At 44.4% G+C, this 144,179-nt stretch overlaps 2 protein-coding genes across 3 annotated transcripts in view; one reads left to right on the top strand and one right to left on the bottom strand.

The window, feature by feature from the left end:
* Positions 1-1,025: 1,025 nt before the first annotated feature.
* On the bottom strand, positions 1,026-111,507 carry LOC124033924 (activating molecule in BECN1-regulated autophagy protein 1A-like). 2 transcript variants are annotated; one of them, XM_046346373.1, is made up of 19 exons: positions 111,171-111,507; positions 110,308-110,505; positions 110,143-110,201; positions 109,848-110,031; positions 107,794-107,966; positions 107,578-107,644; positions 105,973-107,486; positions 98,419-98,505; positions 87,840-88,022; positions 84,102-84,182; positions 83,339-83,442; positions 63,049-63,159; positions 39,544-39,732; positions 37,327-37,481; positions 31,586-31,725; positions 15,089-15,199; positions 14,572-14,768; positions 4,886-5,020; positions 1,026-2,762 (listed from the first exon to the last, which is right to left on the bottom strand). In XM_046346373.1, the coding sequence occupies exons 2-19, from the start codon at positions 110,437-110,439 to the stop codon at positions 2,128-2,130; spliced, it is 4,257 nt and encodes a 1,418-aa protein (XP_046202329.1). In that variant the 5' UTR covers positions 110,440-110,505; positions 111,171-111,507; the 3' UTR covers positions 1,026-2,127. The 2 variants fall into 2 exon arrangements, with proteins under 2 accessions (XP_046202329.1, XP_046202328.1); XM_046346372.1 differs by having other exon boundaries at positions 105,973-107,489.
* A 32,370-nt stretch (positions 111,508-143,877) lies between these two features.
* LOC124033925 (lysosomal acid phosphatase-like) overlaps positions 143,878-144,179 on the top strand; it is a 13,699-nt gene continuing 13,397 nt past the window's right edge. The window contains exon 1 of the mRNA XM_046346375.1: positions 143,878-144,083. Coding sequence (XP_046202331.1) covers positions 143,997-144,083 — 87 coding nt within the window. The 5' untranslated portion in view covers positions 143,878-143,996. The remainder of the gene's footprint in view (positions 144,084-144,179) is intronic.

Consider the following 144,179-nt stretch of genomic DNA (forward strand, 5'->3'; position numbering starts at 1 on the left):
CCAGGCCCGCCACTTCCGTTGACTCATCCAGCTGTAATGCATATAATTCACTGGCTTGTATTCCGAAGCAGTAATTGCTTCAAAACAATGCCATGTTACTGATGCGTTGTGAAACAGTGAATGTTTGATGAAGTCATTGTCAGTATAGTTTTCTTTGGCCTTTTCCCCCAGCATTGTCCCACCCATATCCGCGGCAGCAGGAAGAATTAAGTCCTCCACAATAGTATGGGGCTTGCCTGTCCTAGCCACTCGGTAGCTCACAATATAAGACGCTTCTAGACCCTTCTTATTAATGTACCTGTTGCTTTTATACATGTCTTACCACTTGAACGTCGTCTTGATTCTCGCTCGAAAAACTCCCGTGGCTTATTTTTCAAATGGTCATGTTTCCTTTCTAAATCTATGCGCAAGAGAGTGAAGGTTTCCCGCGAGAGAGTAACGTTTAATGTGATTGGATGTTAAGTATTTGACTAGGCTACCTGCATTTGACATTGTGTTGTCATTTCGCTCAACACTAGATGGTTTAATTGTATTTTTGGCAGTGAAACGAGGCTACTCAAGCGAGATCAAAAAAACTCACCTAAATGTATAGCCCCGCTGGAAAATATAAATGTACTGTTTGAAAATGTGAGAAAAAATGTTTTAAATAAAAAAACGATTAGGGGGCCTCCCGGGTGGCGCAGTGGTTAAAGGCGCTGTACTGCAGTGCCAGCTGTGCCATCAGAGACTCTGGGTTTGCGCCCAGGCTCTGTCATAACCGGCCGCGACCGGGAGGTCCATGGGGAGACGCACAATTGGCCTAGGGTCGTCCGGGTTAGGGAGGGCTTGGCCGGTAGGGATGTCCTTGTCTCATCGCACACCAGCGACTCCTGTGGCTGGCCGGGCGCAGTGCGCGCAAACCAAGGTTGCCAGGTGCACGGTGTTTCCTCCGGCGCATTGGTGCGGCTGGCTTCCGGGTTGGATGCGCGCTGTGCTAAGAAGCAGTGCGGCTTGGTTGGGTTGTGTATCGGAGGACGCATTACTTTCAACCTTCAACTCTCCCGAGCCCGTACGGGAGTTGTAGCGATGAGACAAGATAGTAGCTACTAAAAACAATTGGATCCCACGAAATTGGGGAGAAAAAGGGGTAATAAAAAATAAAATGAAAAACGATTAGGTGTTCTCCTGACGGCATTGAGCGTACCCTAATAGAACTTTCCAAATCAAAAACGGGCAGTTCATCAGTCAGGCAGTATCAATGTCTTCAAAAGAAGTCTAAATGAGAAGGCGATTATGATATAAATAAATAAGCAAAAAAATTATAAGTCTGGAATTATTTTGTCATGAACAGCGCACGGCGATAATAACGAACATCGCTCATATTTGGAATAGCATGTTGTGGATGTGGTCTCCCTAAATTCTACTCTGTAATGTAATGCTGCTCTCCTATGTAGTACAATAGATTCATAGTTATCTTGGGTCAACTACATCTTTGCAAACCACTAATCCACCATGACGACTAGAATGAAACGTTTTGTAACTACCACGGGTGACATAGAACATCCTCTCTCACACACACACACACAATAAATGTAACTTATAGACAGAATCATCCAGTTTCAAAATCAAATTGTACCAATGTGTTTGGTTAATAAAATGTGCTTCTACTATACCAGCATCTTGCTAATAGTGAGCAAGGGGCAGAGTCCTAACACGTTTTCAAGAACGTTGCAATTTGATCATGGAATTTGGTCGCAGGTGGCTTTCGACAACCACTGATCTGAACCCTGATTGTAAAAGAGTCATTCAGGTCCACCTCTCTCCAATGGAATGGTCAAACTGTAGCTTTGGATTCTTGCTCTCAATTAGGCAATGACAAAAAAGTATGAAAGTGGTCAGGGAACGCAAAGGAACACCACATCCAAGAAAGAGACCGAGCCTAATCCTAGGTTGAAGGTAGGTCTCATCCAGCCTACTATTGGACAGAAAACTGAACAGGCAATGGAGGAGTGGGATGAAGTTTTAAGTGCCTAATTCCAATGTCGGGATTCGAAAGCCTCCAGAAAAACCAGTAGTCAATATGATAAGGCTAGACGGAGGAGACTCTTCTAGGTAGAGATCAGATGGGTATGGAAAGCACATGACCGTCTATCGACTGTAGGGGTCTCCATGGTAACTGGCGCTGAAGTTGTTGTCAAGAGGGGAGACAACAGGGGACAGGGTTGAAGAAGAGGAGGAGGAAGCTGAGGGCAAGTGTAGATCTAGATCATCGACAAGTCCCACACCCTCAAACGCATCGTCTGTGTCCATAGGGGTCCCATCGGGCCCCTCCTCCACCCCAATTGGCCCCTGAGGGCTGAGATGAGAAGAGACTGTGATGTACTGGGAGGGGAGAGGTGCTACTGTTCGACTATGGGCCCCAGAGGGCTCTAACAGGAATCCTGAGCTCTCGCCCAGCTGCATGCTGTGGTGGGTCAGAATACGAGAGGTGGGCTCTGTAAACGACAGAGTGCCGCGGTGGGACGGAGAGAAGGACGTCCAACCACCTCCATCAAGACCCTGACCCCTGCCCTGAGTGTCTCTGCCCCCATCCTGAGCCTCTGTCCCAGTCTGGGAGCCGCGGTGGATGCGGTGGCTAACGATGATGTTGTTACCGAAGCTACCCATGGAGGCCATGGTGGTGCTCTGCTCCCTCTGGACCACGGCAGTCATACCACCCTCGGCAATCAGCCTTCGAAGCCGAGAAACGGCATCCTCCCCACTGCCCTGCTCTTGAGATTCCCCTGGGGAGAGGAGGAAAAGACAAGGAGAGCTTTGTAAAACATACAGTAGGAACAGTTTCAATAGGTTGTAGTTGGTCACTTGGTTCCATTCACTTCCTCAATGTTGGATTTACTTTGCAATGTTCTACTTGCTCAACATGTTGTTTGCACCGAACTACAATACACACATGAAAAACAAAAACAATTTCCACTTCTACACAGATGCATGTCCTCTGCTTGGCGGTTGAGAAATTCCCTCCATAAATGTAACCAGACAGTATAAACTATTTGAGGGAAGGTGGAAGTGGCAAGCATGACGTGATCGAAGTGGGCCTCTTCTCTGCGATTTGGCACGGCACGGTGATATCTGCGTTAGCCGTAGCGCTAGCCCTAATGAAGCCCACATTACCTGACAGGGGAAGAATATAGTTACTTACAAGGCTGGCTAAATGTCTTAAGTGTCCAACTAGCCTGGATTAAGCCAGTCCTAAAACAGCATTACCAGTCTGCTCTAGCATCCAGCTCCTGCTATAATACCACATACTGTCATCATATCACCCAGGCAGTTGCTGTTGGTGTAGAGTTCAACTTATCCCAATCAACAACTGAAAGGAAATCAAATATTATTTTACGAGCCTAAAAAAATATATTAAGCAACATCTCGGAGGAAGTGCAGCCAAATATACCTTTGAAACTAGACAGCTGTGTACTGTAACATCAGTGAAGTATGAACATGGGGCAACTCAGTGTTACATCTACCTGTCAAGTACACCTAATTATTTGGCTTTGCCACAACATGATTGGCTGTTTATACCCATACATACATTTTTTATATTCCTCTACAGGCAAAATAAAATGTATATGAAGGTTACTGAGGGAGCGTCAACAGCCTAAATGTTTTGCAATCGCACTTAATGTGATGCGGAGAATGAAAATGAGAGAGTCAGGAGGCGGTCCTCTAGCGATGCATGGAGAAGCCAGACTGACAGATCAGAGTGTTGTGTGTTATCCGTCAGTCACGAACTCTCCTGGGACTCCGCAAAGAAATTCATAATGTCATTTGTGTTAAAAACAAAGCCACAGTCAGAAGCACACAGAGGGGGGGGAAAAACAATGGCAGTACTGTAAGGTGGAAACACGGCAACTTAAGCATCTAAAACTTCAGGCATTCGGGATATGAACATAGTACTTAAAAAAAACATTATTGTACTTATGGCTGTCCCTTCTACTGAAAACAGGAGGTAACTGCATCTGTTTGTCAGGCACTTAAAATAGTTGGAGAACGAAATGTGTCAATTTGGAGGAGTAAAAACAGGCTGTATGTATGTTGTTCTTCATTTGAATTGGGCTCCAAGCAACCATAAAAGTTTATGAACAACGGTATTATACCGTTAATCAGCAGAATACCACTGGGTGTGCCAGCAGGACAGTGGCCCTGGCAGTTATATTGTTCTTATGGATGAGGCTACTACTGTACATTGGAAAAACATTCAAAAAGAGCTACTGCTTACTATGTCCAATATCATAATCACCACCTTTATTTTTCACACCATGTTTGCTGGCAACAGTCACATCCACTCCACAGTTTATGGCTACTGTATTCAATACACAAATTACGATAACTTGTGGTTATAGACCACAAATTATCGTGCACGTGTGTGCGCACGTCGACAACTAGGCTGTAATAATCCCAGCCATAATAATGCTCTGCTGCCCCTACAAGGGAGAGGCCATTAATGAAGGGGGGGAATATGAGGAAGGAGCCCCCCCCCCCCACCCATTTCCTCCAACCCAGAGATAAGGAGACAGTGAGTACTGATCATCTCCTCAGACAAGGACCAAACTCATTTATCACAGTCAACCACTCCCGTGGACTGAATGGTCTTGCTAATGATGGTGGTGGTGGAATGGTGTTGTGATCATAAATATAGAACTGAGAAGACCTCATGATGCAGGTTTTCTTTGGCTCACCTGGAGCTACATTATGTCTCCTATTTGTCAGCTATTTTGCTCTCAGGCAAAGGTTGTCTGGACTTTTAACACTATTTTGTGGCATATAAATGATCCCACAAAAATGCCAGTCAAATTGAGAGTCTATTTACACTGAGAATCAGGTATGGAGGAGGACGACCGGATGAGGTTACCTGGGTTAGCCAAGGTGGTGCTGGCCTCTGTGAAGGCCTCGGTTGACTCGCCATCCTCCTGCAGTGTGTGCGGGGGTGTCTCAGGCACCATTTCTGTGCTGCTGCCTGGATGAAGGTCCCTTATGTGTCCACCGACTTGGAGAGGAAGAAAATAAAACACAGCATGTGTTGAGACCTTGTTCGCATCTACTTCAATTTTATATACACTGCTCAAAAAAATAAAGGGAACACTTAAACAACACAATGTAACTCCAAGTCAATCACACTTCTGTGAAACCAAACTGTCCACTTAGGAAGCAACACTGATTGACAATAAATTTCACATGCTGTTGTGCAAATGGAATAGACAACAGGTGGAAATTATAGGCAATTAGCAAGACACCCCCAATAAAAGAGTGGTTCTGCAGGCGGTGACCACAGACCACTTTTCAGTTCCTATGCTTCCTTGGCTGATGTTTTGGTCACTTTTAAATGCTGGCGGTGCTTTCACTCTAGTGGTAGCATGAGACGGAGTCTACAACCCACACAAGTGGCTCAGGAAGTGCAGCTCATCCAGGATGGAACATCAATGCGAGCTGTGGCAAGAAGGTTTGCTGTGTCTGTCAGCGTAGTGTTCAGAGCATGGAAGTGCTACCAGGGTACAGGCCACTACATCAGGAGATGTGGAGGAGGCCGTAGGAGGGCAACAACCCAGCAGCAGGACCGCTACCTCCGCCTTTGTGCAAGGAGGAGCACTGCCACAGCCCTGCAAAATGACCGTCAGCAGGCCACAAATGTGCATGTGTCTGCTCAAACAGTCAGAAACAGACTCTATGAGCGTGGTATGAGGCGTCCACAGGTGGGGGTTGTGCTTACAACCCAACACCGTGCAGGACGTTTGGCATTTGCCAGAGAACACCAAGATTGACAAATTCGCCACTGGCGCCCTGTGCTCTTCACAGATGAAAGCAGGTTCACACTGAGAACATGTGACAGACGTGACAGTCTGGAGACGCCGTGGAGAACGTTCTGCTGCCTGCAACATCCTCCAGCATGACCGGTTTGGCGGTGGGTCAGTCATGGTGTGGGGTGGCATTTCTTTGGGGGGCTGCACAGCCCTCCATGTGCTCGTCAGAGGTAGCCTGACTGCCATTAGTTACCGAGATGAGATCCTCAGACCCCTTGTGAGACCATATGCTGGTGCGGTTGGCCCTGGGTTCCTCCTAATGCAAGACCATGCTAGACCTCATGTGGCTGGAGTGTGTCAGCAGTTCCTGCAAGAGGAAGGCATAGATGCTATGGACTGCCCGCCCGTTCCCCAGACCTGAATCCAATTGAGCACATCTGGGACATCATGTCTCGCTCCATCCACCAACGCCACGTTGCACCACAGACTGTCCAGGAGTTGGCGGATGCTTTAGTCCAGGTCTGGGAGGAGATCCCTCAGGAGACCATCTGCCACCTCATCAGGAGCATGCCCAGGCATTATTGGGAGGTCATACAGGCACGTGGAGGCCACACACACTACTGAGCCTCATTTTGACTTGTTTTAAGGACATTACATCAAAGTTGGATCAGCCTGTAGTGTGGTTTTCCACTTTAATTTTGAGTGTGACTCCAAATCCAGACCTCCATGGGTTGATAAATTTGATTTCCATTGATCATTTTTGTGTGATTTTGTTGTCAGCACATTCAACTATGTAAAGAAAAAACTATTTAATAAGAATATTTCATTCATTCAGATCTAGGATGTGTTATTTTAGTGTTCCGTTTATTTTTTGGAGCAGTGTACTTTAGAAAACATGCGTGACTTGGTGACACCAACAGAATCTTATGTTCATTATGTAAGAGAAAAACTACATCCAGTCAGATTACAACTGTTGACCCAGGTAAACATTCAAACTCATTAAAATCCTCCAAAAACAAGCTCATTGTGAATTAAGGGAATTCTTCAAGGTGATCTGTACCAAAAAAAAACATACCTCAAAGAGATACTGGAGATTGGTACTGAGTGTAGTACTCTGTATAATGATATATTTGTAGAAATATAGATTTACTCTGAGTAAATAGAATTTAGGAGAAACCCATTCTATGTTGAACCATATCCCTCAAACATGCTTCCTAAAGAAATGTTTAGTCTCAGTGAGGGGGAGAGGAATCGGATTAGTGCAGTATTTTGTTGCTCCATCTGCAAGGTGGAGAGATGAAAGCCTGCATTGGGTGGCTGCCCGTCTTCCGGTGAGGAGAGTGGGCGAGGAGTGTGTAAAATAAAGCGCTACAACGTCCATCATATGTAGAATTGGACTAGTAAAATGTATTCTCACACCACCAAAATATTGGATATCTGATTGTGACATCAAAAGGTGAATATTGGCATGACTATTTTCACCTCTAGATCCAATCAAACCAGAGACTGACAAGGCTAGGGGATTATACTGAAACTCATATGGCATCAGGGAATTGGATATAAGACCTGTCAGTGGGTGGCATTCTATCTGACTGTTTGACACCACAAGGCCAGAGGCTGTGAGAGTAGCACTCTCTGTGTCAGTCACCTGTCCACCTGCACACTGAACTGCAGAACCTTTTTAGAGTGGAGGTTTTCCCACAGTAGCTTGACAGACACAAATCCATTTAAGATTTTTGCCTCAAAAGTGATGTCTTCAGTGATGGATTCCACCCATATATCTTAATGACACTTCCACTTAATAAGTAGATGACAGACAAGCCTTGGTTGGTTAACCACAAAGAAATAAACAATGTACATTACAAAAACTGAACGGGGAAGTTTCAGATCTAAGATGATTCTCATTCAAACCATAAAAATGTAAAATCCCTCACATGTATAACCTGTGTAATTATTACAAGCTTTTCAATGAACAAAGTTTCCAGTCATTAAACTGGAGGGGTTTCTTGAGGACCCTGATAGTAAATGCTAAAGTCCTGGGCGTCCTCTATTGCTACTGTTGATTAGTCAAATATCTAGTCCATATCCCCATCGAACAGCGGGAGGCTCCATTTAAATCATCTTTACGTGTAGTAAGAGAGCGTCTCCTTTATTGCTCTGCCCTGTGTCATCTCCCAAGCGTGGCCCATAAATACCGAAGGTGTTGAGGGAAAGTCGCCTCCGTAACGACACGGCCTCTATAGGTACATCAGGAGGACAAGCGCTGAGCATTTCCTATAGTGTCTCTGGCTCTCTCTTCTCTCTCTCTCTCTCTCTCTCTCTCTCTCTCTCTCTCTCTCTCTCTCTCTCTCTCTCTCTCTCTCTCTCTCCGTGGGATCAATTATAACTTGGCCTAATAATGCAACTCAGGTGCTTTAGCTTTATCACTGTCCTGCCAGATTGAGGGCGGCTGATTTACATGACCCCAGCGGGACATTAGGGCTCTCCGAGGTGTGTCGCTGCCTTAATGAAAGCATGTGGGAAGTGTCACCTTGTATTTAACACTCTCCTCTACACAAAACGCAGGGTGTCTGGCTGGCTGGAGGGGACTCAACTCAAACAGAAGATTGGCTAAAGTCACTTTGCCAGGTGGGTGGGTGTAACAGAGGTGCTGGTTGGATTATTTTGGGGGGATCCTTCAATACAGCGGGCTTTCGGGAATACGCCAAATCAGAATTACTTAACTAAAATGACACATTAGGCCTTACACAAAAGTGAAAGTAAAACACTAGGCAAGAGTTATGCCGAGTGTTCTTTGAGCCAGGTGTTATTTGAAGAACAAAGGCTCGACTGCCAAGGCATAAATACTGTAGGTGTGTAGTGACTCTATAATCATAACATGCGATCATCTTCTCACAACAGTGCTGCTAATCCATTTCAAATGAACACGTCGAGCAATGCTTGAATACAACTTGCTGAACAAGAGTTGGGCCTGAGGAGTGTGCCGTTATGAATTCAATGTGATGTGCGGAGGCGCGTTCCCAATGCCTGCTCTCTCTCTCCCAACGGCAACACTCCATCAGCCATGCGCTGGAGAGGGCGGCTGAAGAGTCACTTAAGGCATCACAGCCATGGAGATGCCGATTAGTCAAACCAGCCAGCCCACAGTATGAGGATGGATGATTCAGATCCGAATGATACGTAAATATAACTTCCCTTTGCACCAGGCTCATTGTATAACAGCGCAAACGCAATTGCAGGGTTGTCCATTTGTTGGGGACTATTTATGATGTAATGATTTTGACCTAGTTATTTTTCACCCACTGCAATATTATTATGATGAATAAATTCAGGTTTTTAATAATTAAAAGCCTTTTCTATGTGATGAGTAATATTAAGCATCCTGATAGTGGTGTTTTGTACCTCCACTTTAGGGGAAAATGGGCAAATACACAACTTGCATACAATACGTCCATCTACCATTCTGAAAACTGCTTGGATAATAAACTCAGCAAAAAAAGAAACGTCCCTTTTTCAGGACCCTATCTTTCAAAGATAATTCAGAAAAATCCAAATAACTTCACAGATCTTCATTGTAAAGGGTTTAACAACTGTTTCATATGCTTGTTCAATGAACCATAAACAATTAATGAACAAGCACCTGTGGAACGGTTGTTAAGACACTAACAGCTTACAGACGGTAGGCAATTAAGGTCACAGTTATGAAAACTTAGGACACTAAAGAGGCCTTTCTACTGACTCTGAAAAACACCAAAAGAAAGATGCCCAGGGTCCCTGATCATCTGCCTGAACATGCCTTAAGCATGCTGCAAGGAGGCATGAGGACTGCAGATGTCCGTACTGTGAGACGCCTAAGACAGCGCTACAGGGAGACAGGACGGACAGCTGATTGTCCTCGTAGTGGCAGACCACGTGTAACAACACCTGCACAGGATCAGTACAGCCGAACATCACACCTGCGGGACAGGTACAGGATGGCAACAACAACTGACTGAGTTACACCAGGAACGAACAGTCCCTCCATCAGTGCTCAGACTGTCTGCGAGAGGCTGAGAGAGGCTGGACTGAGGGCTTGTAGGTCTGTTGTAAGGCAGGTCCTCACCAGACATCACCGCCAACAACATCGCCTATGGGCACAAAATCAAACGTCGCTGGACCAGACAAGACTGGCAAAACGTACTCTTCACTGACGAGTCGCGGTTCTGTCTCACCAGGGGTGATTGTTGGATTCGAAGTTATCATTGATGGAATGAGCGTTACACCCAGGCCTGTACTCTGGAGCGGGATCGATTTGGAGGCGGAGGGTCAGTCATGGTCTGGGGCAGTGTGTCACAGCAATCATCGGACTGAGCTTGTTGTCATTGCAGGTAATCTCTGTGCGTTACAGGAAAGACATCCTCCTCCCTCATGTGGTACCCTTCCTGCAGGCTCATCCTGACATGAACATGCCACCAGCCATACTGCTAGTTCTGTGCGTGATTTCCTGCAAGACAGGAATGTCAGTGTTCTGCCATGGCCAGCGAAGAGCCCGGATCTCAATCCCATTGAGCACATCTGGGACCTGTTGGATCGGAGGGTGAGGGGGCTAGGGCCATTCCCCCCCAGAAATGTATAGGAACTTGCAGGTGCCTTGGTGGAAGAGTGGGGTAACATCTCACAGCAAGAACTGGCAAATCTGGTGCGGTCCATGAGGAGATGCACTGCTGTACTTAATGCAGCCGGTGGCCACACCAGATACTGACTTACTTTTTATTTTGATCCCCCCTTTGTTCAGGGACACATTGTTCAATTTCTATTAGTCACATGTCTGTGGAACTTATTTCAGTTTATGTCTCAGTTGTTGAATCTTATGTTCATACAAATATTCACACGTTACATTTGCTGAAAATAAAACAGTTGACAGTGAGCGGACGTTTATTTTTTTGCTGAATTTATATATCAGATAATATTAGATATTATGAAACCTAACTTCAGGTTTGAGTAAGGAAGTAGATCTCTTAGTGTTTCACCTACTTCAGTGTTTCTTATATATTTGGGCTTCCGAGTGGCGCAGCGGTCTAAGGTACTGCAACTCAGTGCAAGAGGTCAGTCCCTGGTTCGAATCCAGGCTGTATCACATCCGGCCGTGATTGGGAGTCCAATAGGGTGGCACACAATTGGCCCACCGTCGTCAAGGTTTGGCTGGGGGTAGGCCGTCATTGTAAATAAGAATTCTTAACTGACATGCCTAGTTAAACAAAAGGTTAAATAAAGGTAAAAAAAAGTGTCAAGTCTTCAAGAAATAGGCACATTTTCAATGGAGAAATGTGGAGTCTGAGCAGTCAACTTTTGAAGGGCAGCAGGTTGGAGTCAAAGCAATCAACCTTTATTACCATCTAACTCCTGGACACCTGTCAGAGAATCCTCTCATAGCTCAACCTGTATGACAAACACCATGGCAGAATGAACACACACACAGACGGTCAGTGAGGTCAAGTGAGGTACAGTTACAGGTACAGTTACAGTGGTCCTTCTGTAGCTCAGTTGGTAGAGCATGGCGCTTGTAACGCCAGGGTAGTGGGTTCGATTCCCGGGACCACCCATACGTAGAATGTATGCACACATGACTGTAAGTCGCTTTGGATAAAAGCGTCTGCTAAATGGCATATATTATTATTATTATTATTATTATTACAGTTAGTACACTCCTACATCCAGCACAGTGTCTCTCTATCCCCTTGCTATGCTATATAATCATTATACCAGTCATTGGTACATTAAGAACAGCAATAGGGGAGTAGAAACAGAGATAAATGGTAAGTGCTGGATCCGATTGGATGAAAGGTGAAAGGGCCTTGATTGCAAAGGCTGGGCATGAGAGCCCATTTTCGATTTCTCGCCAGGTGTTTATTGTTTCAATCATTCATTTGTAATTAGTATAATGGAGTTGTGCTAATGCTCTCGCAACATAATGTATTGTGTACAACATTCCAGCTGAGCCAAAATGGACTCTGGTGCTCTGTTTGTGGATATTGACTTCTATGAAATTGAGTCTAAACCCCTTTAGATAGAACCTTATAAAGCCCAGAGACACAAAAGTGTACTATGCAGGTCTTATTTTCTCTGATAGCACTCACGTTCCCAGATGTGCCACTGGGAAACATGAAGATACAGTAATGAAAATTATATTTCAGTGCCCCAAGAGACAGGTTTGGACGAGACCCAATATCACAACATCTATTTCAGTGATCTGTTACTAAGACAGTTAATGCAGAGATGGGGGGTAATTGGTATTGCTATATTACCACTGGGACAACAGACAAGTAATGATCCACTTCACCTGACTTAGGAACCAAGGGCAATTAAGAGGTTTGTGTCTTAAAAGGGCAATTTCACCTCTTTTTTTTCTTTACTTCACATTGATCATCTCCACCACCACCCCAACATGTGTGAAAATGCCGCGTTTCTGTTTTGTAGTACAGAGAGGAAGTATACGTATTTCCAATGACATCACTGATGTGCATCATGTGAATTTAACCAATTATGAGAAGGCATTGCCTACTAATTGGTTGATGAGGTCATTGGAAACACACCATCTTCCTCTATCTTTTTTGACCCCAAAATATAGAAACGCCACTTTCACATACAGTGTGTTGATGTTGGGGTGGTGCTGGAGATTATGAAGTTGAAAAATTGTGAAATGTAACTCAAACTAAATGTACCTCTAACTAGCTCTGTATGGAATGAGGTCAAGGAGATTGTTCACTGATTGCAATTAGTCTTAAATACCAAATTAAAAGGATTCCATAAAAAGTTAAATTATGACGCTACTAATTTGCCAGGTTGTATTTCCTGACAGCAACAAGGAACAAATTCCCCATTAATGAAAAAAAAACTGCCATTGTAGAAGTACTGTTGTGCAGTAAAATGGAACTCGATTTCCACGGTTCACTCGCTCAATTAATGAAAGTATCATCCTGAAAATTGGTCAATTACTCATTTGTGAAAGTCCTTACAATATGCCTGAGGGGAGCCTTGGGCTCTCTGCATATTGTGTTTAGAATATTAAATAGTTCTGGGATTAATTTGGTGATTTAACCAGACTTACCCGTTAAGACTTAACATAGTTGAACAGCTCAGTATTATGAAAACAATGTACACTGCATTCGGAAAGTATTCAGACCCCTTGACTTTTTCCACATTTTATTAGGTTACAGCCTTATTCTAAACATTTTCCTCAATCCACCCACAATACCCCATAATGACAAAGCAATAAGAGGTTTTTAGATTTTTTTGCTAATTAATTGAAAATAAAAAACGGAAATATCACATTTACATAAGTATTCAGACACATTATTCAGTACTTTGTTAAAGCACAGTTGGCAGCGATTACAGCCTCGAGACTTCTTGTTTATGACGCTACAAGCATGGCACACCTGTATTTGGGGAGTTTCTCCCATTCTTCAGTGCAGATCCTCTCAAGCTCTGTCAGGTTGGATGGGGAGCGTCGCTGCACAGCTATTTCCAGAGATGTCTGATGGGGATCAAGTTTGGGCTCTGGCTGGGCCACTCAAGGACATTCAGAGACTTGTCCCGAAGCCACTCCTGCATTGTCTTGGCTGTGCGCTTAGGGTCATAGACCTGTAGGAAGTTGAACCTTCACCCGAGTCTGAGGTCCTGTGCACTCTGGAGCAAGTTTTCATCAAGGATCTCTCTGTACTTTGCTCCGTTCATCTTTGCCTGAAATCTGACTAGTCTCTCAGTCCCTGCCGCTGAAACACATCCCCACAGCATGACGCTTGCCACCACCATACTTCACAGTAGAGATGGTGCCAGGATTCCTCCAGACGTGATGCTTGGCATTCAGGCCAAAGAGTTCAATCTTGGTTTCATTAGACCAGAGAATGTTATTTCTCAAGGTCTGAGAGTTTTTAGGTGCCTTTTGGCAAACTCCAAGCGGGCTGTCATGTGCCTTTTACTGAGTGGCTTCTGTCTGGCCACTCTACCATAAAGGCCTGATTGGTGGAGTGCTGCAGAGATAGTTGTCCTTCTGGAAGGTTCTCCCATCTCCACAGAAGAACTCTAGAGCTCTGTCTGAGTGACTACCGGGTTCTTGGTCACCTCCCTGACCAAAGCCCTACTCCCCCAATTGCTCAGTTTGGCCAGGTGACCAGCTCTTGGGAAGAGTATTGGTGGTTCCAAACTTCTTCCATTTAAGAATGACGGAGGCCACTGTGTTTTTGGGGACCTTCAATGCTGCATACATTTTTTTGGTACCCTTCCCCAGATCTATGCCTAGATACAATCCTGTCTCGGAGCTCAACGGACAACTCCTTCAACCTCATGGTTTGTTTTTTTGCTCTGACATGCACTGCCAACCATGGGAGCTGATATAGACAGGTGTGGACATTTCTAAATCATGTCCAATCAATTGAATTTACCACAGGTGGACTCCAAGTTGTAGAAACATCTCAAGGATGATCAATGGAAAAAGGGTGCACCTGAGCACAATTTCACCTCTCATAGCAAAGAGTCTGAATACTTACGTAAATAAAGTATTTCTGTTTTTTCTATTTGTATAAATTAGCAAAACATTTGAAAAGCCTGTTTTGACTTCTTCATTATGGGGTAATAATGTGTGTAGATTGCTACGGATTTTTATTTATTTAATCCATTTTAGAGTAAGTCTGTAAAGTAACAAAATGTGTATAAAGTCAAAGGGTCTGAATACTTTCCAAAGGCATTGTAGATCTAGTAGAGAAGGTAAATACTGGAGGGATTGGGGGGAGAGCGAGATGGGTATAGATATAGGTAGATGTACTGTTTGTTGCTTGGGAGGCCCGGGAGGTGCTGGGAACCTGTGGCTCTTGGTCAGTCTGTGTTTCGGCATTCTGAAGACGTAGGACGGGTGTCTGTGTGCCTTGTGAGGTCACAACTGGGGTAGGGTGACGGGGCTGGAGACCGATGGCGTTCATAAGTCTCATGTCCCTTTCAGACCTCAAGGGGGCCCTGCTGCTCCTGCAAAACACAGCCACATGGCACATGTTGATAAAGGCCACATGGATGTAAGTGTGTGTGTATGAGACTAGCGTTGGCATTGCATTTTGTTGAAAATAAAGGTATTGTTGTGAGCAAAAGGGGAGAGTCCAATGTCAACACACAGAACTAGCGTGTAAACACAGTTCAGAGAATGCCTGCTAGACAGGAGACTTTCATATCTCCATTGAAGAAAAAAATGTAAACTACTTGCACATCCCCCTTCTCTGAAAGCCACATATGCCTAACTAGTGTTCTCACACACACACCATCCTCAAAGGCCTGCCCCAGCCAATTCTCACCCTGGTCGCTCTCCATCGCGGCTCCCACCGGTACCACTGCCTCGATTGTTGTTGACAGCAAATATGGGCTCACTGTGCTCAGCGGGGCCGTCTCCGTCTGACTGGGCATCTCTAGAGGGGAGAGATGAAGTAGAGAGAGAGAGGGAGAGAAATAAACAAAGAGAAGGAAAGAGAGAGGGACATTGTACAATGAGTCATTATTGTCATGTTGTTGCTCATGTTTCATCATTTGGTCATATTTGCATGTTAAATCAGAGAACTAAAAACGTTAAGTTACAATGTTCCACTCGTCATGTCAGACCTATACAGCAGGATATGCTAAAGCTTTCAATAAGTTACAGTATTTCAAACCAATCAAAAAAGGATGTACAGTACAAGCAGACTCCTTACAATGGTCCCCAGCATTAAGATGACAAATATGTAGTCCCTCATGTTGACTGAGGGAGGTTGTCAGACCTGGATGCATCCACAATTATGATTTAATCTGATAAAAAAAATCAATTCAGGGCATGCACTCCGGCTATCTTCTGGGTAGAGTATAAATACAATTAAAATAATTGCAGTGGAACAGTTGAGATCGTTTTCATAATACTGCTCTGGTCTGAGAATCTTACCAATAAGTGTCTGTTCAATTGGCGTTGAACCATAAAATAACCTGAAGACCTTCAAATTCATTTCGAAAACATTCCTGTCCAGCAGGATTGGATTAAATCTTATGAAGCAGAGACAGAATGGCACTGGAGTTCCATGGTTGCCATGGCACCCAGAGGTAGCCTTGGTATATTAATCCTGCAAAATGAACCATCATTATTTGTTAAGTGTTGAAGCGCATTGTTTTTAACAAATCATATCAAAATGTTAGTCACATGCGCCGAATAAAACAGGTGTAGACCTTAGTGACATGCTTACTTACGAGCGCCTAACCAACAATGCAGTTTCAAAAGAATATGGATAAGAGTAAGAGATAAGTAACAAGTAATTAAAGAGAAGCATTTCGATTTTTTGATAGCTTATCAAGTATAGTCAAGTCTATTTTTTTTATCATCAACGTTAAATTAGTTAACATATTTGGCTAGAACCTGCAAATGGTTTGGATTCAAATACCAGCCTAACTAGATCTTTCTAGATCCTCATCGCCTCGACCGAAGGCTGGATGAAAAGATCCTGAAATGGCAGCAACCTTCATTTACTATACAGAAGAAATCCTCAGAAGAACAGCCTCTTTCAATACGGGCAACATGGTGAGGACGACGAGGCGGTAGGAGACTAATTAACAAACTAAAGTCTATTGTAATGCACTCACAATGAGAGTACCGGAGTTAGGCGATAAAGGGACATTTCTGCAGGCTGACCCTCAGGCAAACTACGTTACCCACTCCCAAGCCAATACAGTCCATACAGAGGGCAGAGGACCAACCAAAATGCAATGAAAGTGTTTCCACCAATGTTTTCAGACGTTGTGCACTCTACAATCTTAACAAGTCGCCTCTTTTCTGTAACGATCTCGGACAATGATTTTGACATGATCTGCATCACTGAAAAATGGCACAAAGAGGGGGACTTTCACAATGTAAATGCTTCAGCGCCGGCTGGATATAAATACATTGAAAAGGCACACAGCTACGGCCGTGGTGGAGACCTTACTGTATTATAAAGAGTGCTTTATTTAAAACCCACAGACTGTTGCTGATTTTCAGTCTGAGTGCCTTGCTTTTAAATGTAAACAACCAAATCCTCTCACTTGTTATCCTTGTTTACAGCCCCCAATCCCCTCTAGACAAGCACCGTGTTTTTTTAAATTCCTGAGTTCTGTGAACTATTAACCTCTGTATGCTCCAACCTCTCCAACACTATCATTTTGGGTGACTTTAAAATCCATGTTGACTCACCCAAGTGCTCTATGGTGGCTGACTTCCTCAACTTGCAGTCTAAATCATGTGCAACATGTAAATGTTCCCCACCCACAACCGTCAACACACAATACATTATCACTGGAGATGTCCCTGCCTCTGACTTGGGATGTCCTCGAACTTGGTATATCTGACCACAAGTCTGTGACACGGTCTGAATGCTCCCACTCTGCTCCACTGCCCAATGGGGGCCATTCAATTCTGCAATTTAAGGAAACTTAACACATCCAGCCCACTTTTGAGTCTGACGCAAGTTCGCGACCCTCGATGACATGGTCAACCTGTACAACAGCACTCTGAGTAATACCCTGAACATCATTGCTCCCGTAACTTTCCTACACTCTTCACCCTGGTTCACTGATGAACTGCGCAGAACGAAGACTCATGACCTTAAGCTTGAGTAACGTTGGGAGGAAGGACGGCTTCACGACCCATCTACTGGCCAACAAAGACATTTACATTACATTTAAGTCATTTAGCAGACGCTCTTATCCAGAGCGACTTACAAATTGGTGCATTCACCTTATGACATCCAGTGGAACAACCACTTTACAATAGTGCATCTAAATATTTTAAGGGGGGTGAGAATTAAAGGATTACTTTATCCTATCCTAGGTATTCCTTAAAGAGGTGGGGTTTCAGGTGTCTCCGGAAGGTGGTGATTGACTCCGCTGTCCTGGCGTCGTGAGGGAGTTTGTTCCACCATTGGGGAGCCAGAGCAGCGAACAGTTTTGACTGGGCTGAGCGGGAACTGTACTTCCTCAGTGGTAGGGAGGCGAGCAGGCCAGAGGTGGATGAACGCAGTGCCCTTATTTGGGTGTAGGGCCTGATCAGAGCCTGGAGGTACTGAGGTGCCGTTCCCCTCACAGCTCCGTAGGCAAGCACCATGGTCTTGTAGCGGATGCGAGCTTCAACTGGAAGCCAGTGGAGCGGAGGAGCGGGGTGACGTGAGAGAACTTGGGAAGGTTGAACACTAGACGGGCTGCGGCGTTCTGGATGAGTTGTAGGGGTTTAATGGCACAGGCAGGGAGCCCAGCCAACAGCGAGTTGCAGTAATCCAGACGGGAGATGACAAGTGCCTGGATTAGGACCTGCTCCGCTTCCTTTGTGAGGCAGGGTCGTACTTTGCGGATGTTGTAGAGCATGAACCTACAGGAACGGGCCACCGCCTTGATGTTAGTTGAGAACGACAGGGTGTTGTCCAGGATCACGCCAAGGTTCTTAGCGCTCTGGGAGGAGGACACAATGGAGTTGTCAACCGTGATGGCGAGATAATGGAACGAGCAGTCCTTCCCCGGGAGGAAGAGCAGCTCCGTCTTGCCGAAGTTCAGCTTGAGGTGGTGATCCGTCATCCACACTGATATGTCTGCCAGACATGCAGAGATGCGATTCGCCACATGGTCATCAGAAGGGGGAAAGGAGAAGATTAATTGTGTGTCACCAAAGCAAGCTATTCTGCTGCCCTAAAAGCAGTACGATCAGCCTTCTACACCACCATGATTGACAACAACGAGGCTAACCTCAGAATCCTGTTCTCAACCATCAACCACCTTAAAACGCATGCCCTCCTGCAGCCTTATCTGAACAGTGCAATCACTGGGCCTGAAAATGGGCCTTAAAAACACATTTCTACAGACGGTCTTTCTTATAGTCCTAACCTGGAAAGTCCTTTTAGCACCTAGCCTACTACTGCTATTTGCTGCCTTGATTCTAAATGTATATTTTTATTGTATTTTTAAAATGTATTATCTTTGCCTACATAGATCTATGTGATAACACAGTAATGAAAAACACTACATGTGTTATTACTACTATAAACTCGATTGAAAGACATTCTCCGGCTCTTTTGCATAATTGTTATCCAGTAGTTCTGACAGTAGCGCTCACGAGCCAAAAGTGGTCGCGAAAATGGCGGACATTGCACTCTCTTGCTTTGCTGTGAGGGAATCTTGCTAGCTGACACTCAAATGGCGAGGGGCTGAAGCTCATTGGCTAGAACTCGAATTGCTAAGGGGAAAATGTAGGGAAAAGGGCACAGCACAGTTTCCAGAAAAACAGTCGCTTTCAAACAAATTGGGATTGTGTGGCTAATTTAGGTAAAACAGTAGTTCTGCTCATAGGTTATGCATGTATGAACTACACATTGTCACATTCAGACCTAAACGAGAGGTTGAAAAAAATACTTAGTCGTCGCCAAAGTTGCAGAGCATGTCTTTAAGTCACACCCACATAGTAATGTGGCCTGAGTGTTGGAGAATGCAAGCTGCTCCATAAACCAAGGTTACATCGAATAGCTAGAGATAGTCAAGGAGTTGGTTTCTGTGAAGACGGCACCATTCAAATGTGTCCATCAGCTACATCTTAAAAGGAAATGAGGAAAATAGTTTCCATGTTCCATTAATCCCCAGCATCAGTGGACAGGCAGCAGAGTCAGCGAATCAGCAGCCTGTGAGAGACACTGATAAATCATGTACACTTAACGACCCTTCCGCTACAACCGTTTATCAAAATAAGTGTGATACAGGGAAATGAGATACTTGATAAGAAACTGAGCAATGGCACTCTTTTTGGGGTAGTTACCATGGATTTAGGAAAACTGCTGGCAGGCATTAAACTGGGAAGATATTAATTTCAATAGCACAAAAGTAGATATCTTATAAGGACTGTTCTCACGCCGGTGGGTAGATAAACAGTATGTGTATATTTCCAAAGACCATATTCTGGTGTGTAAGCCAGTGCAGTTGATGGACTGGTGTGCTGAAAGGAAAAATGGATGAGAGAGAAAGAGGGGATATTTTTTTTCACTCACTCCCTCAGGCAAAAATAATATAATCTGAGAGACAAATTGAATGCATGACACTTAAATCGCTGGAACGGCGGCCCCTGACATGCTACTGCTTTCAAATCCTGTCAGATTGTCTGCTTTACCTTGGCTCTTTACAGTAAGCACACCAGGCAGAAGAAGAGACCTGCTGAAATCCCCAAAGGAGGAAGACAATCTATGTCTTCTCTCATTTGCATGAGTCCGACACTGATGCTTCTTCAGCGTGATTGATGGCAGGGAGTAAGTCTTGCAACCAGAGGGTTGCTGGCATCAATACTTCAGGTGCCACCTACCGTTGGTGTTCCCTTGAGCAAGGAACTTAAAGCCCCTAAACTGCTCATCGGGCACTGCGGCTGCCCTCTGCTCCAGCCTCTCCAACCTAAGGTGTGTTTGTGTGTACGTGTAAATCCAGGGGGTGTTATAATTGAGCTCGGCAAATATCACCAGGAATATTAAACATAAGTTATGCATCTGTTATTTTGACTCAAACCTGTGTCTGAGACAGAAATTGGGTATGGGATCTGCTTGCTTATTCATCACTGTCTTGGATAATATGTAGCAGATTAAGTTCATTAGCAAGTACAGTACCACATCCAGCTGTAGTGAGTGCAGATTTGTAGAAACTCCTTAACACACTTAGAACAACACTAAGAATTGGAATAGAGACAGTTTGGACAAAGATGTTTGGGACTAGAATGCGCCAGAGCTGAAGCATCAACTGTTTTGCCAAAGGTCTTAAAATGCCTCCATAAAAGGGATAATGAGAGCTCTTCCTCAGGGCTCCTTTACCCAGCAGTCTCTGGATGACTGGCCAGTTCTCCTCCAGCTGTTCCAAACTCCGGCGGGCACAGAACCACTCCACCTCATTACAGTTAGAGGCTTTTATGGGATATCAATGTGTGTGTGTGATGATGATGGATGATGATGATACACATACAGTACTAGAGAGAGAGAAGGTGCTGGATATCATGAGTGTGCATCTGGTTTACAAGTCCCTACATTTTCTGCTTCAAATGTAAGAAATCCACTGTGTAAAGTGAGAAGCAGGAGCGGGATAATCAATTTGAGGATAGATTTCCTCAGGTACATGCATGAAACATGCATGAGAGCATCAGCTGGTCCGGATGATTGTGTGTTCACACTCACCGCAGCCGATGTAAGACCTTTAAACAGGTCAACATTCACAAGGCCGCTGGGGCAGATGGATTACCAGGACGTGTACTCCGAGCATGCACTGACCAACTGGCAAGCGTCTTCACTGACATTTTAAACCTCTACCTGTCTGAGTCTGTAATACAAACATGTTTCAAGCAGACCTGTGCCCAAGAACACTAAGGTAACCTGCCTAAATGACTACCGACCAGAAGCACTCACGTCTGTAGCCATGAAATGCTTTGAAAGGCCGGTCATGGCTCACATCACCACCATCATCATCATCCCTAGAAACCTAAGACCCATTCCAATTTACATAGCGCACCAACAGATCTACAGATGATGCAATCTCTATTGCACTCCACGCTGCCCTTTCCCACCTGGACAAAAGGAACACCTATGTGAGAATGCTATTCATTGACTACAGCTCAGCATTCAACACCATAGTGCCCTCAAAGCTCATCACTAAGCTAAGGACCCTGGGAATCAAGACCTCCCTCGGAGACTGGATCCTAGACTTCCTGACGGGCCGCCGTCAGGTGGTAAGGGTAGGTAACAACACATGATCCTCAACACGGGGGCCCCTCAGAGCTGCATGCTCAGTCCTGTCCTGTACTCCCTGTTCACTCATGACTGCACGGCCAGGCACAACTCAAACACATTCATTAAGTTTGCCGATGACACAACAGTGATCACCGACAACGATGAGACAGCCTATAGGGAGGTCAGAGACCTGACCGTGTGGTGCAAGGACAACAACCTCTCCCTCAACGTGATCAAGACAAAGGAGATGATTGTGGACTTCAGGAAAAGGAGGACCGAGCACGCCCCCACTCTCAATGATGGGGCTGTAGTGGAGCAGGTTGAGGGCTTCAAGTTCCTTGGTCTCCACATCACCAACAAACTAACATGATCCAAACATATCAAGACAGTTGAGAAGAGGGCACGACAAAACCTATTCCCCCTCAGGAGACTGAAAAGATTTGGCATGGGTCCTCAGATTCTCAAAAGGTTCAACGGCTGCACCATCAAGAGCATCCTGGTTGCATCACTGCCTGGTATGGCAACTGCTCGGACTCTGACCACAAGGCACTACAGAGGGTAGTGCGTAAGGCCCAGTACATCACCGGGGCCAGGCTTCCTGCCATCCAGGATCTCTATACCAGGCGGTGTCAGAGGAAGGTCCTAAAAATTGTCAAAGACTCCAGCCACCCTAGTCATAGACTGTTCTCTCTGCTACTGCACGGCAAGCAGTACCGGAGCTAAAAGTCTAGGTCCAAGAGGCTTCTAAACAGCTTCTACCCCCAAGCCATAAGACTCCTGAACAGCTAATCAAATGGCTACCCAGACTATTTGCACCCCCCCCACACTGCTGCTTCTCTGTTATTATCTCTGCACAGCCACATTAATAACCCTACCTGCATGTACATAATTACCTCAACACCGGTGGCCCCAGCACATTGGCCCATTGACTCTGAACCTGTACCCCCTGTATATAGACCCGCTATTGTTATTTACTGCTTGTAGCTGGAATCCACAAGGAACATTCTTCCTAAGGAAGGTCCAGCGTAGTCCACATGTAGTCGTGTCAATGGTTTTTCCATCCATTCCCATGGATGTAATGGCACGGTGGAGTGGGGGGTGACTTCCTGTTACTCTGACATTCTGCACACCGGCTAACCTCATTTTCCACATCGTGGGCCATCTTTGGCCACCAGACGTATGACCTCGCTAGGCCTTTCATTCTCGACATGCCTGGATGCGACTGATGCATCAACTTCAGTAGCATACCCCGCCCTTCTGGTGGATAACTACTCTTGAACCCCACAGAACACATCCATCTAGAACACTCAATACCAAGTGGCGAGTGTAGTAAGGCATGATCTGAGGCTCTGTCACTGTAGACCATCCTTTCAGGATAAATTCATGCACTTGTGATAACATCACATCCTTTGAAGTCCATTGTCTGATTTGTGCTGTGTTCACTGGTGCATCATCCAACACATCGATCATCAAAACCTGGTCATTTTCTTCTTCCTGAATGATGATTTCTGGAACGGGCAGCCGACTCAGAGCATCAGCATTTCCATGGTATCTACCTGGTTTGTCAATTATTCTGTACTCGTAGGTCCTGAGCCACACAGCCCAACATTGAACTCTTGGAGAGACCATTTGTGGTACTGGCTTTTGTTCATGGAACAGAGAGATCAGAGGCTTATGTATAAACATTTGTGGAATCTCTGTATTCCGAATATGACAGCCAGTCCTTCCTTGTCCAGCTGAGAGTACTTTTTTCTCCGCTGGCGACAATGTTCTTGACATGAACCCAATAGGTTTCTCTGCACCATTCTTCACGTCCTTCCTTAACAGTTGATGTAGAGGAGCTAAGAGGGTAGAGAGGTTCGGGAGGAAGCGATTTTAAATAATAATTCAATAAGCCTAGATAGGCTTTTGTCAGTGCTGGAGCTTCCACAACAGCCCTCACTTTAGCTTTGACAGTGTGTAACCCCTTGGCATCCACCTTGTGACCCAGGTACTGCACTTCATCAGCTAACAGTGTACACTTGCTCCTCTTCAGCCGGAGATCGGCGTCCTTCATCCTCCTCAAAACTTCCTCGAAGTTTCTGAGATGTTACTCCTTCGTGAGTCCCGTGACAAGAATGTCCTCGAGGTAAACCCCTACCTTGGGTATCCCCTGCAGAATTCCCTCCATTGTTCTTTGGAAGTTTATAGGTAAACATCCCTCAGTGGGTGTTTATGGTCAGGTACTTCTGTGAAGCTTTATCCATTAGCACTTGCTGATATGCGTGACTCATGTCCAGTTTTGTAAACTGTTGCCCTCCGGTTAAGGTTGAAAGCAAATCCTCCACTTTGGGTATGGGGTACTTCTCCAGAAAAGAAACTCTATTTACAGTCAGTTTATAGTCACCGCATAATCTGATTGAACCATCTGGTTTTAGCATAGGAACAACTGGTGCTGCCCACTCAGAAAACTTGACAGGTATAATTATATCATCTGCACAACGGTTTGATTTGTTTGATCGTAGCTAGCTACATAGCTAGCTACATAGCCGTCTGTGTATCAAAGATAATTGTGTAGTCTAGAGCGATTTTCTAGGTTAGCTAGCCAGCTATTGTCGTTCTTTTAACGCAACATAACGTAATCAACAGTGCTAGCTAGCCAGCTAGCCCCCGAATAGCAGCACTGTAGAAACTACTACACTCAACGGAACGACTTGATTAGTGTAGTGTCAACAACGCAGCCACTGTCAGCTAGCCTACAAAGTCAACAACGCAGCCACTGCCAGCTAGCCTACTTCAGCACTACTGTATCATTTTTAATAATTTTACTCAATAAGATTCTTGCTACGTAAGCTTAACTTTCTGAACATTCGAGACGTGTAGTCCACTTGTCATTCCAATCTCCTTGCATTAGCGTAGCCTCTTCTGTAGCCTGTCAACTATGTGTCTGTCTATCCCTGTTCTCTCCTCTCTGCACAGACCATACAAACGCTCCACACCGCGTGGCCGCTGCCACCCTAATCTGGTGGTCCCAGCGCGCACGACCCACGTGGAGTTCCAGGTCTCCGGTAGCCTCTGGAACTGCCGATCTGCAGCCAACAAGGCAGAGTTCATCTCAGCCTATGCCTCCCTCCAGTCCCTCGACTTCTTGGCACTGACAGAAACATGGATCACCACAGATAACACTGCTACTCCTACTGCTCTCTCTTCGTCCGCCCACGTGTTCTCCCACACCCCGAGAGCTTCTGGTCAGCGGGGTGGTGGCATAGGGATCCTTATCTCTCCCATGTGGTCATTCTCTCTTTCTCCCCTTACCCATCTGTCTATCGCCTCCTTTGAATTTCATGCTGTCACAGTTACCAGCCCTTTCAAGCTTAACATCCTTATCATTTATCGCCCTCCAGGTCCCCTCGGAGAGTTCATCAATGAGCTTGATGCCTTGATAAGCTCCTTTCCTGAGGACGGCTCACCTCTCACAGTTCTGGGCGACTTTAACCTCCCCACGTCTACCTTTGACTCATTCCTCTCTGCCTTCTTCTTTCCACTCCTCTCCTCTTTTGACCTCACCCTCTCACCTTCCCCCCCTACTCACAAGGCAGGCAATACGCTCGACCTCATCTTTACTAGATGCTGTTCTTCCACTAACCTCATTGCAACTCCCCTCCAAGTCTCCGACCACTACCTTGTATCCTTTTCCCTCTCGCTCTCATCCAACACTTCCCACACTGCCCCTACTGGATGGTATCGCGCCGTCCCAACCTTCGCTCTCTCTCCCCCGCTACTCTCTCCTCTTCCATCCTATCATCTCTTCCCTCTGCTCAAACCTTCTCCAACCTATCTCCTGATTCTGCCTCCTCAACCCTCCTCTCCTCCCTTTCTGCATCCTTTGACTCTCTATGTCCCCTATCTTCCAGGCCGGCTCGGTCCTCCCCTCCCGCTCCGTGGCTTGACGACTCAATGCGAGCTCACAGAACAGGGCTCCGGAAGGCCGAGCGGAAATGGAGGAAAACTCGCCTCCCTGCGGACCTGGCATCCTTTCACTCCCTCCTCTCTACATTTTCCTCCTCTGTCTCTGCTGCTAAAGCCACTTTCTACCACTCTAAATTCCAAGCATCTGCCTCTAACCCTAGGAAGCTCTTTGCCACATTCTCCTCCCTCCTGAATCCTCCTCCCCCTCCCCCTCCTCCCTCTCTGCAGATGACTTCGTCAACCATTTTGAAAAGAAGATCGACGACATCCGATCCTCGTTTGCTAAGTCAAACAACACCGCTGGTTCTGCTCACACTGCCCTACCCTGTGCTCTGACCTCTTTCTCCCCTCTCTCTCCAGATGAAATCTCGCGTCTTGTGACGGCCGGCCGCCCAACAACCTGCCCGCCGACCCTATCCCCTCCTCTCTTCTCCAGACCATTTCCGGAGACCTTCTCCCTTACCTCACCTCGCTCATCAACTTATCCCTGACCGCTGGCTACGTCCCTTCCGTCTTCAAGAGAGCGAGAGTTGCACCCCTTCTGAAAAACCTACACTCGATCCCTCCGATGTCAACAACTACAGACCAGTATCCCTTCTTTCTTTTCTCTCCAAAACTCTTGAACGTGCCGTCCTTGGTCAGCTCTCCCGCTATCTCTCTCAGAATGACCTTCTTGATCCAAATCAGTCAGGTTTCAAGACTAGTCATTCAACTGAGACTGCTCTTCTCTGTATCACGGAGGCGCTCCGCACCGCTAAAGCTAACTCTCTCTCCTCTGCTCTCATCCTTCTAGACCTATCGGCTGCCTTCGATACTGTGAACCATCAGATCCTCCTCTCCACCCTCTCCGAGTTGGGCATCTCCGGCGCGGCCCACGCTTGGATTGCGTCCTACCTGACAGGTCGCTCCTACCAGGTGGCGTGGCGAGAATCTGTCTCCTCACCACGCGCTCTCACCACTGGTGTCCCCCAGGGCTCTGTTCTAGGCCCTCTCCTATTCTCACTATACACCAAGTCACTTGGCTCTGTCATAACCTCACATGGTCTCTCCTATCATTGCTATGCAGACGACACACAATTAATCTTCTCCTTTCCCCTTCTGATGACCAGGTGGCGAATCGCATCTCTGCATGTCTGGCAGACATATCAGTGTGGATGACGGATCACCACCTCAAGCTGAACTTCGGCAAGACGGAGCTGCTCTTCCTCCCGGGAAGGACTGCCCGTTCCATGATCTCGCCATCACGGTTGACAACTCCATTGTGTCCTCCTCCCAGAGCGCTAAGAACCTTGGCGTGATCCTGGACAACAAACTGTCGTTCTCAACTAACATCAAGGCGGTGGCCCGTTCCTGTAGGTTCATGCTCTACAACATCCGCAGAGTACGACCCTGCCTCACACAGGAAGCGGCGCAGGTCCTAATCCAGGCACTTGTCATCTCCCGTCTGGATTACTGCAACTCGCTGTTGGCTGGGCTCCCTGCCTGTGCCATTAAACCCCTACAACTCATCCAGAACGCCGCAGCCCGTCTAGTGTTCAACCTTCCCAAGTTCTCTCACGTCACCCCGCTCCTCCGCTCTCTCCACTGGCTTCCAGTTGAAGCTCGCATCCGCTACAAGACCATGGTGCTTGCCTACGGAGCTGTGAGGGGAACGGCACCTCAGTACCTCCAGGCTCTGATCAGGCCCTACACCCAAATAAGGGCACTGCGTTCATCCACCTCTGGCCTGCTCGCCTCCCTACCACTGAGGAAGTACAGTTCCCGCTCAGCTCAGTCAAAACTGTTCGCTGCTCTGGCTCCCCAATGGTGGAACAAACTCCCTCACAACGCCAGGACAGCGGAGTCAATCACCACCTTCCGGAGACACCTGAAACCCCACCTCTTTAAGGAATACCTAGGATAGGATAAAGTAATCCTTCTCACCCCCTCCCCCTTAAAATATTTAGATGCACTATTGTAAAGTGGTTGTTCCACTGGATGTCATAAGGTGAATGCACCAATTTGTAAGTCGCTCTGGATAAGAGCGTCTGCTAAATGACTTAAATGTAAATGTAAATGTCTAAGAGTCTGTTAATTTCCACATCCACTTTAGGCTTCATGGCATATGGAAATGATCTTGGCCTATAGAATCTGGGAGTAGCATCAGCAGCAACATGAATGGTAGCTTGGACCCCTTCTAATGTCCCTAGCTCTTCTTTGAGAACACACTCATTCTTTGAAAGCACCTGCTGTAGTGTCAATGTCTCTGTGGTGGCATGTTTGATTTCATCCCAGTTCAATTTTATTTCCTCCAACCACCCTCTTCCTAGTAAGCTGGGGCCAGTACCTTCCACTACCAAGAGAGGCAGACTTGTCTTTTGTCCTTGATATCCACTTGAACATCAGCAACTCCAAATCACAGTGATCTTCTCCCCTGTGTACGTTTTGAGTTTAATGGGGGTGTCACTCAGTTGAGGCACTTCAACATTTTTCCACTTCATAGAGAATTGAGACCTGTTCATCAGCGTGACACGTTCAAACGGTACCTTCAATCCATTTATTCCCATTTCCACAATGAAAGGCTTCGCCTTCTGCATATTCGCCCCCTGTACACTGAGAATGCTTGCTCTGCATCTGCGCACTCACTTTTACTTTCTATCACGTGATTAGAGCGGTGGCAAGAGCGTCTGGAGGTATTCGGTTTTCTGTCTGTTCTTTTTTATTACGGCACGCCCTCACAATGTGGCCTATTATCCCCCATGCATAACACTTTTCATGTTTGAATTTAGTCAAACGCTGCGTGTTTGCCTTTGCAACAATAAGTCTCTATTGGCTTTCCGTTATTTAAAATTCAACGCGCTCAGAGCGGCTCTCTTATTTTATGGCACGCAGTTGCGCCCCTTGCCTGCAAATCCAGTGCATTTCTATTTGCAGACTCCATGGCCTGGGCCAGTTTGAGTGCATTCTCAAACATGAGATTAGGCTCTGATAAGTGTATTTGAATCCTGTCATCGTTAATCCCACACACCAGCCGATCACTTAGCATTTGCGATAATGTATTCCCATAGCTTCAGTCCAATGCTAGTTTTCTCAACTCAGTCACATATTCGCTAGGTTTTCTCATGCGTGAATCAAACCTGAATCTTTGTACTCTCTCACTGAGTTTAGGGTTGAAGTGATTTTTTTAATAGCTCGACCGAATCTATTAATGACTTTTCTCCTGGTTTATCTGGACTCAACAGGTCTCTCATTAAGCTGTGCACCGACAACGCTTACGAGTATGGATCAGTTATTTAATTAGCAGCAAATACCAGGTTACTACACTGCTGCTCCTTAATTCTTTGTTTTTCTTATCCCTTACTTGTTTTTTGTTGGTGTTTTTCTTAAAACTACATTGTTGGTAAAGGGCTTGTAAGTAAGCATTTCACTGTAAGGTCTACACCTGTTGTATTCGGCGCATGTGACAAATACAATTTGATTTGATTTATTTTGATTTGATTTATAATTCCTACCTATACCATTAGAGTATTTGGCACGTGAAAAACTTACATTTTAGACCCCCAGCACACTAGCTGTGAATCTGAAAGGAAGTTCAAGTATACAATCCAAGAAAAGCTGCCAAGAGCAGAATACATGGTGGGAGTTGGGTCAAACTTTCAGGAGATAGATAAAGAAATAATATTGACAGTATTAGGACCAAGAGGGGGAAAGTTATTATTTTATGAGACTATTTCCCAAACAAGGCCACTATCTCTCGCTGTCCTGATCTCATTTCAGTTTCATCAGCAACAACACGTCCCTGCTCCGAAGCAAAGCTGCTTATAACACAGCATGCTTGATTAAAAAAAAGTTACATTGCATTATTTTTCATGCTGTTATTTTATATAATAAAACAGAAAGGCTGCAACAGCCAGGCTTGCAAAATTGAATTACGGGGCTGAAAAATCAATCCCACGATAGAAAACAACCACAACAAGTGGTACCCAAATCCCCCGAAACCAGGACAATGGAATGTGAGATATTTTGGTGTGGGATGACCACTAAACTTGAGAAATCAGACAGCCAGAGACGGTGAGACGTCTGGGTAACAGCCGAGTTGGACAGGCTGCTGTTCGAACAGCGGCGTTCTATTAGGCTTTCATGGGTTGATTAGGCTACCCAACTGGTCCCAGTGCCTTCTATCGCTAAAGCGGTCACTTTGACCACACAATAACCAACAGAACTCCGCTAGACCGTACTCCACTTGTGGGTCAAGCGACCACTTTTTCCACTCAAATGGTATTTGGTCAAGGTAAAAAGGTGGCTATCAGTACAAACCTGTAGACTGTAGTTGAAACACATATTTAATGGTCATCATCAAAGAAAGGGTAGACTGAATGACTAATCCCCTAAACAGTTGATCATCCAAAATGGCTGATCATTGTTTGCTCTGATTCAAATGTCAAACTGAACGCAGTTAGCCACCATCGATCTGCTGTTTTGGCGAGGACGGAAATCACCAGTAAAACTGAAATGTGGATAAAGAAAGATCACTTCCGAGTTAAACAAGCAGCCTTATATAAGATTTTCATCAAAGCAGAACATGTAATATTGTAGGAAAAGAAAAAACAAAATTGATTGAAGATTTCAGGGTTCTCGTCAATACGTACAGAGCGAGGAAGCTGCCTCTTCACCTCAGAAGCCTGCCTGTGGGCAAATCAGAAAACATTTTTCTCACGCTGCCAACACATGTGAGAGATGCCAGATATTCAAATGCAGCTTAAAAATGCAGCTTTCTGCAGGAAAGAAGCCGTGTGCATCGTTGCTGTTGGTAGTGCTGCTATACGAGGTCCGGCCATTTACAAGGTCCTTCTATAGACCCGTGTAGACCTGTTTGATCATGTAATTTACACAACGCAGGCAATTAAAAGAGACCAGAGAACACAAACACATCCTGGGGTTCTGGTCTTTATTTCCCTCTTTAATGATCCCTGCTCAACAGTGTAGTAGGAGATGAGCCACTGATTGCAGCACAACTGTTTCTACCATTAGTAAACACACAGGGATATAATAGGCTTTCCCCAATAGGTATGTGGAGTCTATGCTGCAGTGGTATACTGTACAGTATGTCCATGGGGAGCACTGTGTGTGTTCATCCTCTTGTGATGTTTGTTTGGTTATTATGCACCTGTGGTGCTGTATGTAGGAACGCTATTCATGTATTTGTTAGACCACAATTAGGGCTTCACAATACAGATGCGTTTTTAAGTGTCTCTTGCATGTACAGTGACTCTCTGGGTAAAGGTATGATTACGGTTGGATCATTCAAATGACTAACATAAATTAGAGACAATTTGGCTGTTGATGAATTGCTATGTCTTTAGGTACGTTTAAAAATTCCCACATTTCCCTCTTCAAAATCACATAACATTATTTGTCTAGACTTAACTATCGCTGTTAGTAAGGTTTGTAATTTTTACGTGTAGAAAATCCATTTGACTGGTGTTGGATAACTTGGTTATAGTTTTTGTTCTTTGAAGTAACAATGCAGGCCCGGGGGCTAGGGAGAACAAATCAACCTTCCTCTGTAACACGAGACAATTTATTTCAGAAAGCCAGACATAACAGAGAAAAACATAACTGAAAAACTTTTTGAACTTGAGTGAGAACACGCTCCTCTGACTTGACTTAGCTGATGACAGCTGGCTGAATAAGTCAGTGGGCGCTCCATCGATCCAACTCTTCCTGCCCTGCCTGCCTGCCGTGGGTGGGTGGGAGCTGCTGCCTGCCTTCCCGAATGCCAAAGGCTTTAAAGCCATGAGCACTGGGACCCTCTTAAGGGCCATTAGGTAACCACACAAATGAGGGGATTCTTGTCCTCAACATAAACAGATATCTAAAGCGGGGATAGAATACACACTAATTGGCTATTAGTTTTCACTGTTTCCGTACAAATGTAAAACAAATACCTGACATATAGAGAAAGGTGCTTAGGGAGAAATCTAGCCACAGGACACTCCTGATTTAAACATACTGTGGTAGTGAGAGAAGAGGTAGTGAGGACAAACTTAGGTCTCTAAGCCAGGGGCAGATTGCACTGTGCGAGAGGGAAGGCAAGAAAGAGAGAAACAGAGGTATATAGAGTGCGTAGTGCAGACTTACACAGGTCTGCAGATGACTAGGTCTCCCTTGTTGGTACCATATGCAAGCCCCAAGCCAGGTTCTGGGAGCCAGCGGGCCGAGTTGATGCTGACGTGTCTCCGCTGATCAGAAGCCATGGGGTACACCACATCAAACATTCTCTAGGGGGGAATGGGGACATACGGAAATAAATAGATTACAGACAGAGCAAAGAGTACCACTTTTGTCCCGATATGATACAACCTAACAATAAAAATACTAAAAATAATTTTATTGCATTAGCGCAGTCTTCTGATGAGCTTTATCTTTCACGTTAGATTAGCATGTTATAACTTATTCATTAATTTCATGTTAATATATTGGTTATCAATTAACCCGAGAATTCAGAACCTGAGACGTAATCTGTTTCTAGTGCGGGAATAGCAGAACAATGTTAGAACTTTAGTCTGTCTGCTGAAATGCTGATTAGAGTTGTTGAGTCGAGCAGCTCCCTGTCTTAACGGTTGGCTGTTCCCTCAATGAATCAAGTTCAGAAGAGACGTTGTTGGGAGTGCCCATTCAAGAGCAGTCACCTTGGCTTGTCACGCCACTTCTCAATATGACTGGCCAAAACTGCTGCTATGACAGCCATATCAGGTGACTGACACGGGTACTACTGTCTGCCTCTTACCTTGTGAAGCGAAGACGAATGACCACATTTACCCGTCTGTCTACATCTGCATACATTTTACACACACTACTCCGAGACAAAATACGGAGAAATAACAAAGGAGGAGGGTAAAAGCTGTTTGCTTCATCTCCAAACGTAGGAGCAAGACAGCATAATTGGGGATCTGCATAAGAGCTGTCAGCTCAGAGAGCCTTATTGGACAGTCTATGATTGGACAGTCTATGCTGCCATAACTTGGGCGGTGTGTCAGATGTGCTCGCAGAGCATGCAAAATGTTCAACTTACAAATTGAGAACACATCTAACACATTCCCTGATTGCTACAGTGGGGCAAAAAAGTATTTAGTCAGCCACCAATTGTGCAAGATCTCCCACTTAAAAAGATGAGAGGCCTGAGTGAAAACCTTCAGCCGAAGAACACTATCCCAATCGTGAAGCACAGGAGTGGCAGCATCATATTGTGGGGGTGCTTTGCTGCAGGGGGGACTGGTGCACTTCACAAAATAGATGTGGCAAAATGGCTTAAGGACAACAAAGTCAAGGTATTGGGAGTGGCCATCACAAAGCCCTGACCTCAATCCTATAGAACATTTGTGGGCAGAACTGAATAAGCGTGTGCTAGCAAAGAGGCCTACAAACCTGACTCAGTTACATCAGCTCTGTCAGGAGGAATGGGCCAAAATTCACCCATCTTAATGTGAGAAGCTTGTGGAAGGATACCCGAAACGTTTGTCCTAAGTTAAACAATTTAAAAGCACTGCTACCAAATACTAATTGAGTGTATGTAAACTTCTGACCAACTGGGAATGTGATGAAATAAATAAAAGCTGAAATAAATCCTTCTCTCTACTATTATTCTGACATTTCACATTCTTAAAATAAACTGGTGATCCTAACTGATCTAAGACAGGGAACTTTTACTAGGATTAAATGTCAGGAATTGTGAAAAACTGAGTTTAAATGTATTTGGCTAAGGTATATGTAAACCTCTGACTTTTTTAACTGTGCTGCTTCACAAATGTAAAAGTTATACATGTTACAGACAAAGAATATTTTACATTTGCTATCTTGTTGTTATTAGTCCCACCCTTCAGCTCCATTCAACCCCTCCCATCTATCTCTTAACACCATCCATACTGGATTTTTCAACTGTACAGTGATGCTTCACAAAAGTTCTGAACCTTTCTATTCTCATATTTTCCACAGACTGTAAATTAAAGATAAATATTTCTGCTAAAAGTATTATATTATTTTTCAAATCACCCAGTATTGCCATCTGCAGCGTTAGCTCTAGGTAAATGTTGCAATTATTCAGCCATTCCTGGATCTGTGACCAAAAACAAGCTACGTATGGACAGTACCAATATAAACGATCTAATGATTCTGCCTCTTCGCAGTATAATCTGCAGGGCTGGGAAGGTTAAATCCTAGCCCTGTTATATACACCGCTTGACTTTTTCCTCATTTTGTTAAGTTACAGCCTTATTTTAAAATGGATTAAATATTATCAATCTACACACAATACCCCCATAATGACAAAGCAATTATGCTATTTAAAAAAAAAAAATCTTATTAACATAAGTATTCATACCCTTTGCTATGAGACTCGAAATTGAGCTCAGGTGCATCTGGTTTCCATTGACCATCCATGAAATGTTTCTACAACTTGGAGTGGTAAAGTCATTGATTGGACATGATTTGGGAAGGTACACCCAGCTATCTAAGGTCCCCACAGTTGACAGGTTATGTCAGCTCAAAACCAAGACATGAGGTTGAAGGAATTATCCACAGAGCTCCGTGACAAGATTGTGTTGAGGCACAGATCTTGGGAATGGTACAAAAACATTTCTTCAGCATTGAAGGTCCCCAAGAACACAGTGGCCTCATTTTTAAATGGAAGAAGTTTGGACCCAACAAGACTCTTCCTAGAGCTGGCCGCCCGGCCAAACTGAGCAATCGGGGGAGAAGGGCTTTGGTCAGGGAGGTGACCAAGAACCCAGTGGTCACTGACAGAGCTCCTCTGTGGAGATGAGATAACCTTCCAGAAGGACAACATTCTCCGCAGCACTCCATCAACCAGGCTTTTATGGTAGTGGCCAGACGGAAGCCAATTTAGTTAAATTGACAAATTCAGCAAACAAACATTAATCAGCGACACTTATGTTTTTAAGCCCTGAATCTCTAACCCCTCAATATTATTTGGATCTGATTTAAACAGCTAACATTTTGATTGCAATAATAAATAGATATGCCGATAGTGGACGACCTTATTTCACTCCTCTTGGCAGTTTAAAACTTTGAGAAGTAGCCATTATTTACTTTTTACACAGAGTTACTATACATAACTTTAACTCATTTCATTAGAGATTCTCCGAAATTGAAATATTCCAAGCATTTATATATAAACTCCAGTTGTACATTATCAAAGGTCTTTTCAAAGTAAGCTATGATTAACAGGCTTGGTTTCCCAGATTTTTCATAGTGTTATATTGTTTCCAGTACTGATTAGGATGAATAATTTCCGGCAATACCTTTTAATTCTACGCGTTAAGCATTTTGCTAGAACACTGAAGTGTAAAGGGCCTCCAATATTTCAAATGGACTGGATCTTTAATATTTACAACCTGGACCCTATTTCAGTAATAATGAAATCTGACCTTGTGTGTCTGATAATCTACCATTCATATCGTAGTGGTTAAAGCATGCTAATAACGGTCCTCTGAGTATATCAAAAAAGGTTTGGTATACTTCCACTGGTATGCCATTCAGCCCAGACTTTTTCCTCGGCTTAAATAGCATCAATAAGTTCTTCCTCTGTAATTTGGCCTTCACATGAGTCTTTCTGTACAGATGTTTGTTTTACATTATTAATTGAAAGACAAATCCATACAATTAGTTCATGGAGATGAAAACTGAAATGAAAACATATGCTTAAAGTACTTTACTTCCTCTTTCAAAATATTGTTTGGTGAATCATGGGTGACTCAGTCATTTGTAACACCTTTCAGTAAATTATTTTTGGTAGCATTTCTATGTTGAAGATATTCCATCCAGTTCGCTTTTCTTATAATATCTTTTCTTGAATAAGTTCCTCCATTTATTTTTGTTTATCCTCTAACTTATTGTGACCCTCTATGGTACAGTTTTTCTTGCTATCTATCTGTGCTGTTAGTCCTTCCATTTCCTTTGTTAATATGGACTCTTTTGACCCAAATTGCTTTTGTTTTATAGATGAGTACTGAATTGTATGGCCTCTAAAGGCACATTTAAAAGTGTCCCATTCAATAATGGGATCTGCTGTACCTATGTTATGATGGGGAAAAGTCCATTATAAATGATTCTGTCCTAAAACAAGTTATCATCCAATAGGCTTTGATTAAATTGACAATATGTGCCCATGTGGAAATTCTGTAAGAGTAATACAAATTTCAATTATGTGATAGCCCTAGCCAAGTTATTAACGAGTGCCAAAACTCTTTGAGCAAAACACCTTTTAGTTTCATGTCAAATCAGACATGGGCTTTTATACACCATGTGGCAGCTTTAAAAACAAAAACATTCCCAATTTGTTCTATTAGATTTTGGCTAATTACGGCTCTCCTCAGACTATGTAACTATTCAGTTAGAAAACTTATGTCACAACAATTTCACCACTGGCAATGTGAGAAGTTTGGAGTTCGAAAAGCCACTGGTGCTGCACCCCCCCTAAAAAAAGGTCAAACGTCATCTCAATGATTATTTAGCCTATTTTGCCAGGGCTGCATGGCATATTCAAAAATGGGGTGGGACGGAGAACAGTCTCACTAACAGCAAGAGGCAGTGGGAGAGACAGAAAGACAACATCAAAGTGGCACCCTGATGTTGTTTACTCGGCCAAGTCATTAGAGGCTGCCCAGGCAGTGGGTCCTGCTTCCTGCTTTCATCAGGCCCTCTGAGGGATGGATCTGGGGTGGCCATGGGACACTGGGCTGTGTTCTGGGTCACTGGGATGTCACAGATGGAACCCTGGCTCCAAGCCCTGCATCATAAACACTTTACCCCTCATCCTTCACACACCACCTACCACATCCCCTGCTACATTCTGATACATGTCCAGCCAAAACAGAGTCACATACTGAGCCACCAAACACAGAACACTTTCAAAGACTCTTCATTACTATTTAAGTGTGGACCATTGTGAGACTGTGTAAACGGTGTGGTACATTCTCTAAACAGTAATCATGACTATAAAAAACACAAATTAAAAGGGAGAATGAAATGTTTCACAGTGCTGTTGATCTTAAATCATCAAGACCATCAGTAGACAAGTTCCTCTGAAAGACGAAAGGGAAAACACTGTACTGTGGTCTGCCAAAGGGCCATGAGAGATCATGGGGTAGATTAAAGACTAAATGAAATGTGCATAACCATGATTCTACTTGGGGTCTAGCCAAAGAAGTTTCTCCATTACATAAGATCACTTTGTACAGCTGGAATATAAAAAGGCTAGAGTCACCGGAAGGCATGTGAAAAATACTCTCACTGATTGTAAGCCAATTTTCTCTTCCAATGTTGTTGGAGCAAAAAACATTCTAAAGCAGATCAATAAAGATATTTAGTACCTTCAGAATCCAGTTAAAGTAGAGTCAATGCAGGCTCTGCCATCGCTGGTTTGTTTGTTTGGGGTTGCTAATCTGGCTGGCCATTGTGAGAGGGCTGGAGCTGCGAGGGTATTATTGAGCTACTGTGCTGTATTGAATTGTAATGTCTGTGTCTCACATCCTCCTCAGCTGGTTAGATAATGGGGTAAAAATCTATGGTTCGTCCCCAAAAATGACGGAGTTAAAGTAGCTATTTATAAAGAGTCGTACTCTTTGCCAGCCAGAAGTAGCTTATCATTTACAATCGCCTTTACCTCCAGATGTGGGCGGTTTCATTTTGTTACTGTCACCCTGCGGATGCTCACAGCTGGTTTGGGTCTAGGTTCTTGCTGGCATTTTCAAGTTCAATTCAAATAAAGCTGAATCAAGACGCATTGATGAAAGCTCAAATAAATGGCATAATACTGTTGTTTTTCCATGAAATTCCAAAGGATTAACGTTGGCCAAACTCACCCTCATGGAAGTCTCTCCACCATGGGGCTGCTGCAGGCGTAACACTTGCGCTACCATGTGGTCTGTAGTGTGATGGAGCAGGATCCTGCGGGAGGCCAAGCCCACCATCACGTAGTGGCCCATCGGGGACAGGCTGACAGAGATGGCATTAGGACCTAGACAAAGAACAGATGGTTAGGCTACTTATGTTGAGCATGGATGTGTTTAGCATATAAACTTAAAGCAACTATTGAATACCCTTTGTCATGGTTTTACACGAGGATCTAAAAACAGCATTTAAAAGTCTGACTGAAACACTCCATACTGTAAATTGCTTTATAGATAATTGGGATTGCATTCTGAATGTCTCTTGACTCAGCAGATATAAATAACAGACAACAGGAACCATTAAATTAAACTTTCCTGCCCTCTCTGATGCCTTAGATTGATACTGTACAAGCAGGTTAATGCAAGTCAGTAGAATTTCCTAACAAACCAGTTAAGTATTTCTTAATTAATGGTTTTTGACGACAGTTGAATGTTTGTTCCCACTTGAGAAAAATACAGTAAAACAAACTCTCTCATTAAAGGCAACCATTTGGAAACCGATGCTATTGTCCAGTTAGGAATCTGGAGTATATCCAAAATGGAGTCTCCCTCTGTTGAATGCAGCCTGCACCTGTTAATCTAAAAGCTATATTTGTATACTTGATTAAGCTATTGCCTAGTCTTAAATGACTGGTAAGTGTTTGTACTGCTCGTGAGAGTAGCTGAACTGTAAATTACAGTGTTCACAGCTACTTTGGGCACAGACCTGCTCAAAATAATTTGTTTTGTATTTATGGCTAGGTTAAATAAGTAGGCCTCCCACATTCCCATATCTACTTACCACCAAAAAAGTGTTGCCTAGATTAAAGCTTTAATTTGCCTTTATCAATCTTCATGCTTAATATGCCTTAATTAATATAATACTTACACAATACACAGACTTTATATTTCATCTTCAAACACGTAAAATGGATATGTACATTTTACTCGGCTCCCGAGTGGCGCAGTAGTCTAAAGCACTGCATCTCAGTGCTGGGGGCGGCACTACAGACCCTGGTTCAATTCCAGGCTGTATCACAACCGGCCGTGATTGGGGGGCGCACAATTGACCCAGCGTTGTCAGGGCCGTCATTGTAAATAAGAATTTGTTCTTAACTGACTTGACTAGTTAAATAAAATAAAACTATAAAATGTGAATAGTCATAGGATGAGAGCTGATTCAAATTATATACAATGTTATCCTAGTAACTGCTTTTATTATGAGAACTATAAACCTGCCACATACATTCCATTACAATGATGTAAAATCCAATGTTGAGGCCAATTATATTACTTTTACTATTCTAGTAACAGACCTATAGTAAGAATACATCTTCATTTAGAGTAACTACGTGTAATGGTTTGCTGCTCTCATCATCATGTGAAAATGTATTGGCATTCCTATGGAATTTTAAATGTACAAGTCAAGTTTCTGGTCCTCTGTTTTATGTAAACAGTTAATAGTATATAATTGTAATCAGCTCACATCCATAACTATTCACATGTACTGTTCATATCCATTTGACATGTTTGAAGATTAAATATTGCCATTATTGACCATAATATCTTCCCAAATCAGCAATTCAGACAGGTTTTTGGGCAAATTCTTGCCAGAATTAGGTGAGTAATTGAACATGTTCATATAGATGGCTCACAAGGTTGTTTATTCTACATCACTATGAACATGTGAAGATATTTTTGGGCTTACTACAATTATATTTCATATAGGTATGGTCATGTGAAATTATTATATGTTTCCAATGATTAAAGGGTATAAGTTACTAATCATGTGTTGTATACTGACTGTCATGGGGTAAAATCCCTATGGGAAAAATGAATGGGATGGAGGGGTTAAAGAGTAACAACACACAGAAAGTTACTGCTAACACCCATTTTCCAACTCCAGGGACACAGACTTTCAAAACATCACTATGAGACAGCCCACGTGAGCCTGACGACCCAAATTCAGCGGCCTGGCTCATGGACCACCATGTTACTTCAGAGCAGGGGTGTCAAACTCATTCCATGAAGGGCCTAATGTCTGCTGGTTTTGTTTTTTCCCTTTCAATTTCAATCAAGTACACGGGAGGAGCGACACTCGGCCCTCCGTAGAATGAGTTTGACACGTGCTTTAGAGAGACAATGACTCACCAAATCTCTTGGAGTAGAGCATTTCTCCCAGGTTGTGAGGCGCCAGAGAGTAGATAGCCAGGATGCCCTCATCTGGGAAGCCCCGCTGGCTGCTGGGTATGAACACAGCCAGGAGCTGCCCGTCTGCAGAGATGTCACAGCTGGCGTCATTGTAGATCTTGCAGTTCTGTACCAGCACGTTGACAGCGGCTGCAGTGGCAGGACGAGAGGCACTGATGTGATATGACCATTCAGTTTCACACATGTCCTACAGTGTACATGTCTGGTGCACATCAGCTTTACGAAGAGCCCACATTGTAAACAGGTGAATGTCTCAGAAGCTTGGAGGGAGTACGCAAGGAGAAGAAAAGTTCACATTATCATTCAGTCATATTTCCCCCCCTAAGCTAGTCCACATTGCATTGACATAGTAAATCGATAAATTTACATAACTAGCATGTCTCAGACAGCTGCATCGGCAAAGAAAAAAGAAAAGAAAAAAATAATAGTTTCCACTTCCAATGAACTACCAGACAGCATTGCAAAAAAACAAATGCTAAATTCAGTCTGTTCAAAATATTTACCTAAAGTTTTTTTTTTGTGTGTCTCTTTTGAATACTTATTTTGGCATTGATCTTAATGTTACATTCGAACACCCGGCATCATCCCTTCCGGTCTCCCTAGAGGAATATACAATCCAAAACATGATTAAGTCATTTCTCAAAGCAGGCTGAGAGCAGCGGCTATATTAACACCTAACTCTCCTCCAAGTGTTGAGACACCGTAAGAAGGTAAATAATACTGGTAATGACTATACTGACAACTTGATGTATTGATGGAAATAGGCTAAATAAATTGCATTCCATTTTTAGAGGGGAAACTATCAACAAGTGCATTGGCAATGTCATTGTATTGATATTGTATTATCCATTCAACAACTAAAAGACTTTTTTAAAAGCGAAGGGTCCCAATTATGAGTATAAAAGTGTTAGTGTTTCTCATATAAAGAAAGAGTACCCTTATGGCAAAGCTGTGTCAAAGTGAACAAACGGGTAACATACAGCAGGCAGAAGAGGGATATCGTCAGTTAGCTGCAAGCAGACAATGCTCCAGTTCCTCTAGCTGGTCATTCCCTGCGTACATCTTGGTTGAGGGAGCAGTTCTCCTTCCAATATCCTAGCCCAAGGATGTCTGTCATGGAACCAATACCAGTGGGTCTACTTGAGTCCAGTGAGGACCATGGTGATGGCTGAGGGGTGGACACTGCATAGTGTATGGCCCATACAAGGGGTGATCACAGCTGCTTGTAGGGAAGATTTAAGGTGGGCCATGTTAATTAAGTAAAGCAGTAGTAATATAGGGCCGGGGCCTTGGGGGCAGACCCTGTGTTTTCCTCTCAGCTTTATGAGCTCAATCCGTCAAGCAAAGCTAAATGGACAGAGTAGGCGTGAAGCAGCGACTTGTGTAAGTCCATTTGTGCTTTCGCAAACAAATACACTTAACTTGTACAGGGTACACAATGTGCAATGTATGAGTAATTGAGACAGTTGAGCACAGTTGTCGATTCAAATGTTGAGAAAGTTCACTAGCCTCCAGATAACATTTGCCTACACGGTTCCAGATTTCAGTTATCACTTGTGGCTCCGTCTAAATTAAAACATGTAGACCACATTTAAAAAAACACTTTAAAAATACTACCAAAAAGCAGTACAATTCCCATGACTTACACTGTCCAAGCATGAAAATGTTTTAACAATATCAACAACAGCTAAAGTGGAGTAAACATATTACTGTAGCAAGAAACCATTATTACATTTTCCCTTACTATTAAGTAGCCTAATTAAAATTAATGGCTGGCCTTTCTGACAAACAACAATCTGAAGCAACAATAATCTAAATGTTGTGTGTTGCGTAAGATTAATTTATTTGTCTCATACACAGAATGTGGGATAAGTGGATGATTGTCAAAATTAAAAGGGATATTTTATATTGTCAATACGCTTTCACTTTCACATTCAAATGCTAAACTAATACATTTATTTACTGCTAAATTAAACCTCAAAGCCTCTCAGCAATAAAATTGGCCCAGTTTCCTGCCATCGCTGCCAACATACTGTGATTTGCATTTTAAGAGAACAGTCCTATGGCAAACATCCATAGGACGGATGGCTTTGTCAGGTGATGGAACTATGGACATTCTTTCTTAAACTGTTCTCGGCTTCGTGAATATTATAGCTGACCTGGGTTTTTTAAAAGGCACTCTGTTGTGCCATATCACGACATCGATCAAATCGGCATCACTCGTCCGGCATGGCCATACAATTTCAACCACTCATTACTCAACTCCCAGACTGGTAAAATCACATTTTCGTTGAGGACAGAGGATGCCCCTCCTCTGCCAGCTTCCTCTTGCTCCCTCGCCCTCTCTCCAAACATGATCTGGCAGTTTGTGTCACACTACAAATTAGCTTTCCCCTTCAGCCACTCTCAGGCGGGATATTCTGCCAGTAATGGTGCAAAGCTCAGACTAAGTCGGGATGAGAGGAGAGCAATATTTGTGCCCCCACCCTTATGTTTCCTAATCTAGGACAGGTCTGGGAGGAGAAGATGGGAGCTTCCTGGCCATTCAGTTGAGTTTTTTGGAGGATGCTGACTTGTGATCTCTACTCCCCCAGCAGACATATGGGTTGGATTTGCGAAAGACAGCAGACAATGTGTGTCACAGAACAAATGAGTCTAGGCAAGCAAGGTCAAAAAGTACCAGACAGATTTCAACTGAAAACAACAGTTATAACACTGCATGAAAAGCATGTCTGGTACCAACTTTGTGATAGAAATGGCAGGGGAATAAAATATTTTTATCACTTTCACTGTAACAGTGAAGAGAGGTGCCACCTTTTCCATCCCAAATGTCATTAATAGGGGAAAATAACTTTATCAGGGGATGGGCAATGTAATCGCTCCTTGGACATTTACTATCCCACTTCCTCCATGCCCCAACTACTCTACAAGACATCTGAGGACACATTGGTTTTACACTTTTTTTGTAAGAATACGGCTAGCTTTCCATGAGTGCAAGTGTCTTAATGTGAATGCACTGTTCCAAAAACCAATTAATTTAGCAAGAGAATAGAGAGCGGGGCCTTTGAAAATGTTCCACTTTATCGGCATGGTTCCACACTTAATGCAATCTGCTTGTAACCACAAATTACTCTGCAAGGGTGAAAATACATCACGCAATCTTAGCATCTGAACTAGGTCTGTGACGATAGCAGTATCTCAATATTTTTGGGGTGGGAAAAATGAAAACACAAACGACACAAAACTCTTTGGTCCTTTAAAAACCTGCTGTATGTAAAATATTGTGTGCTAATAGCTTGGGAAACTGAATATCAACATTAGGGCTTTTTTCCTAAAGAAGTTTCATCCACTTAGTATCTCGGCAAGGAAAACAACACTAATACTGGTATAGTCCCGGCAGGATTTCCATTAGCCGGTAAATTGTTGGCGTTTGGCCGATAAAATAAATGAAAAGTTGATAAATAAAATTGTTGCCGGACAAATTGTCTGGAAGAAAAAAACAATACATTGCAAAATAATGTTTTTTTCCATTGATGGAAATACTAGTTGATGTTCTCCAACTTCAAATGCAAATATACTTCATAGGCTAATGAATCCACAAGCTGCTTGGAAATCAGTGTCGGGTGTGTGTGTTTCTATTTTTACTTCTGCAAAAGACGTGAGGTTCTCATGAGGGACTTCAGCTATGTGTATCCAGACTGGGCAAAATTGGCAAAGATTGTATTGATTATCCCCATGTTCAGTGTGCCCGCCGAGAGGGGATTCCTTCTTCAAAACAGAGTAAAGACGGGTTCAAGATCACGCCTTCTTGAGGACAAAGTAACGAGGCTGATATGCATCACAATGTGCTGCAAGGAGAAGGACAGCTTTAATTTCCCAACAGCAACGGCTCACTTTGAGCAGGCCAAGGTCTGCCGCAAACGCAGGTAAATTAGAGGCAAATGATTGTGTACGTCAGGCACAGTCCTAGCAGTTCAGCTGCCGCCAAAGGCAAGAATAACATACGCCGCCTCTGTGTCATGAATAGTACAAAGATTTGGAATAGACTCGAGAAATTATATGTATCATGCGCAATTGGTGCATTTCAGTTGAGTTTATTCAGTAGCACTTGGAAAATAAATGTTGTAGCCAAGTACTCACATTGAAGAATTACAATGTTGCAATCACTAGGCAGCCAACTGCCTAAAGCAGGAAACAGAGTTGTTATCACTAAACCATGTATATCACACATGACATGAGTCACAATCCCATGATAGCTCAAATTACAATAAAACATTTATTAACATCATTCAGTAGAACTGTAAAAAGAGAGATATAATTTAAACTTTGGAAACAAGTGCTTTCAGAAATGCATGGCACGGGACTCATTTTACAAGAGCATTGTAAAATAAGATTTTTCTCAATGAACCAACCTTAACAAATATAGTTTGTTTACATATCGAGTTAGGCAGTGGTTTAATGCACTGCATCTCAGTGCTAGAGGCGTCACCACAGACCCTGGTTCGATCCCGGGCTGTATCACAACCTGGGCGGCGCACAATTGGCCCAGCGTCGCCTAGATTAGGGGAGGGTTTGGCCGGGGTAGGCCATCATCCTAAAATAAGAATTTGTTCTTAACTGACTTGCCTAGAGAAATAAGTCAAATAAAATTGGATTGTACAACATCAGTTTAATGAATTGATAATTTTGTGGCCACCTAGAGTGTCCTCTTTCCACTGCTGTGGTGCTGAATCGCAGCGGGAATGGGGAGGGCCAGCCTGGTCACGGCGAGAACGGGTCCAGCTTTTGTCAAATTAATGTCAAAAGTTCAATTGTTTTGCATGTTATACTGAACAAAAATATAAACGCAACATGCAAGAATTACAAAGATTTTACTGAGTTACAGTTCAAATAAAGAAATCAGTAAATTTACAAAATGAATTAGGCCCTAATCTATGGATTTCACATGGCTGGGAATACAGATATGCATCTGTTTGTCACAGACACCAGAAGATCTGTCAGCATCTGGTGACCACCATTTGCTTCATGCAGCGCTACACATCTCCCTTGTATAGAGTTGATCAGGCTGTAGATTGTGGCCTGTGAAATGTTGTCCCTTTCCTCTTCAATGTCTGTGCGAAGTTGCTGGATATTGGCGGGAACTGGAACACGCTGTTGTACATGTCAATCCAGATCATCTCAAACATGCCCAATGGGTGACATGTCTGGTGAGTATTCAGGCCATGGAAGAACTGGGACATTTTCAGCTTCCAGGAATTGTGTACAGAACCTTGGGGCATGGGGCAGTGCATTATCATGCTGAAACATGAGAATGGCAGTTGATGAATGGCACAGCAACGGGCCTCAGGATCCTATCACGGTATCTCTGTGCATTCAAATTACCATGATAAAATGCAATTGTGTTTGTTGTCCGTAGCTTATACCTGCCCATACCATAACCCCAATGCTACCATGGGGCACTCTCTTCAGAACCCAGCAAACCGCTTGCCCACACGACACCATACACATGGTCTGCAGTTGTGAGGCCGGATGGATGCTTCAAAATAATCTAAAACAATGTTGAAGCGGCTTATGGTAGAGACATGAACATTCAATTCTCTGGCAACAGTTATGGTGGTCATTCCTGCAGTCAGCATGCCAATTGCACACTCCCTCAAACTTGATACATCTGTGGCATTGTGTTGTGTGACAAAACTGCACATTTTATTGTCCCCAGCACAAGGTGCAACTGTTTAATGAGCATGTTGTTTAAAACCTGTTGGGGATAGGGCTGTCTACTGCATAATATTTTTTGTCAAAAGTTGCTAATATATGCAAATAAAAAATATTATTGAATAGAAAACACTCTAAAGCCATTCTCCCAAACTATCGCTTGTCATCATAAAAGTTGGCCCAACTTTGACATCATCAGCTTTCAATGGGGCTTCTCATTGTGAGAATCACGCGCTCACGAGAGTTTTGGCGGGCCGAAACCTTTCGGTCACGCGAAAAAACAGGTCACTTTTATGCGCGCTCTGGTCAGGTCCTGTCTTGTTTGCAAGATCGACTAAACGGTGCCTGTGTTTCTGTTCGTCCTCACGATTGCTGTACACCTTTATAACATGTTAAAGCTTGATTATGAAGTTAGTTTGACAAGTTTCATCGACATATAATATGTAAGTTCGACGATTTGGTGCGCATCCACTTGACTTTTGGCTACATTTCAACCGAAATGTGTCGTTTTTGAGAACCGAAAGACAGACTGCAAAACTAAACGCTGTTTTTGGTAAGTATAATTCCTTCCAGGTCTTCTGATGGAAGAACAGCAAAGGCAAGGGAATATTTATGTGGTAAATTTGGGTTTATGTGGACTCCAAGATAGAGGAGCCATAATGCTACTTTTTGAGCGCCGACTTATAGTATAGCCTAGTGAACGAAACCTGTAACGTTAAAATTAAATGTAACACAGCGATTGCATTCAGAAGAAGTGTATCTAACTATATATATGTAGAACATGCATATTTAGTCAAAGTTTATGATGTATATTCCTTGTTAGCTGACGTTATCTGCCGGAGCTATCGTCATTTCTCAGGACATTTGAGTAGCATTTTTTGAACGATGCATCATTGTAAACAGAGATTTATGGATATATATAGCATATTATTGAAAAAACAAATGTACTGTGTAACATGTTATATTACTGTCATCTGATGAAGATTTCAAAAGGTTAGTGCATTATTTTTCTTTTAATCCTGCGTTTGTTGATTTCATATTTTTTTCAACTTGGCTATCTATGCAAATTAGCCGTGTCCTCGGTGGTGGTTTGACATAAATATGTGCTATGTTTTCGCCGTAAAACATTTTAGATAAACAAGGTGTTTATCTTTCATTTGAGCCATTGGACTTGTTAATGTATGGAGGTTAAATATTTTTAGGAATATTTTTGCGTTCCATGCGCCACCTTCCAGCTGAACGTGGGGGGGTGGGGTGTTCCAAAATTGGAACCCTAGTCCCCAACAAGTTAATCAACTTCTTGATATACGACACCCGTCACGTGGATGGATTATATTAGCAAAGGAGAAATGCTCACTAACAGGGATTTACACAAATGTGTGCATAAAATTTGAGCGGAAATATACTTTTTGTGCTTATGGAACGTTTCTGGGATTTCTTATTTCAGCTCATGAAACATGGGGCCAACACTTTACATATTGTGTTTATATTTTTGTTGAGTGTAGATAATCCTAACCCTAAACCTTTTCCTAACCTTAACCTAATTTTCCAGGTTAAATTCTCCTAACCAGCAACGAAAAGTCAAATCTGACATTTATTTGACAAAAGCTGGATCGCTTCTAGCCATTGACCGGCTGGCCCTGGTGTTCATAGACAGCCATTGTTTTGTGTTATTTATTGGGCCTGGATTGTATTAGAGGTCTAGATTGTATTTATTAAAATGTTTTGGAGAACAGTGGGTGGACACACTAATGCATTACACACCCAATGCATATGGATGTCAGGTAAATGAAAATCTTGCCGGTCACGTTGTCCAGAGCCAAATTTTCCTGGCGGAAACCCTGATGTGCATGCCAATGCATCACACACTGATAACCCCTGCTGCTGCAGATGTACTAGTGGGTTGGTCGAGAACCAATAGCCTACCTAAGCACTTAAAACTATTACACACCTGCCAACCCTGTATCATGCCAGTAGTACCAGAAGCACGTGGCAAATTGGAGATGTAGCACGAGCCGAATTGGGGGTTTCTTGCCCCACCACGTTCTCCGTTTGTGAGTCTGATGGTTTTTAGACACGGTTCATAATTCATAGTCAAAGCAAAATCATTTTGAAAACACAAAAACAAATGATCGCATCGACAGAGACCACAAACTGGCTACACAAAGCTTAAATTGGCTACCGCAAAGGGAATCTGAACACTGTTAGCTAGAAGAATATGGTGTTTTAGCCTTTCTTTGCAGGGCATACATAATTTCAGATCACGCACTATTAATATCTGCGTACTTTTAACTCGGATCTCGTACCTGCGTAAATGGACAGAGTATTGCGTAGTTGATACGCAAAATGCGTGCATGTTGGCAGGTCTGCTACTGGTTGCCCAAGTAGATAAAGATCTAGGATAGGATTATGACTAAATAATGCAGCAACACCTGGAGAAAAAAATTCCGCTGGAGGGAATGGCGGCCGTCATATCGGCTCTTAACCAAACAGGCTATTTTGTTCTTTTTTTCACGTTGTTCATGACATATTTTGTACATAATGTTGCTGCTACCGTCTTATGACCGAAAAGAGTTTCTGGACATCAGCACTGAGATGACTCACCTCAAATTGGATGAGGAGTTGTTCTTCATTGAGTCGGACGCGAGGGATATACTACAGACACCCGACCAGGCCCAAAACCCTGTGATTCGCTGGAAAAGGAAACATAAGTTTCGTGGAAAGAGTTGAGGATGCCTTGTGAGGATCAAGCGACAAGTGGCTAATCTGCCCTTGCCTTCCATCCTGCTACTATTCATTCGCTGGAAAATAAATGGGACGAACTGAAAGCATGTATATCCTACAAACGGGACATTAAAAACTGTAATGTCTTATGTTTCACCAAGTCGTGGCTGACCGACGACATTAACATATAGCTGGCGGGTTATACACTGTCGGCAGGATAGAACAGCAGCCTCTGGTAAGACACGGGGCGGGGGCCAATGCATATATGTAAACAATAGCTGGTGCACAATATCTAAGGAAGTCTCGAGGTTTTGCTCATCTGAGGTAAAGTATCTCATGATAAGCTGTAGACCACACTATCTACCTAGAGAGTGTCTGTATTTTTCGTAGCTGTTTACATACCACCACAGACCAATGCTGGCACTAAAACCGCACATAAGGAGCTGTATTCCGGCAAAAGCAAACAGGAAAACGCTCATCCAGAGGTGGAGCTCCTAGGGGACTTTAATGCAGGGAGATGACACTTTATGCCTACACCGACCTAATTTCTATCAGCATGTTAAATGTGCAACCAGAGGGAAAACATTCTAGACCACCTTTACTCCACACACAGAGACGCATACAAAACTCTCACCCTCCATTTGGCAAATCTGACTATAACTATATCCTCTTGATTCCTGCTTACAAGCAGAAATTAAAGCAGGAAGCATCAGTGACTCAATCTATATAAAAAAAGTGGTCAGAAGCTAAACTACAGGACTGGTTTGCAAGCAGACTCAGTGACCGTCCGTCCGTGCATACCCCAACCAGAAGCTATGGATTACAGGCAACATTCACACTGAGCTAAAAGGGTAGAGGTGACGCTTTCAAGGAGCGGGACTCTAACCCAGAAGCTTATAATAAATCCCGCAATGCCCTCCAACGAACCATCAAACAAGCAAAGTGTCAATACAGGAATAAGATCGAATCAAAGACGCTCGTCAGATGTGGCAGGGCTTGCAAACTATTAGACTACAAAGGGAAGCACAGCCAAGAGCTGCCCAGTGACACGAGCATACCAGACGAGCGAAATTACTTCTATGCTCGCTTCGAGGCAAGTAACACTGAAACATGCATGAGAGCATCAGCTGTTCCTGACGACTGCGTGATCACGCTCTCCGCAGCCGATGTGAGTAAGACATTTACACAGGTTAACATTCACAAGGCTGCAGGGCCAGACGGATTACCAGGATGTGTACACTGAGCATGCACTGATCAACTGGAAAGTGTCTTCACTGACATTTTCAAACTCTCCCCATTTGAGTCTGTAATACCAACATATTTCAAGCAGACCACCATAGTCCCGGTGCCGAAGAACACTAAGATAACCTGCCTAAATGACTACCGACCTGTAGCACTCACGTCTGTAGCCATGAAGTGCTTTAAAATGCTGGTCATGCCTCACACCACCTTTACCCCAGAAACCCTAGAGCCCTCCAATTTGCATACCACCCTAACAGATCCACAGATGATGCAATCCCTATACTGCATTCCACATAGCCATTTCACACCTGGACAAAAGGAACAACTATGTGAGAATGTTATTCATTAATTACAGCTCAGCATTCAACACCTTAGTGCCCTCAAAGCTCATCACTAAGCTAAGGACCCTGGGACTACCTCTGCAACTTGAACCTGGACTTCCTGACGGGCCGCCCCCAGGTGGTAAGGGTAGGTAATAACACATCTTCCACACTGATCCTCAACATGGGGCCCCTCAGGGGTGCATGCTCGGTCCCCTCCTGTAATCTCTGTTCACTCATGACTGCAAGGCCAGGCACGACTCCAACACCATCATTAAGTTTGCCGATGACACAACAGTGGTAGGCCTGATCACCGACAACAATGAGAGCCTATAGGGAGGAGGTCAGAGACCTGACCGTGTGGTGCAAGGACAACAAACTCTCCCTCAATGTGATCAAGACAAAGGATTGTGGACTACAGGAAAAGTAGGACCGAGCACACCCCCCATTCTCATCGACAGGGCTGTAATGGAGCAGCAAACTAACATGGTCCAATTACACCAAGACAGTCGTGAAGAGGGCACGACAAAACCTATACCCCTCAGGAGACTGAAAAGATTTGGCATCCTGCTTGCACCACAAGCTTCCTGCCATCCAGGACCTTTATACCAGGCTGTGTCAGAGGAACGCCCTAAAATTTGTCAAAGACTCCAGCCACCCTAGTCATAGACTGTTCTCTCCGCTACCGCACGGCAAGCGGTACTGGAGCGCCAAGTCTCGGACCAAGAGGCTTCTAACCAGCTTATACCCCCAAGCCATAAGAGTCCTGAAAAGCTAATAAATGGCTACAAAGACAATTTGCACGCACGCACGCCCCTCCCCCCCACGCTGATACTACTCTGTTATTTTATATGCATAGTCACTTTAATAACTCTACCTGCATGTACATAATTACCTCGACACCAGTGCCCCCGCATATCGACTCTGTACCGGTTCCCCCTGTATATAGCCCCGCTATTGTTATTTACTGCTGCTCCTTAATTACTTGTTATTCTCATTTATATACTTTTTGTGTTTGTGTGTTTTCTTAAAACTGCATTGTTGGTTAACGGCTTGTAAGTAAGCATTTCACTGTAAGGTCTACACAGGTTGTATTCGGCACATGTGACAAATAAGATTATGGTAGAGTTAAGTTCAAATACAAAGGATTTTAAATTGAAACATCCCACACTGTTTTTAATTGCACAGCTTTCTCTTTGCAATAAGTCTCGCTGAATATGTGCATTAGCATATCAGTCAGTCTGCATTTGGCATGAACTTCAAGATCACGATGCGGAGAGTCATTTGCATTGTTTGCGATTGTATTTCAGACCCTCTGCTTTTAATCATTGCTGAGAAGCTCCACTCCACACACCCACCCACCCACCCCGGATAACGCATCTCTTCCTCTTTCCTAAACAGCTGTTACAGTTCATTGTTAAAGGCACCACCCACATCAATTATATATGAGCAGCATTCCGGAGAGGGCCCATAGCCAAGTCTGTCTGTGGAGCTTAGTGGAGAGCTAGACACATCACACTGTTCACAACTTCCTCTCACAGAGAGGAGGAACATCTGCTGTGCTAGCGTTCTGAAATGAAGTTCGTATCAGGAGGCAAAGTTATTATTATTTTTAAATAATTTACATTCATTCCAGAGATGTACCTTGTGTTTTTTCCATCAGACCCATTCACTTTTGCCACATTTTGTGGTTACATTACAGCCTTATTCTAAAATGTATTTTAAAAATAAAATAAATCCTCAATCTAAACAAACTACCCCATAATGGCAGAGCAGGTTTAGACATTTTTTCTAATACATTAAAAACAAAATCTCACATTTACACAAGTATTCAGACCCTTTACTCAGTACTTTGTTGAAGCACCATTGGCAGTGATTACAGCCTCCAGTCTTCTTGGGTATGACGCTACAAGCTTGGCACACCAGTGTTTGGGGAGTTTCTCTCATTGTTCTCTGCAAATCTCTCAAGCTCTGTCAGGTTGGATTGGGTGCGTCGCTGCACAGCTATTTTCAGGTCTCTCCAGAGATTGGTTCAAGTTTGGGCTCCAGCTGGGCCTCTCATAGCCTTGGCTGTGTGCTTAGGGGCACTGGAAGGTGAACCTTTCCTCCAGACGTGACGCATGGCAGGCCAAAGAGTTCAATCTTGATTTCATCAGACCAGAGAATCTTGTTTGTCATGGTCTGAGAGTCCTTTAGGTGCGTTTTGGAAAACTCCAAGCGGGCTGTCATGTGCCTTTTACTGAGGAGGGCTTTCCGTATGGCCACTGCCATAAAGGCCTGATTGGTGGAGTGCTGCAGAGATGGTTGTCCTTCTGGAAGGTTCTCCCATCTCCACAGGGGAACTCTGGAGCTCTGTCAGAGTGACCATCGGGTTCTTGGTCACCTCCCTGACCAAGGCCCTTCTCCCCCGTTTGCTCAGTTTGGCCGGGGGGCTAGCTCTAGGAAGAGTCTTGGTGGTTCAAAATGTCTTCGATTTAAGAATGGAGGCCATTATGTTCTTGAGGACCGATAATGCTGCTTAAAGATCTGTTCCTCAATACAATCCTGTCTCGGAGCTCTACGGACAAATCCTTCAACCTCATGGCTTGGTTTTTGCTCTGACATGCCCTGTCAACTGTTGAACTTTAAATAGACAGGTGTGTGCCTTTCCAGATCATGTCCAATCAATTTAATTTACCACAGGTGGACCAATCAAGTTGTAGAAACATCTCAAGGATGATCAATGGAAACAGGATGTAACTGAGCTCAATTTTGAGTACCATAGCAAAGGATCTGAATACTTATGTAAATAAGGTGTTTTATTTTATTTCTAATACATTTGCATTTACATTACATTTAAGTCATTTAGCAGACGCTCTTATCCAGAGCGACTTACAAATTGGTGCATTCACCTTATGACATCCAGTGGAACAGTCACTTTACAATAGTGCATCTAAATCTTAAAGGGGGGTGAGAGGGATTACTTATCCTATCCTAGGTATTCCTTAAAGAGGTGGGGTTTCAGGTGTCTCCGGAAGGTGGTGATTGACTCCGCTGTCCTGGCGTCGTGAGGGAGTTTGTTCCACCATTGGGGGGCCAGAGCAGCGAACAGTTTTGACTGGGCTGAGCGGGAGCTGTACTTCCTCAGTGGTAGGGAGGCGAGCAGGCCAGAGGTGGCTGAACGCAGTGCCCTTATTTGGGTGTAGGGCCTGATCAGAGCCTGGAGGTACTGAGGTGCCGTTCCCCTCACAGCTCCATAGGCAAGCACCATGGTCTTGTAGCGGATGCGAGCTTCAACTGGAAGCCAGTGGAGAGAACGGAGGAGCGGGGTGACGTGAGAGAACTTGGGAAGGTTGAACACCAGACGGGCTGCGGCGTTCTGGATGAGTTGAAGGGGTTTAATGGCACAGGCAGGGAGCCCAGCCAACAGCGAGTTGCAGTAATCCAGATGGGAGATGACAAGTGCCTGGATTAGGACCTGCGCCGCTTCCTGTGTGAGGCAGGGTCGTACTCTGCGGATGTTGTAGAGCATGAACCTACAGGAACGGGCCACCGCCTTGATGTTGGTTGAGAACGACAGGGTGTTGTCCAGGATCACGCCAAGGTTCTTAGCGCTCTGGGAGGAGGACACAATGGAGTTGTCAACCGTGATGGCGAGATCATGGAACGGGCAGTCCTTCCCCGGGAGGAAGAGCAGCTCCGTCTTGCCGAGGTTCAGCTTGAGGTGGTGATCCGTCATCCACACTGATATGTCTGCCAGACATGCAGAGATGCGATTCGCCACCTGGTCATCAGAAGGGGGAAAGGAGAAGATTAATTGTGTGTCGTCTGCATAGCAATGATAGGAGAGACCATGTGAGGTTATGACAGAGCCAAGTGACTTGGTGTATAGCGAGAATAGGAGAGGGCCTAGAACAGAGCCCTGGGGGACACCAGTGGTGAGAGCGCGTGGTGAGGAGACGGATTCTCGCCACGCCACCTGGTAGGAGCGACCTGTCAGGTAGGACGCAATCCAAGCGTGGGCCGCGCCGGAGATGCCCAACTCGGAGAGGGTGGAGAGGAGGATCTGATGGTTCACAGTATCGAAGGCAGCCGATAGATCTAGAAGGATGAGAGCAGAGGAGAGAGAGTTCGCTTTAGCATTGCGGAGCGCCTCCGTGATACAGAGGAAAGCAGTCTCAGTTGAATGACTAGTCTTGAAACCTGACTGATTTGGATCAAGAAGGTCATTCAGAGAGAGATAGCGGGAGAGCTGACCAAGGACGGCACGTTCAAGAGTTTTGGAGAGAAAAGAAAGAAGGGATACTGGTCTGTAGTTGTTGACATCGGAGGGATCGAGTGTAGGTTTTTTCAGAAGGGGTGCAACTCTCGCTCTCTTGAAGACGGAAGGGACGTAGCCAGCGGTCAGGGATGAGTTGATGAGCGAGGTGAGGTAAGGGAGAAGGTCTCCGGAAATGGTCTGGAGAAGAGAGGAGGGGATAGGGTCGAGCGGGCAGGTTGTTGGGCGGCCGGCCGTCACAAGACGCGAGATTTCATCTGGAGAGAGAGGGGAGAAAGAGGTCAGAGCACAGGGTAGGGCAGTGTGAGCAGAACCAGCGGTGTCGTTTGACTTAGCAAACGAGGATCGGATGTCGTCGACCTTCTTTTCAAAATGGTTGACGAAGTCATCTGCAGAGAGGGAGGAGGGGGTGGAGGGGGAGGAGGATTCAGGAGGGAGGAGAAGGTGGCAAAGAGCTTCCTAGGGTTAGAGGCAGATGCTTGGAATTTAGAGTGGTAGAAAGTGGCTTTAGCAGCAGAGACAGAGGAGGAAAATGTAGAGAGGAGGGAGTGAAAGGATGCCAGGTCCGCAGGGAGGCGAGTTTTCCTCCATTTCCGCTCGGCTGCCCGGAGCCCTGTTCTGTGAGCTCGCAATGAGTCATCGAGCCACGGAGCGGGAGGGGAGGACCGAGCCGGCCTGGAGGATAGGGGACATAGAGAGTCAAAGGATGCAGAGAGGGAGGAGAGGAGGGTTGAGGAGGCAGAATCAGGAGATAGGTTGGAGAAGGTTTGAGCAGAGGGAAGAGATGATAGGATGGAAGAGGAGAGAGTAGCGGGGGAGAGAGAGCGAAGGTTGGGACGGCGCGATACCATCCGAGTAGGGGCAGTGTGGGAGGTGTTGGATGAGAGCGAGAGGGAAAAGGATACAAGGTAGTGGTCGGAGACTTGGAGGGGAGTTGCAATGAGGTTAGTGGAAGAACAGCATCTAGTAAAGGTGAGGTCGAGCGTATTGCCTGCCTTGTGAGTAGGGGGGGAAGGTGAGAGGGTGAGGTCAAAAGAGGAGAGGAGTGGAAAGAAGGAGGCAGAGAGGAATGAGTCAAAGGCAGACGTGGGGAGGTTAAAGTCGCCCAGAACTGTGAGAGGTGAGCCGTCCTCAGGAAAGGAGCTTATCAAGGCATCAAGCTCATTGATGAACTCTCCGAGGGAACCTGGAGGGCGATAAATGATAAGGATGTTAAGCTTGAAAGGGCTGGTAACTGTGACAGCATGGAATTCAAAGGAGGCGATAGACAGATGGGTAAGGGGAGAAAGAGAGAATGACCACTTGGGAGAGATGAGGATCCCGGTGCCACCACCCCGCTGACCAGAAGCTCTCGGGGTGTGCGAGAACACGTGGGCGGACGAAGAGAGAGCAGTAGGAGTAGCAGTGTTGTCTGTGGTGATCCATGTTTCCGTCAGTGCCAAGAAGTCGAGGGACTGGAGGGAGGCATAGGCTGAGATGAACTCTGCAGTTCCAGAGGCTACCGGAGACCTGGAACTCCACGTGGGTCGTGCGCGCTGGGACCACCAGATTAGGGTGGCCGCGGCCACGCGGTGTGGAGCATTTGTATGGTCTGTGCAGAGAGGAGAGAACAGGGATAGACAGACACATAGTTGACAGGCTACAGAAGAGGCTACGCTAATGCAAAGGAGATGACAAGTGGACTACACGTCTCGAATGTTCAGAAAGTTAAGCTTACGTAGCAAGAATCTTATTGACTAAAATTATTAAAATGATACAGTACTGCTGAAGTAGGCTAGCTGGCAGTGGCTGCGTTGTTGACTTTGTAGGCTAGCTGGCAGTGGCTGCGTTGTTGACTTTGTAGGCTAGCTGGCAGTGGCTGCGTTGTTGACACTACACTAATCAAGTCGTTCCGTTGAGTGTAATAGTTTCGACAGTGCTGCTATTCGGGGGCTAGCTGGCTAGCTAGCAGTGTTGTTTACGTTACGTTGTGTTAAAAGAACGACAATAGCTGGCTAGCTAACCTAGAAAATCGCTCTAGACTACACAATTATCTTTGATACAAAGACGGCTATGTAGCTAGCTATGTAGCTAGCTACGATCAAACAAATCAAACCGTTGTACTGTAATGAAATGAAATGAAAATGTGATACTACCTGTGGAGCGAAGCTGTGGAGCGAAGCGGAATGCGACCGGGTTGTTGAGTCTATTCGGTAGACGTTGGCTAGCTGTTGGCTAGCTGTTGGCTAGCTAGCAGAGTCTCCTACGTTAAGGACGACAAATAGCTGGCTAGCTAACCTCGGTAAATTAAGATAATCACTCTAAGACTACACACTCTAAACTACACAATTATCTTGGATACGAAGACAGCAAAGACAGCTATGTAGCTAGCTAACACTACACTAATCAAGTCGTTCAGTTGAGTGTAATAGTTTCTCCAGTGCAGCTAATCAGTGGACGTTAGCTAGCTAGCGAAGACTACGTTAGGACGGCGAAATACGATAATTACGCAATTATCTTTGATACAAAGACGGCTATGTAGCTAGCTAAGAAGAAATTGCTAAGATTAGACAAATCAAACCGTTGTGCTATAATGAAATGTAATGAAAAAGTTATACTACCTGCGGAGCGAAGTGCCGATGCGACCGCTCGCTCCAACCCGGAAGTAATCACACAACATTTGCAAATATATATATATATATTTTTTAAATGTTTTATTGTGTATAGATTTTATTGGGTATAGATTGATAAAAAAAGAGTAATTTAATCCATTATAGAATAAGGCTGTAACATAACAAAATGTGTAAATAAAAAGTCAAAGGGTTTGAATACTTTCTGAATGTACTGTAGGTGTTGAGCTATTATTAGAAATGCATAGGTCAGAACGGTTGACTTCAACTCAGGGCATCCTTACTTGAGTTCTATATCGTATCAGTATTAAAAATAGCTTTTCAGAACAGATGTCAATACCACAGTGGCCTATAAGTTCATTACATGGCTCACGGCCCTGGGTCTGAGCTCCTCCCTATGCAACTAGGTCCTGACCTTCCTGACAGGCTGCTCCCAGGTGGTGAAGACAGGCAACATGACCTCTTTGACATGGATTCTCAACACAAGGGTTCGTCCTCAGTCCCCTCCTGTTTTCCCACAACTGCGTTGCCTTAGTTTCAACTCCATCATGAAGTTCGCTGACGACAACAAACGTAGGCCTGATTACTAACAACGACGAAACAGCCGACAGGAAGGTGGTAGGCACCTGAAGACGTGGTGCCAGGAAAACAACCTCTCCCTCAACACCAGCTAAACAAACGAGCTGACTGTGGACTTCAGGAGGACCCAGGCTGGACATGCCCCCATCTTCATCAATGAGGCTGCCGTGGAGAAAGTCAATAACTTCAAATTTCTTGGCTTACACATCTCAGAGAAGCTGAAATGGTCTAACGAGACGGACACCGTGGTGAAGAAGGCACGACAGCGACTCTTCACCTCAGGATGATGAAGAAATTCAGCCTGTCCCCGAGGGTTCTCACAGTGTTCTACAGGAGCACCATCGAGAGTATACTTTCGGGCTGCATCACTGCCGTGGACCGCAGGGCGCTTCAGAGGGTGATACATGCAGCCAAAAGCACCATTGGGTGCACACCGCCTGCCCTACAGGAACCCTATAACACCAGGTGTCACAGGAAGGCCAAGAAGATTAGGGACCCCAGCCACGCCCTGTTCTCCCCGCTTCAAATCACTTAGACAGTACAGAAGCATCATGGCAAAAACCGGAAAACTGGCAAATAGTTTCTACCCTCAGACCATCAGGCTGCAGAATAGCTACCACTAGTCAGCTACCCAAACCCCCTCCCAGCCACTGACTTTAACTCTGCCCCAACTCCAATGACATTCATCACTGTTGCTAATATGTATTTATTTCACTTGGTCCCTACACTCCCTCAATGATCATGCTGCACCCCCTATGGTCATCCCCCCCACACCCCCTCCAATCTTTACACTGCTTCCACCTCAACGGACATTTATTTATCCATCACTCCTACAAATGTTATGTATATAGCACTATTCCGATTGATGTTTTTTTATTACCATTTTCATTATTTTATTTAACTTAGTCCTGCATGTTGGAGCTCAGACCTGAGCCCTAGGACCTGAGCCCTAGGACCATGACTCCTTGCTGTCCCCAGTCCACCTGGCCGTGCTGCTGCTCCAGTTTCAACTGTTCTGTCTGCGGCTATGGAACCCGGACGTGCTACCTGTCCCAGACCTGCTGTTTTTAACTCTCTAGAGACAGCAGGAGTGGTAGAGATACTCTTAATGATAGGCTATGAAAAGCCAACTGCCATTTACTCCTGAAGTGCTGACTTGCTGCACCCTCGACAACTACTGTGATTATTATTATTTTTATGAACATTTGAACATCTTGGCCATGTTCTGTTATAATCTCCACCCGGCACAGCCAGAAGAGGACCCTGGTTCCTCTCTAGGTTTCTTCCTAGGTTTTGGCTTTTCTAGGGAGTTTTTCCGAGCCACCGTGCTTCTACACCTGCATTGCTTGCTGTTTGGGGTTTTAGGGTGGGTTTCTGTACAGCACTTTGAGATATCAAATTTGATTTGATATAAAGACTCAATAACAGGCTTTGCAGGCTCAAAATTCTCAAACAAAAACACAGGATATTTATTAACGAGCATAGAAACCAAAACTGTTTACTTTGTCAATTCAAATCATTGGTAAATGGAGATAAGAGTTGCAGGCCCTCCGACATCGCTATACAAACCCACACAGCGGAGCTAAAAATCAAGTTGTTTAGAGTAGGTGAGTCACATCTCACCAACCTGAGGTACATTGCTGGGCAAAAAAAATAAAAAATAATAATGCCTAGGGCAGGGATTTTATTTGGTTTTCTGAGTAAAACATTATATAATATTTGTTTGGGGTTTTTTTGGACATAAAAACAACAAGAACACCAGCAAATCAGCTCCAAGTGATTTCATTTAGGAAATTTATTCCAAAGTATTTCCACGCGAGGGATCCAGTGCATTCGGAAAGTATTCAGACCCCTTGACTTTTTCCACATTTTGTTATGTTACAGCCTTATTATAAAATGGATTACATAGTCCCCCCCAAAGACAATGCAAAAAACGTTTTTGCAAATGTAAAATATACAGTGGGGCAAAAAAAGTATTTAGTCAGCCACCAATTGTGCAAGTTCTCTCACTAAAAAGATGAGGCCTGTAATTTTCATCATAGGTACACTTCAACTATGACAGACAAAATGAGAAGAAAAAAAAATCCTGAAAATCACATTGTAGGATTTTTAATGAATTTATTTGCAAAATATGGTGGAAAATAAGTATTTGGTCAATAACAAAAGTTTATCTCAATACTTTGTTATATACCCTTTGTTGGCAATGACAGAGGTCAAACGTTTTCTGTAAGTCTTCACAAGGTTTTCACACACTGTTGCTGGTATTTTGGCCCATTCCTCCATGCAGATCTCCTCTAGAGCAGTGATGTTTTGGGGCTGTTGATGGGCAACATGGATTTTCAACTCCCTCCAAAGATGTTCTATGGGGTTGAGATCTGGAGACTGGCTAGGCCACTCCAGGACCTTGAAATGCTTCTTACGAAGCCACTCCTTCATTGCCCAGGCGGTGTGTTTGGGATCATTGTCATGCTGAAAGACCCAGCCACGTTTCATCTTCAATGCCCTTGCTGATGGAAGGAGGTTTTCACTCAAAATATCACGATACATGGCCCCATTCATTCTTTCCTTTACACGGATCAGTCGTCCTGGTCCCTTTTCAGAAAAACAGCCCCAAAGCATGATGTTTCCACCCCCATGCTTCACAGTAGGTATGGTGTTCTTTGGATGCAACTCAGCATTTTTTGTCCTCCAAACACAACGAGTTGAGTTTTTACCATAAAGTTATATTTTGGTTTCATCTGACCATATGACCCAATCTTCTTCTGGATCATCCAAATGCTCTCTAGCAAACTTCAGACGGGCCTGGACATGTACTGGCTTAAGTAGGAGGACACGTCTGGCACTGCAGGATTCGAGTCCCTGGCGGCGTAGTGTGTTACTGATGGTAGGCTTTGTTACTTTGGTCCCAGCTCTCTGCAGGTCATTCACTAGGTCCCCCCGTGTGGTTCTGAGATTTTTGCTCACCGTTCTTGTGATCATTTTGACCCCACGGGGTGAGATCTTGCGTGGAGCCCCAGATCGAGGGAGATTATCAGTGGTCTTGTATGTCTTCCATTTCCTAGTAATTGCTCCCACAGTTGATTTCTTCAAACCAAGCTGCTTACCTATTGCAGATTCAGTCTTCCCAGCCTGGTGCAGGTCTACAATTTTGTTTCTGGTGTCCTTTGACAGCTATTTGGTCTTGGCCATAGTGGAGTTTGGAGTGTGACTGTGTGAGGTTGTGGACAGGTGTCTTTTATACTGATAACAAGTTCAAATAGGTGCCATTAATACAGGTAACGAGTGGAGGACAGAGGAGCCTCTTAAAAGAGAAGTTACAGGTCTGTGAGAGCCAGAAATCTTGCTGGTTTATGGGTGACCAAATACTTATTTTCCAGCATAATTTGAGAATAAATTCAGTAAAAATACAACAATGTGATTTTCTGGATTTTTTCTCCTCATTTTGTCTATCATAGTGTACCTATGATGAAAATTACAGGCCTCTCATCTTTTTAAGTGGGATAAATTGCACAATTGGTGGCTGACTAAATACTCCCCCCCCCCCACTGCATATAAAAAAAGAAATACGAAAAAAGTACCAAAGTAATCATATCCTTTAATTTTTTGAAGCACATTTGGCAGCGATTACAGCCTGAAATCTTTTTGGGTATGCCACTACAAGCTTGGCACACCTGTATTTGGTGAGTTCCTCCCACGCTCTGTCAGGTTGGATGGGGAGCGTTGTCACACAGCTATTTTCAGTTCCCTCCAGAGATGTTCGATCAGGTTCAAGTCCGGGCTCTGGCTGGGCCACTCAAGCACATTCATTCAAAGACTTGCCTTCAGAAGGTATTCACACTCCTTGACTTTTTCCAGTTTGTTGTTTTACAGCCTGAATTTAAAAATGTATTACATTTATATTTTTTTGTTACTGGCCTTTGTCACAATACCCCATAATATCAAAGTAGAATTATGTTCTTTAACATTCTTACAAAAAAAATGTGTTTGTTGAAAAATGAAAAGCTGACATGTCTTGAGTCAATAACTATTCAACCCCTTTGTTATGGCAAGCCTAAATAAACCGCTCAGGGATTTCACCATGACACCAATGGTGACATTAAAACAGTTTGAGAGTTAATAGCTGTGATAGGAGAAAACTGAGGATGGATCAACAACATTGTAGTTACTCTACAACACTAACCTAATTTTCAGAGCGAGTAAAGAAGCCTGTGCAGAATAAAAATATTTCAAAACATGCATCCTGTTTGCCACAAGGCACTAAAGTAATACTGTAAAAAAATGTGGCAAAGCAATTAACATTTAGTATTCATGACAAAAAGTTGTTTGGGGTATATCCAATACAACACATTGCAGAGTACCACTCTCCATATTTTCAATCATAGTGGTGGCTGTTATGGGTATGCTTGTCATCATTAAGGCCAAGGGGAGTTTTTCAGGATAAGAAAGAAATGGAGTGGAGCTAAGCAAAGGCAAAATCCTTGAAGAAACCCTGATTCATTCTTCTTTCCACCAGACACTGGGAGATAAATTCACCTTTAGGCAGGACAATAATCTAAAACCAAATCTACACTGGAGTTGCTTACTAAGAAGACAGTGAATGTTCCTGAGTGGCCTAGTTACAAATTTGACTTAAATCTGCTTGAAAATCTATGACGAGATCTGAAAATGGTTGTCTAGCAATGACCAATAAGCAAATTTGACAGAGCTTGAAGAATACAAATGGGAAAATGCTGCACAATTTGAGATTTACCCAGAAAGACCCCCAGCTGTAATAGCTGCCAAAATGTGCTTTAGCAAAGTATTGACTCAGTGGTTTGAATACTTATGTACATTCGATATCTGTATTTAATTTTCAATACATTTGCAAACATTTCAAAAAATATGTTTTCACTTTGTTATTATGGGGTATTATGTGTAGATGGGTGATAAAAAAATATATTTAAGGCTGTAACAAAATGTGGAATAAGTGAAGGGGTATGAATACTGTCTGAAGGGACTGTATATGTGATCGTTGTAAGCAAGGTTTGAAATTATTATGACTATTTAGTCAAAAATAATATCCGTTTGGGCTTCTTGTGGTCAATTTTCAGTCTACAAATGATTTGTAATTAAGTTCTGGCCCTCTGACTCTCAACAACAACAAAAAACATCCCGCGGCAACATTTTGATCCCCGGTCTAGGGAATACCATAGGCTTCGGCTTCCTATATTCTGGAATGAGTTTTACCCCCAAAATAACAATCTTTTGACATTGCTCATGTTTGGACGACGAGCATGGGGACCCAACACTCAAAAGTTACTGACCTTCAGGTATGCACAGAAATGTGAAATCCTCTATAAAAGTCATGGCGTAGTTTAAGGATAATGTCCTTCCCCAATGTCTATTGTAGGTGCTGGGTATAATGATGTACTGAACCGCTAGGTGTACATTACAGTAACAGTCACTGGACCAAATTATTTTATTTAAATAGACACTATTACATATCATATTACAACATCTATAAGAACAGTTTGTCAAACACAGTATATGTTTCAAGAAAACTACACCCAGAAAAAGTGCTTGGTTGGGCACTGAATGGATTAGAGCAGAATAACCCAGTGGGTTTTATATTTAGAGGTGGTGCTCTAAGCAGCGGGGCTCTGTTCTCTGTCCTGTGACCTGACGTCAGGAATAACTTGGCCTGAAGCAGAGTAACAACCAGACCACGGCACTATGTGAGCCTGATGATAAACAGAGCCACTGAATCTCAAAATACTAAAGTAGAATGCACTCAGCATGGTCCTGCAGGGAGACTACTGTGAAATGAACCGGACCATTAAGACCAGTGGCAGGCAAGATAGAGAGAGAGAAGGCATCCTAGAATAGTGCTAGGCTTGGATCTGAAACAATTCCCACAGAGGAATGAAAGATGGAAAAAGGCACGGCAGATCTGTATGAGTAGGCCTGAGTTTCTCTTTCCATCCCAACAAATTGATTAGTTCAACAATGTTGGTCCACTCACAGTTGCTGATTTCAGGTAGGTCAAACTTGGTGAAGTCCCACCACTGGAGGCGGTAGGTGGTGTTGGCGATGTTACTGGCCACAGCTGACTGACCGTCACCGATAACCGCACCTAGGAGAAGAGAACAGAAGGTCATCATGTAGCTTTATCCCGCTGAGCAAAAACTAAAAAACTGCACGAGTCACTTAATTTCTATAATATGTACTTAGGTTATGGGGGGAAAAAGTGTTTTCTATTATACAGTTTTGTAATTCAGTCAAGCCTTTGTTGAGCGGTCATCCAAAATTAGGGATAACAGCAGTGGTCCAGGCCCATGCTTTTTCCTGTCTGCCCAGTCATTCTCAGTAAACGCAGTTTTAAAAATATTTTTTAAGTCCATTATGTTGACGCTTTCCTGGAGTGTTATGTTAATAGTGTAGTAGATTTAAAATGGTTATTCCATCAAACTTCAAATTATTAGAATAGTACACAACGCAGAACAGAACAACCAGGTTGAGGGTCAGTGGCCAAAGCCCGCGAATAGGAATTTTCCAAGTTCAGACAGAAGGGGGGAGTCAGATCGCTATGATCGCCAGGAACTTTTCTTTTGGCGTCTATTTTTAATTGTTGCGCTACTGGTGCTGCCTGTTGATGTTAGGTAGAGAGCTACAGTAGCTGAATGATAACATCTTCGGGTTTTGTTTCATTAAATATATTTTATTTCATCTGGGTGCTTGTGTCACCTACTAACACCCTGGTACTACCCGTAGCTCCCGTTCTCCTCAGTCCGAGAAAACACAGAGAGAGAAAGGTAGGTGTTGCAGATTACTCCTTTGTAGTCCATAACGTGAAATAAATTAAACATCCCAAGGTTAATGCTGTAGATATTGTTATAAGGGAGTGTGAGACTATTGAAACTTGTTACTTTGAGAGTTTTATTGTTGTTATTAATATAGTTTACAGAGTGCTAAAAGTGCTGCTGTTGCTAGCTAGCATGCCTTTCTGTGATGTGGACGGTTAGCTGAGCTGCTGACCGGTGCTGGCATTGCATTATGGGAGATGTAGTTTGGTCCTCAACGGTCTGAATGGAATAGAGGCAATTTCACGTAACTTGTTTATGTTGCAGTTTTTGTACATGAGTTGTTCTATTTTCATAGTCAACACTGAAAGCACCTAGCTATGTATTGGAGATGTGAAACAGGATATGTGTTTTACCTTTCTTCATGCTCCTGTGTAGAACAACTTGTCAGATGGTGCATTGGAGACTGATGTGTTCCTGTCCTGTCTTTTCACAATACATTTACATTTACGTCATTTAGCAGACGCTCTTATCCAGAGCGACTTACAATACTATTGCAGGTATGGTTCTATTGTCTAAGAATTAAGATGATACATTCTTTGTATTAAGGACTGGTTATTATTTTATAGTATACATTACGGCTTTATGTATGAGTGTGATTGTGTCCGAGAAAACACAGAGAGAAAGAACAACTTGTCAGATGGTGCATTGGAGACTGATGTGTTCCTGTCCTGTCTTTTCACAATACTATTGCAGATCAACATAAAAGCCTAAAAGACAGCCGTGGTGTCGCTCTTCATTTCTTGGTTCTCCTGTGGTACATAAGAACCTCGCTACAATAGGACGCACATAAACGTGGCTGATGATAATGGAATCCTGACCAGGTGCACTTATGTCAGTGTGGGACTAATGGCAAAACAAAAGGGTGCTGGTGAAAAACTATAGTAGACTAAAACCATTTAATAATCATCAAAAAAGGGTACTGGCGTCTGTACGCTGTTATACCAAAATGGGCAATCTCGTACAAATACTATTCATAAGATTGTCTAAACCTAAGAGGCAAAGAACTGCTCTAAAATGCTGTAAAATATATGATACATGCATTCATAATACTGCAATATCGCCAATTGCAAGGTCCTAATGAATTATGAGGTATAGGCCTAAATCATATATGCAAACGCATTTACTGGTTCTAATTTGATTTCAGAACAAACTTCCATCAGTCAGTACATAGTAAAATGTCTGAAGTAACTGACCCAGAGGCAGCAACATCAATAGAAACTGCCCTTATGCTACGTTAAAATGCCTCAAATTATTACACAATTGACACATTTTCTGTCTGTGGCAGAATGTGTGCGAGTCACTCCCCAAGTCAAAGTCTAGGCCACTTACAAACTGCAACTGTCTGCAACCGCAATAATTTTTTCACAGTTAATTTGAAATGGAGATAAAGGCCTCAGGCTTGTGAGACAAAAACAAGTTGCTGTATTGACTTGACTGCAAAAGAAACTAATGATAAAGACCAGAGACAATGGCTATTTATACTGAGTGTTTCTTCTACTTTCAAGGTGTTCAAAAAGCAAAGTAGATTAAAAACCGATCGAGTTTGCCATAATTAGCTACGCTTACATGACACAATTTTATCAAAAAAATTACTGAAACTGCAGTGTGAGGGATTAAGTGCTTAATGTTTTTATCTGCTGCGCCTTGGTAATGGGCTAAACCTCTTTCAAGGCTGCACTTTCCCTTCTTACAGGAATACATCAAGTTTGCTGAGCAACTGTAACATTTTCATGAAAGTGAAAGAAATTACCCTCTACATAATGTGGCAAATTTAGCTTGGTTAGCTTAAATGTTACAATTTGTACTTACACACAGTTGCAATTTGCCTATACGGTATGTGGTCAACAATGCAGCCATACAGAACTACAGTATGATGGACTTTACATATGATATGCTGTCTGCCATCTGCTCTTATTTAAGTCATTAAGAGAGCATCATTTATAACGTCACTGAAGTGTTGGAGCAAATTACATGTAGAGGGGCACTTGTTCCATTCATTTCTGACAGACCCACCATGGCTCATGTCAGAGGGTGGAGAAGGGGCCTAGACTCAATCACCACCTTCCGGAGACACCTGAAACCCCACCTCTTTAAGGAATACCTAGGATAGGATAAGTAATCCCTCTCACCCCCCCCTTTTAGATTTAGATGCACTATTGTAAAGTGACTGTTCCACTGGATGTCATAAGGTGAATGCACCAACTTGTAAGTCGCTCTGGATAAGAGCGTCTGCTAAATGACTTAAATGTAATGTAAATGTAGACTCATGCAGGCTTTGTACATAGTCAGGTGCATACAGTGGGGCAAAAAAGTATTTAGTCAGCCACCAATTGTGCAAGTTCTCCCACTTAAAAAGATGACAGAGGTCTGTAATTTTCATCATAGGTACACTTCAACTATGACAGACAAAATGAGAAAAAACATCCAAAAAATCACATTGTAGGATTTTTAAATAATTTATTTGCAATTAAAAGGGCCCCTACTGCACATTACATTTGATTATGTTTCATCTGGGAAATTATCTGCCCTTATGCTCTATTCAACCCATTTCGTTTTATATTCCAAAAAGTTCTAATTAGCCACCGTCTTACTGTATTTCCATGCATCATTGTCTACAATGCCCAAAAACCTCATGGCAGAATTATCTACAACGGATGATTGCTAGATTTAGGAAAATAAATATATAACGAACTACCTATTCTCAGAGGAAGAGGGGAGCTATAACTAAAGATACCATCTGTAGTGCACTGGCTGCACTTGACTGATTGAAAGAAAGTAGATCTTAAAAGAGTGGATTTCACATGTACTAGGCCTATACACCAGAAATATAATGCACGATCAAACAACCCTTAAATGTTTTATGACAAATGTTAGTTACATTTGAAAGCAGATGGCACTCAATAAGCTAAACATTTCTAATAATTTCAGGGTTTAGAAACTCTGATAAATCATCTTTGGAAAATCACACTTAGAATCATACGTGGCAAATATTACAAACTACAGTATCTAGACGAGCACCGTAGTTAGCTAGTTAATGACGAACAGCAGTTGAAGACAAGGGACGGCGGATTATGTATTTTTGTAAATATCAGCTGGTACATGACAACTAAGGAGGTCTCGAGCTATTGCTCACCTGAGGTAGAGTACATCATGAAAAGCTATAGACCACACTATTTACCTAGAGAGTTTATCTGTATTTTTCATAGCTGTTTACATACCGCCACAGACTGAGGCTGGCACTAAAACCACACATAAGGGGCTATATTCCGCCAAAAGCAAACAGGCAAACGCTCATCCAGAAGTGGCGCCCCTAGTGGCCGGTGACTTTAATGCAGGGAAACTTCAGTCAGTTTGACCTAATTTCTATCAGCATGTTAAATGTGCAACCAGAGGGAAAACATTCTAGACCACCTTTACTCCACACAGAGACACGTTCAAAGCTCTCCCTTCCCCTCAATTTGGCAAATCTGACCATAACTCTATCCTCCTGATTCCTGCTTACAAGCAAACATTAAAGCAGGAAGCACCAGTGACTAGATCAATAAAAAGTAGTCAGATGAAGCAGATGCTAAGCAACAGGACTGCTTTGCTAGCACAGACAGGAATATGTTCCGGGATTCCTCCGATGGCATTGAGGAGAACACCACATCAGTCATTGGCTTCATCAATAAGTGCATCGATGACATCGTCCCCAAAGCGATCGTATGTACATACCCCAACCAGAAGCCATGGATTACAGGCAACATCTGCACCAAGCTAAAAGGGTAGAGCTGACGCTTTCAAGGAGCGGGACACTAACCCGGAAGTTTATGAGAAATCCCGATATGCCCTACAACGAACCATCAAACAGGCAAAGCATCAGTACAGGACTAAGATAGGATCGATCTACCCCGGCTCTGACGCTCGTCGGATGTGGCAGGGCTTGCAAACCATTACAGACTACAAAAGGGAAGCACAGCCAAGTGACACAAGTCTACCAGGTAGGCTAAACTAACTCTATACTTGCTTCGAGGCAAATAACACTGAAACACGCATGAGGGCACCAGCTGGTTCCGGAAGACTGTGTGATCACGCTCTCCGCAGCCAATGTGAGTAAGACCTTTACACAGGTCAACATTCACAAGGCTGCAGGGTCAGACGGATTACCAGGACGTGTACTGCGAGCATGCGCTGACCAACTGGCAAGTGTCTTCACTGACATTTTCAACCTCTCCCTGTCTGAGTCTGTAATACCAACATGTTTCAAGCAGACCACCACAGTGCCTGTGCCCAAGAACCTAAATGACTATCGAACCGTAGCACTCACGTATGTATCCATGAAGTGCTTTGAAAGGCTGGTCATGGCTCACAACACTATTATCCCAGAAACCCTAGACCCACTCCAATTTGCATATCGCACCAACAGATCCACAGATATTTATTAGCTTTGAGGGCACTAAGCTAAAGGACCCTGGGACTAAACACCTCCCTCTGCAACTGGATCCTGGATTTCCTGACGGCCGCCCCCAGGTGGTACGGGTAGGTAACAACACATCTGCCAAGCTGATCCTCAACACAGTGGCCCATCAGGGGTACATGCTCAGTCCACTCCTGTACTCCCTGTTCACTCATGACTGCAAGGCCAGGCACGCCTCCAACACCATCATTAAGTTTGCCGATGACACAACAGTGGTAGGCCTGATCACCGACAATGACGAGACAGCCTATAGGGAGGTCGCCAGAGAACTGACCTTGTGGTGCCAGGACAACAACCTCTCCCTCAACGTGATCAAGACAAAGGATTGATGATTGTGGTCTACAGGAAAGGGTGGACCAAGCACACCCCCATTCTCGTCAACAGGGTAGCAGCCGAGCAGGTTGAAAGCTTCAAGTTCCTTGGTTTCAACATCACCAACAAACTAACATGGTCCAAGAACACAAAGACAGTTGTGAAGAGGGCACGACAAAACCTATTCCCCCTCAGGAGACTGAAAAGATTTGGCATGGGTCCTCAGATCCTCAAAGCTTCTCCAGATGCACCATCGAGAGCATGACTGGTTGCATCACTGCAACTGCTCGGCCTCCGAACGCAAGGCATTACACAAGAGGCTTATGGAAGAGTGGCAAGAAGAAAGCAATTTCTTAAAGATATCCATAAAAAGTGTCATTTAAAGTTTGCCACAAGCCACCTGGGATACACACCAAACATGTGGAAGAAGGTGCTCTGGTCAAATGAAACCAAGATTGAACTTTTTGGCAACAATGCAAAACGTTATGTTTGGCGTAAAAGCAACACAGCCCATCACCCTGAACACACCATCCCCACTGTCAAACATGGTGGTGGCAGCATCATGGTTTGGGCCTGCTTTTCTTCAGCAGGGACAGGGAAGATGGTTAAAATTGATGGGAAGATGGATGGAGCCAAATACAGGACCATTCTGGAAGAAAACCTGATGGAGTCTGCAAAAGACCTGAGACTGGGACGGAGATTTGTCTTCCAACAAGACAATGATCCAAAACATAAAGCAAAATCTACAATGGAATGGTTCAAAAATAAACATATCCAGGTGTTGGAATGGCAAAGTCAAAGTCCAGACCTGAATCCAATCGAGAATCTGTGGAAAGAACTGAAAACTGCTGTTCAAATGTTCTCCATCCAACCTCACTGAGCTCGAGATGTTTTGCAAGGAGGAATGGAAAACATTTCAGTCTGTCGATGTGCAAAACTGATAGAGACATACCCCAAGCGACTTACAGCTGTAATCGCAGCAAAAGGTGGCGCTACAAAGTATTAACTTAAGGGGGCTGAAGAATTTTGCACGCCCAATTTTTCAGTTTTTGATTTGTTAAAAAAGTTTGAAATATCCAATAAATGTCATTCCACTTCATGATTGTGTCCCACTTGTTGTTGATTCTTCACAAAAAAATACAGTTTTATATCTTTATGTGTGAAGCCTGAAATGTGGCAAAAGTTTGCAAAGTTCAAGGGGGCCGAATACTTTCGCAAGGCACTGTAGGTAGAGGGGGTCAGAACTAAGTGGAGTCACTGGTTCTATCCCCATGGCCATGCAGACTACACCACTGTCACATGGCACCATGGATGAGAGAGAGGACCCTAATTCTCTCACATGGGACCTCGGTTCATAATAGTACCACATGGTGGGTTTGGAGATTGATGACAACTCACGGACTTACTGCACTCATACATGAAAAGAAAGTGGAATGATATACAGTTGAAGTTGGAAGTTTATATACACCTAAGCAAAATACATTTACACTTAGTTTCACAATTACTGACATTTAATCCTAGTAAAAATTCCCTGTGTTAGGTCAGTTAGGATCACCACTTTATTTTAAGAACGTGAAATGTCAGAATAATAGTAGAGAAAATGATTTATTTCAGCTATTATTTCTTTCATCACATTCCCAGTGGGTCAGATGTTTACATGTACTCAATTAGTATTTGGTAGTATTGCCTTTAAATTGTTTAACTTGGGTCAAACGTTTCAGGTAGCCTTCCACAAGCTTCCCACAATAAGTTGGGTGAATGTTGGCCCATTCCTCCTGACATAGCTGGTGTAACAGTCAGGTTTGTAGGCCTCCTTGCTTGCACACGCTTTTTTCAGTTCTTCCCACACAGTTTCTATATGATTGAGGTCAGGACTTTGTGATGGCCACTACCAATACCTTGACTTTGTTGTCCTTAAGCCATTTTGCCACAATTTTGGAAGTATGCTTGGGTCAATGTCCATTTGGAAGACCCATTTGCGACCAAGCTTTAACTTCCTCGCTGATGTCTTGAGATGTTGCTTCAATATATCCACATAATTTTCCTACCTCATGATGCCATCTATTTTGTGAAGTGCACCAGTCCCCGCTGCAGGAAAGCACCCCCACAATATGATGCTGCCTCCCCCGTGCTTCACGGTTGGGATGGTGTTTTTCGGCTGCCAAGCCTCCCCCCTTTTCCTCCAAACATAACGATGGTCATTATGGCCAAACAGTTCTATTTTTGTTTCAACAGACAGGAGGACCTTTCTCCAAAAAGTATGATCTTTGTCCCCATGTGCAGTTGCAAACCGTTGTCTGGCTTTTTTAATGGCGGATTGGAGCAGGGCTTCTTCCTTGCTGAGCGGCAATTCAGGTTATGTCGATATAGGACTCGTTTTACTGTGGATATAGATACTTTTGTACCCGTTTCCTCCAGCATCTTCACAAGGTCCTTTGATATGCACTTTTCGCACCAAAGTATATTCATCGCTAGGAGACAGAACACGTCTCAATCCTGAGCGGTATGACGGCTGCATGGTTCCATGCCGTTTATACTTGTGTACTACTGTTTGTACAGGTGAAGGTGGTACGTACCATCAGGTATTTGGAAATTGCTCCCGAGGATGAACCAGACTTGGGGAGGTCTACAAGTTTTAACTGAGATCTTGGCTGATTTCCCCATGAGTAGATGCCCTCACCGACTTGCCAAAACTATAGTTTGTTAACAAGAAATTTGTGGAATAGTTGAAGTTGTTTTAATGACTCCGGCCTAAATGTATGTAAACTTCAGAATTCAACTGTAGCTACAGTATATTAGACCAGAGGGAGAAGACCCTGTTAGTCAAATCAAATCAAATCAAATCAAATTTTATTTGTCACATACACATGGTTAGCAGATGTTAATGCGAGTGTAGCGAAATGCTTGTGCTTCTAGTTCCGACAATGCAGTGATAACCAACAAGTAATCTAACTAACAATTCCAAAACTACTGTCTTATACACAGTGTAAGGGGATAAGGAACATGTACATAAGGATATATGAATGAGTGATGGTACAGAGCAGCATACAGTAGATGGTATCGAGTACAGTATATACATATGAGATGAGTATGTAGACAAAGTAAACAAAGTGGCATAGTTAAAGTGGCTAGTGATACATGTGTTACATAAGGATGCAGTCGATGTTGTAGAGTACAGTATATACATATGTATATGAGATGAATAATGTAGGGTAAGTAACATTATATAAGGTAGCATTGTTTAAAGTGGCTAGTGATATATTTACATCATTTCCCATCAATTCCCATTATTAAAATGGCTGGAGTTGGGTCAGTGTCAATGACAGTGTGTTGGCAGCAGCCACTCAATGTTAGTGGTGGCTATTTAACAGTCTGATGGCCTTGAGATAGAAGCTGTTTTTCAGTCTCTCGGTCCCAGCTTTGATGCACCTGTACTGACCTCGCCTTCTGGATGATAGCGGGGTGAACAGGCAGTGGTTCGGGTGGTTGATGTCCTTGATGATCTTTATGGCCTTCCTGTAACAACGGGTGGTGTAGGTGTCCTGGAGGGCAGGTAGTTTGCCCCCGGTGATGCGTTGTGCAGTCCTCACTACCCTCTGGAGAGCCTTACGGTTGAGGGCGGAGCAGTTGCCGTACCAGGCGGTGATACAGCCCGCCAGGATGCTCTCGATTGTGCATCTGTAGAAGTTTGTGAGTGCTTTTGGTGACAAGCCGAATTTCTTCAGCCTCCTGAGGTTGAATAGGCGCTGCTGCGCCTTCTTCACGACGCTGTCAGTGTGAGTGGACCAATTCAGTTTGTCTGTGATGTGTATGCCGAGGAACTTAAAACTAGCTACCCTCTCCACTACTGTTCCATCGATGTGGATAGGGGGTGTTCCCTCTGCTGTTTCCTGAAGTCCACAATCATCTCCTTAGTTTTGTTGACGTTGAGTGTGAGGTTATTTTCCTGACACCACACTCCAAGGGCCCTCACCTCCTCCCTGTAGGCCGTCTCGTCGTTGTTGGTAATCAAGCCTACCACTGTTGTGTCGTCCGCAAACTTGATGATTGAGTTGGAGGCGTGCGTGGCCACGCAGTCGTGGGTGAACAGGGAGTACAGGAGAGGGCTCAGAACGCACCCTTGTGGGGCCCCGTGTTGAGGATCAGCGGGGAGGAGATGTTGTTGCCTACCCTCACCACCTGGGGGCGGCCCGTCAGGAAGTCCAGTACCCAGTTGCACAGGGCGGGGTCGAGACCCAGGGTCTCGAGCTTGATGACGAGCTTGGAGGGTACTATGGTGTTGAATGCCGAGCTGTAGTCGATGAACAGCATTCTCACATAGGTATTCCTCTTGTCCAGGTGGGTTAGGGCAGTGTGCAGTGTGGTTGAGATTGCATCGTCTGTGGACCTATTTGGGCGGTAAGCAAATTGGAGTGGGTCTAGGGTGTCAGGTAGGGTGGAGGTGATATGGTCCTTGACTAGTCTCTCAAAGCACTTCATGATGACGGAAGTGAGTGCTACGGGCGGTAGTCGTTTAGCTCAGTTACCTTAGCTTTCTTGGGAACAGGAACAATGGTGGCCCTCTTGAAGCATGTGGGAACAGCAGACTGGTATAGGGATTGATTGAATATGTCCGTAAACACACCGGCCAGCTGGTCTGCGCATGCTCGGAGGGCGCGGCTGGGGATGCCGTCTGGGCCTGCAGCCTTGCGAGGGTTAACACGTTTAAATGTCTTAATCACCTCGGCTGCAGTGAAGGAGAGACTGCATGTTTCCGTTGCAGGCCGTGTCAGTGGCACTGTATTGTCCTCAAAGCGGGCAAAAAGTTATTTAGTCTGCCTGGGAGCAAGACATCCTGGTCCGTGACTGGGCTGGATTTCATCTTGTAGTCCGTGATTGACTGTAGACCCTGCCACATGCCTCTTGTGTCTGAGCCATTGAATTGAGATTCCACTTTGTCTCTGTACTGACGCTTAGCTTGTTTGATAGCCTTACGGAGGGAATAGCTGCACTGTTTGTATTCAGTCATGTTGCCAGACACCTTGCCCTGATTAAAAGCAGTGGTTCGCGCTTTCAGTTTCACGCGAATGCTGCCATCAATCCACGGTTTCTGGTTAGGGAATGTTTTTATCGTTGCTATGGGAACGACATCTTCGACGCACGTTCTAATGAACTCGCACACCGAATCAGCGTATTCGTCAATATTCCCATCTGACGCAATACGAAACATGTCCCAGTCCACGTGATGGAAGCAGTCTTGGAGTGTAGAGTCAGCTTGGTCTGACCAGCGTTGGACAGACCTCAGCGTGGGAGCCTCTTGTTTTAATTTCTGCCTGTAGGCAGGGATCAGCAAAATGGAGTCGTGGTCAGCTTTTCCGAAAGGGGGCGGGGCAGGGCCTTATATGCGTCGCGGAAGTTAGAGTAACAGTGATCCAAGGTTTTACCACCCCTGGTTGCGCAATCGATATGCTGATAAAATTTAGGGAGTCTTGTTTTCAGATTGGCTTTGTTAAAATCCCCAGCTACAATGAATGCAGCCTCCGGATAAATGTTTTCCAGTTTGCAAAGAGTTAAATAAAGTTCGTTCAGAGCCATCGATGTGTCTGCTTGGGGGGGATATATATACGGCTGTGATTATAATCGAAGAGAATTCTCTTGGAAGATAATGCGGTCTACATTTGATTGTGAGGAATTCTAAATCAGGTGAACAGAAGGATTTGAGTTCCTGTATGTTTCCTTCATCACACCATGTCCCGTTAGTCATGAGGCATACGCCCTCCACTCTTCTTACCAGAGAGATGTTTGTTTCTGTCGGCGCGATGCGTGGAGAAACCCGTTGGCTGTACCGCCCTGGATAGCGTTTTCCTAGTAAGCCATGTCTCCGTAAAGCAGAGAACGTTGCAGTCTCTGATATCCCTCTGGAATGCCACCCTTGCTCGGATTTCATCAACCTTGTTGTCGAGAGACTGGACATTGGCAAGAAGAATACTGGGAAGTGGTGCGCGATGTGCCCTTTTTCGGAGTCTGACCAGAACACCGCCGCGTTTCCCTCTTTTTCGGAGTCGTTTCCTTGGGTCGCTGCATGCGATCCATTCCGTTGTCCTGTTTGTAAGGCAGAACACAGGATCCGCGTCGCGGAAAACATATTCTTGGTCGTACTGATGGTGAGTTGACGCTGATCTTATATTCAGTAGTTCTTCTCGACTGTATGTAATGAAACCTAAGATGACCTGGGGTACTAATGTAAGAAATAACACGTAAAAAAACAAAAAACTGCATAGTTTCCTAGGGAACGCGAAGCGAGGCGGCCATCTCAGTCGGCGCCGGAAGTATAACACACTATAATACTATAATACACAGGAAGATCAGACATATGAGGATCAAGCACCCTGGGTTATATTGAGTCATGCGTACGCAACCACTGGCCTTATGAGTCTCTGTAAATTCAGAGAAAAACTAGTACATGAACGCATTTTCGAAAACACACATTTTATTAGGTCCTATTAGGAGAGTAAGATCAGACTAGCCAGAATAAGGACAGTCATTTTCCAACATCACTTAGAAATGTCTCTGCTGGGGTTGTTTGCACTTTAAAAAAGGAGAGGGAGGCACAAGTCTCTTGTTGCTTTTTCCCCACAGTTATTTTTATACCAGTTGGGGTCTGAATGGCTACTACTGTTGGTATTTGGTTCATAGGGAGGTCTGAAATAATGGCCCCTTCCTGGCCACTCATATCCCCACATGGGTTGACCTCCCATAAACCACATAAACTCTACTGCACATCTTGTTCTGTACATGAAAATGACATTTCTCCAGCAAGCTTGCTTGCTAGATGGTCATGGCTTTCTTTGTCAGGATACAGCTAGTGGTGTTTGTTTTTGGCTGAGCTACAATGGTTCAGTAAGTGCTTCAAGCTATGCAGTGTGAGTGCATTTGTTCAAGGCAGAGAAAAAAGGGACCATACACGAAAATAAACTCAATCACAGTGGGTCCACTAACACATGAACAACATAATGTAGTGCTGTAGCAGTATGGAAGCACATCAAGTGGAGCTAGAGTTTGAGGTGTGACAACTGCCCAACAGCGTAATCACTATCTTATCAAAGTAGCAATAAATCACAAAATATTTGGTTGCTGTGGTTACATGCACAGTGCATTGGGGCATGACTGATGAAATGTAGAGACGAGGCAAAGATGATTTGTTGAATATAAAATCATTCAAATAATGTTTAAAGGCTGAAAACAGGATTAAAACACTCCAAATAAAACCAGGGAATATTTATGACAGCCCTAATACAAGAGCAATGCTAATCTCATTTGCCACACTATGAAATAATGTAAGGAATGCAACAACATGGGGCATTATAGGAATGGAATCAGACCGACAATCAGTCTCTGTTCTGGCAGTTTAAACGGTTTAAATTTTGCCAGTAGAAAAGTCAATCACTTCTAACTTCAACCACATACCTTTAGTCGGCCATTCCTGATGGAATCCGAAAGCAAGCAAATGTTACAATATTCAAAACGAGCCTAATGTGGTTTAGATCTGTGTGCGCGTGTGCATGATTCAGTCAATGTGAACATGCGTCTGAAAGAGTAGCTCCACCACAAACTATTAGGTCTATACCCATTATTCATCCTCAAAGTCCATATAGGCTGTAACTGGCCTTTAGCACAGCCTGCAAAGAGATGTGCTTTCGGGCTCATCCAAGTACACATTTTGAAGGTACCATAAACAGCAGAACGATGAATGAATTATGCAGAGGCCATAAAAACTTTTCAGCTGAAGAGCTGTAGCTTTTAGAGTCCAGTGTCCAACTACTGCTTTTGAGCGTTCTTAAATTTTGTGAGACTCCGCCAAGTAAAGGTTTGACGGAGCCAGCATTACCTGTGTTTCGCAAATCAACAAACCATTCGTCTACTAAAAAAAAGGATTATCTGCCACTCACCACACTGCCAGTGTGCTGTACTGAAAAGTGGAAGTGAGCCTAAAGCAAAGCAGAGTGACTACCAATGCCTTCCTGAAACCCATTTTTAATATCGAAGAGCAGAGATGGTCTCTGTAGAGTGAATTTTTCAAAAGGGATCGTGTATGGCTACTTTATCTCTGAACAATAACTTAATATAATACTGTAGACACACTCTATTCTAACCACTGGGCCTCTGACGACACTTAGCACTTACTTACTTCATAAAAAAACTTAATGGAGTAAGTAGGTACTTTAAAAAAATCATTTGGTGAGGAGAAAGCTGCTGCCAGCTGTCTGACACAGCTCTCAGGAAAATTATTACAAAATCCAAATGCATATCCTTTGGGAATTTCCAGGCAAGATTTTCAAGAGCCCATAACAGCATGAGGGAGCACTGGTGTGTTCCTGCAATAGACCCTGACTCAGCTCATCCTGAATTATCCCCATAAAATGTCACTCCTTCATAAGACCTAGGAGGGTTGAGAAACATCTTCAAGTAATGGCCACCATCACTGGCTCCACAGCTCAACACTACTCCTAGACAACATGCACAATACACCATAGCCTCTAAAGCAGGGGTATTCAACCTGGGGGTTCGCAGACCCATAGGTACGGCAGGGGGTTCAATAAAAAAGAATACAAACAACAACTAAAAAGCATGTATTTCAATATTTAAGAATATTGCTAGCAAAAACAAAATAAACATTTTGAATTACATACCTCCAGTAGAAAAGGGAATATAATTCTAAATGATGTAAACTTTATTTCTCAACTCCTAATATTGAGAAAATTACACTAATTGGAGCCAAATACACAAACTGGAGTATCTGACATTTTGTTTTGAAAAAGCACCCGCGAGTTCCAGTCGCAGCAAGTGGCACTGGTAAGCTTTCATGACTGCTGCTATTTGTGAAAATGTGTCTGGAGTTACGTTTCTATCTAATAGGCTATGTTAGAGTTCACACTCCCTACTCCATTTATGATATGGGGAGGTCAGAATAAAAAAACGATGTATCAAAACTATTAATTAAAAAAATATTGATTACTGGCCTTCGGATGGCGCAGTGGTCTAAGGCATCGCATCACAGTGCTGGAGGAGTTACACAGAACCGGGTTCATTCCCGGGCTGTGAAACAATCGGCCGTGGCACAGCTTAGGACGGCGCACAATTGGCCCAGCGTCGTCCGGTTTAGGGGACGGGTTGGCCGGTGGGGTCTTTACTTGGCTCATCGCACCCTAGCGACTCATTGTGGCAGGCCGGGTGCGGCTAGCTTCCGGGTTAAGCTGGCGGGTGTTAAGAAGTGCGGTTAGGCGGGTCATGTTTCGAAGGACGCATGACTTCACCTTTACCTCTCCCGAGCCCGTTGGGGAGTTTCAGAGATAAGATCGAAATTGAGGAGAAAAAAAAGGGGGGCAAAATACAATCAACAAAAAATTTATAATAATGTTGATTACTTCTCCTTGCTATTCACCTGATAAGAAAATATGAGAACATTTGTTTTGAGTTAAAATATGATGGGGGTCCCTTGGTCGCCAGGTTTACCTAGGCATGTGTCCCTGGGCAAGAAAAGGTTGAAGACCCCCTTCTCTAAAGTCTTGCTTTATTGCATCCTGATGAAACATTGAGAATAAATGATAGACTAATAATATCCTAGCTATTTTAGGGTTATTTTAGGAGGGTACAACATCTTGTGCAGGCACTGTGCACATAGAATTCAGCTGGGTACACTTCCTGGGATATGACACACTGCACAACAGAAAATCTGTTGCCCGTCTGGCAATGGAGAAATTAGTCCAAAAGCAGGACATTTCCTAAATCCCCAATGTATTGAGCTTAATGCTGACAGCTGGAAACTTCCACTTTTCTATGGTGAGTGCACATAAGCATTCAGTGGTGACAACCGAGTAGCAGACAGCAGGCCGTCAGTATCCAGTCAGCATTTAGGCTAGTAACAGCCCGATCTGCAGTCTGATCACAGAAAAGAACATTCAGATATTCTAACATAGTTATCATCCTGTTACATAACCCTCCCTGACCGTAGTCGGAACATCATTATCAGACAACCTCTGCACAACTTCAGCAAACCGAAGAGCATTGACAGGAGAACAATACAAATTGTAATGGGAAACAAGACAACAGAGAGGAACCCGAATGCATTACACACTTTCTATATCCGCTGAAAGTTAGCCAAACGGGAAACGTAAAAGAGAGGAGGTAAATAGCAGGAGTGGGGTTGCAATCAGCCATACTGGAGATCTCTGCTCAACACCATGACAATCCACTCCACCCTTAGAGGGGCAACAGTTACACCTATTAAAATGACAGGCATGATGTTGGCAGGCTCTCCCAAACTAAAACCACTACACTGCTCTGTTTGAGTGTCCATCAACCACAGCGTCAAACGCCTCCAAGAGAGCTCCCATAATGGAAATAAAAAAAGGTAGTCGCCCTTCCATCTATAAAGAGAGACTACTGCATTACGGAGTCAGGACCCGCTAAGATATTCTAACGCAGCCACTCAAGCACTCAGTAACCCCAGCCGGGACGCTTTGATTCAAACCGCATCTTTGTTATTGTGAAGAGCAAATACATGTGAAAAATGCAAATGACAAAAACTCAATTTTATACGAACATTTAAACAGTATGGTTTACTCTTCGCTAATGCATTTCAACAGGAAAAACTTCTAATCGGAGGCTCAGTTTTCCAATTGGGCTTTGGGGGATAGCCTACGCACACATATTTTTGGAGGGCTAATAAAGTGCAGGGAATGCATATTCAACAGCTTTCCCAATACAATGTACATGGGGATGACGGTTAGACTTATCTTGGTTTGACAGAACATGAGCCAACTGGGTGATAAGTGTACTTCGAAAAGGGATGGGCAACTTAGGATGGTGGTGGTGGGGGGAGGCACAAACAAATATCAACTCCTGATGAGAGGCCACACTTGCACAGCTAAAGCAAATAACTTGAGCAGAGAAACAATTGAAGCAGTGATCGGGAAGAGGTGTTGGAAATGAGGAGGCGGTACACTGTACACACATCAGTTTGGAACTTGCTCGTGTACATAAGCTACATCTCAAAATATGCCCTCTGTTACTTTTGCCAGGAAGCTATCAAAGAAAAACACAAAGTGCTCTTTAACATGTATAATGCGGTTCTCAACCCTCCCACCTGTTATCAGCATGGGAGCTGCTACTGCAAATTCCAAGGTACATGAGAATAAATTATGACTTATTCAAAGGGTTAACATTCAAAAGGAGGGAATTGTTTTTCTGCTACACATCAGCAAGAAGTAGCTCAGTACAGAAGAGAAGCTCAAGAGATTTACTTTGGAGGAGAGGTGGATTTAGGACGGAGGGACTGAAGAGGAAAAAGAGTGTAGGGATAAGCTGGAAAGACAACAGCGGAGGGTTGGAGGAGAGGGAAGAGGGGTGAAGCAGACACAGGGTGGGGGGTGAAGAGAAGGCAAACCGAGTGAGAAAGAGACTGATCACAGACCGAAGGGAAATGAGGTTATAGGGGGCTGAAGCAGGGCAAAGTGACAAGAGAGTGACAAGCCCCTCTATTCACAGTATGTCAGAGAGCTGGAGCGTCACATAATAAAATACACCTGGCATATCCTCTCTCCACCTGGCTGCACATGTGATTTCCCTGAAGTTCATATTTTTATGTTTGGCGGCAGTCCCAACACAAAGCCCAAGTGGGGGAAGAGGAACATCGGGCCCCTTGCTGTTCAACTTCTGGGAAAGAGCCAACATGACCGACGGAATGTCTTAGAGCTAGCTGCCTTAATGAATTAAGACTTCCTGTCTCACTGATACAACATGCCTCCAGATACTCTCACTGCCAAATCTGAACACGCACTTCGAGACTGATACTATAATATTGAATTATAACATATGGATTAAAGTATGGATTAAAGCACAAACCATTATATATTGCATCATACACATGCCAGTCGTTTGACCACTACATTTAACCAATGATGAGAATACAAGCTCTGGGCTAAATCCACTGCCCTATAGCTGACGACACTGTGCCTTTAATTTCATAAAATATAAGAGCAGCCAATAAATAGCCATCACTAGCCAGCTACCACCCGGTTACACAACCCTGCACCTTAGAAGCTGCTGCTATATATATATATATATATAGCTCGTCCTGATATTTATACATTTCTTAATTCCATTCTTTTATGTTTAGATGTGTGTGTATAGTTGTGAATCTTTAGATACTACTGCACTGTTGGACCTAGGAACACAAGCATTTCGCTTCACCCACAATAACATCTGCTAAATATTAGTATGTGACCAATCAATTTGTAAGTCGCTCTGGATAAGAGCGTCTGCTAAATGACTTAAATGTAAATGTAAATGCAATAAAATATGATTTCGATTATGGTCACAGGCCATAGGCCATTGCAAACTCAGCCACAAAACATTTAACAAGATCTCACATTATCAAAGTTTCACAGGACTATAAGCTGTGGCCTGCGAGCAATAAACGGAAGAAAATAATACATTTATCGAAAAGGGAAGAACTTTCACACAGAGAAAGACGTCCAAGACAAAAAAGTCATGAAATAGCAGTGTACAGATGTGAGGTATTGTGTGTTATGCATTAAAAGCTGTAAGGCTGAGGGCCTTTATGTAAGGGTGTCATCAGTTCCAGCAATATCGATGCATATCTGTGATGCCCCGACCAACATGTCAACGCACAGAGGGGTGAAAAGCTGACACATCTGCCACCAGCCCAGTCAAAGGAGAAAAATGCCAGAGGGGGACAAGAGAGGTAGAGCAGAACTAAAAGCAACTTCTCTATAGTATGCGTCGCAATACAATACATGCCACTTGGTTTCTGGCATCGAAAATATGGCGCTAATAAGATTTTCGAAAGGAAGTTGGACACAGACAGGAGATGGTAGAGACTAACGATGTATGATTTACTGGTACGATGAAAATAGTGGGGAAATGAGCCAAAATATTCTGAAAAACCATTGTCTGTGTTTCTATCAGATCATTTCCATTTTGTGTGCCGACTGAACCTGTAGCCCTCTCTGTCCACTCCATTACAGTCCTTCTCCACGGTCCTTCTCCACTGGGATTGGTAATTGCAGTGGGTTCACACTCAGGGTTACAGACTGAGCAGATAATATCACCCTGTCTGTTCCCTTCTCTCCTAACCTTTGGGGTGACAATGACATGTCATCGCAGGTCACCATTTCCATTTAGAGATTCTCTTTCTGCTCAGACACTGATTGGCCACCAAGATGGGAAGGGACATAGTTGAGAAGCTAAATTGGGTCTAGACTGTCTCTTAAACTCTGAATGACATGTCCACTGTACCTCGTGTTTTTATGCAAGTTTAAATTCAAATGCACTTTTTGGATCACAAAAATGTAAAACAGTGAACCCCTAAAAGACAAAACCCTGTCATTGAAAAAAAGATAACTGCCAGTTATATAAATGTGAACCAGCATTATTTATTTTTGGAATGATTAAAGATTTGCATTTCTCTCTCTTACATAAAAGGCACATATACAAGTATATGGTTACTACTGTCCTCTGCTGGTGAAAATTATAAATATTAATATATAAAAATACCAGTTCTCAATTTTCACTCCATTTACACTTCATCCAAAAACAAGAGACTATGCCATCTATGAACAGAGCTATGCTGAATGGATGTGAAAGGTCATTTAAAGTCAAACACCCCATACACCGCTGTGGCATTTCAAGCGCAACATTACAAACCATCATCAACACAGGTGTCACAGTAATCAGGGAAGGAAGCAAATGGAGGGCTGGGCGGAGAACATCTCTCCTGACTCAATAGGCATGAAACCTTGGTGTTATTTCTCCATTTATTAATTCGACGACACACACACACACACACACACACACACACACACACACACACACACACACACACACACACACACACACACACACACACACACACACACACACACACTTTTCATGCAAGTTGAAAGGAAACACTAATTGTAAAACATCTGATATTCGTAGGTTTCAGCAGTGGGCAAGACACGCACAATGACAGTGATACAGTACAATGAGAAACAACACCGTAAACAACACGGAAGCCAGAGCAGCACTCTAATTTCTCGCGGTGACTATCGGTCCTTGTCGGACAATGGAAGCAAAGGGTGAGTGGAACTATTTGGCTTGGTTTGACATGAGCTGTGAATGTACTCTACCTTTGGATATGAGGAGTCAGAAACCATTAAGAATGCAAAAGCACGCGCGACTTCAGAGAACCTCACATTTTTTTACACATGAATCATGTCAGGGGAAAAAAATAGTTTGGTAAGTTTGCTCTTTGGGGCTGGTGTGGGCGTTCCAGCATGTTTGCAAGAGTGTGGGCGGCAGGGGAAAGAGGTTCTGAAGCACTCTCTTTGACGAATTCATTACCTGCAACGTCCACATCAATACCACTGGAGCATGTGGATTGTGCTCCAAAAGCGTGGGTGGAGAGCACAGGGCAGTCATTACGCAGAGGCCCTCTTCGCAAACACTTACCTGTGCTGCTGCACTAATACTCATGAGTGGCTGAACTGCTCATCCATCTGAAAATGGTACATTGTGTGGGCAACCAGGTCCTAAAGCACCCACGTGATCTGAAATATTATAGGAATTGCCAGCTCTGCTTGCAGCCTAGATACCAAAACAGAAAACGAGACAAAAACACGAGGGATAACTCTGCCTACCTGCTAGCACCCTGTTGACGGAGGAATGGGTGGCCAGGCCAGGCTGGCCCCTCTCGTGGTGGAAGACCCCAGCATATGGCAGGTACTCAGGCAGTAGGAACCTCCTTGAACAAACAGAGAAGCATCAAGTCGCATAGAATCACACAACTGAGAGTTTACTCACCCCATAACGAAGACGACATGAGAAAATTGAAGACCATCCATGTCACGTAATAAGGGACTAAAATATGGGACTAAAAAGCATAGGCAAGTCTTTATAATAGCCTTAACTGACTCTACATTGTTGTACTGTATGATTATGCTAATGCTCACCACTGGCTTTGGGTAGACAAATTCTAAATGAAAAAAGTTTGAGAATATGTCAAACATTTCCTATATCCAAATCTCAGGACACAGAGTCCCATTATGTCATTGGCAGCTCATATTATTGGGCAAAAAAAAAAGAAGAAAAACAGCCATTGGAATATGAAGAGCCAATAAGTGTCATGTATTCAGAGTACCAGGAGGACAACTGGATAGGTTGACTATTTCTTGTTTTCCCGTATCTTTCTTTTTTTAGTTAAGTATTTACAGTATTTATTATATGCTGTGTGAAGCTGTTTTTTTATTGTAGGGATGGCTGTTTTTGTTTGTTTTCTCTGCATTGTGTGTTATTCCATCAGGGAAACCAGTGGAATCGCTTTAATGTGTTATCCCTTGGGTTGTACTCCGTGCATATTTTTCCTAATAGAATCAATCAATTAATCATATCAGGGCCACCCACCGGGGAACAAATCTGCCAAGCGAGGGGGCAGACATACGAGCGTTGCGTGGAGCTCTGTGTCTGGCACGATCCCCGTTATCCCTGTGAAGAGAGAGAGAGAGGGAGATAACAGACAAACATATACAAGGAGTACTTCAAATTAAAAGCCTCAGCTTAACCGAGAGACCGTAGCTGGGCTCACTATATAGTGCAGGCTCACTTAAAAGTTTGATGTTAGCCTAACTTATTAGTGGCTTGAGACCCAGACAAAAGGGAGAAAGATGCAGTACTGCTTGTGATTATCCAGCAGCCTCAAACCAAGCGGTCAAACAGAAACTCCAGAGAAGATTTGCAAAAGTTTGAAATGCTGCAATGCATAAAGGTGGTCATTTATGGTAAAGATGGTTATTTATGGCTCCAATGTTTCTCCATTTACAGGTTTGAAAAACTGCTCGTAAGTAGGCCCCTTTTTACAACATCGTAACACTCTATTCCGGACACATTCAAAAGGAGGAAAAACAAAGACAACATATTTCCAGCCTGAGACACTGTATAGAATCAGGACGGTATGTAACCTAGCAGTGAAGACCGTTGGGCAAGTAACCGAAAGGTAGCTCGTTCGGATCCCTGTGGAGACTAGGTGAAAAATCTGTTGATGTGCCCTTGAGCAAGGCACTTAACCCTAATTGCTCCTGTTAGTCGCTCTGGGTAAGAGCATCTGCTAAAAATGTAAATATCTAAACTTGCAAAGGAAGACTGTGCCATAACAAGAACAATGGTTCCTGTAATTTATTCACTGACCCCAGGAGGAACTAAATATGCATCATATTTCCATCAGAGAGTATCAGCTGAGAGGACACGGCCTATTTCTGATCCACTGGACGTCTCATATTCAGAATTTGCTTTACACTTCCTGAAAACTGTGACAATGTGAAGGATGTGAGAGAGAGGAAATCGGACGAACGTGGAGCCTCTGAAAGTATTCTCAACCGGAAAGCAGGCGGAAATACAGATGCTCTCATAAATATACATTTTAATAACCGATATGAAATATGCCAACACTCTTATACCCTCCGCAATTAATTTCTAAGTCGGGCAGTCAGGTTGGCGGAATAATTCATAAACCAAATCGGTGAGGTCATATTCTGGCTTTGAAGATGCCCCATCTCAAATCAGTCATCCAGAACTGCATTTTAATACCGGCAAAATGTTGTTTGCTTCGACTGCAGTGATACTCTGTGGCCGACTGGCCGTATAACTTCATTCCATGTATGAAGCTCAAGTCGAAAGTAAAACTATTTTGCTAGCCATGTTATAAATGTCCAGCAAATAAGGAACCAGTTAATTTGTCTAGGAAGACTTCAAACTTGCAAACAGACTAAAAAACTAAATGGGGACAAGACGCACCTATAAGTAAGTTGAAGAAATGTCCAGCCTCATTCTTTGCAAGTGTAGAACAATAACTCATTTAGATTAAGTCACAATTCATTTGGGAAAGGAGATGAGAAGGAGAGCTAATAAGTGGTCAAGTGTCAGCTGCTTTCTGTGGAAAGAAGATTCTCTCTCTCTCTCTCTCATCAGCATGTTCCAAAACAAGGTGAGCGTTTGGAAGAGAATTAGGCCACAGCTCTAAAATAATTTCTTCAGTACACCCCTTTAAAATACCAAATACTGTCACTCTGTGCAGTTCAGGGAGAGCATAATCCTGATTCATCTATAGTCAGAGTCTGCTGCTGTATATGTTTTCACAGGACTGTAATCTAGGTTTACTTTCACTGTTTGCTGGTTCCATTACAATGAGTGAATTCTTACATCATTCCAAAAGCGCTATAGGGTTTTGCTGGCTATAAGGGCATGTCTTTTCACTGTGCAACTGGCACATCATGACCAGTTTAAAGAAAAAGTGAAAATCTGTTCTCAGTTATTCTGCACGTTAAAATATATGATTTTGTGAAAATCAAACAAAAACACCTATCAAGTGTGTATTGTGTAAAGAATGAATTGGTCTTTTTGATTTTTTATTGTTATTTCATCACGCGTAGCATTCTGCTCCAGAATAACACAGCTCAGACAAAGTGTTGGTCCCACTAACCTTTTCAGTTGGTGGCACCAGCCCAATGATTTGGTCGCACCAACACTTTGCAATATAAAATAATCGTAAATCTTACAAAGTCATTCGCGGTGCTTTATTGAGGAAAATAGATTGTTGAGATGCTGTGATTAAAAACTACGTTTTTTTCTCAAACATGTCCAAGCAGGAAGGCATGATTCAAGTAATTATGTGCAAACCAGTTTGTCATTCAAATTTGAGCTGACAATTAGGCAATTGTTGCTATATTTTAGTCTCACAATAGGGCTCCAGACTTCTCCAAATGTTTTGAGATGCATTTGCCTACATGATTGTGTGTACTAGCTAATAGGCTAATTCATTTAGGTCTAATTCACCACCTGAGGAAGTGGAAATCAAAACACATTAGCTAGATCGCTAACTGTAAATATTGCTCACAGTTAGCTGTGCAATTGATCAACCTAACTGTAAATTCAATGCCCTAAACTTTCCAGTGGTACTAGCACAGAACGCAAAACGGACAACGTGCACATGGCTCCACATCTCAAAGACATACAGAACCACAAAATGTGTTTTTTAAATGGTGCCAATCACTCATTATTGAAAGTTCAGAAACGTCATTCCCTCTCTTCAACTAACAACAGCATTGTGTCTGTGATGCATAGAGCCATCCCCCATACTGTTAATTACACTCACTATGGCAGCAAAGTTCTGATCCACGCCAATCATCTAAAACAATTAGTAAGCAGAAGCGTAAATCTGGAATTGGAGATAAGGGCAAGTCGTCTTGTTAGAATTCCCTAAATCCCACCAGGTTCAATAATGAACGAGAGGGTGGCAGCACATGTCTAATCTTGTCGGAAGAAAATAGACACTGTCTCGCACTGATGTGGAGCTGACGCCACACAATGCAATGACCCAGTTATAACTAGCAAAATGGTGATTGGACCGTTTACATGCTCAAGGAAAATGTCCTTGCTGGTTTGACGTAACTGAATCCAACCCAAAGTACAATAAAAGGCATTCTAAAATAGTTGATAGAGTGACGAATAACTTAGTTGTTCATTCTGACAAACAGTTTTTATCATTATAAAATAGTTTGTCGTCAAATGCTGGAGAGTAAATAGTGCCAGGGGAATTCCTTTGACCTCATTTGGCCAAAGATGCTACAGCACAAAATCTGCAGAGGCCTGAGAAGACTGATGACCTCAAGCAACACCATCCTCCTGCACCTGCATTCATAGTCAGGCCAGAGGCAATTAACATTTACATATTGAAGGGGGGGAAAAAAAACGAATCAATTTGAAAAATACATCACAAATTCAACCTTCGAGAGTCACACATTAGGCATTCGATACTCAAGTTATTGTGGTAGGAGTGTTTTTCAACTGTTTGCTTTGTTAGTCATTATGCACTCCAGATCATACAGAGGGTGTGTGGAGGCATAATGTCGGGAATTAATTTCTCTCAACCATTGGCAATGGTGGCACTAACTTCACAGCCAAATCCACTGACAGAGAAATCACAGCATTCTGCTATGTTATGGTTTCATGCAAATTGTTACATGAATAAATCCCAAAGCTCTCAACAATTGTAGGATGTTTTATCATAATGTGTCCTGTAAATGTCTTCATAAACAATAGTCAGGGGATACAAAAGGCATTGGATGTTGTAGGTAGATGACGACTCACTCAAATTCCTCAAAGTCCACCTCGTTGTTCTCAATGGAGGGGGAGGGGTTGCTTCCTGGGCTATCCGAGGTGGATGAGAGAGGCCGCAGTCGGCTCTGGTAGCGCAGTGATCGTTGGCGAATGCTGTCCCGCCGAGATAAGTACTGAATCATCCGCTGGGCATAATATGCCGCAGGGGACAACCTGTGAACACAGCAACGACACACAACTAAAATCAATGGTGATCAGATAACTCAGGAGCAATAGACCACAATGGAAATAAGTCTGACTTTGTGCTATCCCAGTCACATTCTTTTTGTATGTATTGTGTAGATATGTATTTTTTTGAACTGACAAATAAAACCAAGCAAAGCAGGCAAAGTGCTAATACCAGAAAAACCTCAACAAACCCAAGACCATGTATTGTCAGAGCCCACATATGGTAAAAATGGAGCAGGCTTCCATGCTTCAACTCTGATGGCCATAATTACAGTGTGGTTCAATAAACCGCCTCTAACGTTATTTTAGGAATTTAGCAGTACGTCCAACCAGCCTCACAACCAACAGTGGTGTAAAGTACTTCAGCATTTTTACTTAAGTAGTATCTGTACTTCACTATTTACATTTTTGACTACTTTTACTTCACTACATTCCTAATTTTCTTTAAGTACTTTTTACTCTATATATTTTCCCAGACACCCAAAAGTACTTGTACACATTTTGAATGTTAAGAGGACAGGAAAATGGTCAAAAAAATGTATTATATTTTTACCTTTATTTAACTAGGCAAGTCAGTTAAGAACAAATTCTCATTTTCAATGACGGCCTAGGAACAGTGGGTTAACTGCCTGTTCAGGGGCAGAACGACGAATTCACACACTTATCAAGAGAACCACCCTTGTCATCCCTACTGGCTCTGATCTGGCGGACTCAATAAGCACATGCTTCGTCTGTAAATTATATGTTAGTGTTGGACCATGCCCCTAACTAACTGTACATTTTTTTTAAAGAAAATGATTTGCTGGTTTACTTATTAAGATGTTTTTATTATTAACAATTTTACTTTTGATACTTAAGTATATTTAAAAGCAAAAACTTGGACTTTTACTCAAGTAGTATTTTACTGGGTGACTTTAACTCAAGTCATTTTATATTAAGGCATCTTTACTTTTACTCAAGTATGACAATTGGGTACTTTTTCCACCACTGGTAACCATGCCAGCCCAGGACATCCACATCAGGCTTCGTCACCTGTGGGATCGTTACCCGGACAGCTGATGAAAGTGTGGGTTTGCACAACCGAAGAATTTCTGCACAAACTCTAAGAAACAATCTCAGGGAAGCTCATCTGCGTGCTCGTCGTCCTCACCAGGGTCTTGACCTGACTGCAGTTTGGCGTCATAACCGACTTCAGTGGGCAAATGTTCACCTTTGATGGCCAGTGGCACGCTGGTGTGTGCTCTTTACGGGTGAATACTGGTTTCAACTGTACCAGGCAGATGGCAGACAGAGTGTATGGTGTTGTGCAGGCAAGCGGTTTACCGATGTCAACGCTGGGAACAGAGTGCCCCATGGTGGTGGTGGGGTTACGGTATGGCCAAGCACAATCTACAGACAACAAACATCAATGCATTTTAAATAGATGGCAATTTCAATGCACAAAGATACCGTGATGAGATCCCGAGGCCCAGTGGCTTAAATGGTGCCTCTGGAGACAAAACCTCTCTCATCGTCACTCAATGCCTAGGCTTACCTCCACTGTACTCACATCCTACCATACCCGTGTCTGTACATTATGCCATGAATTTATTCTTACGCACCCAGAAACCTGCTCCTTTTACACTATGTTCCGAACACAATAGATGACCAGTTCTTTTAACCTTTAGCCGTACCCTTACCCTACTCTTCCTCTGGTGATGCAGAAGTTAACCCATGCCCTGCAGCCCCCAGCATCACTCCCATTCCCCAGGCACTCTCATTTGTTGACTTCTGTAACCATAAAAGCCTTGGTTTCATGCATGTTATCATTAGAAGCCTCCTCCCTACGTTTGTTTTAGTCACTGCTTTATCACTCTCAGCCAACCTGGATGTTCTAGCCGTGTCTGAATCCTGGCTTAGGAAGGCCACCAAAAATCCAGAATTTTCCTTCCCCACCTATAACATTTCCCAACAAGATAGAACTGGGAGGAGTTGCAATCTACTGCAGAGATGGCCTGCAGTGTTCTGTCATACTATCCAGGTCTGTGCCCAAACAATTCGAGCTTCTACTTTCAAAAATCCACCTTTCCAGAAATACAGTGGGGCAAAAAAGTATTTTGTCAGCCACCAATTGTGCAAGTTCTCCCACTTAAAAGATGAGAGAGGCCTGTAATTTTCAACATAGGTACACTCCAACTATGACGGACAAAATGAGAATTTAAAAAATCCAGAAAATCACATTGTAGGATTTTTTATTAATTTGTAAATTATGGTGGAAAATAAGTATTTGGTCAATAACAAAAGTGTATCTCAATACTTTGTTATATACCCTTTGTTGGCAATGACAGAGGTCAAATGTTTTCTGTAAGTCTTCAAAGTTTTCACAGTGTTCCTGGTATTTTGGCCCATTCCTCCATGCAGATCTCCTCTAGAGCAGTGATGTTTTGGGACTGTTGCTGGGCAACACAGACTTTCAACTCCCTCCAAAGATTTTCTATGGGGTTAAGATCTGGAGACTGGCTAGGCCACTCCAGGACCTTGAAATGCTTCTTACGAAGCCACTCCTTCGTTGCCCGGGCAGTGTGTTTGGGATCATTGTCATGCTGAAAGACCCAGCCACGTTTAATCTTCAATGCCCTTGCTGATGGAAGGAGGTTTTCACTCAAAATCTCACAATACATGGCCCCATTCATTCTTTCCTTTACACGGATCTGTCGTCCTGGTCCCTTTGCAGAAAAACAGCCCCAATGCATGATGTTTCCACCCCCATGCTTCACAGTAGGTATGGTGTTCTTTGGGTGCAACTCCGCATTCTTTGTCCTCCAAACACAACGAGTTGAGTTTTTACCATAAAGTTATATTTTGGTTTCATCTGACCATATGACATCCCCCCAATCTTCTTCTGGATCATCCAAATGCTCTCAAGCAAACTTCAGACGGGCCTGGACATGTACTGGCTTAAGCAGGGGGACACGTCTGGCACTGCAGGATTTGAGTCCCTGGCGGCGTAGTGTGTTACTGATGGTAGGCTTTGTTACTTTGGTCCCAGCTCTCTGCAGGTCATTCACTAGGTCCCCCCGTGCGGTTCTGGGATTTTTGCTCACCGTTCTTGTGATCATTTTGACCCCACGGGGTGAGATCTTACGTGGAGCCCCAGATCGAAGGAGATTATCAGTGGTCTTGTATGTCTTCCATTTCCTAATAATTGCTCCCACAGTTGATTTCTTCAAACCAAACTGCTTACCTATTACAGATTCAGTCTTCCCAGCCTGGTGCAGGTCTACAATTTTGTTTCTGGTGTCCTTTTACAGCTCTTTGGTCTTGGCCATAGTGGAGTTTGGAATGTGACTGTTTGAGGTTGCGGATTTTTTTTCTAATTTTGTCTGTCATAGTTGAAGTGTATCTATGATGAAAATGACAGGCCTCTCATCTTTTTAAGTGGGAGAACTTGCACAATTGGTGGCCAACTAAATATTTTTTTGCCCCACTGTAAGTCTCTCACCGTTGCCTCTTGTTATAGACCCCCCTCAGCCCTGGACACAATATGTGAATGAATTACCCCCCATCTATCTCCAGAGTTCGTACTGTTAGGTGACCTAAACTGGAACATGCTTAACACCCCGGCCGTCCTACAATCTAAACTAGATGCCCTCAATCTCACAAAATTGATCAAGGAACCTACCAGGTACAACCCTAAATCCGTAACTATGGGCACCCTCTTAGATATCATCCTGACCAACTTGCCCTCTAAATACACCTCTGCTGTCTTCAACCAGGATCTCAGCGATCATTGCCTCATTGCCTGCGACTGTAATGTGTCCGCAGTCAAACGACCACCAAGCAGGCCTTTCTAATTGACCTGGCCTGGGTATCATGGAAGGTTGTTGACCTCATCCCATCAGTAGAGAATGCCTGGTTGCTCTTCAGTAGTGCTTTCCTCTCCATCTTAAATAAGCACGCCCCATTGCAAAAAAATTGAAACTAAGAACAGATGTAGCCCTTGGTTCACCCCAGACTTGACCAGCACAAAAACATCTCATGTCATTTTGCATTAGCATCGCATAGCCTCCGCGATATGCAACTTTTCAGGGAAATCAAGAACCAATAAACTCAGTCAGTTAGGAAAGCAAAGGCTAACTTTTTCAAACAGAAATATATTTCCTGTAGCACTAATTGCAAAAAGTTTGGGACAATAAAGCGGAGAATAAGAGCACCTCCTCCCAGCTGCCCACTACACTGAGTATAGGAAACACTCTCACCACCGATAAATCTATGATAATCAATCATTTCAATTAGCATTTTTCCACAGCTGGCAATGCTTTCCACCTGGCTACCCTGCCCTGGACAACAGCTCTGCACTCCCTGCAGCAACTTGCCCAATCCACCCCCACCCCCCTTTCCCCCAAATCCAGACAGCTAATGTTCTGAAAGAACTGCTAAATCTGGATCCCTACAAATCAACTGGGATAGACAATCTGGACCCTCTCTTTCCAAAATTATCCGCTGAAATGTTTGCAACTCCTATTACTAGCCTATTCAACCTCTTTTTTATCGTCTGAAATCCCCAAAGATTGGAAAGCTGCCGCAGTCATCCCCCTCTTCAAAGAGGGAGACACTCTAGACCCAAACTGTTATAGACCTATATCCATTCTGACTTGCCTTTCTAAAATCTTCAAAAGCAAAGTTAATAAACAGATCACCGACCATTTCGAATCCCACCGTACCTTCTCCACTATGCAATCGGGTTTCCGAGCTGGTCATGGGTGCACCTCAGCCACGCTCAAGGTCCTAAACGATATCATAACCACCATCGATAAAAGACAGTACTGTGCAGCCGTCTCAACGACCTGATCAAGGCTTTCAACTCAATCACAGCAATCTTATCGGCAGACTCAATAGTCTTGGCTTCTCAAATGACTGCCTCGCCTGGTTCACCAGATATTTCTCAGAGTTTAGTGTGTCAGATCGATGGGCCTGTTCTCCGCACCTCTGACAGTCTCTACGGGGGTGCCACAGGGTTCAATTCTCAGGTCGACTCTTTTCTCTGTAAATATATATCTTAATGATGTCGCTCTTGCTGCTGGTGATTCTCTGATCCACCTCTACGCAGACGACACCATTCTGTATACATCTGGCCCTTCTTTGGACACTGTGCTAACAAACCTCCAAACAAGCTTCAACGACATGCAACACCCCTTCTGTGGCCTCTAAATTGCTTTTAAATGCTAGTAAAACTAAGTGCATGCTCTTCAACCGATTGCTGCCTGCACCCGCCCACCCGACTATACCTAGGTGTCTGGTTAGACTGTAAACTCTCCTTCCAGACTCACATCAAGCATTTCCAATCCAAAACTAAATCTAGAATCGGCTTCCTATTTCGCAACAAAGCCTCCTTCACTCATGCTGCCAAACATACCCTCGTAAAACTGACTATCCTACCGATCCTTGACTTTGGTGATGTCATTTACAAAATAGACTCCAACCCTCCAACCAGAAAACTGGATGTAGTCTATCACAGTGCCATCCGTTTTATCACCAAAGCTCCATATACCTCATTTGGCCGCCTTTCCTTCCAGTTCTCTGCTGCCTGTGAAAATTGCTGAAGTTGGAGACTTATTTCCCTCACCAACTTTAAACATCTGCTATCTGAGCAGCTAACCGATCGCTGCAGCTGTACATAGTCCATCGGTAAATAGCCCACCCAATTTACCTACCTCATCCCCATACTGTTTTTATTTATTTACTTTTCTGCTCTTTTGCACACCAGTATCTCTACTTGCACATGTTCATCTGATTATTTATCACTCCAGTGTTAATCTAACAAATTGTAATTATTTGCCTACCTCCTCACACCTTTTGCACACAATGTATATAGACTCTTTTTTTCTACTGTGTTATTGACTTGTTTATTGTTTACTCCATGTGGAACTCTGTGTTGTCTGTTCACACTGCTATGCTTTATCTTGGCCAGGTCGCAGTTGTAAATGAGAACTTGTTCTCAACTAGCCTACCTGGTTAAATAAAAATTCAAATAAATATACTACCCACCACTGCGACCTATTTGCTCTCGTTGGCTGGCCATCGCTACATATCCGTCGCCAAACCCACTGGCTCAAGGTCATCTATAAGTCTTTGCTAGATAAAGCCCCGCCTTATCTCAGCTAACTGGTCACCATAGCAACACCCACCTGTAGCACGCGTTCCAGTAGGTATATCGCACGGGTCATCCCCAAAGCCAACACCTACTCTACTTTGGCCGCCTTTCCTTCCAGTTCACTGCTGCCAATGACTGGAACAAATTGTAAAAATCTCTGAAGCTGGAGACTCATAGCTCCCTCACTAACTTTAAGTATCAACTGTCAGAGCAGCTTAACGATCACTGTACCTGTATACAGCCAATCTATAAATAGCACTCCCGACTACCTCATCCCCATATTATTACTTACCCTCTTGCACCCCAGTAGCTCTACTTGCACATCTATCACTCCAGTATTAATGCTAAAATGTAATTATTTTCACCTCTAGGGCCTATTTCTTGCCTACCTCCTTACATTTGCACACACTGTACATTGGTTTTTCTATGTTTCTTTTGTGTTCTTGACTGTACATTTGTTTATGTGCAACTCGGTGTTGTTTTTGTCACAATGCTTTGTTGAACTTGTACTCAACTGGCCGCCATCACCTCATGTTTCAACATGATAATGCACGATCCCATGTCGCAAGGATCTCTGCAAAATTCCTGGAAGCTGAAAATGTCCCAGTTCTTCCATGGCCTGTTAGGGGTGCTCTGGACTGACGTGTACGACAGCGTGTTCCAGTTCCCGACAATATCCAGCAACTTCGCACAGTCATTGAAGAGGAGTGGGACAACATTCCACTCAACAACTTAATGCGAAGGAGATGTCGCGCTGCACGAGGCGTGAGGTTACACCAGATACTGAATGGTTTTCTGATCAACTCCCTGATCAGCTTTGTCTTTTAAAAAGGTATCTGTGACCAACAGATGCATATATATCACAGTCATGTGTAATCCATAGATTAGGGCCTAATTAATTTACTTCAATTGACTGATTGAAAGACTCAGTAAAAATGTAGTAGACATTTTTGTAAAGTGTAAATGCTAACCTATCAATTGTCTTCATCGGGCTTCGCTAAGCTGGGAACATTGTTTAGAAATTGTTTGGGAATCTGAAAAGCTTGTATGGTATATCTACAGTCTAGTCAGAGTAAACAAATCAAGGAAAATTGATGATGTTAAATAAATAATAGCCTAAACTGTAAAGTTATGGGCTAGGGCCACAGACTACATTATTTAGATTTAATCCAAAATGTTGGTTTGAGTAAACATAGTTCAAGTCAGAAGAGGTGAATGAAGAGATATCGCTAAATCAGTAAAGTAAATATGTTAGTTTTTGCTGCCGACAGCAGACAAGGTGGTCTGGGACAGTCAATGTTGACACTCCACAAATATAAATAGATGACTTAACTTGCAGAAGATTAGGGTTTTTCAAAACCAATACCCATCCATGCAATTATCACTAGTCAAGTTGTGTGCAGACCTCAGTCTAGCTTTCCCAATGATTGTACTGTATTACCAGGGCTCAAGGAGCATGCAATACTTCGGTATTAAGATTATTTTTCTTCAAGTTATAGCCAGCTATGGAATCTCTGTATAGCTATTCATGTCACAAATGAGTTTATCTGCCTGGATAATTATTTGAATAGGTGGAAAAACCTGAGTAACATTAATCAAAGTTATTGCATGACACCCAGAGGGTCAGTAATTGGATTACAATTCAAAATACTGGATTGGAAATGAAATGAAAACGAGTACAGGGAAATAAATCAACACCTGGCAAGTATTAAAAGTGATACTAAATTGACTCTACAAATGAGTTTGTCAGATCTGGCATCAATTCCACTGAAGCGTTATGAATTTGATGTGACAGGGGACAAACATGTTCAAAATGGCCAAAATAAAGTAGGCAGGTTCCATTACAGCATCTTTTGATATCTTAGAAACTAAAATCATAAATCTCTACTCTGGAGTTCAGAATGCAAAGGGAGGAGAAAGTAACAGGGTACATAGTGTTATTTTTTATGGAGTTCCCAATACTCCAGGAGGTGAACAGCAGTGGCCATGAATATCTGGGTCTGCCCACGAGGAAACACTATCAAAGACACTGTTAAGCGCTGAAACAGGTTACCAGCCGTGAGTATCTGAGTTTGGACACTACCTACTCTTAATGTAGTTCTGTCCTGGATGCAAGCCATACTGGCAAATTACAAATGACAAGGCACCTACAAAGCCCCACTAGCTTTCTCACAATGTTCAATGGAAATTATTTGTGTAATTCCCTAGAAAAAGGCATTCTAGGAACTGGCCATAAAAAGGACCCATTTTCACCTCAGATACTTCAGCGGTATCAATGCATTGTATTGAGTGGTTGACAGCATGTAAGAAAATGTTCATGGCCAGAACACATGGGAAATGTTTTCATGTGGGAACTATTTGTAACGGTTACTCTTGCAGATAGGCCTAGGCTACGTCTTACTCTTGAATGTTTGAGGATATTAAAATGGAAGAGGAACTAGATTTGGATTTTCAAAGTAGAAAACCTTTAACGGATCCTTATATTCAGTCTGAATATGCCTTTTGGAAAATTCTGATTGAAGACCTCTTAACCGAGGAATGTGGTTGTTTTTTTATGATTGCGTTTTTGAAGGTTCTGTACTTTCTATGCGCCTATGCTGACTTGATTGTGTAAGCGTTAGTCATGCATGGCTCCCTTGTAAAAGACACATTGGTCTTAATGGAACTCCACCCTGACTAAATAAAGTTGAAATAAATACATGTGAGAGAGAGAATAACGAGGTGAGAGGGAAGTGTCGGCTCTATCCTCGCCACTAGGAAGGCGTTTAAGATCAAAGGTCAAAGCAAATGACGACAGAGAGTGAGTAGTCAATTGTCAAGTGTCCACGCTCTACAAAAATTGGCTGTACTGATCATTATGCCCCTGCTCTGGGTCACACATTGATTTTCTATATAGCACCTTGGTTCCTAAGCAGAGCAGCACTGTCCCTAGATGAATGTGGTTTTACTGAGAAGACTAGGCCCTACTATCCACCCCACAAGGCACCACCTTGGAGGTCAGCTGGCATTCAATCCCAGACACTAAATTCAGAACCTCCAGGCTCATAGCAGACCCGGTGTAATGAATCACTCTTCAGCAAGGCAGTATCAGAAAGGTGGGACACAGATAGATGTTGAAAACGTCCCCACTTTGCTCAAAGGTCTAAGAAACATCACAACTTGTGTAGGGCTCCAATTAATAAAAATGTATTACCATGAAAAGACCATGTCCTAGTTCCATTTATATTTAATGACGACCAGTTACAATTCCATTTATAGCAGTGATAATAAATGTCAAAAGAACAGCATGCATTAGAATAATATTTGCTACACGGTTGGCATTCTGGCAGATGTTAAAGGGAAATTACCTTTGACAAATACTTCATGTAAGCATCATATGCTTGAAGCTAAACTGTCTAGTTTGTCTTACAGTATATAATGTCAATGCTATGACATACTGTTGCCTGAGAACCACACAGAGACAAGTGTGCACAGGTTAGTGAAATGTTAGTCCTCCCAAAATGTTGTTGTCGTCACGCCTCCTTTGAAGATCTGAAGAATTTTGTAGTAGCCGAAACGGTTTGAATGGTCCGCTGGCTTAAAGTAGCTACATTTTTATTGGACGTTACATTCCAAGAACCCTCCCCACATGACTGTTGAGGGAGTGCTGCGTCTTAAGCGCCACCCAAGCAAGGCCTTGGATTGGTTTGACGTGTTGTGAGGCATCAGATTTAGACCAAGTCTCCACCCCTATTAAGCTCATTTAGGCCAGACTTCAGGATTAGGGAAGCCTGGTTCTCTACGAGGCTAGTGAAAGGATGATGTTGATAGTGGGACCATTTTCCATTTGTTTGCTGGCTTGTCTGCACCTGTTAGAGCACTACACCGAGGCCCGACCTGAAAATGTGTCATATTTCCTTGGCATCAATATTTGCCATAAAATGGTGCTCTATCCATTGTTTTTAGAATTGTCAATGCTCCCTGACGGTGTCCCTTATGTTCAGTGATTGTTAGACAGAAGACAAAATGAAGAGACTGTATAAATTTAGGTCCAATATCATTTCTGCAGAGTTTCAATTTCTTTTTACTCAAACCACCTGTGGGGCAAATCGACTATGTTTGACACACCCATTTATCGAAGTGGCAAATTATTGTTGGTCCTTGTAGTGTGTGCTACATGCTAATCTAGTATGCTTGGAACTTTTTTTTGTATTCTCATAAATAACTTATTACAAGTAAGACATCAATAGCACTGACCACAAGACTCACCTGGCAGGATCTGGATAAATAGGATGGTCCCGGGAGCCAGATATGTCATATCGAGACTGCGACATAAGAGAGGACTCCAAAAGCCTCCTATGAAAGAGAAACGGAGCAAAAGGGATGGTTAGATCTTCATGTCCACTAATGAAAACAGCACAAACAAAGTTGTTGTACCTGTTTAATAATCAGCTCAAATATTTTCCATATTCATTATCGCCAACTAGTCTAAACCGCTTTCCGGCGGAAAAAAAGGATCCATTTCTGTGACTGACGCAACCAAACAATATTTCTCTCCTATCTCATTACTTTTCAGAGGTATAATTAAGATAATGAATACCTCCACAATTTAACCATAGAGAGCCTACATATCAGGTGCTTCCTCAATGGATACGAATGTCTCCTAGGGATGTTGCAAAGACCATGAACAATGCCAACATTTCAATACACCACTTGCATTCAGCAGTCCAGTTCTTATTGTTCAGTTTTGAGTTTGGATAAAACTGGATGTATCATAGAGAAAGATTGGCTTTAGGTTGTTATTCAGGCCATTAAAGCTGAAACGTTTGAAATAGAGTGAATATAGAAAAGCTCAGGGACATGTGAGTGGCAACGGAGACACGACATGACAATTTCAAATCTTGAAGTTGACATTTTAGTGCCCCATAAGACAATGAGTGACTCCAAATATGGAAAGGCAGCAATCATTTATTCAGATTTAGAATGCAAAGTAATATATATATATATATATATATATAGTTGGATTCAAAACGTGCTCTAAAATAGCACATAAGCGGTGCAGACTATTTCAAGTGATTGGCTGGAGAGCTAGCCCGACATTGTCAACATTAAAACAAGTCTGTAAATGATTGTGTGGTTGACATGTTAATGAGACAGAACATGCAGTTCCCACCATCCTGCCATAATCCTTACCCCAAAGTCACAAAACAACGTGCTCATTACGGTGAGGGATACAATAGCCAAATTACTGGAATCACTCAAAGCATTCCCTTCCTTGAGATTCACATTTATTTACATCCTAGCCAGCTTGCTCATTGGAGGAGTCTTTTATAACCACCATTTTAGTCATTTAAAAAAGTCTCATTAAATTCCTAAGGGACATTCATTTGCCCATTATCGGCAGCACATCAAGTAAAAAGAATTATAGTGATGTGAAATGTCACAGCCCTGTGTAACAACCCATTAAATTAGTCCAGTCTTTTACTGAGCCGGGACTTGAATGCCATTCCTATACAGAGGATGGTGAGGCAACTAATATAACAATGGTCTTTATACTTTAGTGGTTTTGAGGAACGTTTGGTATGCAAAAAAAGCACTACATTTTCAATGGTTAGATTATAACCTCAACCGCTCTAGTCTTTTGGGCTCAAAACAAGTCAAGAAAATGTCTAATAATACAGTAGCCAAAACTTCACAGAAAAAGCCATTACTGCAATAAATACAGCCTAATATAAGCCTAGGCCTTTTAATCTGCTATATCAATGCCTTGCCCAAAGAAGGTTAACTTCAGAATGTGGACACGAGAAAGAACCCCTTGTGCCCATGTAGGCTCAACAACACAAAAGTAGCCTAAAGATAAAATATCATTAATATAGTCACATAAAACCTTGAACATAATCCATCTCGGGTGACCTGATGCTGTGAGTCGATGACATAGACTAGAATCTAAAAGAGACGTGAACATAACAGAGAACCAAACTTCAGTTTGGTAATTTGCTTTCCAGACGCTTGACGGCCTACAGATTAAACCCAATGCCTTGGCCTCGTGTCAGACAAAGTAGAGCAGCACCCTCAGGGTGCTGGAGAGCTCTCCACACAACAAGCCCCAGCATTAGGCTAGATAATGAGGGGTTGAGCAGGAAGGGCAACTTCACATTGTTAAAGTTCACAACACCGCCCTTGAAACAGAGGCTAATTGCAACCTTCCAGGGCACGGGGGATGGATTGGGATTGAAGCGAGAAGGAAAATGAGAGGGGGGAAAAAAAACATTACCGTGTGTGTTTTCAATGACTGTAGCTAAATGTTATGCAGATATTAAGAAATCAAATATTTCACTTTTTCCATTTCACTGTTTCCTAAAATAGGCATTACTTTCTTGCCTGGCTACCCAAAATCCTTGCTCCAGCCAAACGCCACGCCCAAGGATGTTAGTTTCTTCTCCGCAATGAGTCTGGATCTGAGTACCTTCCAGACGATTTGTTGAATGGAAATCCATTCTAGACCATATGATTGGTTCCAGCAACTGATGGGTTGGGCCAGAGCACACATGGGTAAAGTGGCATTTCGAAAATTCGTCAATGTCTTTAATACTCTTCATTGCCATCAATGAAGATAAAACCAGTCTCCGACTGAATTATGTTGCGAACAATAGAGCAGCGGAAGAATTCAGTTTTTGTCGTGTTTTGCAGAGCCCATCATATCCTCATAGTTTGTGCAACTACAAATAAAATGGCTTGTTCATTAAATAGCTTTTATAAGTGCTCACAGCAAATACCTATGCTAATTCCCAAACCAATCTTAATAGCCTATGTCTAACTACTCCTATTCTAGAAAGTTGTCAATGGTCGTTGCCACAGGAGAGGCAGAGTTGTCTTGGCAATCATCTCTAAATATTTAGTCAGTAGCATACTGCCACCAAGTGGAAACCTGAAGCAACACAGAGACAGTCCTGCTTCTACAGACCTATTACAAATTAGCTTGTGTCAACCTTTTGATTGGAACGATGGGAAGTCGATCCCCGGCCGAGTCACACCAAAGACTCTAAAATTGAGACCCGATGCATCCCTGCTTGGAACTCAGCATTAACAAGATTGAGAGTAATGCTGCATTTACATTTACATTTAAGTCATTTAGCAGACGCTCTTATCCAGAGCGACTTACAAATTGGTGCATTCACCTTATGACATCCAGTGGAACAACCACTTTACAATAGTGCATCTAAATCTTAAAGGGGGGGGGGTGAGAGGGATTACTTATCCTATCCTAGGTATTCCTTAAAGAGGTGGGGTTTCAGGTGTCTCCGGAAGGTGGTGATTGACTCCGCTGTCCTGGCGTCGTGAGGGAGTTTGTTCCACCATTGGGGAGCCAGAGCAGCGAACAGTTTTGACTGGGCTGAGCGGGAACTGTACTTCCTCAGTGGTAGGGAGGCGAGCAGGCCAGAGGTGGATGAACGCAGTGCCCTTATTTGGGTGTAGGGCCTGATCAGATCCTAGAGGTACTGAGGTGCCGTTCCCCTCACAGCTCCGTAGGCAAGCACCATGGTCTTGTAGCGGATGCGAGCTTCAACTGGAAGCCAGTGGAGAGAGCGGAGGAGCGGGGTGACGTGAGAGAACTTGGGAAGGTTGAACACTAGACGGGCTGCGGCGTTCTGGATGAGTTGTAGGGGTTTAATGGCACAGGCAGGGAGCCCAGCCAACAGCGAGTTGCAGTAATCCAGACGGGAGATGACAAGTGCCTGGATTAGGACCTGCGCCGCTTCCTGTGTGAGGCAGGGTCGTACTCTGCGGATGCATGAACCTACAGGAACGGGCCACCGCCTTGATGTTAGTTGAGAACGACAGGGTATTGTCCAGGATCACGCCAAGGTTCTTAACGCTCTGGGAGGAGGACACAATGGAGTTGTCAACCGTGATGGCGAGATCATGGAACGGGCAGTCCTTCCCCGGGAGGAAGAGCAGCTCCGTCTTGCCGAAGTTCAGCTTGAGGTAGTGATCCGTCATCCACACTGATATGTCTGCCAGACATGCAGAGATGCGATTCTCCACCTGGTCATCAGAAGGGGGAAAGGAGAAGATTAATTGTGTGTCGTCTGCATAGCAATGATAGGAGAGACCATGTGAGGTTATGACAGAGCCAAGTGACTTGGTGTATAGCGAGAATAGGAGAGGGCCCAGAACAGAGCCCTGGGGGACACCAGTGGTGAGAGCGCGTGGTGAGGAGACAGATTCTCGCCACGCCACCTGGTAGGAGCGACCTGTCAGGTAGGACGCAATCCAAGCGTGGGCCGCGCCGGAGATGCCCAACTCTGAGAGGGTGGAGAGGAGGATCTGATGGTTCACAGTATCGAAGGCAGCCGATAGGTCTAGAAGGATGAGAGCAGAGGAGAGAGAGTTAGCTTTAGCGGTGCGGAGCGCCTCCGTGATACAGAGAAGAGCAGTCTCAGTTGAATGACTAGTCTTGAAACCTGACTGATTTGGATCAAGAAGGTCATTCTGAGAGAGATAGCGGGAGAGCTGACCAAGGACAGCACGTTCAAGAGTTTTGGAGAGAAAAGAAAGAAGGGATACTGGTCTGTAGTTGTTGACATCGGAGGGATTGAGTGTAGGTTTTTTCAGAAGGGGTGCAACTCTCGCTCTCTTGAAGACGGAAGGGACGTAGCCAGCGGTCAGGATTCAACACAACTTTGACATTTCCAACTTGGAAACTTTTAGAAAGATGATCCCACTTGTTAAGTATCACAATCAGCCAAAAGAAAGCTCTACGCAAAAAAAACTACTGTATGAAAAGCGACACATTGTCGACCTTGTAGTTTTGGGAAAAAAAGCCTTTTGTAGGCTTTTTGAATGGTATTCAATTTGCAAAAACGTAACGCAATGGCTTTCAGTGTAATAACTTCACAAAATACTTCTTGCAAAAGTAAATTCATACACACAGTACCAGGCAAAAGTTTGAACACACCTACTCATTAATTAATTAATTAATTACTACTATTTTCTACATTGTAGAATAATAGTGAAGACATCAAAACTATGAAATAACACATATGGAATCATGTAGTAACCAAAACAAAGGTGTTGAACAAATCAAAATAAGTTATATTTGAGATACTTCAAAGTAGCCACCCTTTGCCTTGATATCAGCTTTGCACACTCTTGGCATTCTCTCAACCAGCTTAATGAGGTAGTCACCTGGAATGCATTTCAATTAACAGGTGTGCCTTGTTAAAAGTGAATTTGTGGGATTTATTTCCTTCTTTGAGCAAATCAATTGTGTTGTGGGGGTGGTAGGGTTGGTATGCAGAAGATAGCCCTATTTGGTAAAAGACCAAGTCCATATTATGGCAAGAACAGCTCAAATAAGCAAAGGGAAACGACATTCCATTGTTACTTTAAGACATGAAGGTCAGTCAATCTGGAAAATGTCAAGAACTTTGAAAGTTTCTTCAAGTGCAGTCGCAAAAACCATCATGCGCTATGATTAAACTAGCTCTCATGACGACCGCCACAGGAAAGGAAGACCCAGAGTTACCTCTGCTGCAGAGGATAAGTTCATTAGAGTTACCAGCCTCATAAATTGCAGGCCAAATAAATGCTTCACAGAGTTCAAGTAACAGACATATCTCAACATCAACTGTTCAGAGAAGACAGCGTGAATCATTCCTTCATGGTCAAATGTCTGCAAGGAAAGCACTACTATATACTACCAATAATAAGAAGACACTTGCTTGGGCCAAGAAACACAAGCAATGGACATTCGACTGGTGGATATCTGTCCTTTGGTCGATGAGTGTAAATTTGAGATTTTTGGTTCCAACCACCATGTCATTATGAGACGCAGAGAAGGTAAAGGGAAGATCTCGGCATGTGTGGTTCCCACTGTGAAGCATGGAGGTGGTGGTGTGATGGTGCTTTGCTGGTGACACTGTTAGTGTATTTTTTATTATTTTATTATTCAAGGCACACTTAACCAGCATGGCTACCACAGCATTCAGCAGCAATACACCAACCTCAGGAGGCTTAAGAAATTTGGCTTGTCACCAAAAGCACTCACAAACTTCTACAGATGCACAATCGAGAGCATCCTGGCGGGCTGTATCACCGCCTGGTACGGCAACTGCTCCGCCCTCAACCGTAAGGCTCTCCAGAGGGTAGTGAGGTCTGCACAACGCATCACCGGGGGCAAACTACCTGCCCTCCAGGACACCTACACCACCCGATGTTACAGGAAGGCCATAAAGATCATCAAGGACATCAACCACCCGAGCCACTGCCTGTTCACCCCGCTATCATCCAGAAGGCGAGGTCAGTACAGGTGCATCAAAGCTGGGACCGAGAGACTGAAAAACAGCTTCTATCTCAAGGCCATCAGACTGTTAAACAGCCACCACTAACATTGAGTGGCTGCTGCCAACACACTGTCGTTGACACTGACCCAACTCCAGCCACTTTAATAATGGGAATTGATGGGAAATGATGTAAATATATCACTAGCCACTTTAAACAATGCTACCTTATATAATGTTACTTACCCTACATTACTCATCTCATATGCATACGTATATACTGTACTCTTCATCATCGACTGCATCCTTATGTAATACATGTATCACTAGCCACTTTAACTATGCCACTTTGTTTACTTTGTCTACATACTCATCTCATATGTATATACTGTACTCGATACCATCTACTGTATGCTGCTCTGTACCATCATTCATTCATATATCCTTATGTACATATTCTTTATCCCCTTACACTGTGTATAAAACAGTAGTTTTGGAATTAGATTAGATTACTTGTTGGTTATCACTGCATTGTCGGAACTAGAAGCACAAGCATTTCGCTACACTCGCATTAACATCTGCTAACCATGTGTATGTGACAAATAAAATTTGATTTGATCCCATCTGGTTTGCACTTAGTGGGACTATCATTTGTTTTTCAACAGGATAATGACCCAACACACCTCCAGGCTGTGTAAGGGTTATTTGACAAAGAAGGAGAGTGATGAGTGCTGCATCAGATGACCTGGCCTCCTCATTCACCCAACCTCAACCAAATTTAGATTGTTTGGGATGAGTTGGACCCCAGAGTAAAGGGAAAGCATCCAACAAGTGCTCAGCATATGTGGGAACTCCTTGAAGACTGTTGGAAAAGCATTCCAGGTGAAGCTGGTTGAGAGAATGCCAAGCGTGTGCAAAGCTGTCATCAAGGCAAAGGGTGGCTAAGAATCTAAAATAAATGTTGATTTGTTTAACTTTTTTGGTTACTACACGATTCCATGTGTGTCATTTCATAGTTTTGATGTATTCACTATTATTATACAATGTAGAAAATAGTACAAATAAAGAAATGGACTTGAATGAGAAGGCGTGTCCAAAATTACCCTGATGACTTGCACAAGTTTGGAAAACACCTTTTATCAACAAAAAATAAAAATGCATTTAAAAAGGAGGGGGAAATATTACCTTATTAAGGGATATAATATTTTTTTAATAAAAAAAATAATCTGGGATACTGATGTGAGCTGCACAGTTGAATGAGCACAAAAGCATAACATGCTAAGTCTGCCTGTATGATTAGACTAATGACAAGCATGGGGTGACTTGGGATGATGTGTACGTCTTGTGGTAGGGCAGACTTGGAAGCTTATAAGATGTGTTAAATGTTGCATCTGGTACTGCCTCAAAGTCAGAGTTCAGCCACCAGGCCATTCATGCTACTTCCAGCATATTGGAAAAAGCTATGCATCAATTATGTTTTTCATTTAAACAAATTGCACAAAATATCGATAACACAGAACTTAACACCTGATTCTCTCACCTTCTCAGGTAATCGTCATCGTGGTTTTCGTCAGGCATTTCTTGGTTTAAGGCCTCTTGTGGTACATTCACCGCTGGACTTGGACTGACAGACGGTCGGTAAACTCTCTCCCACTGGCCTGTCTCCTGGTTATATACCAACCCCACCGCCTGTTCTCTCTGTGAGCTAGGGGATCCCCGGTGAGTGAAGGCTGTGTCCCCTCCAGGTTCATCAGCACTGGGCTGTGGCTGTAATAACTGTCTCCTGTCAGAGGACTGGGGAACATGTAGCACCGTCGGCCTCATTGTGTGAAAGGCAGGGTTGGGGCTTGGGGGCTGCCATGTGGTGCTCCCCTCCTCTTGTGATGGGGTCTGGCCAGTGCGCTCCCAGCGCTGTGTACCTTGGTTAAACGTGAACAGGTTGTGGCAGACCCTGCAGCGGTTCATATGGCCGCGGGAGGGACCAGAACCACCATCACTGCTGTTGGGGGGCTGATAATGGGGGGTGACAGGCCGCTCACACTCTATGTTATTATTGAGCATCTCCCGTGTCTGTTGCTCTTGGCTGCTCTCTCCACCAGCACCACCTGACTGCTCCATTTCCTGCATGCGATCATACTCCATGAAGTAGCGATTCAAGTTGCACTGGAGCACGTTACGGATCGAGGTGGGGCTGTTGCTCCCTCCCTCCCCAAGAGAGTGGTGTACACTACTAGTGCTGGGTCCATCTACAGAACTGTTTCCACTGGTGTGAGGGCTCACTACTGCTGGGGGCAAGCTTCCTCCCTCTGTGGTAGAGGTGTAGACAGGCGACTGAAAGGAGCCCTCCTGCTGCCTCAGCACAGACAGCAGGTTGACAGAGGATGCACTAGTCCTGGGTGGAGATACCCCAACACCCCCACTACGCTCAGGCCGCATGTTGAGCATGCTGCCCATCCAGTCTGCTCCTGCCAGTCGCCCAGAGCACTCCAGGCCTGGCTGCTGGTGGCCCTGGTTAGTTATAAGGCCTGGGATGCTGCGCTGGCCAGGGCCTGAAGATGGAGTGCGTAAAGAGTGTCCTCTAGCACTGCCGTACACACTGCTGAAGGCAGAGGGACGGTGTGAGGAGCGAGGCTCAGAGGGCTGCCGGGGCTCAGTGCGAGCAGAGGAGAAGGTGGAGGCATGAGACTGGGCCTCCAGGCTCTCAGGGTCAGAGGGGGCCTCTCCAGATGGTGAAGGGGCTCGGGTGGCAGAGCACCGACTGCAGAAGCAAACCATACCAAGGTGTTGCACACAACCCTGGTAGGGGGGTCGGGAGCGATTCCGCAGGGCAGAATAATGTCCAGAGGGAAGACTAGGAGAGTCAGCAGCACTATTGGCAGCAGGTGCAGGAGGATGCTGTTCCTCAGACTGTGAGCCGGAGTTCCTCGATGACAGGATGTGCAGGAAGTTGTGGAGAATGGGTGTACGGCGGACCGGTTGGGACTGTAGGAAGGATCGATGGCGAAAGTGGGGCATCTCCACGCTATCCATGGGGACCTCTGAGTCATCATCACTCTGCTGAAAAGCACACAACAGGAACACAATGTTCTTGATATGATGCAACTGACCTTAAATAATGTAAAGTATTAAACAGTCTCAGTCTCACCTGTTGGTTAGAGGGATTCACTATAGCGGTCAACAGGTAATGACCCAGTGGGTCAAACCTCACCAGTCTGCAACAGAGCATTTGCATGTGTCATTAGCTACATTTTGCTTTGACTCGGTTTCCAAATTCAGATATTGCAGCAAAGTTTCAACAAGTCAAGTAATCGAACACTGTGGAAATGATAGGGAGATCAAGAAGGTGGAGCTTTTGTCAGACCTGACTCTCTCTGTCTCGCTGGCAGTCTTGACCAGGGCAAATGGCTCCCTCCTACTCCAGTCCCAGAAGTGAACCTCATTGTTTGTTGCTATGAGAAGGAGCTGGGCAGTAGGGTGAAAGGCCAGGGAGGCAATGGCCACATTGCTCTCAGTGAACCAGCTCTCACTGCCACCCTGGGCATCAGAGGGACGACACAATGTTCAAAAGAAGAAGATTAGTGTCAATATTATGCACATGCACAAAAACCCAGAATGTCATCCAACTATTTTTAAGAGAATGCACAGAAATCGATTGGTAAGGAATAAAACTTGTGATGCAAGAGAGGACATGGTTACCTACACCAGCGCCACACAGAGGTAGTTAGAGATCTCTAGTTGGATATAACCCATTTTTGCATGGACACTGCCATAGAGCCTCACAGTGGAGGTGTCATAGTACCCATAAAACCTAGTAGTCAAACAGGGAAATGGTTCCTGAGGTTTTTCCACCATTAATTTTGACCATAGGGAATTTTAGAAACACTTAAAGGGCTGTGATTCGTGTAGGCTTACCTAGTGTGACATTTTGATAACCGTGTAAATCGCTCTCAGACAGGGTAACTTCTATCAATATATTCTGCTCCATTTATGCTCAGATTTGAAAATGCTAATTAGCATCAAAGTAGACATCATGCAACACTACAAATCCCTGTAAGCTCCTGCACATTATCTCTAGCGGACATCTTTGCTAACAGGTATTATGACAACTTAAAAGTTGTTCACAGAATTGTCAATTGAAAGAAATCTTACCAATTTATTCATTACTAGATTTAGCTAACATTAGATAGTTAATCCAGAGATTCTTACCTTTGCCTCGATTCGTCAGTCTAGTCCAGATCATCATAACATTTGTAGTTCTTTATGATGGCCACATTAGCATTACATTTTTGTGGGATAAATACAGGCGAATATATTGATACAAGCCACTTTGTCCTTGAGAGATCTACAGTTATCAAAACATCACACCGGGAAAAGCCTAAACAAAACATCCCTTATTTTAAGTGTTTCTAAAATCCCCTACAGGAAAAATGAAATGGTGAAAAAAAAATTGAAACCATTTCCCTGTTTGACCTCTAGGTTTTATGGGTATTATGACTCATATTGATAAGAGCGTCTGCTAAATGACTTAAATGTAATGTAATGTAATACTCTATCGAGGGCTTCCACCATTTTAAAGTAGTCAACTGGATGGGGATTCATAAGGGTTGGGAGGGATCAGCCAATGCTCAGAGCATTGGCTTCTTCTTCAAATTGGGTTACCTGGTTTGTAAATGGCTTTAAGCTGTATCACCGCCATCTTGTGGCCACAATAAATGAATGACAAGATTCAGTTCAGGACTCCTGCACTGCAGGTGGCGGTAAAACACCAATATACGTTGTATGCTATTTTCAAACACAAAAAAAATGAATAGACTACTTCAAAATGGAGATGGCCTCAATGGCGCTACCCGTGCTCTTACAGGTGCCATAATGGGCCAGAAAATGAGATTCTCAATTGGTTTTACTCAACTCATCTGTCCTGCTTTTGAAAAAGTTCAAAGGTAATCGAGGAGCGGCGGCTAGAATAAACAAATGAGCTTGTATGAAGTTAGACTCTCCGCACCATAAGGCAAATTACATTTATAGGGGTGAAATCCCAAAATAAATGTGTAAAGTGATAAAAAACAAATATAGCTAGTTGTGGAAGACATTTTGCAGATGAAATAATAAGTGGCATATCCTTTTTAAATGTGTGCATGCTTTCTCCCTTGAGAAAACAGCTGATTCAAAGGGGGTGTGGTAGATTTTAAAACACTTCTGCACTAGCCGCTGAGTGGAATACTCTTGTGTATCAAGGAAGTGAGCAAACTCCTCCATTCGCCTACTAATTAATTGACACCGTCCTCAACCACATATCGGTTTCCAGTTCACGGAGGAGTCTAGGAGAATATCCCAAAGATGAGTCGTCTAATTAAGTCTATTGTAGCACATGTAGTCCCAGAGGTTCCTTTGCATGAGAAGATGACAGCCACTCACATGCAGGTCCCAGATGCGAACCTCTCCATCCAGACATCCCGAAGCCACCAAACCAGGGATGGTAGGGTGAAAGGTCAGACACCAAGGAGTGCGGCGATGGCCCACCAGAGAGTGAACACACTTTCCTGTCTTAATCTCGGTGATATAAATGTTGTGGTTGACATGAGTGGAGGCAATTAAGGTCCTATATGAAGGGAAAAAATTAACAGTTAACATACAATCTTCCAGTCTTGGTGGCTTTCTATCTCCTCCAGACAAAAAATGTTTACAACATTTTATTGGATGACATTCTGACCTGTCCGGGCTAAAAGCCAGCAGGAAGGTAGAACGAGGGCTGTCCGGCAACTCCACTTTCTGAGGAAAATAAAATAAGAGCACATAAAAAAAGCACCCACTCATGTCAGTTAAACTTGTTACATTGCACGATTTCCATCCATGCCTCACCAAGGATGCTCCTTACCTGACTCTGCCATTTCATCCGCCGGGTCTTCTCCTCAACAAGCTGTTGCAGGAGGCGCTGGGAACCAAGGCCACGGGCCCCACGCTCCCGGGCAGATAAGATCCGCACCGAATTCTTTGGGTAGACAGTCATCTCAAAGATCAGGCCTTCATTCCTCTCCTTCACACTGGTGTTTGTTGGTCTCAGTCACCAAAGGGTCTAAGCAAAAGCCATATAAAAGTGTGTCTGTGGCTAGCTTGTAGTCTACACCTTTACCTTGCATGATGAAATCCAGCTGTTGATGACATAACCATGTTTGTAGCTAACTAGCTAGCTAAAAGAAAAATGTTTATTATTAGTTACCTAATCACTGCAATTCTCATTTGTTAACAGCCATGAGGTGCTGATGAAAATGTTGCCACAAGTGGCATGAATAATGAATATATGATAGTTGTACACAATTATAACGTTAAATGGCAAAACAACTGTAGTGGTGTGGGTTCAGGAAGAACAACCGAAATACAGAGAACCACAACGAAAACAGGCTGTCATGAAACTTAAAAATGCTAGTTAACCCAACAAATGTGGGCCATTATACTGGAGGACGAAGATAGTATCGCCAATAACAGGTTAGTTATTAGTTGAAAAATCTGACAACGTTTTGTACAACCAGGCCTGTAACTACCAGTATATTTTTTGGTTAAATCACATTATCTTGTGTTACAATCTGTAGCTACCGGTCTCCCAATTAACTAACTAGCTAGCTAACATGCCAGCGTTTGTCCAACTCAAGCAAGAACTGGCGTTGACAACCAACCCCATCAATACATTGCATTGGCCTAACACAACTAGCTAACGTTAGCGATACTCGACCATGTCCCTACCTTTTCCCACTGCTACGGTTGGAATGTTCTTGTCGACTTAGCAAGTTACATATATTCGACTTTTACTAGCAACTGAAACTATCTCGTATAATTATGGTATATTTTCTCCGATGTTTGTATATTGTGTTGACCAACTGTGGTTAACAAGCTAGCAGTGTAGCTAGGCTAGCTATTAGCTATGTTCTCCAAAACATTAGCCAGCTGGCCAGACCAACCACAGCTCACCAGGCATTACTAGTTGAACACAGGAACATAGGTGGGCGCCACAAAACCGGTAGTTTTTTTTTTGCAGTGCAAGAAATAGCTAGTTTACAAAGAGTCAATATTGCTTTAAAGTAAGCAATGTATTTATAATCTACATGTATCGCTATTTCTATATGTTCTACAGAAAACATGTATACATATAAGTTCATGATTATACAACGTAGCGTTTTCCAAACGGGGTCTGGGCCATAAAATCCTGGTCCTCATCCAAACGGTTTATACAATAACGGTCCTTATGGTTGTCATATGTGCTAGAATGATTTATAAAAAAAAACTTTAATCTCAAAGAGAACACGTTTTCTACTAAAACACTGGACGTTGATCAAGCATAACATTTTAGCTTCTGCACAGTTTGGATTGATTGATTGATTTGATCATTTAAAAAAATACATATAAACAAAGATTTGTAAAAGTGACCGGTATTGCACAATATAGTCGGGGACTTATTTCCATTTTGGTCCCTATTTTTAACATAAATACATAAACAATTACAGTGATACAGACAAATTACAGATAGAGATGAAAAAATGCACAACCTCCAGATGAGTATCATGGGAGTTAACATACAATTCTTACAAGATTGTTTGGCTGGTAGTTTATTCTTTAGATGTTTGGGGCTGCTGGTGAACCATGATGTGCATACATGATCAAAGTGACACTGGACTAGCACACTAGCTAGGTTTCCATCCAATTGACGACAGATTTTCATGCGAATATTGTAAAATCTTCTTTAAAACAATATTTCAGAGTTTCGTTTCGGACATTTTAGCGCCGGGACAACATGACAGGGAAGATTTTGGCCAAATGAGCCACATTTTCGTTTCGTTAAAAACAGCCTATAACAAATGACAAAACCACTATTCCTCGTGTTTCGATGTGCAGCACACCTTATAGCCTATTTTTGTTTTTATTCTACTTCCCCCCCCAAAAAAAACATTTTCCACCTCGCGGTTCAGCTGTCAGAAATTTGAGCACTACATGTATCGGGGCTACGGTGTCCACTGTATAATATTAACATTTTAATTTAAAAAAATATATATATATATATAGCCTATTTGAAAGAAGAGAAGCTTAGGCCTAACCCCAGAGAGCTAGATAGACAGGTGCTTCTACACCTGCAATGCTTGCTGTTTGGGGTTTTAGTCTGGGTTTCTGTACAGCACTTTGAGATATCAAAGCTGATGCATTTATTTATTTAAGTACCTTTATTTAACCAGGTAGGCAAGTTGAGAACAAGTTCTCATTTACAATTGCGACCTGGCCAAGATAAAGCAAAGCAGTTCGACAGATACAACGACACAGAGTTACACATGAAGTAAAACAAACATACAGTCAATAATACAGTATAAACAAGTCTATATACAATGTGAGCAAATGAGGTGAGATGGGAGGTAAAGGCAAAAAAGGCCATGGTGGCAAAGTAAATACAATATAGCAAGTAAAACACTGGAATGGTAGTTTTGCAATGGAAGAATGTACAAAGTAGAAATAGTGGGGTGCAAAGGAGCAAAATAAATAAATTAATTAAATACAGTTGGGAAAGAGGTAGTTGTTTGGGCTAAATTATAGGTGGGCTATGTACAGGTGCAGTAATCTGTGAGCTGCTCTGACAGTTGGTGCTTAAAGCTAGTGAGGGAGATAAGTGTTTCCAGTTTCAGAGATTTTTGTAGTTCGTTCCAGTCATTGGCAGCAGAGAACTGGAAGGAGAGATGGCCAAAGAAAGAATTGGTTTTGGGGGTGACTAGAGAGATATACCTGCTGGAGCTTGTGCTACAGGTGGGAGATGCTATGGTGACCAGCGAGCTGAGATAAGGGGGGACTTTACCTAGCAGGGTCTTGTAGATGACATGGAGCCAGTGGGTTTGGCGACGAGTATGAAGCGAGGGCCAGCCAACGAGAGCGTACAGGTCGCAATGGTGGGTAGTATATGGGGCTTTGGTGACAAAACGGATTGCACTGTGATAGACTGCATCCAATTTGTTGAGTAGGGTATTGGAGGCTATTTTGTAAATGACATCGCCAAAGTCGAGGATTGGTAGGATGGTCAGTTTTATGAGGGTATGTTTGGCAGCATGAGTGAAGGATGCTTTGTTGCAAAATAGGAAGCCAATTCTAGATTTAACTTTGGATTGGAGATGTTTGATATGGGTCTGGAAGGAGAGTTTACAGTCTAACCAGACACCTAAGTATTTGTAGTTGTCCACGTATTCTAAGTCAGAGCCGTCCAGAGTAGTGATGTTGGACAGGCGGGTAGCGATCGGTTGAAGAGCATGCATTTACTTTACATTGAAGCTTGCCCGGAGGGTTGTTAACACAGTGTCCAAAGAAGGGCCGGAAGTATACAGAATGGTGTCGTCTGCGTAGAGGTGGATCAGAGAGTCACCAGCAGCAAGAGCGACCTTATTGATGTATACAGAGAAGAGAGTCGGTCCAAGAATTGAATCCTGTGGCACCCCCATAGAGACTGCCAGAGGTCCGGACAGCAGACCCTCCGATTTGACACACTGAACTCTATCGGAGAAGTAGTTGGTGAACCAGGCGAGGCAATCATTTGAGAAACCAAGGCTGTCGAGTCTGCCGATGAGGATGTGGTGATTGACAGAGTTGAAAGCCTTGGCCAGATCAATGAATACGGCTGCACAGTAATGTTTCTTATCGGTTAAGATATCGTTTAGGACCTTGAGCGTGGCTGAGGTGCACCCATGAGCAGCTCTGAAACCAGAATGCATAGCAGAGAAGGTATGGTGAGATTCGAAATGGTCGGTAATCTGTTTGTTGACTTGGCTTTCGAAGACCTTAGAAAGGCATGGTAGGATAGATATAGGTCTGTAGCAGTTTGGGTCAAGAGTGTCCCCCCCTGAAGAGGGGGATGACCGTAGCTGCTTTCCAATCTTTGGGAATCTCAGATGACACGAAAGAGAGGTTGAACAGGCTAGTAATAGGGGTGGCAACAATTTCGGCAGATCATTTTAGAAAGAAAGGGTCCAGATTGTCTAGCCCGGCTGATTTGTAGGGGTCCAAATTTTGCAGCTCTTTCAGAACATCAGCTGAATGGATTTGGGAGAAGGAGAAATGGGGAAGGCTTGGGCGAGTTGCTGTTGGGGGTGGAGTGCTGTTGACCGGGGTAGGAGTAGCCAGGTGGAAAGCATGGCCAGCCGTAGAAAAATGCTTATTGAAATTCTCAATTATGGTGGGTTTATCAGTGATGACAGTGTTTCCTATCTTCAGTGCAGTGGGCAGCTGGGAGGAGGTGTTCTTATTCTCCATGGACTTTACAGTGTCCCAGAACTTTTTTGAGTTAGTGTTGCAGAAAGCACATTTCTGCTTGAAAAAGCTAGCTTTGGCTTTTCTAACTGCCTGTGTATAATGGTTTCTAGCTTCCCTGAACAGCTGCATATCACGGGGGCTGTTCGATGCTAATGCAGAACGCCATAGGATGTTTTTGTGTTGGTTAAGGACAGTCGGGTCTGGGGAGAACCAAGGGCTATATCTGTTCCTGGTTCTAAATTTATTGAATGGGGCATGTTTATTTAAGATGGTTAGGAAGGCATTTAAAAAAAATATCCAGGCATCCTCTACTGACGGGATGAGATCAATATCCTTCCAGGATACCCCGGCCACGTCGATTAGAAATGCCGGCTCGCTGAAGTGTTTGACCGCTGACCATTACGGATGCAGGCAATGAGGCAGTGATCGCTGAGATCTTGGTTGAAGACAGCAGAGGTGTATTTAGAGGGGAAGTTGGTTTGGATGATATATATGAGGGTGCCCGTGTTTAAGGCTTTGGGGAGGTACCTGGTAGGTTCATTGATAATTTGTGTGAGATTGAGGGCATCAAGTCTAGATTGTAGGATGGCTGGGGTGTTAAGGATGTTCCAGTTTAGGTCGCCTAGCAGCACGAGCTCTGAAGATAGATGGGGGGCAATCAGTTCACATATGGTGTCCAGAGCACAGCTGGGGGCAGATGGTGGTCTATAGTAGGCGGCAACAGTGAGAGACTTGTTTTTAGAGAGGTGGATTTTTAAAAGTAGAAGTTAAAATTGTTTGGGTACAGACCTGGATAGTAGGACAGAACTCTGCAGGCTATCTTTGCAGTAGATTGCAACACCGCCCCCTTTGGCAGTTCTATCTTGTCTGAAAATGTTGTAGTTTGGAATTAAAATTTCTGAATTTTTGGTGGTCTTCTAAGCCAGGATTCAGACACAGCTAGAACATCCGGGTTGGCAGAGTGTGCTAAAGCAGTGAATAGAACTAACTTAGGGAGGAGGCTTCTAATGTTAACATGCATGAAACCAAGGCTATTACAGTTACAGAAGTTGTCAAAAGAGAGCGCCTGGGGAATAGGAGTGGAGCTAGGCACTGCAGGGCCTGGATTCACCTCTACATCGCCAGAGGAACATAGGAGGAGTAGAATAAGGGTGCGGCTAAAAGCAATAAGAATTGGTCGTCTAGAACGTCTGGAACAGAGAGTAAAAGGAGGTTTCTGGGGGCGATAAAATAGCATCAAGGTATAATGTACAGACAAAGGTATGGTAGGATGTGAATACAGTGGAGGTAAACCTAGGTATTGAGTGATGAAGAGAGAGATATTGTCTCTAGAAACATCATTGAAACCAGGAGATGTCATTGCATGTGTGGGTGGTGGAACTAATAGGTTGGATAAGGTATAGTGAGCAGGACTAGAGGCTCTACAGTGAAATAAGCCAATAAACACTAACCAGAACAGCAATGGACAAGACATATTGACATTAAGGAGAGGCATGCTTAGTCGAGTGATCAAAAGGGTCCAGTGAGTGGAGAGGTTGGTTGGGGGTCACGGCGATTTAGACAGCTAGCCAGGACATCGGTAGCAAGGTAGCATAGGATGGAGGTCTGTTGTTAGCCACCTCTTGCGTTCCGTCAGTAGATTAGTGGGGTTCCGTGTGGTAGAGGGGATTAATCCAAATCACACAACAACAACAAAAATAAAAACAATAGATATAGTTATAGAGGCCCAAGAAGAAAACATAATAATAATACAAATAAATAAATTGTCAGCCCATGAGTGATTGATGGAACTCAGGAGTGATTGACGGAGCTGGCTAGCTCCGGAATAATTGATGTTTGCTCCGGAATCGACGAAAGCCGATATTCACACGGATAGCAGCTAGCTAGCTGTGAGATCCGGGTGTGAATGTCCAGAGAGCAGTTGAAATCCAGGGACATGGAGAGAAAAATTGGTCCGGTATGTTCCGTTCCGAGCCGCGCTGCGCCGTACAAAACTGGCGATAGATTTTCGAGCTAAAGGATAGCTGATGACCACAAACCGTGGTTAGCTGAATATTAACGATTTGCCAGTAAAGAAGCTAACTAGCTTCTGAACTAGCTTCTAAGTAGCTTCTGGATTAGCTTCTGGGCTAGCTTCTGGCTAGCTCCTGGCTAGCTTCTGGCTAGTTTCTGGCTAGCTTCTTGGAGTTTCTGGCTAGCTTCATGGAGGATTACAGATTTGAGGTAAATAATACTTTTTTATAAATATAAAATTGGTGAGGCGGGTTGCAGGAGATGTTTTGAAGATGAGTTGATGGAAAATAAAAATAAAATGTATGTGAAAAAAGTTGTAAATATATATATATACAGGACACGACAAGACGAGGACAAAAGACGTCTGAACTGCTATGCCATCTTGGTTACTAGATGACCATTCCACTGTCCTTACACAACCCCCAGACATAAGCACACACCGACATGCATTTCTTTATGTGAGATGGTTACTACGTCTGGTATACAGATCTAGACATTCAAGAGGCTAATTAGTTAATTTTCTATCATAATATGTTCTATAAAGATAAGCAATGTATTGTTAGGAGTAACTCTGGTTGGCCTGAAACAGTCTTCCTCATCTCAAAAACATCTCAAAAACTGTTGGAGCCCCTGGGCTCTCTCAATTGAATTAAATTTCAATTTAAGGGCATTATTGGCATGTGAAACATGTTTACATTGCCAAAGCAAGTGAAATAGATGAACAGTGTCATGTTTTGTCTTATATTGTCTTGTCATTTTGCTTTCCCTTCTGTTCGTTTTCCCCCTGCTGGTCTTTTTAGGTTCGTTCCCTTTTTTCTCTCTTCCTCCCTTTCTCTCTTCTCTCTATCGTTCCGTTCCTGCTCCCAGCTGTTCCTATTCCCCTAATCAATCATTTAGTCTTTCCACACCTGTTCCCTATCTTTTCCTCTGATTAGAGTCCCTATTTCTCCCCTTGTTTTCCGTTTCTGTCCTGTCGGATCCTTGTATATTGTTCACCGTGCTGTGTCTTTGTCTCGCCCTGTCGTGTCGTGTTTCCCTCAGATGCTGTGTGGTGAGCAGGTGTCTGAGTCTGCTACGGTCAGTGCCTTCCCGAGGCAACCTACAGTTTATGGTCGAGTCTCCAGTCTGTCCTCGTCATTACGAGTGGAATTGTTTTTTATGCTTGGTTTACCGCTCCGATTTGTCTAGGAGTATTGCATATTTCCTTTACTGGAATAAAGACTCTGTTTTCGTCGCTTTTGGGTCCTCATTCACCTGCATAACAAACAGAATTAAAATAAACAAAAAATTAAATAAACAAACAGGTTGTATTTACAATGGGGTTTGTTCTTCACTGTTGTTCTTCACTTCTCTTGTGGCAACAGGTCACAAATCTTGCTGCTGTGATTGCACACTGTGGTATTTCACTCTAGGCTTCATGTGATGTGCGGTAGTTCAATCATGACAAATTCAGTGTGTGTTCTGCAGCCTTTTGAAAGTAGTACTGCAGTAGTGATCAATGGTTGTGATGCAGCTAGGTGGTTGTATTAGGGGCTGGTCGTGTGTGTACGTGAGTGCATTAGCAGTGCGGCCGTGGTGGAGTATACAGGGCTTTGTCATGTACATTATATAGGTATGCATGTCAGATTTGACATCTGTTTTGCACATCGGCGTTAAACGAGACATCGGCCGACACTAATGTTGGTGTTTTTAGCTAATATCGGTCTTTTGTGTATCCCTAGTTCCATGTTTGCATTAAACTCACCACCAGCTTCTCGACTCCCAGCATCTCCGTTACAAGCATTTTGATTTTGCTGGGTTTTTTGGGTTGTAAATTCTTTCCAATGTGCCGAGTAGTTCCCTTTTTTTTCTCATGATTTATTTGGATCTAATTGTGCTGCTGTCTTGGGACTCTGTGGGGTCTGTTTGTGAACATAGGACCAGCTTGCTTAGGGGGGCTCTTCTGTAGGTGATGACTTTGTTAAGAAAGTTTTGGGAGTCGCTTCCTTTTTAGGTGGTTGTAGAATTTAACGGCTCTTTACTGGATTTCGTTAATTGTCAAGTATCGGCTTAATTCTGCATGCATTATTTGGTGTTTATGTTGTACACTGAGGATATTATTGCAACATTTTTGGTTGGTGAGCAGACCCCAGACCTTGCAACCATAAAGGGAAATGGGTTCTATAGCGGTTTCAAGTATTTTTAGCCAGTTCCTAATTGGTATATTGAATTTGATCCTTTTGATGGCATAGAACGCCCTTCTTGCCTTGTCTCTCAGATCGTTCACAGCTTTGTGGAAGTTACCTGTGGCGCTGATCTTTAGGCCAAGGTATGTATAGTTTATTTTTGTGTGTGTCTCCTAGGGCAACGGTGTCTAGATGGCATCTGTATTCGTGGTCCTGGCAACTGGACCTTTGGAACACCATTGTCTTACTGAGATTTACTGTCGGGTCAGGTCTGACAGAATCTGTCGTGGAAATACTTCTTAAAAAATTCTGATCAAATTTGTTTCCACTTTTGTGGATTGCTGTGATCAGTCCTTAGTTCCACATTTTGGGGAATATGCCAGAGCTGAGGATGTTAAGAATTTAAGTATAGCCAATTGAAATTTGTGGTCTGTACTTTATCATTTCAGTTAGGATACCATCAACCCAACAGGCCTTCTCGGGTTGAAGGCTCTCTCAACGTATTCACCCTCGTTATAAGTAAGTCTCTCGTGTGGGGCGGAGCTACCTTTATGCAGATGGCCAACGCAGCAGACACCCGCCTCTTCAGCAATGTTGGCTTGCAGGTCAGAACTAAACACGGGTCAGAGGTGTGAGGGAATTTTCTTTTAAACCTTAGTAATGCTTTTGCTAAAGTTATTGTTTATTCCTAGACATTGGGCTTGTGAGTCTCTTTAAACACATAAGATAAAGTGTGTGCCATTTATAAAGGCCTGTTCTAATTGTGCTGTGTCGAAGGACCCCATAATGTCTGGGTTCTCAGCCATGAATGACAAACTAACTGGTTTCTCTTAGCTTGATTGGAGACAGAGAAAATATTATTTCCTGTACACCAGTGATAGGGCTATTCTGTTTGGAGCCTGTTTCTGGGCGAAATATTAATGTTTTGTGTGTGTGAACAGTACGACCATACATCATCTGGGCCAACAGTGGAAGGCACTTGCTTGCCCAACTTGGGGGAACCATTGAGCTACTGTTAGAGGAAGTATGTCTGGAGTTACTTCCTGTCATTCTGGCCCCTATTGTCCTCACTCAGTTGCAACAGACTGAGGCAACCTTTTTACCCAGTTGTCTCCACACACACACACACACACACACACACACACACACACACACACACACACACACACACACACACACACACACACACACACACAGGGTCACGTGTTTTTGCAGATGCTTGCATGGGATAGCTTGACTAGTGTGTGTATAATGCTCCTGTACTCTCTGTGCAGGGGCTCTCAATCCATTTCACTTACGTGGGTGGTGCAACAGCCTCCTTTACTAAATGTATTTAATACAAGTAATACCTTGATGGATTATTGACTCTGTCTCTTGTCATTTTCAAAGTTAGACTTTCCACCACAGAGTGCAGGGTTTGTGCATGTGGTTTGTCATTCATCTTTATAAAACTACCCAGACCTTTGATTTCCATAGTGGTGTTGGAACATGGAAGGTGATGCTAATAGTCTGGGTAGCCATTTGGTTATTTGTTCAGGAATCTTATGGCTTGGGAGTAGAAGCTGTTTAGAAGCCTCTTGGACCTAGACTTAACGCTTGCCGTGCCATAGCAGAGAGAACAGTCTATGACTAGGGTGGCTGGAGTCTTTGACGATTTTTAGGACCTTCCTCTGACACCACCTGGTATAGAGGTCCTGGATGGCAGGAAGCTTGGCCCCAGTGATGTTCTGGGCCGTTCGCACTACCCTCTGTAGTGCCTCGTGTTCGGAGGCCGAGCAGTTGCCATACCAGGCAGTGACGTAACAAGTCAGGATGCTCTCAATGGTGCAGATGTAGAACCTTTTGAGGATCTGAGGACCCATGCCAAATGTTTTCAATCTCCTGGGGGGGAATAGGTTTTTTGTGCCCTCTTCTCGACTATCTTGGTATGCTTGGACCATGTTAGTTTGTTGGTGATGTGCACGCTAAGGAACTAGAAGCTCTCAACCCGCTCCACAACAGCCCTGTCGATGAGAATGGGGGCGTACTCGTTCCTCTTTTTCCTGTAGTCCACAATCATCCCCTTTGTCTTGATCACATTGAGGGAGAGGTTGTTGTCCTGGCACCACACGGCCAGGTCTCTGATCGTCTATAGGCTGTCTCATCGTTGTCGGTGATCAGGCCTACCACTGTTGTGTCATCGGCAAACTTAATGATGGTTTTGGAGTCATGCCTGGCCGTGCAGTCATGGCTGAACAGGGAGAACAGTAGGGGACTGAGCATGCACCCCCGAGGGGCCCCCGTGTTGAGGATCAGTGTGGCGGATGTGTTGTTACCTAACCTTACCACCTGGTGGCAGACAGTCAGTAAGTCCAGGATCCATTTGCAGAGGGAGGTGTTTAGTCCCAGGGCTCTTAACTTAATGATGAGGTTTGAGGGCACTATGGTGTAGAACGCTGAGCTGTAGTCAATGAATAGATTTCTCACATAGGTGTTCCTTTTGTCCATGTGGGAAAGGGCAGTGTGGGATGCAGTAGAGATTTCATCTGTGGATCTGTTAGGGTGGTATTCAAATTGGAGTGGGTCTAGGGTGTCTGGGGTAATGGTGTTGATGTGCCTTGACCAGCCTTTCAAAGCATTTCATGGCTACAGACGTGAGGGATACCGGTCGTTAGTCATTTAGGCAGTCGCTGTGCCCAAGAACACTAAGGTGACCTATGGTGGTCTTACAGACTCAGACAGGGAGAGGTTGAAAATGTCAGTGAAGACACTTGCCAGTTATCAGCCCATGCTCAGAGTTCGTGTCCTGGTAATCCGTCTGGCCCTGCGACCTTGTGAACGTTGACCTGTTTGTTTAAAGGTCTTACTCTCATCGGCTGCGGAGAGTGTGATCAGTCATCCGTAACAGCTGATCCTCTCATGCTTGTTACTTGCCTCGAAGCGAGCATAAGTTATTTAGCTCATCTGGTAGGCTTGTGTCGATGGGCAGCTCTCGTCTGTGCTTCCATTTGTAGTCTGTAATGGTATACAAGCCCTGCCACATGCGACGAGCGTCGGAGCCGGTGTAGTTCGATTCGATCTTAGTCCTGTATTGACGCTTTGCCTGTTTGATGGTTTGTCGGAGGGAATAGTGGGATTTCTTAAGCTTCAGGGTTAGTCCTGTTCCTTGAAAGCAGCAGCTCTACCTTTTTTTTAGCTCAGTGCGAATGTTTCCTGTAATTCATGGCTTCTGGTTGGGGTATGTACAGACAGACTGTCACTGTGGGACGACGTCCTCGATGCACTTATTGATAAAGCCAATGACTGATGTGGTGTACTCCTCAATGCCATTGTAAGAATCCCGCAACCTATTCCAGTCTGCTAACAAAACAGTCCTGTAGTTTAGCTTCTGCTTCATCTGACCCAGTCACTGGTGCTTCCTGCTTTCATTTTTGCTTGTAAGCAGGAATCAGGGGAATAGAGTTATGGTCAGATTTGCCAAACAGAAGGCGAGGGAGAGCTTTGTACGCATCTCTGTGTGTGGAGTAAAGGTGGTCTCAACCCCCCCCCCCCTCTGGTTGCACATTTTCACATGCTGATAAAAATATTAGGTAAAACTGACTAAAGTTTCCCTGCATTAAAGTCCCTGGCCACTAGGAGCGCCGCCTCTGGGTGAGTGGTTCCTGTTTGCTTATAGCGGTATACAGCTCATTGAGTGCGGTCTTAGTGCCAGCATCGGTCTGTGGTGGTATGTAGATAGCTATGAAAAATACAGATGAACTCTCTTCGCAGATAGGCTGTGGACCACACTATCATGAGATACTCTACCTCAGGTGAGTAAAACCTAGAGACTTCCTTAGATATTGTGCACCAGCTTTTGTTTACATGTATGCATTGGCCCCCGCCCGTGTCTTACCTGAGGCTGCTGTTCTATCCTGCCGACAGGGTATAACCCACCAGCTGTATGTTAATGTCGTCATTCAGCCACGACTTGTGAAACATAAGATATTACAGTTTTTAATGTCCCGTTGGTAGGATATACATGCTTTCCGTTCGTCCCATTTATTTTCAGAGATTGAACGTTAGCTAGCAAGACGGAAGGCAGATTTGTCACTCGTCACCTGATCCTTACAAGGCATCCTGATCTGTTTCCGCCAAATTTCAGTTTCCTTCTCCAGTGAATGACTGGGATCTGGGTTTGGTCCGGTGTCGGGTCTCCCTCCCATCCGACTCAATGTGGAAACACTCTATGTCTAATCTGAGATGAGTAATCCTAGTTCTGATGTCCCAGTTCTACCGTCATAAGAGACGGTAGCAGCAACATTATGTAAAAGTCACGACCAATGAGAAAAAACTAACAAAATGGCATGGTTGGTTAAGAGCCAATTAGACGGCAGCCATCCGCTCAGTCTCTATCACAATACATCATTCTCGTCAGTGCATTATGTCACTGTCAGGTTTGAGAAGCGTATCTACATCCCTCACCCAGAGGAGCCCACAAGGACCCAGATGTTCCGGCTAAACCTGGGCGTCCTGACCGACAGCCTGAGTGACGCAGACCTGTGTAAGCTCGCCAAAAAGACAACAGGCTACCCTGGGGCTGACATTAGCATCATTTGTATGAGATGTGCTCATGCAGCCTGTCAGGGAAGTGCAGTCAACCACACACTTCAAAAAGGTAACTTACACACATGATATAGGAACTCTATTGTAGTTGACTCTTGTACACCACACTAAAGGTGTATCGCTTTCCATACTATTGAGGAGGAGTTTGTTTGTGTGATGGTACTCTAGGTGAGGGCCATCCCGTGCCAACAGTCAATTGATAGTGGATGACTTACCCGGTGCTCACATGGGGACCCGGCTGCCATAGAATAGACCTGGATGGATGTGCCGAGCGACAAGCTGCTGATGCCCATTATCTGCATGGTGATAATCACACATTCACAGCACAGACACACTTAACATGTTAATTCACTGCTCACAAACCTACTACAACATGCTGTTTCAACATACACGTCCAGGTATTGCAAACTGACTCTCACATTTTGTGTAATTGCTGAACCATGCTCATGATTTTGTTCGTCCTCTCGGTGTGTCCCTCTGCACTCCAGACTGACATGCTGCGCTCACTATCCTCCATGAGGCCCACAGTCAACATGGTGGACGTGTTCAAGGTCAGGAAGTTCACGGAGGACTTTGGACAGGAGGGTTGAGAGGGCATGGTTTAACTACTTACCATGTCTCCCCTCTAAAGCCCCATTCGTACAACCTTCTGTCAAATAGTTGCTACAGTATTACAACACTAAACTCAAACTTGTTTGTCTAATCTGCATTGGCAAGAATGATGGAGCACAGTATTGGACAATCCTCAAGAGAGACTGTTTCTTTCATTGCTTATCATTGGGTGGGGAAGTTGTTTACACTTTAGTTTTTTCTGTAGAAGAGCCATTTTCTATTTCTGGTTTTGAACATTGAAAATAATAGTTCCACAACAGACACTATCATTGTTCCAATACTGTTGCCATAATAGTTTTGATGTGTCTATGTATACAGTGCATTAGGAAAGTTTTCAGAGTCCTTGACTTTTTCCACATTTTGTTACAGCTTTCTTCTAAAATGGATTAAATGAAATAATCATTATCAATGTTTACATAATACCCCATAATGACAAAGCGAAAACAGGTTATTCGAATTGTTTTCAAATCTATTAAAAAAACAGAAAGAAAAAAATATTGGAAGACTAGTTAGGATTGAGGGAAAGCTGAAAGGCGCAAAGTATAGAGATCCTTCATGAGAACCTGCTCAGGATCTCAGACTGGGGCGAAGGTTCACCTTCCAACAGGACAACGATCCTAAGCACAGAGCCAAGACATTACAGGAGTGGCTTCGGGACAAGTCTCTGAATGTCCTTGAGTGGCCCAACCAGAGCCCGGACTTGAACTTGATAGAGCATCTCTGGAGAGACCTGAAAAAAGCTGTGCAGCGACACTCCCCATCCAACCTGACAGAGCTTGAGAGGATCTGCAGAGAAGAATGTGAGAAACTCTCCAAATACAGGTGTGCGAAACTTGTAGCGTCATACCCAAGAAGACTCTAGACTATAATCACAGCCAAAGGCTCTTCAACACAGTACCTCGTAAAGGGTCTGAATACTTATGTATTTACGTTTCCGGTGGTATTTTATTGATACATTTGCAAAAAAAATCTAAACCTGGTCTTGCTTTGTCTTTATGGAGTAATGTATTTAGATTGGCGAGGGGAAAAAAACTGTGCTGTTACACATTACACAATGCTGTTACACATAGCCATGATAACCAAGTTACCCTTGTCATGTTTGTCATTTATTATCATGTCTTGTCCCTGTGCTCCCCATGCTATTCGTTTCCCTCTGCTGGTCTTATTTGGTTCTTTCCCTCCTTCTATCTCTCTCCCCCTCCCTCTCTCACTCTCTCGCTCTCTCTTCTCTCTATCGTTCCGTTCCTGCTCCCAGCTGTTCCTATTCCCCTAATCATCATTTAGTCTTCCCACACCTGTTCCCGATCCTTTCCCCTGATTAGAGTCCCTATTTATTCCTTTGTGATCCGTTCCTGTCCCGTCGGTTCCTTGTATTGTATTCACCATGCTGTGATTGCGTTTCGCCCTGTCCTGTCGTGTTTTTGCTGTGATTGTGTATCGCCCTGTCCTGTCGTGTTTTTTCTGCCTTCATCAGATGCTGCGTGTGAGCAGGTGTCTCTGTCGACTACGGCCTGCGCCTACCCGAAGCGACCTGCAGTCTGTGGCCGCTTCTCCAGTTGTTTCCCCTCTACAAGTCTAGAGGATTTCTGTTATTCCGTTTTGGACTTAAATAAACTCTGTTTCTGTTAAGTCGCTTTTGGGTCCTCTTTCACCTGCATGACAGAAGGAACCGACCAAGGAATGGACCCAGCGACTACAGACGCTCGTTACACTGCCGTCAAGATCCAAGGAGCCATGCTCGGCAGACACGAGCAGGAATTGTCTGCTGCTCGCCATGCCGTGGAGAACCTGGCCGCTCAGGTTTCCGACCTCTCTGGACAGTTCCAGAGTCTACGTCTCGTGCCACCTGTTACTTCCTGGCCTGCCGAGCCTCCAGAACCTAGGGTTAATAACCCACCTTGCTACTCCGGGCAGCCCACTGAGTGCCGCTCCTTTCTCACGCAGTGTGAGATTGTGTTCTCTCTCCAACCCAACACATACTCTAGAGAGAGAGCTCGGGTTGCTTACGTCATTTCACTCCTTACTGGCCGGGCTCGAGAATGGGGCACAGCTATCTGGGAGGCAAGGGCTGATTGCTCTAACAAATTCCAGAACTTTAAAGAGGAGATGATTCGGGTTTTTGACCGTTCAGTTTTTGGTAGGGAGGCTTCTAGGGCCCTGGCTTCCTTATGCCAAGGTGAACGGTCCATAACGGATTATTCTATTGAGTTTCGCACTCTTGCTGCCTCTAGTGAGTGGAACGAGCCGGCGCTGCTCGCTCGTTTTCTGGAGGGACTCCACGCAGTGGTTAAGGATGAGATTCTCTCCCGGGAGGTTCCATCAGATGTGGATTCTTTGATTGCTCTCGCCATCCGCATAGAACGACGGGTAGATCTTCGTCACCGGGCTCGTGGAAGAGAGCTCGCATCAACGGTGTTTCCCTGCTCCGCATCGCAACCATCTCCCTCCTCTGGCTTTGAGACTGAGCCCATGCAGCTGGGAGGGATTCGCATCTCGAATAAGGAGAGGGAACGGAGGATCACCAACCGCCTGTGCCTCTATTGCAGAGTTGCTGGACATTTTGTTAATTCATGTCCAGTAAGAGGCCAGAGCCCATCAGTAAGCGGAGGGCTACTGGTGAGCGCTACTACTCAGGTCCCTTCATCTAGATCTTGTACTACTATGTCGGTCCATCTACGCTGGACCGGTTCGGTGCTACATGCAGTGCTTTGATTGACTCTGGGGCTGAGGGTTGTTTCATGGACGAAGCATGGGTTCGGAAACATAACATTCCTTTCAGACCGTTAGACAGGCCTACGCCCATGTTTGCCTTAGATGGTAGTCATCTTCCCAGTATCAAATTTGAGACACTACCTTTAACTCTCACAGTATCTGGTAACCACAGTGAGACTATTTCTTTTTTGATTTTCCGTTCACCGTTTACACCTGTTGTTTTGGGTCATCCCTGGCTAGTATGTCATAATCCTTCTATTAATTGGTCTAGTAATTCTATCCTATCCTGGAACGTTTCTTGTCATGTGAAGTGTTTAATGTCTGCCATCCCTCCCGTTTCTTCTGTCCCTACTTCTCAGGAGGAACCTGGCGATTTGACAGGAGTGCCGGAGGAATATCATGATCTGCGCACGGTCTTCAGTCGGTCCCGAGCCAACTCCCTTCCTCCTCACCGGTCGTATGATTGTAGTATTGATCTCCTTCCGGGGACCACTCCTCCTCGAGGTAGACTATACTCTCTGTCGGCTCCCGAACGTAAGGCTCTCGAGGATTATTTGTCTGTGTCTCTTGACGCCGGTACCATAGTGCCTTCTTCTTCTCCGGCCGGGGCGGGGTTCTTTTTGTTAAAAGAAGGACGGTACTCTGCGCCCCTGCGTGGATATCGAGGGCTGAATGACATAACGGTTAAGAATCGTTATCCGCTTCCCCTTATGTCATCAGCCTTCGAGATTCTGCAGGGAGCCAGGTGCTTTACTAAGTTGGACCTTCGTAACGCTTACCATCTCGTGCGCATCAGAGAGGGGGACGAGTGGAAAACGGCGTTTAACACTCCGTTAGGGCATTTTGAGTACCGGGTTCTGCCGTTCGGTCTCGCCAATGCGCCAGCTGTTTTTCAGGCATTAGTTAATGATGTTCTGAGAGACATGCTGAACATTTTTGTTTTTGTCTATCTTGACGATATCCTGATTTTTTCTCCGTCACTCGAGATTCATGTTCAGCACGTTCGACGTGTTCTACAGCGCCTTTTAGAGAATTGTCTCTACGTAAAGGCTGAGAAGTGCTCTTTTCATGTCTCCTCCGTTACTTTTCTCGGTTCCGTTATTTCCGCTGAAGGCATTCAGATGGATTCCGCTAAGGTCCAAGCTGTCAGTGATTGGCCCGTTCCAAGGTCACGTGTCGAGTTGCAGCGCTTTTTAGGTTTCGCTAATTTCTATCGGCGTTTCATTCGTAATTTCGGTCAAGTTGCTGCCCCTCTCACAGCTCTTACTTCTGTCAAGACGTGTTTTAAGTGGTCCGGTTCCGCCCAGGGAGCTTTTGATCTTCTAAAAGAACGTTTTACGTCCGCTCCTATCCTCGTTACTCCTGACGTCACTAGACAATTCATTGTCGAGGTTGGCGCTTCAGAGGTAGGCGTGGGAGCCATCCTATCCCAGCGCTTCCAGTCTGACGATAAGGTTCATCCTTGCGCTTATTTTTCTCATCGCCTGTCGCCATCTGAGCGCAACTATGATGTGGGTAACCGTGAACTGCTCGCCATCCGCTTAGCCCTAGGCGAATGGCGACAGTGGTTGGAGGGCGACCGTTCCTTTTGTCGTTTGGACAGACCATAAGAACCTTGAGTACATCCGTTCTGCCAAACGACTTAATGCCCGTCAAGCTCGTTGGGCGTTGTTTTTCGCTCGTTTCGAGTTTGTGATTTCTTACCGTCCGGGTAGCAAGAACACCAAGCCTGATGCCTTATCCCGTCTGTTTAGTTCTTCTGTGGCTTCTACTGATCCCGAGGGATTCTTCCTTATGGGCGTGTTGTCGGGTTAACAGTCTGGGGAATTGAAAGACAGGTTAAGCAAGCACTCACGCACACTGCGTCGCCGCGCGCTTGTCCTAGTAACCTCCTTTTCGTTCCTGTTTCCACTCGTCTGGCTGTTCTTCAGTGGGCTCACTCTGCCAAGTTAGCTGGTCATCCCGGTGTTCGAGGCACTCTTGCGTCTATTCGCCAGCGCTTTTGGTGGCCGACTCAGGAGCGTGACACGCGCCGTTTCGTGGCTGCTTGTTCGGACTGCGCGCAGACTAAGTCGGGTAACTCTCCTCCTGCCGGTCGTCTCAGACCGCTCCCCATTCCTTCTCGACCATGGTCTCACATTGCCTTAGACTTCATTACCGGTCTGCCTTTGTCTGCGGGGAAGACTGTGATTCTGACGGTTGTCGATAGGTTCTCTAAGGCGGCACATTTCATTCCCCTCGCTAAACTTCCTTCCGCTAAGGAGACGGCACAAATCATTATTGAGAATGTATTCAGAATTCATGGCCTCCCGTTAGACGCCGTTTCAGACAGAGGTCCGCAATTCACGTCACAGTTTTGGAGGGAGTTCTGTCGTTTGATTGGTGCGTCCGTCAGTCTCTCTTCCGGGTTTCATCCCCAGTCTAACGGTCAAGCAGAGGGCCAATCAGACGATTGGTCGCATACTACGCAGCCTTTCTTTCAGAAACCCTGCGTCTTGGGCAGAACAGCTCCCTGGGCAGAATACGCTCACAATTCGCTTCCTTCGTCTGCTACCGGGTTATCTCCGTTTCAGAGTAGTCTGGGTTACCAGCCTCCTCTGTTCTCATCCCAGCTTGCCGAGTCCAGCGTTCCCTCCGCTCAAGCGTTTGTCCAACGTTGTGAGCGCACCTGGAGGAGGGTGAGGTCTGCACTTTGCCGTTACAGGGCACAGACGGTGAGAGCCGCCAATAAACGCAGGATTAAGAGTCCAAGGTATTGTTGCGGCCAGAGAGTGTGGCTTTCCACTCGCAACCTTCCTCTTACGACAGCTTCTCGTAAGTTGACTCCGCGGTTCATTGGTCCGTTCCGTGTCTCCCAGGTCGTCAATCCTGTCGCTGTGCGACTGCTTCTTCCGCGACATCTTCGTCGCGTCCATCCTGTCTTCCATGTCTCCTGTGTTAAGCCCTTTCTTCGCACCCCCGTTCGTCTTCCCTCCCCCCTCCCGTCCTTGTCGAGAGCGCACCTATTTACAAGGTACATAAGATCATGGACATGCGTTCTCGGGACGGGGTCACCAATACCTAGTGGATTGGGAGGGTTACGGTCCTGAGGAGAGGAGTTGGGTTCCGTCTCGGGACGTGCTGGACCGTTCACTCATCGATGATTTCCTCCGTTGCCGCCAGGATTCCTCCTCGAGTGCGCCAGGAGGCGCTCGGTGAGTGGGGGGTACTGTCATGTTTGTCATTTATTATCATGTCTTGTCCCTGTGCTCCCCATGCTATTCGTTTCCCTCTGCTGGTCTTATTTGGTTCTTTCCCTCCTTCTATCTCTCTCCCCCTCCCTCTCTCACTCTCTCGCTCTCTCTTCTCTCTATCGTTCCGTTCCTGCTCCCAGCTGTTCCTATTCCCCTAATCATCATTTAGTCTTCCCACACCTGTTCCCGATCCTTTCCCCTGATTAGAGTCCCTATTTATTCCTTTGTGATCCGTTCCTGTCCCGTCGGTTCCTTGTATTGTATTCACCATGCTGTGATTGCGTTTCGCCCTGTCCTGTCGTGTTTTTGCTGTGATTGTGTATCGCCCTGTCCTGTCGTGTTTTTTTCTGCCTTCATCAGATGCTGCGTGTGAGCAGGTGTCTCTGTCGACTACGGCCTGCGCCTACCCGAAGCGACCTGCAGTCTGTGGCCGCTTCTCCAGTTGTTTCCCCTCTACAAGTCTAGAGGATTTCTGTTATTCCGTTTTGGACTTAAATAAACTCTGTTTCTGTTAAGTCGCTTTTGGGTCCTCTTTCACCTGCATGACATACCCTGACTTAAAAGAACAAGATGTGTTATTATCTTATTTTAACTTTACATTATGCCCTGTGTTGTAGTAGATCACGGGTTAATACTGACTACACCCTTCCCTCATTTATTTCTACCCACAACTTTTGAATCCGGTATTAATTAAACAGATACAGTAAATGAGCTGCCTTTCCAATTGATGTGAACTTTCCACACACATATTCATTTGAAAAAGCAACATACAATGTAAATGTGTCTGTTGTTTTAACAATGTAATAATATATGCCATTTTTAGCGAACGCTTTTATCGAAAGCTAGATACAGTAATTTATCCATAGATTTTACGTGCGTTTGGCGCTGGGAATCAAACCCACAACCCTGGCGGTGCAATGCCATGCGCTACAGGATCACACATTTATAATGTAATATGTGTTTATAACAGTCAATAAGTGATGTACAGTCTATTAGCAGTGTAATAATTGTTTATAACAATGTATAGCACATCTACCAATGCACAGATTTGTTTCAAGAGCCTCTTTTGTTTTCAGAATCCTCAGACCCATGGCAGGGAGCAGCATGGGGGACAGTGACATCTAGTGGAATGGAAATCAAACTATTATACCAGATATTCAAATGTCAATCATTAGTTCCTTTTCAATTTATTTACATTTAACATTATTGTTTAATACATTTTGATGCTCCTTATTAAAATAATTACGTTTTGGAACGGAGTACTAATTTTAAGCAGTAAGGTTCGGGGGGGGGGGGGGTGTATGGCCAATATACCACGGCGAAGGGCTGTTCTTACGCACGACAGGGGTCGCAGAGTACCTGGTACCGGTACGGTATATTGGCCATATACCACCAGCCCCCGATGTGTGTTATTGCTATTATAAACTGGTTACCAATGTAATTAGAGCAATAAAAATAAATGTTTGTCATACCCGTGGTTTACTGTCTGATATACCATGGCTGTCAGCCAATCAGCATTCAGGGCTCGCCACCCAGTTTATAAATACAAAAAAACAATAGAATTCAACAATAAGCCGGTACTCTGTAATGGTAGACCGTGTATATAGCCAAGTTATCGTTACTCATTTTGTATTTACTCGTGTTATTTTTTTCTTGTATTATTTCAAATTTTCTCTGTATTGTCGGGAAGGTCCGTAAGTAAGAATTTCACTGTTAGTCTACACCTGTTTGTTTCAAAAAATATATTCGAAGTCTCTATACCTAGTTTCAATAGCAGGAAAATGGGAGGGTATGATCAGAGAAACAGAATGCATCTCGAAACAGACAAAAATATATACTACAATTTGTGATATTGTGTATAAGTAAACAGGTGACTTAAAAAAAAAACTTTTGCGCGATTTGCAAATAAGCTTGTTGACCAATCAGAACCTGAATATGACTGCACGTCACATAATTTAACGCGTTCATATTTATTTTTACATAGTGTAAACAATGTGTATTAACTATCACTCGTATTTCATATCAATCAACGATTCATCGACACGTAGCGCACCTGCCCTTCCCCAAGATCTTAATCCGTGTCAGGTATTGGACCTAGAAGAGTTGGAGAGGGTGGAGAGCCAGGATAGGAGGTCCTGTAATGTGGGGATTTTAATGCCCACAACACACTCTGGGGGGACGGACGGACAACACGATCTGGATGGATGAAAATGGCCAAGTGATGGTAAATTTGATCGAAGTTAAAGATCTGGTGTGCCTGAATGATGGCCGAGGGACTAGGATTGATGTAGTTACAGGGAAAGGGTTTGCATTGGACCTCACCCTGGTATCTAGATGCGATGGCAGGAATCTGTGAGTGGGAGGTATGGGACGAGTTGACAGTAGGGAGTGATCATTACCCCATAGTATGCACAGTAAGCCAGAGGGAGGAGGAGGTATCAGTGGATGGAGTAGTGTTTGAAAGGGCAAAGTGGGATCAGTTTCAGGAGTTAAGTGAGCGGGTGATGGCTCGGCTGGATTTGTGAGGGGAAGGGGATAGTATGAATAACTGGGTGAAAGCAGCTTTAGTGGGGGCAGCTACTGCGGTGATACCTAAGAGTTCAGGGAGGAGGAGGAAAGCAGTCCCACGGTGGACGGAGGAGTGTGGGACAATGGTGATGAGTAGGAACAGGGCATTTAGAGCACTGAAAAGCACACAACTTCCAACATCTGATTCTGTATAAGCAGGCCCAGGCTCTGAAGAGAACTATTCGTCAGGCAAAGAGGTCATGTTGGCGTAGATTCTGTGACACCATTGGAAGGGCGACACCAGTGGTAGAAGTGTGGGGGATGATTAAGAGGATGAGTGGTGTCAGAAGGGAGTGGGATTATCCAGTGTTGACGAGGGGGAAGGATGTGGCAGTAACAGATGAGAAGGCAGAGATGATGGCCAAAGCGTTTGTCCATGTGCATATCTCGGCAAATTTGTCAGAGGGGGAGAGCGAGAACAAGAAAGAAGCATCCTTGAGTGCTGGATAGTAGGGAGGATGTAAATTATGCATTGAATGCACCATTTACAATGGCAGAGGTGAAAAGGGCAATATGTAAGGCTGGGTTAACTTCACCTGGGAAAGATGAGGTGTGCTGTGTTATGCGGGCCCATTTTAGTGATGAGGCACTGGATAAGAGGCTAACTTACTTCCTAGAGAGCAGGGGGTTAGTATCGCCACATCAGAACGGATTCAGGAAGGGTAGAGGAACAATGGACCCAGTGCTCTGCTGAGAAGCAGAGGTCAGGAAGGCTCAGGTGAACAAGGACTGTTGTAGCTGTATTTTTTGATGTGTAGAAAACCTATGATGTGGAAGGAGGGGTTGTTAATCCAGTTTGTTATTATGGGGGTAGGAGGAAGAACGTACAACTAGATAAAGGATTTCCTGTTTGGAAGGTCTATCTAGGTGAGGGTGGGGAAGTCTCTCTCAGGCAGCTACGTGGTGGATAATGATACACCACAGGGGAGTGTGATTAGTCCTCTGTTGTTCTCAATCATGATCAATGATGTTTACTCTCAGGTACAGCCTAACTGGCCGCCCCCAGGTGGTGAGGGTAGGTAACAACATCTCCACCCCGCTGATCCTCAACACTGGGGCCCCACAAGGGTGCGTTCTGAGCCCTCTCCTGTACTCCCTGTTCACCCACGACTGCGTGGCCACGCACGCCTCCAACTCAATCATCAAGTTTGCGGACGACATAACAATGGTAGGCTTGATTACCAACAACGACGAGACGGCCTACAGGGAGGAGGTGAGGGCCCTCGGAGTGTGGTGTCAGGAAAATAACCTCACACTCAATGTCAACAAAAGTAAGGAGATGATTGTGGACTTCAGGAAACAGCAGAGGGAACACCCCCCCCTATCCACATCGATGGGACAGTAGTGGAGAGGGTAGTAAGTTTTAAGTTCCTTGGCGTACACATCACAGACAAACTGAATTGGTCCACCCACACAGACAGCATCGTGAAGAAGACGCAGCAGCGCCTCTTCAACCTCAGGAGTGTCATGTTTTGTCTTATTGTCTTGTCATTTTGCTTTTCCCTCTGTTCGTTTTCCCCCTGCTGGTCTTTTTAGGTTCGTTCCCCTTTTTCTCTCTCCCTTCCTCTCTCTCTTCTCTCTATCGTTCCGTTCCTGCTCCCAGCTGTTCCTATTCCCCTAATCAATCATTTAGTCTTCCCACACCTGTTCCCTATCTTTTTCCCTGATTAGAGTCCCTATTTCTCCCCTTGTTTTCCGTTTCTGCCCTGTCGGATCCTTGTCTATTGTTCACCGTGCTGTGTCTGTGTATCGCCCTGTCGTGTCGTGTTTCCCTCAGATGCTGCGTGGTGAGCAGGTGTCTGAGTCTGCTACGTTCAAGTGCCTTCCCGAGGCAACCTGCAGTTCATGATCGAGTCTCCAGTCTGTTCTCGTCATTACGAGTGGAATTATGCTTTATGATTGTAGATTTACTTTACTGGATTAAAGACTCTGTTTTCGCCAAGTCGCTTTTGGGTCCTCATTCACCTGCATAACAGAAGGATCCGACCAAAGAATGGACCCAGCGACTACAGACGCTCGTAACACTGCCGTCGAGATCCAAGGAGCCATGCTCGGCAGACAAGAGCAGGAATTGTCTGCTGCTCGCCATGCCGTGGAGAACCTGGCCGCTCAGGTTTCCGACCTCTCTGGACAGTTCCAGAGTCTTCGTCTCGTGCCACCTGTTACTTCCTGGCCTGCCGAGCCTCCGGAACCTAGGGTTAATAACCCACCTTGCTACTCTGGGCAGCCCACGGAGTGCCGCTCCTTTCTCACCCAGTGTGATATTGTGTTCTCTCTCCAACCCAACACATACTCTAGAGAGAGCTCGGGTTGCTTACGTCATTTCACTCCTTACTGGCCGGGCTCGAGAGTGGGGCACAGCTATCTGGGAGGCAAGGGCTGATTGTTCAAACAATTACCAGAACTTTAAAGAGGAGATGATTCGGGTTTTTGACCGTTCAGTTTTTGGTAGGGAGGCTTCTAGGGCCCTGGCTTCCCTATGCCAAGGTGATCGATCCATAACGGATTACTCTATAGAGTTTCGCACTCTTGCTGCCTCTAGTGACTGGAACGAGCCGGCGCTGCTCGCTCGTTTTCTGGAGGGACTCCACGCAGTGGTCAAAGATGAGATTCTCTCTCGGGAGGTTCCTTCCAGTGTGGACTCTTTGATTGCTCTCGCCATCCGCATAGAACGACGGGTAGATCTTCGTCACCAAGCTCGTGGAAGAGAGCTCGCGTCAACGGTGTTTCCCTGCTCCGCATCGCAACCATCTCCCTCCTCTGGCTCAGAGACTGAGCCCATGCAGCTGGGAGGTATTCGCATCTCGACTAAGGAGAGGGAACGGAGGATCACCAACCGCCTGTGCCTCTATTGCGGATTTGATGGACATTTTGTCAATTCATGTCCAGTAAAAGGCCAGAGCTCATCAGTAAGCGGAGGGCTACTGGTGAGCGCTACTACTCAGGTCTCTTCATCTAGATCCTGTACTACTATGTCGGTCCATCTACGCTGGACCGGTTCGGGTGCTACATGCAGTGCCTTGATTGACTCTGGGGCTGAGGGTTGTTTCATGGACGAAGCATGGGCTCGGAAACATGACATTCCTTTCAGACAGTTAGACAAGCCTACGCCCATGTTCGCCTTAGATGGTAGTCATCTTCCCAGTATCAGATTTGAGACACTACCTTTAACCCTCACAGTATCTGGTAACCACAGTGAGACTATTTCTTTTTTGATTTTTCGTTCACCTTTTACACCTGTTGTTTTGGGTCATCCCTGGCTAGTATGTCATAATCCTTCTATTAATTGGTCTAGTAATTCTATCCTATCCTGGAACGTTTCTTGTCATGTGAAGTGTTTAATGTCTGCCATTCCTCCCATTTCTTCTGTCCCCACTTCTCAGGAGGAACCTGGCGATTTGACAGGAGTGCCGGAGGAATATCATGATCTGCGCACGGTCTTCAGTCGGTCCCGAGCCAACTCCCTTCCTCCTCACCGGTCGTATGATTGTAGTATTGATCTCCTTCCGGGGACCACTCCTCCTCGGGGTAGACTATACTCTCTGTCGGCTCCCGAACGTAAGGCTCTCGAGGATTATTTATCTGTGTCTCTTGGCGCCGGTACCATAGTGCCTTCTTCCTCTCCGGCCGGGGCGGGGTTCTTTTTGTTAAGAAAAAGGACGGTACTCTGCGCCCCTGCGTGGATATCGAGGCTGAATGACATAACGGTTAAGAATCGTTATCCGCTTCCCCTTATGTCATCAGCCTTCGAGATTCTGCAGGGAGCCAGGTGCTTTACTAAGTTGGACCTTCGTAACGCTTACCATCTCGTGCGCATCAGAGAGGGGGACGAGTGGAAAACGGCGTTTAACACTCCGTTAGGGCATTTTGAGTACCGGGTTCTGCCGTTTGGTCTCGCCAATGCGCCAGCTGTTTTTCAGGCATTAGTTAATGATGTTCTGAGAGACATGCTGAACATCTTTGTTTTTGTCTATCTTGACGATATCCTGATTTTTTCACCGTCACTCGAGATTCATGTTCAGCACGTTCGACGTGTTCTACAGCGCCTTTTAGAGAATTGTCTCTACGTGAAGGCTGAGAAGTGCTCTTTTCATGTCTCCTCCGTTACTTTTCTCGGTTCCGTTATTTCCGCTGAAGGCATTCAGATGGATTCCGCTAAGGTCCAAGCTGTCAGTGATTGGCCCGTTCCAAGGTCACGTGTCGAGTTGCAGCGCTTTCTAGGTTTCGCTAATTTCTATCGGCGTTTCATTCGTAATTTCGGTCAAGTTGCTGCCCCTCTCACAGCTCTTACTTCTGTCAAGACGTGTTTTAAGTGGTCCGGTTCCGCCCAGGGAGCTTTTGATCTTCTAAAATAACGTTTTACGTCCGCTCCTATCCTCGTTACTCCTGACGTCACTAGACAATTCATTGTCGAGGTTGACGCTTCAGAGGTAGGCGTGGGAGCCATTCTATCCCAGCGCTTCCAGTCTGACGATAAGGTTCATCCTTGCGCTTATTTTTCTCATCGCCTGTCGCCATCTGAACGCAACTATGATGTGGGTAACCGCGAACTGCTCGCCATCCGCTTAGCCCTAGGCGAATGGCGACAGTGGTTGGAGGGGGCGACCGTTCCTTTTGTCGTTTGGACAGACCATAAGAACCTTGAGTACATCCGTTCTGCCAAACGACTTAATGCCCGTTAAGCTCGTTGGGCGTTGTTTTTCGCTCGTTTCGAGTTTGTGATTTCTTACCGTCCGGGTAGCAAAAACACCAAGCCTGATGCCTTATCCCGTCTGTTTAGTTCTTCTGTGGCTTCTACTGATCCCGAGGGGATTCTTCCTTATGGGCGTGTTGTCGGGTTGACAGTCTGGGGAATTGAAAGACAGGTTAAGCAAGCACTCACGCACACTGTGTCGCCGCGCGCTTGTCCTAGTAACCTCCTTTTCGTTCCTGTTTCCACTCGTCTGGCTGTTCTTCAGTGGGCTCACTCTGCCAAGTTAGCTGGTCATCCCGGTGTTCGAGGCACTCTTGCGTCTATTCGCCAGCGCTTTTGGTGGCCGACTCAGGAGCGTGACACGCGCCGTTTCGTGGCTGCTTGTTCGGACTGCGCGCAGACTAAGTCAGGTAACTCTCCTCCTGCCGGTCGTCTCAGACCGCTCTCCATTCCTTCTCGACCATGGTCTCACATCGCCCTAGACTTCATTACCGGTCTGCCTTTGTCTGCGGGGAAGACTGTGATTCTTACGGTTGTCGATAGGTTCTCTAAGGCGGCACATTTCATTCCCCTCGCTAAACTTCCTTCCGCTAAGGAGACGGCACAAATCATCATCGAGAATGTGTTCAGAATTCATGGCCTCCCGTTAGACGCCGTTTCAGACAGAGGCCCGCAATTCACGTCACAGTTTTGGAGGGAGTTCTGTCGTTTGATTGGTGCGTCCGTCAGTCTCTCTTCCGGGTTTCATCCCCAGTCTAACGGTCAAGCAGAGAGGGCCAATCAGACGATTGGTCACATACTACGCAGCCTTTCTTTCAGAAACCCTGCGTCTTGGGCAGAACAGCTCCCCTGGGCAGAATACGCTCACAACTCGCTTCCTTCGTCTGCTACCGGGTTATCTCCGTTTCAGAGTAGTCTGGGTTACCAGCCTCCTCTGTTCTCATCCCAGCTTGCCGAGTCCAGCGTTCCCTCCGCTCAAGCGTTTGTCCAACGTTGTGAGCGCACCTGGAGGAGGGTGAGGTCTGCACTTTGCCGTTACAGGGCACAGACTGTGAGAGCCGCCAATAAACGTAGGATTAAGAGTCCAAGGTATTGTTGCGGCCAGAGAGTGTGGCTTTCCACTCGCAACCTTCCTCTTACGACAGCTTCTCGTAAGTTGACTCCGCGGTTCATTGGTCCGTTCCGTGTCTCCCAGGTCGTCAATCCTGTCGCTGTGTGACTGCTTCTTCCGCGACATCTTCGTCGCGTCCATCCTGTCTTCCATGTCTCCTGTGTCAAGCCCTTTCTTCGCACTCCCGTTCGTCTTCCCTCCCCCCCTCCCGTCCTTGTCGAGAGCGCACCTATTTACAAGGTACGTAGGATCATGGACATGCGTTCTCGGGGACGGGGTCACCAATACTTAGTGGATTGGGAGGGTTACGGTCCTGAGGAGAGGAGTTGGGTTCCGTCTCGGGACGTGCTGGACCGTTCACTTATTGATGATTTCCTCCGTTGCCGCCAGGATTCCTCCTCGAGTGCGCCAGGAGGCGCTCGGTGAGTGGGGGGGGTACTGTCATGTTTTGTCTTATTGTCTTGTCATTTTGCTTTTCCCTCTGTTCGTTTTCCCCCTGCTGGTCTTTTTAGGTTCGTTCCCCTTTTTCTCTCTCCCTTCCTCTCTCTCTTCTCTCTATCGTTCCGTTCCTGCTCCCAGCTGTTCCTATTCCCCTAATCAATCATTTAGTCTTCCCACACCTGTTCCCTATCTTTTTTCCCTGATTAGAGTCCCTATTTCTCCCCTTGTTTTCCGTTTCTGCCCTGTCGGATCCTTGTCTATTGTTCACCGTGCTGTGTCTGTGTATCGCCCTGTCGTGTCGTGTTTCCCTCAGATGCTGCGTGGTGAGCAGGTGTCTGAGTCTGCTACGTTCAAGTGCCTTCCCGAGGCAACCTGCAGTTCATGATCGAGTCTCCAGTCTGTTCTCGTCATTACGAGTGGAATTATGCTTTATGATTGTAGATTTACTTTACTGGATTAAAGACTCTGTTTTCGCCAAGTCGCTTTTGGGTCCTCATTCACCTGCATAACAAGGAGGCTGAAGAAATTTGGCTTGTCACCAAAAGCACTCACAAACTTCTACAGATGCACAATCGAGAGCATCCTGTCGGGCTGTATCACCGCCTGGTATGGCAACTGCTCCGCCCACAACTGTAAGGCTCTCCAGAGGGTAGTGAGGTCTGCACAACACAATGGTGTCCTGGAGGGCAAACTACCTGCCCTCCAGGACACCAACACCACCGCTGCTGCCAACACAGTGACTCAACTCCAGCCACTTTAATAATGGGAATTGATGTAAAATATATCATTAGCCACTTTAAACAATGCTATTTAATATAATGTTTACATACCCTACATTATTCATCTCATATGTAAACGTATATACTGTACTCTATATCATCTACTGCATCTTTATGTAATACATGTATCACTAGCCACTTTAAACTATGCCACTTTGTTTACATACTCATCTCATATGTATATACTGTACTCGATACCATCTACTGCATCTTGCCAATGCCGCTCTGTACCATCACTCATTCATATATTTTTATGTACATATTATTTATCCCTTTACACTTGTGTGTATAAGGTAGTAGTTTTGGAATTGTTAGTTAGATTACTCGTTGGTTATTACTGCATTGTCGGAACTAGAAGCACAAGCATTTCGCTACACTCGCATTAACATCTGCTAACCATGTGTATGTGACAAATACATTTGATTTGATATTGGGAGGGCATTATTTGCAGATGATGGGGCCTTATGGAAGAGAGGAAGAAATGTGCCATATATAGTCAGGAAGCAATTGATGAGGTAGAGCAGTGGGCATTAATGTGGGGTTTCAGGTTCTCTGTAGAGTACTCAGACCATGTTCTTTACAAGGAGGAAGGTGGGAGATGATGTATGCTTGAGGTTATATGGGAGAAACTTGGAGAGGGTGAGGGCCTTCAGGTTCCTTGGGGTATACTTTGATATTAGAATGACTTGGGCAGGACACATTGAGAGAGTGGTGGGAAGTGTAAGAAGATACTAAATGTGATGTGCTGTCGGACAGGGAAGGAGTGGGGGGCTAGGTGTGCCTCATTGAAGACCATATATGTTGCATTGATCCAATCTGTAATAGACTATGGAAGTATAGTGTATGGTTAGGCAGCCCGTACATCATTGGAAAAACTAGATGTCATACAGGGACAAGGACTCAGAATATGTCGTGGGGCGTTTTGGACGTCCCCAGTGGCTGCACTACAAGTGGAGATGGGGGAAATGCCATTGCAGATTAGGAGACAGCAGCTGGCAATGAATTATTGGGTCAGCCAACAGGGACATGGGGTATCTCATCCTGCGAAAGGGATTTCAGACATGCTGGGAACATGAGAGCGAAGACAGAACAGGAGCTTTGGGTGGGTTGGTAATACCCAGGCGAAGGAGATGGGACTGTATGGAAGGGAGTTTAATCCAATGGTAGCTATCTCTGTGAACCCACCATGGCTACTCCCACCTCCAATAGTAGATTTAGCAGTATTGGAGAGACTAGGGAAAGATGGGGAGGGTGTTGATTCATCAGATTTGTTTAAAAGATGTCTGGATACTGTGTATCAGAATTTTGTGGCCATTTGCACAGATGGTTCAAAAGATCCAAGGACAGGACGCACTGGGTCAGCATTTGTAGTGCAGGAATGTGGGGTGAGAGTTAGACATTTACATTTACATTTAAGTAATTTAGCAGACGCTCTTATCCAGAGCGACTTACAAATTGGTGCATTCACCTTATGACATCCAGTAGAACAGTCACTTTACAATAGTGCATCTAAATCTTAAAGGGGGGTGAGAAGGATTACTTATCCTATCCTAGGTATTCCTTAAAGAGGTGGGGTTTCAGGTGTCTCCGGAAGGTGGTGATTGACTCCGCTGTCCTGGCGTCGTGAGGGAGTTTGTGCCACCATTGGGGGGCCAGAGCAGCGAACAGTTTTGACTGGGCTGAGCGGGAACTGTACTTCCTCAGTGGTAGGGAGGCGAGCAGGCCAGAGGTGGATGAATGCAGTGCCCTTGTTTGGGTGTAGGGCCTGATCAGAGCCTGGAGGTACTGAGGTGCCGTTCCCCTCACAGCTCCGTAGGCAAGCACCATGGTCTTGTAGCGGATGCGAGCTTCAACTGGAAGCCAGTGGAGAGAGCGGAGGAGCGGGGTGACGTGAGAGAACTTGGGAAGGTTGAACACCAGACGGGCTGCGGCGTTCTGGATGAGTTGTAGGGGTTTAATGGCACAGGCAGGGAGCCCAGCCAACAGCGAGTTGCAGTAATCCAGACGGGAGATGACAAGTGCCTGGATTAGGACCTGCGCCGCTTCCTGTGTGAGGCAGGGTCGTACTCTGCGGATGTTGTAGAGCATGAACCTACAGGAACGGGCCACCGCCTTGATGTTAGTTGAGAACGACAGGGTGTTGTCCAGGATCACGCCAAGGTTCTTAGCGCTCTGGGAGGAGGACACAATGGAGTTGTCAACCGTGATGGCGAGATCATGGAACGGGCAGTCCTTCCCCGGGAGGAAGAGTAGCTCCGTCTTGCCGAGGTTCAGCTTGAGGTGGTGATCCGTCATCCACACTGATATGTCTGCCAGACATGCAGAGATGCGATGCGCCACCTGGTCATCAGAAGGGGGAAAGGAGAAGATTAATTGTGTGTCGTCTGCATAGCAATGATAGGAGAGACCATGTGAGGTTATGACAGAGCCAAGTGACTTGGTGTATAGCGAGAATAGGAGAAGGCCTAGAACAGAGCCCTGGGGGACACCAGTGGTTAGAGCGCGTGGTGAGGAGACAGATTCTCGCCACGCCACCTGGTAGGAGCGACCTGTCAGGTAGGACGCAATCCAAGCATGGGCCGCGCCGGAGATGCCCAACTCGGAGAGGGTGGAAAGGAGGATCTGATGGTTCACAGTATCGAAGGCAGCCGATAGGTCTAGAAGGATGAGAGCAGAGGAGAGAGAGTTAGCTTTAGCAGTGCGGAGCGCCTCCGTGATACAGAGAAGAGCAGTCTCAGTTGAATGACTAGTCTTGAAACCTGACTGATTTGGATCAAGAAGGTCATTCAGAGAGAGATAGCGGGAGAGCTGGCCAAGGACGGCACGTTCAAGAGTTTTGGAGAGAAAAGAAAGAAGGGATACTGGTCTGTAGTTGTTGACATCGGAGGGATCGAGTGTAGGTTTTTTCAGAAGGGGTGCAACTCTCGCTCTCTTGAAGACGGAAGGGACGTAGCCAGCGGTCAGGGGAAGGGGATAGTTGAGTTGATGAGCGAGGTGAGGTAAGGGAGAAGGTCTCCGGAAATGGTCTGGAGAAGAGAGGAGGGGATAGGGTCAAGCGGGCAGGTTGTTGGGCGGCCGGCCGTCACAAGACGCGAGATTTCATCTGGAGAGAGAGGGGAGAAAGAGGTCAGAGCACAGGGTAGGGCAGTGTGAGCAGAACCAGCGGTGCCGTTTGATTTAGCAAACGAGGATCGGATGTCGTCGACCTTCTTTTCAAAATGGTTGACGAAGTCATCTGCAGAGAGGGAGGGGGGGGGGGGAGGATTCAGGAGGGAGGAGAAGGTGGCAAAGAGCTTCCTAGGGTTAGAGGCAGATGCTTGGAATTTAGAGTGGTAGAAAATGGCTTTAGCAGCAGACAGAGGAGGAAAATGTAGAGAGGAGGGAGTGAAAGGATGGCAGGTCCGCAGGGAGGCGAGTTTTCCTCCATTTCCGCTCGGCTGCCCGGATCATCTGGCTGTATATCTGGCAGAGATGATGGCCATACTGTTGGCCTTACAGTGGGTGGAGGAAGTTAAGCCAGCGAGTGTAGTTATTTGCTCTGATTCATGTGCAGTGCCAAGGAGTCTCCAGTCCTTTATATCATGTAGCAGACGACCTGCTTTATGAGGTGCTACAAACCCATGGCAGGAGTAAACACATGGGTGTACAGATAATATTTACATGGGTCCCAGCTCGTGGGAGTGGAGGGGAACGAGGCAGTTGATGTACTGGCTAAACAAGCACTAAGTAGTGGGGATGTTGATGTGGTAGTTTCAAAGAGCAAGGCAGAGGCAAAAAGCATGATATGGACAGTGATGGTGGAGAAATGGCAGGAGCAGTGGAGTATAGAGATACTAATGGCAGGCTTTATTTCAAGTACAGAGGCATGTTGGGCAGGGGAGAATGGCAGGAAGGGACAGAAGAGAGGAGGCTATATTTACAAGATTAAGGGTGGGACACAGCCAGTTGAATAAGACCTTGCATGTGATAGGAAAGCATCCAACAGGAAAATGTGAGTATTGCCAGGAAACAGAGACAGTGGAGCATGTATTGATACAGTGGGAACATTATTGGAGGGAAAGAGAGAGGATGAGATATAGTATGAGGGATAAGGGAATACAGGAAATTAGTTTAAAGAGTATATTGAGTAGGCACATAATTAGATGCAGTCTAAAATATTTTGTTATCTTTTTTAAAAGCAACGGGGCTGGCAGGTAGGATTTCGGTTCTCCCTGTCGCTGGCCCACACTCCAGTACAGTAGGTGGCGGTAATGCACCATAACGTTGGATGCCAACCGCCGATAAACCCCACCGAAGAAGTTCATCTCTTGCTTGTTTGTGCCTCTATTCTTTATTCTGAATGGTTGTTTTATAGCTACAGTTTTCAACCGACTAGCCGTTGAAGATGAACTCCACTGTATTGCTATTATTGACAATGTTCGTTGTATTAGGCAAAGTTGTTGGAGACAGAAGACTGACATTTGTAACTGTGGTGAGTATGCTAGTTATCCAGCGTATATAGTTGATATGCAAGTTGACTTGTTTTGCTGAAGTTCGCCAGCTAGGGGAAGTAACGTTAGCTAGCAAA

Source organism: Oncorhynchus gorbuscha, linkage group LG04, assembly GCF_021184085.1.
Source record: "Oncorhynchus gorbuscha isolate QuinsamMale2020 ecotype Even-year linkage group LG04, OgorEven_v1.0, whole genome shotgun sequence".
Classification (NCBI taxonomy): Eukaryota; Metazoa; Chordata; class Actinopteri; order Salmoniformes; family Salmonidae; genus Oncorhynchus; species Oncorhynchus gorbuscha.

Bases quoted from the DNA above. Each gene is read 5' to 3' on its own strand.
- LOC124033924 (XM_046346372.1), bottom strand. From the start codon at position 110,439: ATGACTGTCTACCCAAAGAATTCGGTGCGGATCTTATCTGCCCGGGAG. The intron at 107,645-107,793 runs GTCTGACAAAAG...GCTCTGTTGCAG, and splicing joins AGCGAGACAGAGAGAGTCAG to ACTGGTGAGGTTTGACCCAC. The intron at 63,160-83,338 runs GTAGGCAGAGTT...CTCTTCTCCTAG, and splicing joins CGTCAACAGGGTGCTAGCAG to GTGCGGTTATCGGTGACGGT.